Genomic DNA, 121,896 nt, shown 5'->3' with positions numbered 1-121,896 from the left:
AATGCTGACTACATGAGTTTCAAAACTCTTTACTTGCGGAGGGGAATGGAATTTCTTCTTTAATTCAAAGTTTCAAGTACCACTAATGAGATACTGAGTAGGTACGTAATGGAATAAAGCTGGAACTTGCCTTGGGAGGCTAGAATTATGAAGATTTTGTGAATCGGAGCCTAGCAAGCTTGAGTAGGAAAAGAAAAAATGGGAATTATCTTGGCAAGAGTAGAGTTACCAAATACTGGGGTATACTTTATATCACAATCCAAGCTAGCATCTCAATGTTTTCTAAGGAGAGGGTACCAACACCCCCTTTTTAAAGATACTGCATTCTATTAGCAAAAGAGCCAAATAAATCTACCAAGTCAGTCTCTATGCAGCAACCTTCATAGTGTGTGAATTACAGAGCAGCCATAAGAAACTACTTTGGACCAGCCAAAAATAGGAAGTTAAGAGACAGATATTCTTTATAAGCATCTGGTTGTGACATAGAAAACTTAATATGTAACTTTCACAAACTGGTTCCCCTGCACCAAGTACAGTTGCAGTAGCTGTCTGTACAGCCCAGCCCGTCGTCTTTCCTCCCAACAACCCATCATTCAGAGCTACCAACTTCACTCTCCTTTTAGTCTGAAGCTATTTAAAGTTCATGAGGCTGCACAGAAAGTCTGTTGTAACACTTAGATAGCAGCCGAAGCATGGATTTGAAATCTGTGGCTCAAACTACTTGGGAGTCATTATACGCCAAGTGCTCTATTTTTTAAAAGGTCGATTAAGGGAAAAATGAAAATGTGGAAAATATGATCTGGTTTCATGGCACACTGAAAGTGCAGCTTGGCACCCTTGTGGTCAAAAGACATTACCACTGACACAAATCTACACGTGACATTTTTCCACAATCTGCTACAGGACATATATAATTTAAATAGGCTTTTTGTTTGAAAGTTAAGTTCCAAAGGAAAAGCTTTGTATTACAAACACTATAGAAAATATTTTCTTCTGTAAAATTGTCTTCAGTATTTAAAGAAGTCCAGAGAAGTATTATTAAAATAACAGAATGAACAAATGTTTTATTGGCATGTTCATTGTTGTAAACAGCATCTGGCATGGAAAAGTTTACCAAAATCTTTTATTGATTGATATAAATTAGATGGTACTTCCAAAAAAAGGACAACCCTCCACAGAATTGTTTATAATTGATCTTATAATATAGCAAAGCAAAATCTTCCTGTCTAAGCTTTGCAATGAAATCATGTTTGCTGCATCAATTGGTACCACTCCCGAACTACTGCAGAGTTTTATACTGGGAGATGTTAAAAGATGTCCAACTTTTTTAAAAACTACATATAAAAACTATAATCAACTTCAAAGAAAAATAAAGTATGACTTGTAATGGTACTAGAAGATCCAAAACTGTAAGAGTGCAAAGACAAAAATGTACAAAATAAGTAGCTGCCCAACACTCTCCCAGCCAAAAAAACTCATTAACAAGGGAAAATTACAAATTTAAGTACCTAGCATTGCCAACCACAAAATGAATACAAATTTAAATAGGCAGCTATACTTTCAAATGTATACAGTGAATATTGATATGTGAAGAGAAATACCATAGAAAGCAGCTGAAATGTAGGCCTGCTAATTCAGAAGGGCAGAGTTGTATTTACACACTGAATGAAACAGTGAAGTCACCTGGTATCCATAACCTAAATAAAAATCTGTTACAACACTTCTCCAAAATGAAACACCATCTGCTGGTAATGGTAACTTCTACCAAAAATACATTTTTTTCTTCAGGGATGTCCTGCTTTGTGGAAGTTGAGATTCAGACAAAAATGTAAGTTTTAAGGGTTTGCCAATCCACCACATTTTCAGTTCATTTCCACTCTCGTGCTTTTCAAAAAGCCACTGTCACATTTACTTCAGAAATCTTCAATGAGGTAATGTGTGTATCAGTGAAACAAAACAGAAAAGGATTCATTCATGGCCTTTGCACAGCTTTTATTATCAAGCTATGAATATCCTGTTTGAGGCTAGTTTACTAGCTACTGCTATGTGCACGTTGTCGATTTGCTCATTACCCCTCCTTGCCCCATTTTTGTTTTTATTTGCACATCCCTTTTATCTTTACAGTACATTTGACTATAGTGCACAACATGATTCCAAGTCAAACAGTGACCTGACTGGGCATTGAGCTTGATTGGGCTGCAGTTTTACCAATCAGTGCTGGTGTCTTTACACCTAATGTCCTGCCATAATGGCACTACACAGTAGTAGTGTACCTCTCACACATAACAAAAAATTCTCCAGGGAAAATGGCAAAATATCAGTCTTGAGTCAAATCTTTATTTGGTGCTCCATCCAGATATATTTTTAGTGCTTTTTCTTTACGAGGGGAGTAGGTCACACGGTGTCCAGTTTTCTGCAGTCTGCTGCTTTCTTTTTTCATTAATTCATTTCTCTGTTCTTCCGTCAATTCCACCACTTCTTCAGTTTTGTCCCTTTTAAGAGAAATATAACAATTTTAAATTCCATAATAATACACTTTAAATAAACAGGATTTGCTTTTTTTATGCAAGTCAGAGTTTTAAAGACATTTCTTTTCCATAATACTAGGCACATCATGGTAGCAGAACTATGTATGCTGAATAAAAACAGCTGCTCTCCACGTGGTCACCGTGGAATAAGACTAGGGAGTTACCAGCTCCTATCCCCAATTTAGCACTAAGGGGGTACTGTCAGATCAAGGGCAAAAGAAGAGTGTGGGGGGAAAATTGCAGGGGGCTACTTTGAAAATGGAGCATGGAGCCAATACTTGTTTTCATCCGCTTTGGGCTCCAAAAGGAGCCTGCAAGCAAACTAATGACTGACCAGTAATGACAAGAAAAGCAACTAGAGAGTCAACATTGAAATTATTCTCAAATGGCAAGTGCCAGTTCCAAAATTTACAAAAAAAACCCTTGAATGCTGGATCTATGACATCTGCTCTGATGAGCTGTATGCAAGACTCTGAAGAGACAATGGCTGAACCAGATGCACTGTAGAATTTCTGAGAAGGGGGAAAGGTTGTATACTCTGCCACTGATTTCTATAGTTACAGTGGTAGCTTATGTCTATGAGCTATCACAGTAACTGCACATACAGTCCTTGGCTAGTGACAATGGTTCAACATAAAGCGTTCTATCGTATTATCCATGACTATCTGGAAGACTGGTGGTAGGCATGAGAGATCCATAGACATTGTGGCTAATGTGCTAGTAAGCCCATAGATAGCAACATTTGCAGACCAAGGTTAAGAGGAGACCAAGGTTTATTTTAAATCTAGACTAGCAAGATCACCAAATTTTGGCAGAGTAATGGTGAAGAGAGCCTGTCCATAACCCACTGCCCATTCCTGACTCCCCTAAAACATTACATTGGGGGAGGGGGGACAGATAATGTTAGCCTCAACTTTGTTCTTGGTTTAATACTGAACATTTACTATATTCATCAATAGTTTTTTCAACATAAAGATATACCTATAAAAAATCACTGCTCCATCATCACAGATGTAGAGAGGCCATACATTCAGTGTTGAAACCTTAGGATTCCAATCCAAATCTTGATGTATCTCTAGAACTGAGATCTCACACGGAAATGTTCCTCTGCCCTGCAAAGAATGTAGTACCTTAGCAAAAAGAGCACATATACACCTAGAAAACACATTATGGCCCAATCCTACTGTACATATGCAAACATAGGCATAGTGAGACCATCAGTGATAGTTGCTCATCATCCAGCCCCCTGCTCCTCACACTCTACTCCCCCAACAGATGATGTACCCTACTATCCACTACTGTATAAAACATGAGTTCAGAAACTCAAATGTGGGACAGCATGGGGTTTTCATGCACACACAAATTAAACACTCCAGCTTGAAGTGAAAAACAAAACCCTCACCTTTGCAAACTCAATGTTGTCTAAAGGGAGTCCACTTATTTCACTAAGCTGTAAGAAAAGAAATCATTGCCAAATTTATTCATGAAGAGATAAATGCACGATAAATGCATTTATGCTAAGAAATCAGCTGCTATTTTCCTATTTTATGCACGTACAAAGTTCTATGCAAAACATTTAAAATATTTCTAAACCTTCATCCAATGGATTAGGACAGTATACAATCCACAAAAATTATTCCAAGTACAAATACAATATAATGTTCAGTGTACAATTAACAGACAGAGAAAGCAGACTAAGGCAACATAACCATTTAAAAATACCAGGGCCAAAAGAAAGTCTTAACCTGATGCTGAAAATATTGTAGTGTACCTATCTGGACAGGCATTCAGCTACTGCAGAAAAGACACTTTCCTCAGTATGTACATAACATACCTCTGCTAAGGAATGCATCTGAGAAGGGCCCCAAACATCCCAAGGGCACAGGCAGAATGGTTTAGCGAGAGGCACTCTGTCAGGGAACTGGGACCCAAGCTGATTATGGCTTCAAAATATCAGAACCTTGAGTTAGGTTCATACGTGAACAGCCAGCCAGTGTAGTTCATTCAAAACGAGTACAGTAGGCCCTGCTTTACAGCGCTTCGCTTTACAGCACTTCGCTAATACAGCCGTCTCAATTAGACGCAATTAGACTAAAGCCCCACTCATACAGCGCTTGTTCCGCTTTTATGGCAGTTTTCGGGCATCACGCTCCATTCTATTCAATGGGTTCCGCTTTACAGCGGGGGTCCGGAACGTAACTCACCATAGGAGTGGGGCCCTACTGTAATAACTCCACCTGGCTGAACCAGTTAGAATTCTGGCACCCAAGTTCTGCACTTATAGAGAAGTTTCCTTGTCATCTTCAAGGATAGCCCCATGTAGAACTCCTTACAGTAACCCAACTGGAAGGTTACCAGATTATCAATCACTGGAGCCAGGATATTTCTAAACAGAAACAGCCACAGCTGACAAGGGGCTTGAAGCTGGTTTAAGGTATTCATGCTACCAAGGATATCTGGGTTTCACATGACAAGAGTTAGCATCTGGATTAGCACAAAATCCTGAGAATCCCAGCTTTTCACACACCGAATGTAATTTGTAAATACTGAGCAAAACCTCTACAGGGAAACAGCAAGTCTGAACCTTAAAGGAGTATGTGACCTCTTTGACAAGTCAACAGAATTGCCCATCAGCAGCATCTGTCCTGTCTGGATTGAGCTTTGGTTCGTTCTCCCTCATTACTGAACTCATTCAGTACATGCAAGTACTCTTGGATGAAACAGATTATCTTGACCCATCCCAGTCTGGGTTCAGGCCTGTTTATGGGACTGAATTGGCCTTGGTCGCCCTGAAGGATGACCATTATCGGGAGAAGGACAGGGAGAGTGCAACCCTGTTATTCTTACTTGATCTCTCAGCGGCTTTTGATACCATTGACCATGGTATCCTTCTGGGCCGACTTGGTGAGATGGGTATTGGAGGCATTGTTTTACAGTGATTCCGATCCTATATCCAGGGTCGCTCTCAGAGAATAATATTGGGTGACTGTCTTTTGCCCCCTGGCAGTTGTGCTGTGGGGTGCCACAGGGTACCATCTTGTCCCCCATGCTGTTTAACATCTATATGAAGCCCTTGGGAGCAGTCATCAGGAGATTTGGGGCAAGGTGTCAGCAGTATGCTGGCAATACCCAACTCTATTTCTCCGTAACTTCTGAATCGAGAGAGGCTGTGCAAGCCCTGGACCGGTGCCTGGATTTGGTGGTGTGCTGGATGGGGGCCAATAAACTGAGCCTGAATCTTAGCAAGATGGAGGCACTGTGGGTTGGTGGTTCCCGAGTTCGAATAATTCATCAGTTGCCTGCTTTGGATGGGGTCGTACTCCCTCTGAAAGAGCAGGTTCGTAGTCTGGGGGTGCTCCTGGATCCATCTTTGTCATAGAATCATAGAATAGTAGAGTTGGAAGGGGCCTACAAGGCCATCGAGTCCAACACCCTGCTCAGTGCAGGAATCCATATCAAAGCATTCCAGACAGAGGCCCAGGTGACCTTGGTGGCTAGGAGTACCTTTTACCAGCTTCGGCCATTTCTGGACCGGAATAGCTTGACCACTGTTGCCCACGCACTGGTAACCACCAGGCTGGATTACTGTAATGAGCTCTATGTGGGGCTGCCCTTGAGGCTGGTCCAGAAGCTGTAGCTGATGCAAAATGCAGCAGTGAGACTGCTCACTAGAGCAGGTATCGCCAACATGTCACCCCGCTGCTGAAAGAACTGCACTGGCTGCCCATTTGCTACTGGGCCAAGTTCAAGGTTCTAGCTTTGGTGTACAAAGCTCTATACAGCTCGGGACCAGGGTATCTGAAAGACCATCTTATCCCTTATATACCCAGTTGATCACTGCACTCTGCAGGTGAGGGCCTCCTGCAGATACCATCTTATCAGAAGGTTCATTCTGCTGCAGGTGAGGGCCTCCTGCAGATACCATCTTATCAGAAGGTTCATTCTGCTGCAGGTGAGGGCCTCCTGCAGATACCATCTTATGAGGAGGTTCATTCTGCACAATATAGGAAATGGACCTTTAGTGTGGCAGCACCTACCCTGTGGAATTCCCTCCCCTTAAATATTAGGCAGGCACCGTCTGTTATCTTTTCGGCGCCTTTTGAAGACTTTCCTCTTTCAACAAGCCGTTTAAGTTGAGACCTATTCCAGTCTGCGTCTGTGTTAGAACTGCTTTTAATATGTTTTTTTAACAATGTTTTTTAACCCTTTAAAAAAATGTTTTTAAAGTTTTTTTAAAAAAATGTTTTTAAAGTTTTGTTTTAATGTATTTTAAGGTCTCTTTTTATGATGTTTTGATGTGTTTTTAGCGCTTTTGTTGGCCACCCTGGGCTGCTGTTGGGAGGAAGGGCAGGATATAAATCAAATATAAAATTCAACAGAGGTCACCGATGCAGGTGAAAGTATAGCTCCACAGCTAAATTTCCCTCCAATTTGTGTCAACCAATTAACTACCATCAGGGGTGTGAATCACAGGATGTGTGTGTGTACAAAACATGGCCCTCCAGGCTTCTCTAGCCAGCTCTTAGAACTCTTCTCAGGCTACACCCCTCTTCCCAGCCCACATCCCTCACTGGCCCTGTTCTTCCAAGTTTGTCTGGCTAGAATTTATTCTTAGACTGTGATAATTCAACATCCTTGTTTGGATGGATGAAGGAGAGATATGCGTGCATACAGAAACCTGACTTCTGTGTGGCTAAAATGTAGCCTGCTGTAACAAAGGTAAGGGTCACATCATTTCCCCCGCCCACTTTTGCCTCCAATCCCATCCGCCACTGGCATGCAGCCCTCAGAAGTTGCTCATAAAGAAATATGACCTGTGGGTTGGAAATGGTGTTCCATCCCATACTGTGCCACTGTCAATCGGCTTGGAAAACAAAACCAGAACTGCCTTGACCACAGTACGTGGGTAGTTCGGATGACCCCGCCCCGCCCCCTCCATAGGGTTGCTTTGTCATTCACCTTTCCTTTTAATTCATCAAGACTGCTGCTCTCCAGAACTACTTCCTGAAAAGGGTCCAGCTTCATCTCTGAGGGCCTCCACCGTCTTGACAGAACAGCAAGCTGTGACATAGATTTCATTTTTTCTGCTCCTAAAGAAGTGATTTGGGATACTGTAAAGGCTCTCAGCAAATAGTTTCAAAGACCCAGAATTAAATATTTATGTACTCTGAAACAAAATTATTTGCAGAACAGATATTCACAAAGTCATTAAAGATAGTCATAAACAGAATTTGCTGTTTTTTAATCTAAGTTTCTTATTTGAACTTCTAACCTGGACATGAATTTCAAAACTAATCATGCTACCTAAAACATCTTGCTTCCAAGACAAGTAATTTAATAAACATCTCCTCATTAATTTGTGCCTTTACATTAATACATTAACACACATTGGTTGTACTTTGTCTCACTAAAATGGTTTTCTTTTATTCATTTTTTGCTATATTTAAGATAATATAGCTAGCTGATTTTGGTGGATGAAGTGGCAGTTAGAGGAAATCTGGTTCAGTTGTTGGTTTAGTTGTTGATTTTAAAGAAAGCATATAAAGAGTAGCCATATGGGTACTGGACTTCAGAAAAGCCAATTTTAATAAACTCAGAACAATGATAAGTAAGGTTCTATGGCAAGCTACCTTAATGAGAAAAGGAGCCCAAGATGGGTGGGAGTTTTTAAAAAAGGAAATTCTACAGGTACAATTGCAAACAATTCCACCGAGAGGGAAGACAGCAGAATAAGCCGTATGTGGCTTCACAAGAAGCTTAGAGATTACCTGAAAACAAAAAAGGAAGTGGAAGGAAGGCTAGATAACAAACAAAGAGTACAGACAGGTAGCATGGAATTGCAGGGACGGCATCAGGAAGGCTAAATCTGAGAATGAGTTGACATTAGCTAAGGATGCTAAAAGCAACAAAAAAGCTTTCTTCAGGTACATGACAGAGAAAAGAAATTGTGGTACAGCTACTCAGGGAGGATGGCACAATAACAACAGTTACTGGAAGCCAGATTTCAACTTGGAGGCATTCAAGAGGCAGCTGGACAGCCACCTGTCAGGTATGCTTTAATTTGGATTCCTGCCCTGAGCAAAGGGTTGGACTTGATAGCCTTATAGGCCCCTTCCAACTCTACTATTCCATGATATCATGGTACAATTTAAACACACTAACAATTAAGCTAAATCATTCAAATGTGCAGTGGTATTACCATTAAGTATTTCTAGGAAAACCTCCCAGTTACTTGAAATATTAATGTCTTCTTCATAAACATGATAATCCAGAAATACAGTTCCTGGATTCTTCCAGGTCTTCTTTCTCAGGCGGAATCTACAGGAACAAGATTTGCAGAAATGTTAGCATACGTACATAAATAAAGCCGTGATCAAGATTAAAGCCACAGTATTTAATATGAAGACGTCTTGTATACATTAGGGGAAAAGGATGTTTTCAACTACAAGGACTTAGCTAGTCTTAGCTAAAAGCAGCAAATATACCTTTTCAATCTCTATGTGGAACCTTTTTTCCTTTCCTTTCTTTTTTTTAGGATACGGTTTGACTTTGTAGAAATTCAGCAATGTTTTGGTTCCATGATAAACAATATAAAAGACTGGTGCAAAAACTGATGCTGTGTGCTACATAGTGCTAAATGTCAATGACAGCACTGAACAAACTAGGTTTTCCACATCAAAATACATTTGCTCAATGTTTAGTTTTAGCAGTCATGCTAATAAAAAATTAGCTTCTCTGCTTATTTTTTGCTTTAAATGGCCAAAATCCAATTGCTTTCCATTTTGTATAAGCATCTTTAGTTGTCAGACTACAGACCTAAACTTTACTTAATGCAGATTACCTGTCAACAGTCAGATCTAGCCCGCATTGTTCCCTGAGCTGAGGAAGTAGCTCTTCTTTTGACTGTCGCACAGTCATTCCTTTAGCAAAAACAGAATCTAGAAGAAACCTGCAGGGCTGTGGAAACAATTGTAAAATTACCTCTCTCATAAAAGGTGCAACAATAAAACACAGGGCTGCTGACAAAAAAGCAGTCCTATGTCTCATTTCCTTTCTCCACAAAATGTAAATTACCCCATGTTCTGACATTGTTTCCACACACCACCACCACCGTGCCAGAGTTTAGGACTTGCATACATCGGATATGCAACATTTGACAGTAAAGCAATGCAATTTAAAACTCCATGCAAATTACTGGTTTATTATTTGTCCATTTGTCCATGCCTCTTTAACAATTAAGGGAATTGTATGTTGTTATCTTGTGTAGTACAAACTCAACATCAGCAGTGTAACCAATGATTAGCAATGGGAAAATATTATACAAGTTTATTTTATTTCCTCATGTTTATATTCCACCCTTCCTCCCTATGGGATTACAAAGTAGCTAATAAATCATGAGTGCTGGTTCACATATCACAGTAAGCCAAGGCTCATGGTTTGTTGCTCCCAACTCAAGAGTGGAGCAAAACAAGCAGTTCAGTAACATGCAGCAGTAAGCCATGGTTTATGGCTCACCATGACACACAAACAAAGTAAGAGACTAATTGGAATTACTAAAATATAGGGAAAAGGAATTACTTTTAACATGTGAAGTATCATGCAAGAATGCATTCCACTGAGGTTGTGTTGCTAGAACTTGCTCCTTATCTGGTTGTCACATAAGACAACATATTCATTCCATAATTTATATGTTAACTGCATAACTTTTCCCACGGCTAATTTCTGTTTTTTCTCACAGTGGTTCCAATAAAAAGATGCACACATTCAAATAAGTAAAATGTAGTTCAGAAGTGAGGATTTTTTGCCCTTCAGATGTTGCTGAACTACAACTCCCATCAACTCTAGCAAGCATGGCTAATGTCTACAGACAATGGGAGTTGTAGGGATGAGGGGAGCAACATTTGGAAGGCCAGAGATTCCCCATACCTGATGTAGATTGTCCACCTATCAGATAAATTAGCCAAAACAATGTAGGAGCTTCCAAGCTTTACTTACCTCTGGATCATTTACCAAGAGCTGATAAACCTTGACTCTGTACTCCCCCTTCTTCAATGCTCTCCCAAGCCTAATTGTTATCTTTTAGAATTAGAAAATTAGGAAAAAAAGGATAAGTAGATATTAGCTGTCTCTTATCAACATGGAAGACTATCAATAGAGCAAGAATCCTAGCTACCAGAGGGCTCACAGATTTTTGACATTATGGGGAATAGCTGCACTACAAAATTCAGAAAGTCAGATTTTAGGTGTGCAGAGGAAGCTGGCAGGGCTATGGGGTAAAGCTTTGAAGTGTTTTGAGTGGTGTCTCCTAAAATATTTCAGAAAACACGGGAAAAACAAATTATGTACCTTTCTTGTCTCTACAAATTTTAGTACTACTGAAGTTTTCAAATCAAGACGAAAACTTTGCAAGACGCATTAAAAGTAACAAAGAAAACCAGCAGGCCCTGGTCAGGGATGTTTTATTTATTAATTGAAATATTTATAATCCACACTTTCATAAAATATATCAAGGTGGTATACAACGTACAAGTAATATAACCAGTAAAATTTAAAAAATAATTAAAATGTCAATCAAACATTAGTAGACGCTAGATGGTTAAAAGGAAAAATGCATGTTGTGAAGGCCTGTCTGAACAGTACAAATTTCAGAAGATGTCCAAAAGAAGGCAGTGAGTTTCTGCTGAACCTCTCTACTGGTAGAGAGTTCCACAGGTCAGGGCCTGCTGCACTAAAGGCTTAGTCTCTAGTGAAGGTCAACCAAACCTCAGGCGCGAGGGAACTACCCAAAGTGCCGTAACAGGGGATCTCCGTGATCACATTCTCGGCCTTACTGTATGCATTTCAGTAAACAGCGTATTTTGCCAACCTTGTTGTCATCCGAGAAGGATGAAAGGGTCTCATTCAGCCGAACACTCTCAAACTCTTGATTACTGGCATAAACTCGAAAGACCTTAAACTGAGAGGATGGAACACCAACAAATGGCTCCAAATGTTGTTTGAAGGCAGAGAGCGTAATTCTTTTATCAACATGAATCAATAACCCTAAGTCAAGAAACAAAAAACACAAATGCAGTTCTCTGTGTTGAATGTATATTTGCTAATATTTACTATGTTCCCCACCCCCATTGTAATTTAGCAGTCACTCTGGGTGGTGTCCACTAGCAGTACGAACTGCCTGCCTGCAAGATTTGGTCTGGACCCCAGTTCAACAAATTTTAAAACAATGGTATAAATCAGTGGTCCCAACCTTTGTGAGCATGGGACCCCCTTTGTAAGCTCAAAATTTTTTGTGACCATGCTAATTGCAATTTCAGTCTGTTAATTGAAAAAATGGTAATGTAGCAAAATCACATCTCAGACATTCCTTTTCATAAAAAGCTCCCTGCAGACAGGTGGTGTTGACTTCTTTTCTAAATGCAAAGGTCCAATCAAATTGGTATCTCCCTCCCCCCGCCCCCCCAGGCTGAAGATGTACAGTCCTGTCTTCCAACCCACAGTGGGTTACAGCGTTAGTCTAAGATCCAGGTTCAAATCCCCATCCAGCCATGAAGCCCACTGGGTGACCTTGGACCAGACAGTCTCTCGGCATGACCTATCTCACAGGGTTGGTGTAAAGATAAAATAGAAAGGGGGGGGGAAACCATGTGCATCATTTTAAGCAACTTGGAGGAAAGGTGGGATATAAATGCAATCATAATTAAATACATACATTTCAGCTGCAGTATGTGGACCCCAGCCTCAGCCGACCTGCTGAGCTTTTTTTTAAAAAACAGTAATCAAGAAGCAGCAATGTGGTAGTGATGGGGATGCTAGATTGTGCACTGCAGTCACCAGGGTGGATAGATTGAGGAGGAGGATTAGTGCTTTTAAGCCTTGCGATGATCATGTTTAGCATGCACTTGGGGAATGAGAGTGGAGCAAAAAACAGATCAGTACACGCACATACACGAACACACCTGCCCCTCCTGCAAGCATCTACAGGTGTGCATGCATTTGGGCATGTGGGAGATGGGAAGCCCTTAACTGCCACACCATCTTGGAGAGAGAAATTGGGGAGGGCGGAATGTAGGTGCAAGAAGGGGTGCTGGAGCCTCAGAGATGGGGGGCGAGCAAGTCCTGAGTGCCCTCACTGCTCCTTGACTCTGTCTGGGCAAAGGCAAGATCTGGGTGGCCTCGCAAATAACAACAATTTTTAAAAAGAGGTGGCAGCGGAGCAGGAGCCAAAAAAGGCAGACAGGCTGGCTGGCAGGAAGGAGCCTTTCCTTGCAGCCTTGCTTCTTTTGCTTCACAAAAAGCCCTCTCTTCTCGTTCGGAGTAAGGGTGTCGTCAGCAGCAGCAGTGGGAGGAGACAGGACTCAGTGATAGTAATCCCCTCTTCTTCCTGGTAGCTCCACCCTCAGCCTCTGTTGGTGTCTGCGACGTGTTTTATAGGCAGATGCCTGCCCTCAGCATGTCTGAAAGACGCTTTGCTACTTCAGCAAAAGGCCTCCCCTCTAGTTTGAAGCAAGGGGGAAGTGTTGTCTACAGCAGCAGTAGGGAGCAGACAGTATCTAGGGAGTGAAGACTTTTTAAAAAACAAATCATTTCTTTACTATTCACAGCCTCCTCTGGGTTAGTTCGCAGTCCCCCGGGGGTCATGGCCCCCAGGTTGGAAACCACTAGTATAGATATTTGAATAGGAAAATGGGAAGCTGCCTCATATCAAATTACACCAATGATCTATCTAGTCCAGTACTGTCTACACTGACTGGTAGCAGCTCTCTAGGATTTCAAACAGGGTTCTCTCATAGCCCTATGTGGAAATGTTGGGGATTGAACCTAGGATCTTTCACATGCAAAGGATGTGCTCTATCATTGAACCATGGCCCTCTCCCTAAAGGCCACAGAAGCAAGTCTGCTTCATTCAACCCACCCCATTCACTATTGGGAAACAAAAAAAAAGGCTAACACTTTTTTCTTTTGACAGAAGTAGATAAAGTTTGAAGGCATAATAGCCCCTCCAGAGCAAACAGGTGCAAGGATTTTTGTGCTGGACACCTCTAAAATGTCATTCTCTCCCCCCTTCCCACACAAAAAAGGATCAGTTTCCAACTTTTTAATTTTTTGCCCAGATTTGGATGAATTTTACAGACAAGAACTTCCCCTTCTGAGGGCAGAAATTCTGCCTAATTTCTGAAGAACAGCTGCCAATGTTTCTTCTGTAATGATAGCCATTATAGTTTCGGGATAGGTGAAAAAAGAAGACACTCAATTTTCCCTAGTGTTTTTGTTGGCCAGTAGTGCAATCTATGTGACTCACAGACAGAGGTTTTTCGGAGGAGAATGAAACCTGCAATAAACGCGTTAAACAGAGCAAGAGGGGTTGCCAGGTTCCTCAAGGCCAGCAGATGGTTGGCAAGGGCAACCGCTCTGATAAGAGCAGCTCTCGCAGAAGCTCTAGTGTGGGGGAAAGTTGTATGGAGAGAGGACTGCGTTTGAAACTTATTGTCAGTAAAAGACTCTTACAAAGAACTTTGCCTGGCCTGGATTATTTCTGGTTCTGCACAGCTCCAGAGTCGCTTCTCTGGACTGTACCAACACGCACGCGCCAACAGTTTTGTGGTCTGAAAGTTGCTGACATGAGAGAGGTGCCCCTGGGTAAGAAGCCTGCCACATTACAGAAAAATAGGTTCAGGGGATTTTGTGCTTGGTAGTTTCAAAGTTTATTTTGGGGTGAGAAAACTAAAAGATTCACTTCCTAGGTTAAATCATCTCCTCTGATTACAAGGTAGATCTCCCAGTCATGAAGGACCTCTCCTTATCCTAGTGGTTTTTTCCCCCTTTAAGCTTAAACATATAGGTTTTGCTGTTGAAAAGCTGCTGCTTCCCCCAAAGCACTGAAACTGGAGAGCACTGATAAAATAATTCCAAATGATTACAAGCTACAGCTATCAGTCACAGACATTTTCCTCTGCATCCTCTTCCCACTCTGGTGTTTACTCACTCTTATCCCAAAATTTTACCTAGTGTTATGGTAAGCTTAAAGACAGTACTTTCGTTGCAGCAGACACTGTGCAGCATTTTTTTCATGTCTGGATCACTGAGATGCCAACAAAGCGGTCCAGGGATTTCTGCTTCCAACTTGTGTGACCTCATAGAGATCCTGCTTCACACTGTGATTTATTCAAATCAGATGCACACAACTGTCATAGAGACAGATATGCATGCAGCCACTGTAGTGTTGTCCTTCATTTACATAATACCCATAGCACTGTGCTCTGGAGGCTGTGTTATGTAGCTTTATCTTTGCTACTGGGCAAGGAAAACTCAGTAGCACGGGGGGGGAACACCTCAGATGAGCAACCAATCCTTAAGCAATAATTTACAAGAGTGCACTATAAAACCCACTGTTCCCATTTTAAAAAATAGAATAATGACATCCAAATACTGCTTTTTCCATATGTGAAGTGGTTTACATTTTAAAAAGTGACTCTTGTTGCAGCCAATGTAGCACTATGTGAATGTACCATCAGCTTAAGATTTCTGCTTGCACAATGGAATGTTATTCCTCGCTCCTCCCTTGAGGAGCAGATTTGGGGAGAGCTAGGGACATGAGCAAGGGAGAGGGGGAAGTCCTGTTGCAAAAGCAGAAATCCTTGCATTGATGGGACATGTTAGTTGAATACAGCCAAGTGTGTTTTAAATTTATTAGTTTAAATTAGGACCCAATTGTATGAGCAACATAGCCTATGTCCTTTCCTGCCTTATGCTGCCAGAATACACATCTGGGAAGGGGCTAAAATCTCAGGCTGCTGATGGTCTAAATCTGTACGGTGTCTCTTAAGACATTCAAATTATGATGTTTTCAAGTTAATTGTAGTTTGATTCTTTATTAATTTGCATTAACATTGCATTTGATGAGAAGTAATGGCATGTAATGATGAGTATCTTCTTATTCATCTAGTTAAATATGGAAACGGTGGCCATCAAGTTACATAGGAGGCTGTATTATGTCAAATTACTTTTTTATCAAGCCAGTGTTATATATTCTAACTGGCAGTTAAGTAGCTCATGTGGATACAGAAATGTAACACAAAGAAAAAAGGTTCAGTAAAGAGTTGGAAACTGGAAGATTAAAAAAAATGATTTCCAGACAGACAATCTCCTATTTTTAAGTTGCTGATTTAGATGAGCTTCAAAATAGGTTTCCAATCATAGTGCATTGGGTCATCCATTTATGCTGAAACACTCAACTGCTTGTATGTTTAGAAAACCAACACATTTTACCAGCTGTCTCCTGAAACAGATTTCTTTTGTGCAATACATAATTGGGCAAGCGTTTTTTTAATGCTAATTTAGAATTCAGTTTATACTCTACAATCTCCATGTTATTCAGAAAGAGGCATTTTTAGTGTCACAGTGGAAACTAGATGCATCACATATTTGCAGTGATTCTGTCAACTACGGAAAGGCACCTACCATTTTCACCAAAATGCAAATATTCTGCCCAACTATGGAGACTAGCCCTGCAGCTTTCCAACATGGTGTCTGGAAGTGGACAATTCTCCACACCTCATTCTCCTATACTTATTTTACACACAAAGGGCGCTATCCAACAATGTCAACCCATTGCACAACAGACTTATGTTTGCCCAGTGGGACTTCCATATCCTGAAGCAATCTGTGTACCTCTAAAATCTGTTCTGGAGGGTTGGGGGAACTTCTGAAGTTGATTACAGGGATGCAGGAGGCTATTCGACAGAGGAGCAGAAGTCCTGTCCCATCTGTTGACACAACACTGGCTATAACCCTGAATAACTAGGATCATCTCCATTTTGTAAATAAAATGTGTGTGGGTAAATAGTTAAGTTGTGTTGAAAGGTGGCATGCAAATATAAACTAAGAAAAATATAGATTTCTAGATTCATACCATTTGCCTTTCATACATACATTTTTGCCCCTCGCCAGAACCTTCTTCTGCAATGTAAGGCTCTGCCTTGAAGTACATATACTGTGTTTCACCCCTGCTCTTGCCACTTTCATCGTATTCGCTGTCAGTTCCAGAATCCTCTTCAGCTGTATCCCATGTTTCTTTTTTTCCTTCATTGGCTTTGGATCTCCGACTGCTTGTTATACTGTGTGAGTCAAGTCCATTAGCCAAGGGTATAGGAGCATTGTCTACATTGCACAACGTGTCACTGCTGTGGCTAGAACTAAGAATATCACTGTCCACTGAACTTGTACTCCTGTCATTATTCACATCAGAATCTGACCGCTCCTCTGACTGGAAATTATCTGGATCAGAAACCTGAATATGGTTTTCAAGTTCCTGGTTTTCTGCCGATACTGATGAATCTACCTCATTTGAAGGAGAGTCAATGTTTTCAAAGTCACTTGCCTCTGTACTCTTGCTGCTGTCTCCATTATCCCCCTCTTGCTGTTGTTGCTGTAGAGATAAGGTTTTAAGTTTTTCAGTGTTCTCCTCTAGAATAGCTTCTACTGATTTCATATTACTTAGTGGTCCTTTAGCTCTTCCACATATTTCATCTAAATTGCCAGAATCTCCACTAGCTTTCTGTAAAACTGTCCTTCTAAACTGTGATCCAGGAGATTGTTCTGGTAATGAAATGTACAGCCTGATTGTATTTGCATGGCGATCAAGGAGTTTCCATAACTGTGAATCTGTAAATGCCAGCTGCCGATCCTGAGACTCAGAACTTTCAACAAATACCTAAAATATAAAAGCAGAGAAACAATAAACACAATGATTTCCCCCCCGTTTCTTAAGGAAATTATATAGAGCACTCAGATATGGAAATATACATAGGACGTGGTAACAAAACCACTTGTTTGGAAATGTTATTAAATGTGTTATGGGTTTGAAGGAGTTAATGGAATGCGTGGGAGTATGAGAGATGTAAGACTGCCAGGTGGGAGGGGTGTGCGAGTGAGAGTTGTAAGGGAGGTTTGAATGAAAGACAGTTGAGGGGTTTTTTGTTGCTGGGATTTGGAGTGGAAGGAGGGAGGTTGAGTTGTGGGAGTGAGCTGGGTGGAAAGGGGTGGATAACGTATTAGTTAGAAGGGGTAGGGCAGGTAGGGAAGATAGGGACTATTTGGGTATTTGGTTCATTTAAACGCCTGCGTGTCTGCCTGGTCATGTGTGCTACCATATCAGAGTCCTTCAGTTCCTGTATCTACATCCTACTGTGCTAACAGGGCACACTAGTCGTCACCTTTTGGGTGGGCCAAAAGTTGGAAGGGCTGAAGCTTCTGGTGCAGAAAGCATATCTGAGGCAAGCATCCCTCTGGGGTGTCAGGAGGGATAATCCCTAGTGAAGGGTGGGTTCGCGACAGACGTGTCAATTAAGTTATTCCTAACGTTACTGAAATCTAGACAATGGTTATTCTATGGCAGCTACTTCATGTTATTATTTTAAATTATTTTCAAAGACAACTTGAGATACAGGAGTTTTTTAGACACATGTTGATACAGTGGATTTAAAAACTCTATTTTCACTATTGTCCAAGACAAAACTAATTGAAAATAAAATATCTTACTTTATTGCTCCTAAAAAAGCCTTCCGCTTTAAGTGTTTTGTTGGCCACGTTGAGGAGACGCAAGTCATTGTAGCAACGTTCCAGCACAACCCGCATTGTTTCAGCAGGCAAATGTATAGTCTTAAGTGGGAGAAGGAAATTAGATACCATTAGAAATTTTTGCAAACTACAGAGAGGTTATCTGCATATAATTTCCTTTCAGAGTATACTTTTTATTATACAGATACAGTTATACCTATATAAAAACACATGCACTATGCAAGTATGAACTTTACAATGACTTAAGATTATGAAATTGATTTACCTTTGAAATGAGATGCTTAAATTCTGTAACTGTCTGGTTTAAATAAGCACGAACACTAATTGGAGAAGCCACAGTTTCTTGCTTTAGGTCAACAACATGAACTTTCACCATGACTTCTGTCAGAATAAGCAAATAAACATCATACATGAAGATGCAAGGAAGTGGGGTTATGTCAACAGCTGCAGCCATTTAGCAGCCAAATTAATACTTATTCAGTAAATCACTTAGTATAATTTTATGAAATTATTTCAGCAGATTTAGAGATCTCTCAGCTTACTAAAACAAACATGGTTAATGAAGGAATTACTACTTCTCATTCACAAAACAGAAATATTAAATATTACTTACCACCAGGTTTATAACACTGGAAAGCTTGGTCAGGTCGCCTTGTTTCCAGAAGAAGATCAAACATGTATGTTGATTTAACACCTCCAAGCAAGATTCCCATTGGTGTGTCCTCTTCTCCTTCATATGATCGCTCCAAATAGTCATGGAACTCATCATACTTAACAAGACGACAGCAATCCAGAGGAACTGCCTCTTCTAAATCCATTATCTAAACCAATGCAAAGATGAAGAATAATTGCAACGCCCAGTAAATCCTGAGCAAGTATTCAGTTAAAACTGGAAGGAAAGTGTGCTATCATAACATATTTTGCTGTTTGGCAAAGTGGTTCTAGCCACCTAGTTTCCTTGTTAAAGAAAATGAAAAATAAATATAATGGTAAGATGTGCATGCATACTAGTCTAGCCATGCCAAGATTTCCCTCAGCACCTACTAAAAAGATGATCAGCAAAATTAAGCAGTATTACTAATGCTTCAATTAAGGATTGGCTAGTTAGTTAATGTATAAGTATACAGATACATTATACTGTACCTTAAAAGCTATCTCTACAGCTTCCTTCAGAGTCTTGTCCTTGTGAACTTCGAGTTTATTCTCCATCATTATTTGTTTCACAGGATGCATACAGAACAATTTTATCTGTATAGCCATTAGCAACAAGATTAAGGCAAAATACATTTAGTGAAATATAATCTATACATAATCATTTTGAGCAGAACAAAATTGAAATGTTCCTGTCTGAACTACTGTAATGTGCTATATGTGAGACTGCCCTTGAAGATAGTCTGGAAGCTGCAGCTTGTGGAGAATGTACCTATTAAAACTAAGTAGGGCAGCCCGATGGGACAATGTGTCATCAGTCCTGAAAGTATCGCACTGGCTGCCAGTGAGCTACCAGACCCAATTCCAGGTGTTAGTACTAGCATATAAAGCCCTAAATGGCTTGGGACCCAAGTATCTAAGAGCATTTTCCTCAGTATCAACTTTCTCAGACCCTACGATCAGCAGGCAAGACCTTTTTGGTGGTGCTACTGCTAAGCACTGCCTGGTTGGTGCTGACAAGTGACAGGGCCTTTTATGTGGTGGCTTCCCATTTGTGGAATGCCCTCCCCAGTGAGATATGTCTGTCTCTATCACTACTGACTTTCAAGAGGAATTTGAAAACATTTCTGTTTACCCAGGCATTTGATGGCTGAAGGAGACTGATCCTGGCAACCCAAAGATCACTGACCAAAGAATATTTTAAACTGTATTTTAGAAGATTTTTAATGGTAATTGTGTTTTGCTGCCCTAGGATCCTTTGGGAGGAAGGGCAGGATATAAATAACAACAACATATGAGTACTCAAAAGTGTAAAAGTATTCAAAAAACTGGAGTGTACCTGTGGGGGGGGGGTCTAGACTGCCCTTTCCTCTGACATGATCAACATGAATGCTAACAGAATTCACACATAATAGTAACAGATGTCTAAAGAGAATCCATTCAAGCTGGCACTCCAATGCACACACACAAAAGCTCTTATGGTTTTCCTATACACTTCAATACAGAGCTCTAGACATACAGATCGTTTTCCATCAATAGAAGCCTTTTCTTCGTGGGGTGGGAAAACCACAGTAAAACTCATACTTAACTACTTGCTGAATTGCAAGTAGTCATAAGCTAGGCATGAACACACACAGACACACATATATATAGGTATATGGTTGGGTAATAAGGAAGGACAGAGACTAAGTGAAAAACAGGTTCAGGATGTCTGCTATTTGCGCAGAAAGAAAGATGTTGCATCATGGAATGAAATTTCTTTATAAAAAGGCAACTAATGATCAGAAATGAGATTGCAGACAAACAAATAATGGTATCCTGAATTTAAACAAACAAATAATGGTATCCTGAATTTAAACAAACAAATAATGGTATTCTAAATTTAATTAGAGAATTCAAGTTAGGTGGGTAATAGGAAGCCCTTGACAAGAAAATCAGAGAAAGCCACATTAGTGTTACATCTAAACGCAACCAAAGTATGGTTTAAAATTACATGAATGAGCCTCAGACTTGTACACTGAAATTCTTTTCTTTTTTTAATTAAAAAAGACTGCTTAATTACAAATTTGCATTCTACTTCAATTGGAATAAAAGTGAAAAAGCAGAGAAAAAGCAACAAGAAACTGTATCTTAACCTTTTGACAACAGATTAAATAATTCACCCATCTTCGCCAAACCTGACTTCAAAATACTGTAAAACTACAATATATTTTAATTAACCCCAAGTCCTTGCTATGTTCAATACACAGCTGCCAAATGATTGCAAATTTATCGTCTCTCTCACCCTCACCATGTAAATATGACATAATGAGTTAAATTTGTTCACTGAGGCAAACTCCTGCATTTTCTCCCTCCATTCATTAACAATTTGTATTGTTGCTGGTCTCCATCTTTTGCAAAGAAAATTCTCGCTGCCAACATTGTATGATGCCTATTCTTTATATTCCTGTGGAAATAAACCATCTGTATAGCATAAGAAAAAAATGCTGGGTCTAATAGTATCTCATACCCTAACACAGCCTTGGCCAACCTAGTGCCCTCCAGATGTTGTTGGACTATAACTTCTATCAGCATTAGACAGCACGGGAGCTGATGGTACTACTCCAGTATCTGAAGGGTACCAGGGCTGGTGAAGGCTGCCCTAATGTGGTATAGAGTATTGACTTGATTCCAAGATTGTTTTTGTTTTTGTCAACGTACAATCCCACCACATGTGCAAGAAATCCAGTAATAAATTCTATTGGGATGAAATCAGCCAGAACAAACCTTGCAAGTATTGCGCTCTATTTCACGTTGTCTCTTTTCTTGTTCTTCTAACTTCTTTTCTTTTTCTACCAATCTTTTAATGTGCTCTGGATATTCATTCACTTCTAGGAACTCTAAACAATGCAAACAGGCAAAAATTAAAAGGAGCTGCTATTTGGGAACATTCAGTACTTTGTAATCTTTTTGCTAATTTGTAACCTTACATATTGCTCCCATGTAGTTCAAACAGCCCATGCACCTTCCGATTGTCTCTAGGCCCAGAGCAGAAATGTCCCTTTAAATTCACTATGCAGGATTACTCGGTAATTTTATCTGTTGCAATGTTTTAACATTTTAGAATACCACAATAAAAATAGCCATTTTAATCTGTATTACCAGGTTTTCATGGTAAAGGATTTATGTAACTGAGGATAGTGCATATGCAAAGATTTTAGAGGATTTTGGAGGTACTTACTATTCAGCTTGATGCATAACATTTAGGAAAATTAGTAAAATAAAAAGGGGAAGTTAAATTTTATTTCAAGGAGAGTTATCTTGGCTAATTTATGCAGTTTATTTTGTATAACTTTTTGTTTGATTATGTTCTGAATTATGAAATAATTATGAAAACAAGCACTTACTTGCATTCCTCATTGCATCCTTCAGCCTATATATAAGCATATACGCGTTTGTAGAGCTATTGGGAAGATTTCAGAGTTAGTATCCATCTTTGATGTAACAGAGCGCATCTGCATACAATATCTAAACTACATGTGTAGTAAGTAAGGGCATAGCCCAGCTCACCTTTCCACTGGGCTGAGGTGAGCTGAATGCTGCAGAGCATCAGTGGCACCAAGAGGCTCCTGACTGCGCCGGCCTCCACTTTCCACTGCAGCAGAGATGCGACTCCGCTAGGAGCCTGCCGGCACCACTGGGGGTCCACCGGAGATGGCCAGCCCAGCAGATGGAGGGCTGGTGGAAGGCCCCAAAATGGGGTGTTCCGGAGGCATGGGGAGCAAAGTGGCACAGCTCCAGGAGAGACTTACATGAGATCCTCCTTACGTTCCGACTTGTCCCCTGGGTCCCGACAATCCCTCTTCAAATTCCACCAGCCAAAAGACCAATGAAGTAAAATAATTTTTAAAATTTCCATTGAGACCTATGGGAGCACTTACTCTCCAAGAGACCTGTTTTGTTGGAGCCAGTGCTTCTCGGCCAGCTTGTGCATGCAACTCCCAACGGAGCGGGTGTTCAGCTGGGCCAGCAGCTCCTGAGTGGGAGGAGGATCCCACAGAGTTTTCCGGCAGCCACTACTCCACTGCCCCACCGCCCGCTTCCCGGCACTTGGATTGCTCTGCCCATCTATGTAACACAAGCACTTTTTATAACTGGCATCAGTATTTAAGTGGAACTCAAGACATAGTAGGTAAGCCTGACAGGTAAAATACCCACCACTTTGATTACGCTACAGACTATCTGGGGTGAAACCAAAGTATTTGGGAGACAAACAAATTTTCAAGCTAACTGAACATTGAGAAGCCTTTTATCCATAACTCTGAATATACTTAATTCAGAAAAGGGGTAAAGTCAGCTGGACTATACAAGTATTACAATGTAATTAGATATTTCCTAACCTTGCAAAAGCACTGGAATAATACCCTCTGCTTCCAGATGTTCCACCATAAGTTTTCTTAATATCTTCATGAGTTATCTAGACGGAAAAGATGACGCATTTGCCATTAAACATTTCATCTGATTTATTGCTACTGGATCTCTCATTATACAAGTAAATGCCAAAAAGCAAAACAAAAAATAAAAAAGGCAAGCTGTGCCGGGAAACTATGTTTTTCTGTTTGTGGGCTTCACTTCATGGAGTGCTCCTCTTCAGTGTTCCAGCAACCTATGCATTCTTCTAGGGTAGTCCATTCCCCCTCACTTTTCCCTCTCCAACAGACAATTGTTATATATACACATACATATATATACATACATATATAGTCTTTACCTCCTAACAGGAGGATTTCTATTCAGAATTCAAGCCAGCTTTCTACATGCAATTAATTACCCCGAGACCTTCTCCCACGCCAAATCAAGCAATTTAAGTAGATTGACCTTTGTTGCAACCTTAAAGGTACAGGAGTTTTTTTTTTTTTTTAAAAAAACAACCTAAGAATCCACACCAGCCTCAGTCTCCTATCTAAACTGCAATATTAATGGCGGACCACACTGCAGGGCTGATACAAGCTACTCTCTCCGCATAGCCATCCAACCTACAATGGACAGCTTAGAGTTTTTTTGTTGCTTAAGCAGTATAGAAAATTTCTTAATTAAATAAACCGTGAAATGCAGGGTTATTGTAAACTAGGTCTCCCAATATGCAGTTGTGGGGATAAAAACAATGGATATCATTGCAGGGTTTTTGCAAGCTACTCTCTCAGCTTCAGTCCAACCCTCAACCTGTAATACATATCTAAATGTCTTTGGACAAATACTGCAGCATTGTGCTATATCTCTCAGACCCTATCCTGCATTATTCAAAATAAACTGCACTGCAGGGCTATCATAAGGCAGTTTCTCCCAGCTACAGCCCTTTCTAAGCAGCAATACAGAGAATGAACTACATTTGCTTTGGAATTTTTTCTAAAGATTTTTGAAGTGCAATTCTCTCTCTCTCTCTCTCTCTCTCTCTCTCTCTCTCTCTCTCAGCCTGTCAATATCTCCCACTTGTACAGGGATGCTGCCATTTTAGTTACATAAGCACAGGTTCTCTGCTCCAAAGACTGGAAATTGAACATAAGATCATAACTTACCTTGCTAACATGCTGATCATTGAAGCTGTACCACTGATCATCAGTAAAAGATTTTATGCATGCATAGTAATGGCCTCCAGCTGCACTTCCCGAATGGACCATGACAGAAAACAGTTCATACAATAATGAATTCTGTGAAGATGGTAGAAAAAATACTGCTAAAACAAAAAGCTATGGTTAAAATCTCTGGGTGGTATTCAATACTACTCACAGCAGACCCATATAAGTTAATGGATATGACTAACAGGTTTATTAATTTCAACTCTGAGGAGGACTTAGTTGAATAAAACCCACTATTGTTTGCATATATATGAAAATATAAAATTAAATTTTAAGAAGATTTGCAAAGCATTTTTCATCATGTTTAAGGCTGGCAGTGTCTCTCTTGATTATAGCAACCACACTTCATAAAGTTTAACGCTTACACTTAGAATTTCATCTTTACCCCACTACAGTTGCCCAGTGAACAAAGTACAGGCGTTCCTGGACATTACTTCTTTAACAGAAACTTGGTACCAGAGGTTGGAGTCAAGACAGAAAAATAGGGATAGGTTCTTACACCATAAAAACAAGAGCAACATGTTTCAGCAACTTAACAATATGCATGTCTGAAATGAAACAACCAGGTCAAGAATGCCTTGCATACAGACCTCTTGAAGGCTTCTTCCAAAAAGTCAGGATCTTTTACTGATTGAACCTCTAAGGCATGAGACATCTCACTTAAACAGACATTAAGTGGTGTTCCCTCTTTCTGTCTGCCATCCTCCCTTACACTCAAGCAGGCAGCCACCACACCTATCACCCCATGCTCATGCTCGCTCTCTCTGTCTCTGTGCCATCCTCCCCTACACATGAGCAGGCAGTCGCCACCCTACACTCGAGCTAACCATGGATGCAATGCACCCACCCCGTTTCCTTTCCCTCCCTCTTTCTCTCTTTCTGCTACCAAGCAAGAAGGACTGATAAGATTGTGGCTGCCACAAGTGCCTCTCACGCATGGCTGGAATCACACTCCTTGCTAGGTCACGCAGGCACATCTGCAGTAAACAGTGGTTCCGGGCATCGGAAGCACAGTTTACTAAAGAGGTGCCTGCGCCACCCAGCAAGCAGCGCAATTCCAGTCGCATGTGAGAGATGCCTGCAGCAGCTGCCGCAATCCAACAGACAAGGAGCCACATTCTGACCGTGTCAGAGTGTGCGTTCCTCCCCATGCCCAAAACTGCTTTCATTGAAAGGAGCTTCATTCCTGGAGGATTCATTAACTGAAGTATTACTGTATTAAAGTAACTCCCTTCACTGGGAGATTAACCAGTACCTTCAAGTACCTATCGCAATACTTCAGGAACCCCAACCTTTCAATTTTCTAAAAAAGTTTTTCAGGTTATGATCCTATCCCTGGCAGTTGTCATACTACCATCTAACAATATTTACACCATTTCTCTTTCCTCCTCCAATCAATTACTATTTAAACAGCATCAGATTGCAGTACTGACACTAAAGATAGCTGACAAATCATTTTGTTTTTCACGCATATTCCGGCCAACTATATACCAAGTTTTCTGGTCAGCAACTAGTTTTTCTACTGATGTAGGGTAACTACCCCCTCCTCAAGGCAAACTGAGAACTCTTCGCCAATATTTCTGTTCCTTCCCCTTGCACTATATGAAAGTAATGGCTATATTAGGGGTTGGGAAGTAACTTTCCTACAAGGCAGATTGGATAGTGACTTTGTTATAGGTATCGGTAAAATTAGTGCTGTTTTTGATCCAAGCACTACAAACTTTGGCTTATCAATAAGTTGTAGTCCTGTTTCTCCTTTAACATTTTCAACCTCCCTCAGGCTAGTTTTGCACTGTAAGCTTTTACAGAGATTTGGTGTCTTCTTAATTATGGAGTAAGTGTTGTTCATTAACGGCATAACAGAATTTTCTCAAAAAGGCTCACATTTTAAAAACATAATCAGTTATTGGATGGAGCAAACCACACATAGACATACGTACCTTTTCACTGGCAGCTTTTGAAATCCTTTCAGCAGCACTATTGCTTTCGAGACATATTCCTTCATCAGCTCCATCATCATTCAAAAAATCACTGCTCATCTGATCACTATGACAACTGCCTTCATTTTCTGCTCCACTGTCAGTGCAACTCTCAGTTTGAGGAGACTTCTTAAAAACAAGTATGCACAATTCGTTTTTTAAAAAATATTAAGGACCTACACATCTGATGAAATTTAAATGGAATGTTCATGTTGTACTCTTGTATACCACATAAACATGAGACACTATATATACCAACGGGAAACCTTTGCACATGGGTATTGTGTCTGTCCATTGACTGTATTATGCCCTTTAACTATTCAACTGTAACATAAAATTTTAATATCAAGGTGTTGTGTTACCTGAACAACTTTATCATGGCATAAACTATCATGGAATTAAGCCATAATAAATTTGTTAGTTGCTAAGGTGCCACTGGATATAGCCAATATGTACAGGAGGCAGCGTAAGGTAAATTAAGATCTACTCTGTGTAATTTGTAGTAGATTAGCAAGGGTTTCCAATTTACAAGAGCAGCAAACAGCAACTAAAAGGCTGCCCCCCCCCCAAAAAAAACTCCACTGAAACAAATAAATTTGGAGGAAGAACATAATTAGATATTTTCATGAAACAATTTTGAGCTCAGTTCTGATACTCAGTCCTGGAATTTTAACCAGTTTGTGCTCCTCTGTTCCTTTATTGTAACTGTACGTATATGCCCGGGCCACTATTTTCCACCTGGACCCAGGTGGACCTCAGGATTTCAATAAATACAAGGTAGGTTTAAGAAGCCAAACATGTTGCAAATACAGAGAATGTCCTGCATTATTGTTTGTACTAGATGCTTTTACAAAATCACTACCCAGAAGACTCACAATGTAGAAAGTTTACTCTGAGCCATCATGCACTCCAGACAAACCAGTTCACACAAAATCTTAGGGTTACATCCAATGGTACACCTTGAAGAGTTTTTGAGGCAGTGGAGGCATCCACTAGTGTTCTGCAGCTCCCTGCGCTCCTGAAAACCATCTCCAGAGGACTGGAGGATTTTCCAGAACAGGGAAGAAAGGTACAAAAAAGGGGGGCTGCAGAGGAAAAGTGGCAAAAGTCACCTTCACTCTTCTGTTAGTGAATCCTTCCGCTGGAGCAAAGTGCAAGGTGTGCCAATTGGGTTCCACCCTCAAGACCAAGGTTTTCTTTTAGAAAATTTATATTTTCAGCTGGGATTGTAAAATAATTTAATATTGGATGTCACAGCAGCAAGTCAGTTTTTACACTTAACAAGAAGTTTGAAAGAAAAAAAGAGAGAAACGTTTAGGCCTTGACACCAGGAATAGATTTCAAACTAATTACTCAGACCAACAAAGTTACATTTAAAAATTATCTTTATCTTTGAAAACACAGTCAGCATGATGATTGTTACCTCATCTTCAATATCGATGAATGAGCCCATGTCTAGCTCTTCAGGAAATGTCATACGGTCATTAAGTTTTATCCTGTGCATAGTGGTATAATCAAAGTCAAATCTCTTCAGCTGCAAAGTCAGCAGATAAGGAAAATGCAAGAATCGCAAGCCCTGAAAAACATAAGGCAGCCCAATAAGCAATGATAAATTTCAGGGATATATATCCAGGTACTTCATAGTACTGTCAAAAGAAATATAATACCTTCCTTGCGTCACATTTCTTCTTACACCTTTCACAGAAATATTGATTGGGGCCATCAAGGATCTCAGGTTGAATGAAAGCATGTAGAGCTTCCTCCTAATTAAGTTTAAAAAAGATAAGCAGCTGCTGAGACAGATTATATGTGCAATCTGGAACTGCACAGGAAGCAAGTGCATATAACAGGTGATTTAATATTTTGAAATCAAAGAATCTTGAATTCTATGAACAAAAGAAATTATTAAACACACAGCTAGCGGGTGAGGGAAGAAAAATTCAAGTGTAAATGTTTGCATTCTGCCTTAGGTAAGCAGTCAAATCATGATCAATAACACATCACATTTTATTATGTAGTTGATGGTTCCATCAGAATAAGGTTTTGTGAACAATCAGAAGCAAAATAAGTCTGTTATCTTGCACATCACATTAAGTCACAGTGGCACAGTCAGTCATGAAAGTTGATCAGTGTCATGCCTTCACTCTCTTGGTTTAAAGATGGCTTTGTTCGTTCAGGAACAACTACAGCATTAAACATAGGGCATATTTTTAAAGGTATAATTCTGCCCTATTATCCCTGAAAGGTATTGCCATATTAATCTGAAATCTTAGATTCCAGTTCTGAACATAGTTAGGCATGTACAAGTCCCATTAAACATAAGATGCATATTTCAGTGTATAAACTGCCACAGCCTGATTCTACATCCTTCCATGACTGTATGACACTACTGCTTTATGCGTATCGTTTTTCCAACACAGACAAAACCTCCATGTAAGAAAAAGTATTTGCTCTGTCAGGTATGAAAAGCAGCATAAGAAATTGTGCTGACAAGCCCAAAACCACAGAGGAGGCTGCCCACTGGAACAGACTTTATTGATTACATCAAAAGGGAACAAAATAAAATACATTTTAATTTTACATTTAAAAAATACATTTAAAATGCCACATAAAAGAATTTTTAATTGTAACTAAAAAATAAAAAAGGGGAGATACATGCGAGAATAAATTTATACACTTAAAATTTAGAAATTTCCATCAGAGTTGTCTGAAATGGATTCTAAATATCTTCTCATGAGGCTAGAGTCCCTTATGGCAAAAGAGGCTGCTTTCCAAGTCAAAACACTGATTGGCTCCTTGCAAAAGAAACCTGGTATGTTGAAAAATCTCCTCAAATGAATAACTGATTCTATTTGTTCAAAATGGATTCAGATGAAAGTTTCTGATTTCAAAAAAAATCAACTTTATTACAGACTGCCTGTTTTGGGATCACTTCCTCCCAGTGAAATTAGATAATTCAATAGTTCTTTATGAAAAGATGCCATAGAAGTAGCTACCCTCAGAGGAGTCTGTTAATTTTAAAGAAATGTAACAAGTCACTACTCAGCTTGCCCCATTCCAGCTAGCTGGTACACTAGATATGTGACTCATTCAGTAACATGGGGGTAGACTCTTCTGAAGGCAGGGAATTCTTACTGTTATACATTTTGGTTGTAAGAGTGAAGCATGCCTGAAGCTTTCATTTAGAAAAGTTATGAGAAGGTTGGAAAACACTACTTTAGGTGGACTTCCATGATGAAGAATGCATTCTTCTGGACTTTAAGAGTAAGAAAGTTTCAACTTCACTATAAACTCGTTTTTTGGAGGTTTAGCATTCCTGTTTCTGTATTGGATCAAACAACATCCCAACATGTTTAAAAAACATTTTGAGAAGAGAAAATGAGGACACTTATTTGCAGCAAAGCGATAAAACTTGGATTCATCCAATGAGTCTCATGCCAAGTTTGATGTATGTTTGGTAGCCAAGGGACAGGAGGACTCTGACCCAATGAGTTGTCCTTGACCTCAGTCGCCTTGACCTCAATCACCATGGTATCCTTCTGCATAGGCTTGATGGATTGGGAGCTTCAAGTATGGTGTCATGGCGATTCCATTCCCACCTGCAAAGTCATTTCCAGGAAGTTGTGTTGGAGGATTATGTCTTTGTCCCGTGGCGTTTCTGCTATGGGGTCCTGCAGTGTGGTTTTTTTTATCATCCATACTTGTCAACTTCTACTTGAAGGTGTCAAGAGAGTTTATGTGAGGATTTCAAATGAAGTGTCATCAGCATGCCAATGACACACATCCCTATTTCTCTTTTAACATATGTTAGTGGAAATGCTTAACAGATGTCTGAAATCAGCAATGGGCTGGATGAAGACTAATAACCCAAAGCTCAATCTTGACAAGACAAGGTTCTGTGGGTAGATAGCTCCCCTATCTAGGGAGTTAAGGTTCAGCCTGCTTTGAATTGTGATGCACCTTCCGGCTGTCCTAGAAGTTTTGTCACTAGATGCTCAAGTAACCTCAATGGCATAGAGCACCTTGCACCAGCTTAGGTGGGTATGTAATTGTGACCTCTTCTGGATATAGACAGTTTTGTCTAAGTTATCCCTACTCTGGTAAACTTTCATTTTACTCTAATACATTAAACTTATATTGCTGTTGAATACAGTCCAGAAACTCTCATTAATACCTTCTGAAATACTGGCCAGAGTGGTAATTGAGAATATACTTCACCACTGTGTTTTAGTTCATTTCTAAGCTCCATTCAAGGTCTTGGTGCTTACCTACAAAGACCTACCCAGCTTGGGTCTTGGTTCCTGAAGAAATGCCCACTCCCACATATTGTTGTATTGACTATGGATGGTAGCGTTTTAGTTGTTGTGAGTCACTCTGAGTAATAAAAATGCATTAACAAGAGCAGGGTATAAATTTGACCATACACCAATCCACTCCTCTGAGTACCCCCACCCCACAGCAAATGGCAACTAGGGACAGGGCATTTCCAGTTGCAGTGGCCTGTCTCTGGAGTTCTGTCTCCAGGTAAACTCATCTGATGCAGTGGCATCTTTCTGACACTATACAAAGACCTTTATTCTTTTCCTATTCTTTTAACATGCCTTTAAAATAATTTTACACTTTTAATGGTTTGACTGTATGTTCATATTGATATGTTTATCATTTTATTGTAAACTGCTCTGAAAATGAATGCTGGAGATTGGTATGAAATCTCTTCATAAACAAACAACATACGGTACTAGTGCTTTTGGTTTGAGACGTGCATTATTACTTCACAAAAGAAACATGCAGTAGTGGCATGTTTTAAGCATATCACCTGGAATTGTCCTTAGAGTAAGAAGTTAAGAGATATTTTTATTTTCTCTCAGTGCACCAAGTCCCCATTTCTCTTTTTTTGTAATACTTTGAAATTTTTTTAAAAAAACTAGTAATTAATTGTTGTATGAAACAACTTGACTGCTAATGGGAGGGCCTGACACTTTCTATTTCATGTCAAATGAGAGTTTTGCTCAAAAGTTACAAAAAATATTAAGACATTTAACCCAGTTAGCTTGAAAGCTGACAGAAGACTGGGTTTATAAATTCCAGATGCACGTTCACATGTGAAGGTTAAAACAGAGATATCATTTGGCATATTGTTAACGAGTAATTTGAAGACAGATAAGGTCATTTAAAAAAAAGTCCTGAAAGTAACTTTCTTTCATGATCAACAGTTGCTCCCTGATGTCTAAATAAATAATAGGGGACTTGGTCGGGGAGAAGACTCACCAATTGTAAAATGGCTGGTACCCAGCTTATAAGATTACTATCTAAAGCATGTTGTTTGATGGATCCCACTTTGGGAGGAGATCAAGGATATGGGAAGGTCTTCAAAAAGCCTCTAATTCATCCCTTCTCCCTCCATTTCTGAGAGAAGCACTAAGAACAAACAGAATAAAGGTTTTACAGCCCCAGCTTTTTCACATGAACAAAAATTCCATTGTTGTTGACAGAGAAGAAACTCTTTGCAAAATGACTGGTCTTCAAACCATGATGGCTCGCCAGAGGAAAGAGGGGAGACTACTCTATTTTACTTGGCCCCTCGGCACCTTAAAAAAAATCAAGAAAATGATTGCATCTAAATACTGCAGATTTTTTTAGCAATTAAAAACAAAAGTTTGACTCTATATAAAATATATTACAATCTGAAGCAAGCATGCATTACCTACACAAAATGTAGAATTTTAAACTACATCTGTGACCTGCAAATAATGCCTTTCAGGGAGCAATTGCCAACAAGAATTCTTAAGAAATCTGTACCAAAACATTTGAGGTATAATTTTTCAGCAAATTATATGGGAAGTAACTGTTTAAAGACCTAGATATATGCAGTACAACAGAAAATGTTATGTCTTTTCATTAAAAAAATAGATGGCATGTGAATGATTGACAAAGTGGTTATGTAAAATTTATGTAGACTGTGATGTGCAAGTCAACAAGGAACCATACTATTCTATATTTATATATAGGTAAAAATAAGTGATGCTCCTATGGATCTTCAAAAATTGCATGAAAAATCATGAATGGTAATGTATTATTTAATGACTTTATTGCTTACCAAGGAGGAAGTGAAGCTCAAAGCAATTTTAATGGCATTTGTAGCCCAATTTTTAAAAATATACATTTTATATTTGATTGCAATGTATTTTCTTAAAACTATTTTTTCATTCTAGTTTATTTCTACAGTTTTCTATACTTTCTATAATGTTGCTTTGGCCTTATATGGATAAACTTTTCCACTGGAATACAATTTCTACTAAAATGTCTCTATATAACGGCATAAAAGTTTTGGTTTTCAATGTGGTTCTGCCTCATGATAGGTCAATAAGAAATTACATAAAATGTAAACCACTTCAAATTTATACTAGCACTTAGATCCAATTTAGTAGCCACTACAAGAGGCTCTCAAAGCAGATCAGACTTTGAGGGGCACAGGGGAGGAGGAGAAGGGGATGTCCCATTATACGAGCAGAACTTCATGTGATAATGGATAATCACCCAAAATATTTCATTTTTCACATTATTCTTAAGTACAAGAGAATGGATCCAGATTCACAGGGCAATCTGGTATCTGTCTACTCAGAAGTTAGTACCGTTAAGTTCAAGGGGATTTATTCCCAGGTTACTGGGATAGGATAGTATCTTAAGAGTTACATCAGAATTTGCTCCCACCAGTGATAGCATCCTGAGTGAGGTTCCACCCAAGATACATCTGACTGCAGGAAAAAAAGGAAGGAGCATTTTTACAGATTTTTCCTTCACCCTGCAATCACCTTCCACACTATTTGAGGGTCCCCAACCTTCCAGAGCAGTTTAGGGGTGTATATAGGTTACAGGGGGAAATCAACACAAATCACCTCCTCAACCTATTCTTCCACTGGGATACCTTTCCTGGATGAGGAGCCTTCCAATGACAAAAGGAGCTCTTCTGTTCAGGGGTGGGGGCAAAGTTTCAATCCAACCCTACATTAACTGAGCTTCCGGATCATATGTCTCATTGCTTTCACTCTCACTTATTTCAATAACTACCTTGATTACAGTTCTATGCCCACTTAATTGGGGAGTAAACCCTGATAAGTGGCTTTGTTTCCGAGTAGGTATGTCTAGGTTTGCACTATTAGTCTGGATCCATTTACTTTCCACTTTTCATGAAGTTTCATGGCCGCCAATATCTATACATGTAAGATTACCAATACTTGCTTCAGACTAACACTGTCAACTCTTGGGTTTTCTAGGACTTTTTTTTTTGCAAACACACAGGCAAATAGCCTTTGAATAACAGTATTTGATTACAAAAGCCAAATCTAACCTTTTTATAGATATGCTTTCATACATTTGTAATTAAATTCCACCAGTTACTATTAGTTAATCTGTGGTGTGAATCATGGAAACACATAAGCCTTATATTTACTGCCCTTAAAAAAAAAAGATCATCCCCAAACAGTAAGACAATTTACATGTAAGGAATTATATTTTCCATGGTTTCCAATTATATAGAATAGGGTAATTGACAGCAAATGTACCCACTGAGTTTGACAATGGTTTCCTATTATAAATTTTAAATTGCTAGCAAAATTAGTTCTTGTTCAGAGTTTACTTTTCAAATGTTATCTAAATAGTAGGGTATATAGGTATATCAGGAGTAGGGTGGGATGGGGCACAACAGGCTAATATCTGGACCTAAAATATGGCATCTGAGTCTAGTTCTGGTTTGGTGGATGTGACCTACTAAAATAGTGCAGCCTACCAATCACAAATAGTGGCCCACCAAGAACTTAATTGTTTTTGCTGCCTACCTGGAATTTAAAAAAAACCCAGGAGGATTGTCAAATATCCGGCAAGTCACAAAATATGGCTTGTGGGCTTCACTCACCTTGGTGGTCTACAATTTGCACAAACCTGTCATACGGGCATTTGTAGTGAAGCAGTTTATAATTACATTCCATTTGTATCTTTCTTCTGTGGTACTCAATGTAATGCATGCAAGGTTCCCATCTGACCAGACATAAACCTGCTCAGCTTCAGCAAGAGTGGTGTAGGACATACCTTCAGACCATGCCTATTTTAATTTTAAACCCTTACTTTGGCTTTGGAAATCTGCCTTTGAATAAGTCCTTTCAAAGTTTACTCTGGGCCAGGTCAGAATAGACCCTGGGATGTTCAGTCTAAATCATCACCCTGAAGCTATGCAAATTGGTTGTGTTGTCATTTGTCAGCCTGAACACTTTTCTTATGTGTGAAGCCACGATCTACGTCTCATATTAATGTGACAGCAATATATTGCAGGTACGTCTTAATGCAAGAGCAAGAGTTCCATAGCACACTTATATCTTAAGTGATAAACAATCTGCAATTTAAAGAGAGAGAGTTGTAAGCTACTTTAAAAACAGAAATTTAATATTTGGATCACAGCCAAGCAGATCCAGAGATGAAGGCCTACCAATGTTACCCATACTTTCAGCTATGCAGGCTTTCTGCACAACTATTAATCCAATTAAAGAAATCTTCCTCTTGGCTATGAACAAAAACAGCATAAACTTCCTCTTCAGTATTTTCTTCAGATTTATATTTGGAATCCGTTAATCATTAGCTTAATCAGCAACAAATTCCTTATTGCTTCATAAGGTTTTAATAATTTATTTTTTCAATCACACTTCTACATGGCCTTGCAAGGAATACACTAACCTGGACAGATAGGCGGCCAATAAATAAAATTTATTATTATTATTATTACAAGCAAAGGCAGCAGGTTTCCTCCCTCCCAAATACTAAATGATAGTAAAGCTATACTATGATGTAAATAAAATTTTAAAAATAAAGAGATCAGAAAAGTGAAATAAACAATTTCTTCAATTACAAACAAACATAGCAATAAGAAGCTGAAGCCCCAACACCTGCAGATAAAGACATTTAATTTCTATTTTGATCTGAAGAGTCAGAAGTAAGCCTTCTATTTTTCTCAAAATTTCCATTTAACAAATTATTACAAATTTCAAATGTCAACCTTTTGTAATATACAATGGCAAGCAGAAAAGACAGGCCTTTTCTTTTCACCAGTTAGGCAATGGCATATTTTCAGTTATGAAAGGGAAATCACTTACCTCTAACTAGAGTTCTTTGAAGGTAGTATCCTCTTTAGATTCCCTATTTTGGGTAGTGCCGCCTGTGGCAAGTCCCTCAGGAACTGACTAGCAAGATCGAAAGAGTTTTACATTCCCTTCCACAAGCCCTATTAGCACATGTGTTGATCCCATTATATGATTGATATGACCTCTTAACCCACTCCTTACTTATTCTTATCTGTGGATCAATGGAGGATACTACCTTCAGAGAATTCCATTTAGAAACAGGCGATTTTTCCCTTCTCCAAAAGCAAGTATCCTCCATAGTTCCCATCTGTTGAAGACTAGACTGCTAAAATATTTTCTGCCACCAGAAGAGCCAACTTTGCAATACAATGCATGAAAAAGCATAACACAGCCCAGACGACTGAAGCATCAAGAGGGTTTCCAACATAATAGCTTTAGAAGCAACTTAGCATATGATCAACTTGATTTTCATGTGCAGATAGTCATAACAGAAACAGACAATGTTGTTTCAACTAGTCAGAATAGGTAAGGGTTGATATCTATACAAATTTCCAGCAGTTAAGATTTATGCAGAATACACATCCTGAGATAGTTAAGCGATTTCCTTTTCTCCCACCTCACGTGAAGAGTTTAAGACAACAGATCTTACTACACCGTTTTTAAAAAATGCAACAGAGAAAGGGGAATGAACTGCTTCCTATTATCCAAATAGGTATCTCTATTAATTATAAAGATGGCTCAATGATGTGCTTAATGGTAATCAAAACATGCAGGCATTCAAAATAGTACTATTTACTACATACACTACGTCACCTTTATCTGCCCTCAAGTTGTAAAACACACTGCAAACTGCTGGGATAATTTATATAATACTTTTTCCTAAACAGCATGCTAAATTTAACAGTACATGAAAGTGGCTAAAGCTATACAGTTTTCAGTTAACATGGACCACGAGTGTGCAGAAGGCATTTCTGGTCCACTGGCCAATTGCTGCCTTGCTACCTAGTGCTTGTTTGTTGCTAGGATTCTTGCAAAGAATGTTGGACTAGGTGGCCCTTTGTCTGATCATGCAGGACAGTTCTTATTTTCATAAGCAAAGCTCACATGCACAATCACAAGTCTTATCTGTGAAGAAATTATAAAGTACGCCTTCTTACTCTATATATCACTCTGTATATTTACGAACATTCAGGGGACTACAGAGGGCCTAGTTTTATTTTTTATAGGGATTCTAGTTTTATTTTTAGAAATACACTACACAAGACTGAAGTCAGCCCATACATTTTAAAAATATATCTGTTCTGTGGAAAATGCTGCTGCCATATCCCTATTTATGAACAGGAGCATAGCAAGCAAACTCCTTTTGCTGTTTGCAAAAAGCAATAAAAAGTGTGCTGTAACATTATAAAGAAATTTTAAAAACAAAATGAGAATACATGGCAAGGGTTGACAGTTCTAAATCGTCAAATACATTTCAGAAAACAGTATTTTAAATGTTTCTATGATGTTGCAAACCCAGGTTGGTTAAACCATGGCCTGCAGGCTGTCCATCCGTCCCTCTCCCTCCCTCTCATTCACTCACTCACCCACTCACCCACACACCCACTCACCCACACACCCACACTATTTGGTAAGGAGTTCTCTACAGAAGCTCTGCCAATCTGGAAGAAGACCTCCCCTGCCCCTTTTATCCCTGACTTTGGAAGCCTACACCTGTGTTGAAGGGGAGGAAAGAGACTTACAGCCTTTGCAGCACTGCTTACAAAGAGACTGTGCTGCTGCTGAGGCCTTGTCTCAGCAGTCCCTCGAAAACAAGCCTCCACTCAGAATAATGAAATTTTGTAGGAGATATAGTAGATGGTTTTTCTTAGGGGCTTGGGGGGGGGGAGGTAATGATTACTTCTTTGTTTTTAAAGATTGGTTTATTATGTTATTAATATTGAAAAGTTGTTTTTGCTTGCTGTTATATTTGTTATGTTACCATTTATTATTTTTTATTATTAGAAAATTGTTTTCAAAATTGTTTTTCAGATGTACTTCTGTTCACCTTGTTGTAAGCTGCCTTGAGCACAATTTTTTTGTGGAAAGGCAGCATACAAATAAAATGATGAATGAATTAAATTCTGGCAGCTCTCAAAACTGCATCCATTTGGATTCTTGTAAAAAATTAAAATTTTGTCAGCAGGTGGCACTGTTGGGCCCCATCACTGTACTGATCTAATAAGCAGGGAGAGGGAGCAATGTCACCTTTTTACTTTTGGAGAAGGGCCACTTTTTCTTCTGATTTAGCACCATTTTTAGAAGGCCAGCACTACGGCTAAAAAGTCTCAGAGAGGCTTCGGAAAGAAAGAAGCGCTCCTTTTTGTTTAGATTCCGAGAACAATGTGTTGCACCAGAGAACTGAGACTTTTGCAAAGGTAAAAAGAGGTGGTACTTTTGGATCCCCAGGGCAGTATTGTAGCAGGAAGACTTTCCTACACCAGTGCTGCCCTAGGTATCAAAATAGCTGAGTGAGCATGTATTACTTGTGTGCCTTTCTCATTACTGAGCATGTGCGCGCACATAAATGTGTGAATGTACTTGCACATGACCCACAGAGTACAGGATGGCAAACCCTCAATGAGGCACTTGACCTGAAAAAGCTTAGCCAATTCTATTGTAAACAGGGAAAAGCTAAGCTACTAAGACAGATTTTTATTATCCCTAGATATCATTATGTCCAGTATATTTTTATACATAGAACCAAATCAAATGTGTATGCAAAAATGAACAATCTAAATAAATATTATCAAATGCAATAGATGGGCAGATGAATCACCTACACAATATACGAAAGGATTTTGCAAATAAATATCTAGAGAAATCATACCTATTTGGTTTATTTTCTCATGCCTTTCTATTATTGCTATTTTTGTTCTCTGCTTTGGATTCTGCCCTTGCCTAACACCAAAAAAAGCATACTTGGAATTCAAAATTAGAATTCCACATTCATTTCCCTTGTATGATAACTACCATTAGTTCCAGGATAACTGTCCCAAAGATAAGGCTCACAGTATCTCTTATTAGTCATAGTTTCAAAATAGAAGGAGAAATTCCATTACCACCACAAGCAGTTCCTCTATTTTTATTGCAACTATTAACAAGATTAACACTTTTTCAGATGCTCATAAAACAAAAACACCTATCAAAATACCCCAATAGAACTAACAGTGAATTCCAAGAGTTATAAGAACATAATAGTATTATTCTGACTACAAAGTTACTTAGCTGAACTTCCTTCCCTCTTAAACATGCACCAGTAGGACTCATTGAAGGGTCAAAAAAACCTTCTAGAACTTGCTAGCTGGATTACTGCACAAAGACGGACAACCCAAGATAGAGCATCTAAGAGGATACTTACTTTCCAGAAACTGATACCAGTGTTGCATTATGTATGTAATGCGTGTGTAGATGCATTAGCAGTCAGGTTAACAGTACACACCACACTTGCAAAAGCCTGGTTGGAACCATAAGGTCGAATGACCAATGGAATATCCAGGTATGTGTCAATCCTCCAACTCTCATAGCCGCATTCCAGACATCTTACATAATCCTTCAGCTTGCCTTGATAAAGCTGATTTATGAGATCAGCCTGCAATTGAGAAAGAATTTAAATGTTTTAGCCTAGCCCAAAGGAACATAAACAGGATCTTTTGCTTTATACAATATTCCTTCCTGTGGCATTTAACTTACTCCATTTTGAAATGCAGAAGCAACATTTTACAGGGATAATACAGATGTTCATGATATGTGAAATCTCCCAATAACTTTCCTTCAGATAATGAAGCATTTTTACTAAAAACCAGAACTTATTCTAGTTCCCTTTCTATCTAATTCTGTTACAACATACTGATATCCATCACTACAGCCTTATTTTTTCAATGGCCTTCTAAACTAAAAATAAATCTAACTACAAAGCTCAGGACAGATAAACAGTTTCTTTATCCAATCTTAACAACATCTCTGATCTGGATCAGAATTATTCCCACTTCAGCTAAATCTGAGCATGTGACTTTCTCCATACTGCCTCAAGCTAAACCAGTATTTGAAACAAGGTCATACAATACTGTCTACTGAACCATTCTATATCTAATTTCTGTTTCAAGCAATACTGCATGTTATTCCTCTTTAATTCCATTACTACAAGAACAGACTAAAGGTGTTACCTGTTCTGTTTGTTTCCATTTTTGTTCCAAAGCATCAAACATGACTCTACAGAGTTCCTGAACATCATGCTGCTGCCATGCTGTTGGTAAATAAAAGTAACTTCATTTAGTTAATTAAGACATCTACCTAGAGAATTTTGTTAACCTTGTTTACCAAAAAAGTATTCCAACAATGGCAACATTTAATTTAGGAAGACTTCTACATAATATCAAACAGACCTAGAGAGGTGGACCCCCTTCCCACTAAGTTTGGGACAAAATAAATATGATCAAAGCAATATTCCTTGACTGTTTTGTGCACTGAAGTGTGTTACACTCTAACTGACCATCTTATGAGGGATACTGTGCAGATGGGAGTCAAACTGTTAAGAAAACTGCAGTTACCAACTAAAGTAAGAAGTTTACCTTTTCTCAACTTACCACTTTATCACTGAACTCTAGGCAGCTTCACTGTCTCCTACTTGGGTTGAACTAGAAACTTTTTATTTGACCCCATTTCAGGGATCCATCTATCTAAGTATCCCTATTTCTAAACTGCCTACCATTCATGCCACCTGACTTGCCTGGAACACACTCCACACAGATCCATATGTACATGCCAGGCTAACCTTGATCTGAAAAACAAATGGAAACACCTTTAGGTGGAAGGTCCAGATATGTTCCCAGGTAATGATTTTGGACCAACTTTTGGAAATGGAGGGTGAATTTAAATATTTAAACAATTACATAATTTCAATTACAACTAATTGGAAATTAAATTCTCCAAATTAAACACTTTCTCACATCCATTTTTGGATCAAGTACCTGTCTAGAATCCCAGAGCTCCTGGAAGATCTGATTGGGTTATTCAGTCTGCCAAGGCTAGTGGCCTGCTTATATAGTTACTTCTCAGAATTAAGTTGGATATATCATACCTCCATGAGGAGTGGAATAGAGTATTGGAATGCTTCATTCAATCTGAACAGTGGTCCATAGTACTCTTGCCTATCAAAATGTCCTTCCTTGATCAATCTCATCCAACAAAACCTAGACTTATTGGAAACCACAGAGGCTCCACTGCTAATAAACGCCATCCCCAAAGAGATGGCAACGTGGGACAAAAGTCAGATCCCACCATTTTGAGCAGTCTTTTAATTTAGATCTTGAAACTTCACTACATTTCTAACTGCTGACTCGTACCCCCACTTTTGGAAGTCATCACATTCCATTCAACAATGGATTAATGATTTGTATTCCATGTACTTATTTGTGATGGCAATGTATTGATTTGAGAACAAATAAGAGAAATACAGGAATATTTGGTCAGCTTTTTCTTGATATTTATGCATCAGTATATTTGTATTAACAATATGTATCGTCAAAACCCAAGAAGAGCCTGCTGGATCAGGCTAAAGGTCCACTTAGTCCAGCATTCTGTTCTCACAGTAGACAACCATATGTCTCCCTTTCCTATTTTGACTTCCCTTTTTATTTTTTGGTACGTTATTTTAATTGTATTTGCAACTCTAAAAATATAACTTGTTTAAGAAACCTAGTTACAAAAACACACCATGATTATGTTTCACTAAACTTATTGTCCCTACGATTTCACTGGCTTTGGGGTTAAAGGGTAGTAATGGAACACGTTACACTCAGTGAAGATCCACTGAAATCCATTAATTTGTTAGTCATAATCATGGCTAACTTAAGTCCATTTATCTCAATGGGTCTACTCCAAGTATGGCTTAGTTGGATACCACCCAAGACCTTCCATGTGCAATGCTTAGTAAATATCTAACAGTTCTTCCCACATATGTTCAAATTTTAAAAAGAAACATTTAAAACTAGAGTTTAAGGGTTGCCTCCACTGCTTTGTGAGTGGCATTCTGCTCATGCAGCAAGACTTCCCCTTCCTTTCCTCTCCCCCAACTCTCTGGAGCAGATTTTGAGGATGCATGAGGGTCTGCCCATCAAAAGAAGGCACGCTCCAATGTGCAAGCAGAAATCTTTTGTACAAGCAGAACAGCGGCATTCGATTCAAACCGAATACTGCAGAACACACACTTTGGACTTTAAAGAATACTAAAAAGAGCTGTGTGTTCTGTTTCCGACACATCTTCTATTTTAGTCTCAATTATTTATTTTCATATTTCAAAAATAAAATGTTTCTAGGGAATCATAAGCAGCAGCAGGTACTGAACATACATAAAATTTGCTTCCAAATTCACTGTAACATTGTGCACTCCTATATCCTGAATTAGGAAGACAGTTCAAAGTTACAAATGGGAATTCATATTTTAAAAACCAGTATCTTCAACCTTAATTAGCACAGAACAAAATAAAACAAAATAAATAGTCACTGATACCCCGCCTACTAAATAATACACAGATTGTGGGTGAAATGCAACAGTGTCCATCTACCATCAGAATGGACACCATTGGCAGAATAGATTTCCATTCCCCTCTGCAGGCTCCCAACAGCCTCTGAAGCACATCGGGGGAGAGGGGAGCATGTGGGCTGCAGAGGGGAGGAAGTGCAAGTCTGTTCATGTGATATTGGGCTTCACCCACTAAATACTAGGTTTATAATTAGTTCCAAGAATCATTCTAAGCTATTTAGACTTTCTTCTACACTAGTGTGGTCAGTAAGATTCTGGACTAGATGATCCAACAGTGCTCTTTTCACGTTCTTAAACAAAAGCTTGTAAAAACAGCACAAAAGCTTGCATTGCCTATATACCTTTTAGAGCAGCGGTTCTTAACCTTTTCCATTGCCAGCACTCATTTCCAAAATATGCTTTCGCACCCCCTGAAAAAATACTGTTCATTTTTTATTTTTATTTTATTTTAATGTGTGTTTTAGCCTAACTTAGCTAAGATGAAAGACAGTTTTCCAAAATCTTTGGTTGTATAGTTAATTTTCTGCTTCTATTTAAGTGAATTTTTAAAATCTCTTGAACAACGCCTCACACCCCTAGGAAAAGTGTCTCACACCCCTTGGGGTGCATGCACCCCAGGTTAAGAACCACTGTTTTGGAGCATTTTTCATTTCCTGAGAAAACTCAGCTGCTTTTTTAAAAAAAAGCTCAGAAAATTAATGGGCTGCTTGGGATTTTTTTTCTGTAGAACACATACACATTCAACGTAACAATGTCAGTTTATATACAGCCTGACCATTACAGTTTAAACATTTTGTTATAATTACCCTCACTACTATCCCATCCAAAGCTGCGTGTAACATCTGTTGTTTCAATTGCTCTCTTTTTGCTGGTCTGTAACAAAACAAATAGCCTTTGAAGCTGGTAAGGGATGCTTGTCACTGGATCTTCTTCAGATTCCTCAAATTCCCATCTATTAACAAAATAAGGAGTCTTAGTACCATCATTCATAAAGAACAATTTATGTTACAACACATTTAATGGAGATGCTTTCTTAATGTACATTTCTAGATAGCTGGTCTTCCAAGAAACACCTCTGATGAGGATAGTTTAAGATACAAATATGGAAAACCAGCAACCTAATTCATGCGTTTCTCATAGCCTAATACAGAACACAAGGACAACGTTTTAAGAAAACACACTCCATGATGGGTCAACATTTAATATTATCATCAGGCCAGTTTCTGGACGTATGTATTGTGAAGCACCGTGCATTGTTTTTATAATTTAATTATTTTCCAAAGCAATATATTTGAAAGTGAAGTTTGTAAAACAGCAACCTGTAGTCAGTCCTACATTGATCAAGCCAGGTTGAACTCTCACATGTTCTTAGAAAGACAGCACAGGATTAAACACTGCCTAGAACAAGAGTGGGGAACAGGATCTAGCCAGTGGGTTGGATCCTAACCTCCCCGATCACCCACAGGCCACTTTGACAGATGAACAGGGGTTTCCACTCAGCCCTGTAGCCAGCCTTCCTTGTTAGGTGGGGCAGCAATATTTCTAGGTGGGGCATTTTGGGGGGGGAATGCATAGCTCCAGCCAATTCCCTCCCCCCCACTGATAGAGAGGACATGAGGGGCCGGGAAAGGGAAAGGCAGTGACCTTCCCCCTCACTCCACCTCCATCCAAAGAGTGTATTAACTTACCAGTAGCATAATGGCAAATTCAAAAGTGCAGGGTCCCTTCATGATAGTCATAGCCACCCCTCCTCACAGTCACCCTCCCCATTCTAAGATTACACAACCTTCTAAGATTACAGAATAATCTGGCCAGGCTTGACTATTGCTTTCTGCTTCTCTGTCACTATAACCATTTGACGGTCCTTTCTCACTCTCAGAGATATTGCTTGAATCGCTGAATTCAGTTTCTGTATGTTTATCTCCCTAGCAGCCAATCAGCATGAAAGGGGAACGTGTTAGGTGACTTACCTCCTTTCACTCTGATTGGCTCCAATCAGCAAAAAAGACAAGGAAACATGTTAGAAGACTCTTCTCAGTAGCCAACACAGTCTCCTTACATGCTGATTGGTTCATAAGATGCTGGAGACATAGGGATCCTGCTGGGACCTGGCTCCAAAAACAATGGGTCTAAGACCCTCGACAACTACACCCTGTAACTTACACGAATGAAGTTTAATCTGTTGAATTGTCTCACCTTTTTTTGAGAGATCCCCAAGAATTCTAGACTCAAAAGCTTGCTTTGCCTATAGCTACAGTCCTCTTGCACCTCTAGTCTGCCCATGTCCTGATTCTTTATGAACTGAACTTCTTCGATAATGAAAAAGCAGAGGTAGACAACATGATTTCTGGATGTTGCTGGACTACAACTTCCATCATCCCTGACCATTAGCCATGGTGGCTGGGGCCACTAGAGTATGTCTTCAAACACTCTGGAGCATGTAAGTGTTCATGACAGATTATGAGGGGTTTCTCAGAAGAAAAGATGATGTGCAAAGGGTTTCTCTTAAGGCAGCTATTTAGGCAGCAAAACTGCAAACTAATACCAACCTTAATTTAGTGAGTATCTGGGAATTTTCAAATGCATTGAAGAATGCATAGGTTTCTCACTATGAGTGACACTAGAGATGTATGATCAACAAATGAATGTTTACATCAAAATGCTTAGCAGATTTATGTTAAAAATTCTACCAAAGGTTATGCTTCTGTTTCATGTTATCCTCATCACTGGCTATGCTCTGGCCCTTCTATTCAGCAAAACGCAAGCATAGCCATATATTTTCTTGGTAGTGTAAAAGACTGGGTGAATTACATGTGTACCAGTTTTGAGAATGAAGCCCACCTGTAATTTAGGTCAAATGGAACATTTCATATGGTCAGAAAGCAATCAAGGATCCTTGCAGCTCACCCCACTTTTTTTTTTTTAAATCTCATGAGGTCTCTTGGAACACGGAATCTGATTTTATAAAAGGATTATTATCAGGGAACGATGGTCTTTCTAAGGTTCTGTTGTTCTTTCTGAATATCTGTTGTGAAAATATGTTCCAATGCTGACAGCCAATTGCCAAAAAAAAGTTCTTGTCCCTACTGTGTTGCAGAGAGTGCTGGTCATGCTACTTCAAACAGAAGAAGCTATTGTAGGAATATGAATGTAGACTAACGCAGTTACATTCACTAAGTGCCCCAAAGAAAAAAAAGGCAGAAAGAGACCACTGCTGCTTTAACTAGAAAGAGGATTTCAAATTGACAGCAGTAAAGTTTATGATCATTTTCAGAAAGAATATGTATTTTGAAAAAAAGAAAATCTTGCCACATTTTGTCCTTAATACCCATTTATTTTGTTTCCTGCATGTTCAGTAATTGCTAACAAAGCTTTAATGGTGCACAAAAACAATCACAAAAAACTCACATATATCAGCAAACTGCATCAATGTTAGAACATCCCTGAAACACATATACCATTAAAATGTTTTTGATATCAGGTACTTACTTATATAATGCATTTCGAAATTCAGGAGTCATAAAAAGGGTTTGCAGAAGGCTGTTCAAATAACAGGTCATTGCTTGATTTACTAAACCTACATAACCTAAAAAAAAAGTAACATGCTTAGTGGCCATGCTAGTGCCCAAAAGTAATGTAACATAACCTTTCTGACTCAACAGGTTAGCAATTATTCTTATAATTTCAGTGAAATTTGAAACACACGTTGCTGTCCCTATTACAAATCCAACATTTAAAATCCTTGCACTTTTTGTCTACAATTTCCACCCTGGTCAAATCCAAAGGCCCACTATGCTTCCAGAACTCAAGAATAATTTCCTTAAGATTTATGAGCTGGGAAAATAGATAACGGAACTGGGTTTATATACCGAGTGCTGTGAATGGAAGACCTCCTTCCATTCATGGAAGGCACCAAGATCCAGTGGAAGCTCAATCCTGGAGGAAGGGGGCAGGGAGGCAAATTTCATCAATTCCCCCTTGCCCCTTCTGCACTGTGCTGTTTCAAGCAACTCCAAAGGTCTCCCAACCCTCCAGAGCAGCGCTTCTGTAGGACAAATCAGCAGAATTAATCTCACAGGTCCCTTCTTCCAACACAAGTGGAACTCCACGAAGTGTATCTCTGGATCCACACCAGTGTGTATGACCATCTTGACTTTCTCATAGCACAGAAACTTAGTGCAAATATAAGTTTTGGCTACCAGTTGTAATCTTCAGCAAAACCACTTGCTAACATGTCTTGGGAGCAAGAATGCCTGGGAACCACATGACTGTGCAGTGCAAGGCTCGCTGCAAGCCATGCAAAGTAAGGAGGATGCATTTCAGAAGCTAAATTGGGCTGCCTGGAAAATCCAACATGGATTTCTTCTGTGGAGTGAATGACTACTAGCTGTTTAGCCTGGTGCTGAAAATAATTGCTGCTAGCCCAAATGAACCCCTGTGCAAGTGGGGTGCTGCACAGAATCAAGGATGTCAACGGGTAAGAGAGTTTGAAAGTAACGCGGAGAGACGCATGTTAATTTTGAAGAAGTGCTGGATGGGACTTGGGGGAAAAAACACAACTGAATTTTTGGGAAAGGGATCTGCATCGTCTACTTACCTATGATCAGGGCAGTGTTTAATTTTAAAGTAAAAGGAGCATGCAGAAGCTGAAGACTTATGGAACCATCTGGACTATATCAATACATAATATAGCCTAGGTGTCAAACAGTATTAGAAAACAAAAAATTGGAAACAAATTGTAGAAAAGCATACCACCCTGTTCAGTGGTTATTCAGCCACCACTTCCTACTCATTCCTATCACACTTGGAAGCAGCTTTAGCACTGCCATTTCCCTAGACGTCACTGCCAAATCCCACACAAATTACAGGGTGCCTGGCTACATTCTGTCCTGCCAATATATCACTTACTGTATACAGTGAAAAGGATAAATAAACCGCCTTACCTGTTTCTGATTTGCTCAGAATTGATGTATAGGAGTAGTTCTGACTAACATAATCATTGGAACAACCGACAGAACCTTCTCGAGAAAGAGGGCCTATAAAGCTATCTGGATTACGGTCATCTGCTCCACTGGACTCTTCCTAAAAATATATGTTAATTAGTGCATTTTCAAATTATGCCACCAGTACAAATTCACCCATACAAACTATCTTAAGGAAATCCAGAGAATGAGTATATAGTCTGATTCACAAGTGCCACAGGAAGCATAAGAGAAAATGAGTCAAGGGGGGAGCCTAAACAGCGTTCCTACACTGTTCCTGCCTAATGAATGCAGTCCAAAGCTAAGATTAGTAGTTAAGTAATAATGCCTAAGATAATTTTCTTCTAGTTGCTGGGGGTAGGCATTCCTTCTATGTGCTCCAAGCATCAGTCTTTGGTGCTGCCATCTGAGACTATTCAGAATTCAAAGTTACTTTCAGAACTCAGATTGTACTGGCTGGATCAGAACTCGTATTTTTCTACACAATCACCTTACGTCCTCCCCACTACCAATCACCTCTAGATTGGTGTTTGTTTTTTTAAAGAAAAGGGGTAGTGCCCTTGCCCTCACAACTCCCTAAGGAGCTCCCCAAGGGATGACCACCTTTGGTGTTGTCCCTTCAGTAGCGACTCCACTGATGACAGACCTGCCACCCAAAGGCTTTTATGCCCCTGACCCAGCCATAAGTTGATGCAACAGGCTGCAAGATTGATTGCAGCCTCTCTCTGGAGTCTGGGTCAGGCAGGGGGTCCCAGCCCTTGCAGCACTTACCAGGGACCTCAGCTGTCTCAAGAGACAGCAACACAGAGGAGTGAGCAAGCAAGCACCCAGATGCTCAAGTACTCACTCCCAGGACAGGTCTTCTTCAGTCACCCAGTTGTGCAGCTGTTACCCTGACAAGCAATGCACTTGTTCTTCCTGACAAGTGATGCACAAAGAAAACACAAACTCATTACAATAGTTATTCTTTTACACTGTTAATTTCTCTTACCAATACTATTTGAGGTTGTTCTCCATCTTTATCTGTAAGGTGCAGAAAATTCTTTTTCCCAGGCTCAAAACCAGCATCAACAACAGATTTATCACTAGATTGATCCAACGATGTCTACAACAGAACAAAATAACTGTTGATCAAATAGATTTGGCTACTATTTATTCTGAGAATTCAAACTATAGGAGAACAAGTGGGCAAATTTTCTATCACAAGCCTTATGTGAAATCCCAATGTGAGCGAGTGTATCAGTGCTAATCAGCATGTTCTGACTGCATTTAGCTCCGATGGAAACAAATTTCTCAAGATTCTACCAAGAACCCATGGACCATAAAGGTACTTCACGTTACGGTATGTGCCTCCCTGACACCCTACCAGCGCTTTTTTTTTGTAAAAAAAAATGAGGTGCTGGTACACATATCTTGATAAAAGTACCATGGGTGCCAGCACAAAATGGCTGGCATGGGCAGCAAAAAAGAAAAGAAAAAGAGATGCCAGTACTCCATATGAGACCCCACACATAATGGCTATTTATTAAGCTTTCTACATATAAGTGGTCCCTACAACAGCACTAGAATCTAAATATTCAATACAAAGTACACAGGCACTATAAGTGATGTACAATTTGCTAGTTATAAGACGCAGCAACAGAATAAATAAAAGGCCAGGAAGCTCTCCATTCCTAATTACTGTGTTAATTTTTTTAATATGACTTTCATTTTTATGTAAAACTGCTTCGATCTTAGTAACAGTATACAAATATCTTATATAAATAGGAAGTCTAAAAATGAAAAAATGTTAATTTATTATTAGCATATAACCCAGGCTTCTAAAAGCATCTTTTAGAAGTATCTAAAATCTAAATAGGTATTTTAAAAATGTTTTTAAGTTAGAACCAGTGAGGATTACCACTTTATCTTTTACTTAATGAATCAAATGGTATTTTATAACTTTTTCTTCCACAGATTACATCATATAAATTTTCAAGTAGCATCAAACAAACAAAAATCCTTAGTATTATAATCAATTTTAGTGAGTTTTCAGACTGTTATGAACTGTTATTAAAAGGTAAACTGAAATACTGTATCTAATACTGCTACAAAATACACCTACATTTTGTTAAGTAAAATAACTTTTTTTTTACCGTATCAGCAACATTGACTCCATTTCCCCATATTAAATCAAATGTTCCATTAACATAGCCGACTTTGGTGGCCACATCCTCAAACAGTCTTTTTACTGGAGTGGAAGCTGGCAAGTTCAAAGTGATGCGCTCATTCACTGTCTTAGAATTAGTAGTATCTTGGATTATACAAAGCACTCTAGGTTCATCAGCAGCACTTTCGATCTATAATGAAAGATAACAGATTAAAAATACTTTCTATTTTGGAGGTATGTTAATTTATGTTAAGAAAAAAGAAATTTCATAGTTATCGACAGAATGATATTTAAACAATTTTAAGTAACTTACAAAAATAGAAGAGTTGGGTACCCTCACACAGCCTAATTCCAGTCCTGATCTCCTTCACCCAGGGTGGATAAAAATCAGTAAGTTTTTATCAGATTGCTTATTATTAATTATTATTATTATTATATATCCCACCCTTCCTCCCAGCAGGAGCCCAGGGCGACAATTTTTTTAAAGAAAAAATAATTAATAAAAGAGTCAATTTCCATCCCATTCAATTAAATCTTATTACAAACATGTTATACCTACATGTACAGTCTCATAAAAATGAATTAATGGCTTTATCACATTCACACACAGTGAGTTACCTACCAATCAAACATGGGCATTCATTTCAGTTTTTCATCCATGAAAATGGTTGTACCCAGCCTAACTACACATTGTTGCTTCTTGGAAGTTCTGGACTTTCAGTTTCTGTTTCTCTAACTAAAGCTACATGTTCAAAGACACAGAGACTGGATGGGAATTGGACTGTTGTTCTGATCTTATGTGGTGGTGGCTGAGCCACACAAGGCAAAGGAATAAGGGCAGAAACAATATAGAAAAGGCCAGCTAGAGGCAGAGTAGAAAGGAACAGTGGAAAAGACTGGAAAGAAGACATCATAGTACAGACACAGCTTCAAGTACCTATAGTCCCCCACTTTTCCCACAGAATTACTGTCATGGCTTCTGAACGTAAGAGAGACCTTATCTAGAAATATTTTGAAGAAATTCCTTCCCTGGACAAAAAAGCAGGAATTTAAAAAGCAGGAAAACTCATATTTCTGTTTCACTCTATGAATAAAAATAGCAGTGGGAGTGCTGCCATTTTAAGGGCGTTTTAAGGGCAATGCATGTTTAGTGTTGTGATGACTCGGACATTAAAAACAAGATTTTAATGATAGCCATCAGCCAGCAACACAGGAGACTGATGCAACTGCAAAGTTAAAACGTTTATGTAACTTTTATGGAACATTTAAGATTTAGCTTAATAAAATGTAAGTTCTATTGAGTTTGTGATTTAGTTCTTACCATTCCTAATGTGTTGCTGCATCTGCAACTTGCCACAATATTATGTACTATTTCTTAAATGAATAAAATCCAGGTTATCTAAACAATTACATAAAATGCACCCTCCTTGTAAAATGTAATACTGAGTTATAAATTTTAACATGTTTTAGTGCTCATATTTCCACCGTTTAAAAAATATGTGAAGAGCTATAAGTGATGAATCTGATAACTAAAGGGTTTCTCTTGGTGATTTTTTTAAAATTTTATTCAAGATAAAGTAAAAGTACAAAATGTTCCAATTCGATTACATAGAAGCATTACAAAATAAAGCAACAACAGCAAAAACAAAATATGAAATGAACAAAAGTAATAATAGGTAATTATTAAGGCTAACTTCTTACCCCTTCATATTTTAGCGTAATAATACAACAGTTTCCTATATTGAGGTAAATAAATTAAATGGAGCTATTTCATCTTATCATTTCAGAATTGTATAAATAAAGCTCATTTCTCCACAAATTTATTTTGATGGTTATAATTCATCGCATTTCTATTATAAGTCATTTTATTATTAATACTGTCTCCCCAAGTTTTTTTCAACCAATCCATCAATGTTGGGGGTTTGTTATTCTTCTATTTTTGCGCGATATTTATTTTTGCCACTGTGAGCAAAGTAGCTACTAATTGAAAATCTACATTAATAATTTCTTCACGAAATAAGCACAAAAGAATTGTTTTAGGATTTCTGGATAATTTTTGACCTGTAATATTCTGTATTATATCTAAAATTTTGTTCCAAAAAGGTTTTATTTTAACACAGCTCCAAAAAAGATGTATAAAATCCGTGTTACTTCTTCTACATCTCCAACAGTACATATTTTGATTAAATATTTTGCTTAATCTATGTGGTGTTAAGTACCATTGATACACTGCTTGAAAAAAAATTCTTCCAAATTCCTGTTTGATAATGTCGTTGGGATACTCTTAAACAACCAAATCCACTCTTCTTCCGATATTGATAAATTAAATTTCTCTAAATCTCTGCTACATTTCTTTTTATATGTTGAATGTAATTGTTGCATACTTAATGAGGAGAGGATTTGATATATTTTAGCAATAACATTCTTTTTCTCTGATTGTAGTAAAAAAGTCTCAAAAGCCATAGGAGGATGTGGGTTTCCATGTTTTGTTTTTATTTGTTCCACTATATGCCTTAATTGAATCTCTTGTGATTTAAATCACAATTTAAATCAATTATTGAAGTCGCCTTTATTTAAATCAAACCACCCTGCCTTCACCTCCTTGCTATAGCCATATTTTCCAAGCTACAGAACTGAGCCTAGCAGAACAGTCGAGACATCTTTGTACCCCCACATAACCCTACTTACATATAAACATTTTGCCGCGTTATTAGGATAAATAGGGTTGTTCTTACTGACTTCTGTATTTCAGATAACAGAAATATTTGTCCTATCTATAGCAAACGTAAGAGATATTTTAGCAGAAAGCTAAGTAATATATTTTAGACAGGTAACTGGTCTTTGATCATATAACCATGACGTTCACATAACCCAGCTTATCTGTAAAATAAAGTGCCAGTTTTATTATCTTGGATTAGGGATTCCACTCTAAATGATGAATATATAATTTTCTTTAATACTAAGCCATCTTAACAGCATAAAAGGCATTCGTTTGGGGGGGGGAACGATTCTATCACACTAGTTCAATTTGGATGGTCCTCCAAACCATGATGAACTGGGACTGTATACCTCCTCTTCCTTATCTCACATTTCCCTCTGCATTTCCTGTATTACCACTAACCATAGTTCACCTGTATATCAACATGGTTTGCACAGAACCATTAGTGCTTGCCCTTCAAAGCAGAATCAGAAGTTATGATAAACTCTGATAATGCTCAACAGGAAGCAAGGAAGGAAGCTACATGAAAGAAGGAGATGATACAAGCAAGTGCATATGTACAGTCCTCCCAAATCATTGTTTGGAGCAGGCGTAGCCAACATGGTGCTGTCCAGATATTGTTGAACTACAGTTGTATCATCCCCAACTACTAGCCATAGCGGGTGGGGCTGATGCCTCTGCCCTCTTTTCCTCAGACAATTTAGGTTAACAGTTAAATCTTTATTAATGGCCTAACTGCAGATTTACTTGAAGGCAAACATTCAACCTAAATTTAATTATAAGAGATGAGCACCTGTGGTCCCAAAGTTAATTCAGTAGTTTGTCCTGAAGTATTCCACATGCTTTTTTCTCTCATTAAGTTTACATGACCAACTGAATGGTGTATAGCAAATGTTTCATATAGTGTTCTACACAAAAACTATTATGATAGATTAAGGCAATGATCAAACCCAAAATTCTAATTAATTCCAAGTCACATTATACAATCATCAAAGGCATACTATTTCTGGCGAAAGAAAAAGAATGTGTTCTGGCTATAATGGCCAAGTACTGCCAATACATTGATATAACAAAGCTTTGTTAAAGCTGTTTAAATTAGTCACTACTGAATTGTTTGACAGCAATAAATCCCACATATGAACTATAAATTTTCTAAGTAATTACATGTGTTTATCTTAATCCAGTGTTGGGGAATCTGTGCCCTCCAGATGTTGCTGGACTCCAATTCCCATCAGCCCCAGCCAACATGGCCAAATGCCAAGAATGACAGAAGCTATAGCCAAGCAACATCTGGAAGGCCACAGGTTTCACATTCCCACCGCATTTCTAGCTACATTTAGCATAACCTCAAACTCTAATATGTTGAGAATGAACATGAAGTTGTGTCATCTCTCTCTCTCAATTTCCCCATCAAAATCCATTTCTACCAAATTTTTAGTTTATCCTAGGCCTGTACATCTTGTGACTCACCAAACCAAATGCAGCCCAACCTGCCATCCAATTACAACCCATTAGCAGGATGACACACTGTCTGGGCTTGCCGTCTACTTGGGAATGCAAAACTATGGAGTTGCCAAGCACTTAGCAGGCCATCACAAAGGGCTATGAGTGGCTTGATAGGGTTGCACAAATTATGACATGATATTCCTAACTCCTAACTACACCAAAACCTTAATCCTAATCCCAACTATATCCAACTTTTTAGTATGTGCAATTGTATTTTAGATTGCAAACTCTTTTGGGGCAACCATCTGTCTCTTATTTATTTGCAAGACTCTGTAGTGTACTATATACAGATAGTGCTGTATAAACAAACTGTAAACAGGAGTTTTCTATATTTACGCTACACAGACCTGATCCCTTAAGTCTCCACCATACCACCACCACAGTAATCTTTATGTAAACTTTTAAAAAATCCTAAATATTTTCCATATTTTCCCTCTGATCCTTGCAGCTACAATTTTTACATCTTCTCTAAATCTGCTATATAACATTAAATATGCTATACTGTGAACATAATATTCTAATTGCATTCACTGTTGATCAATATAATCACATTGTAATTTATTTATCTATCTATTGATTGATTGATTTTTATTAATTGCTTTTTCCCCAAAATGAAACTCAAAACAACTTACAAAAAAAATCTCAAAAACATATACAGAATAAAGATAACAGTACAAAAGCATACCAAGCAAAACTCAATACAATAAATAGAACAACAATACGATAAACATCACAACACACAATACAACTCAAATATAGGTTTTCTGCTACCCCCTCCTGTCTCCAAAACTCAGAACCTACTAGTTCAGCCACTGTTGCCAAGAACCCCCCCCCCCAGGCTTAGGCTACAGGAAGCCCTACTTCAGGTATGTTTGGTGGCAGAAGCCACCTTGGAAACAAGCAAACAGGACGCTACCATGTTGGAGATGGAAACAGAGTGCCTCCGCGTGCCAAGCAGGGGGTCTCCACAGATGCAGGAAGGCCATGGGGCAACCCAGTGGATGGCCCCCACCTGTGTGGGTCCAGAGGTGCGGCTTCAGGTGGGAGCTCTTCATGTGGATCTTCTCGCAGCCAGCATAAGAGCAGGTATAGATGGCAGTCCATTTGGGAGACCAGAAGTGGCATCCCCTCTTGGGCTTCACTTCCAAAAGCTCCAGCAAGGAGGAGGGAGGGTCAGCAGGCCCCTGGGGCCAGAGGCCTGGGAGCGGAGGTTCTCCTCGAAGAAGCCGGAGGCGCTTGAATGCGGATGGGACTAGTACTGGAGCGGATGGGTGAAGGCCGGGTGGTAAGGCGGCTGCAGGGGCAGTACCTCAGAGGCCGCCAGGCAGTTGTTGAGGCTGAGCGGCAGCATGTCCGCACCGGGGGTCTGCAGGGAGCCAGCAGCCAGCATGCAGGGCATGGGGCTGCCCTCCTGTTTGATTCCAGGACAGGGCTGCGGTGCCAGGCCTGTCAGGGGCTCATAGTCCATCTCCGTAGCCCATCTCCAGCTTGATGCTCTCCGCCGTGGTGGCGGCCTGGTGAAATCTTGCCAGATCGGCGGGCGTAGCCCCTGATAGGGAGTTAACTTTCCCTTCTCTGCCAAGCATGACATCGCAGACTTTCGTGTTTCTGAGTATCAGCAGAGAGTTTTTCTTTTTTTAAAAAAAGCTAATTCCAGAGTGAGAGCCCTGCTGATATGCTACAGGACACTATCTTGCCTTATCTTTTCTTGATGTTGTATCCTTAACCACTTTTCTAATTACTCTGAATGACTGCTTTACATTGCAATGCATCATACTCAGAGGATGATGCATTCCCACTTAAAGCAAGATTCCACCAAGACCTCCAAGGTTCTCTCTGTTTGTTAACTACAACTATCAAAAGTGACCATGGACTGGGGCAAATGCAACATTTTCCGTATTTTAACCATGTTAAAGAGGTTAGGAACACCCCATGAACTTACATTCCTCTTTCCTGCCCTCCCTCCTGACTTTTACTATGGTGTGGGCAATTTTTAAGTATATAAATTCTTAATAATTAGTATACCTACTAATAATGTTGAAGTAAGGATTGTGACTTTATTTTTTTTAAAGTTAGTTAAAGTTACTAAAATTGTATGTTTAAATATATTGACATTTATTTAATATTCCCAAAGTGTTAAACTATTTGTTTCTACTTCATTACATGAATATGTGACAAAAACACATTTACTGGTTGTTCACTAGGTGAGATTGGGTGTCCATTTGGACACACAACTATTAGTAAAAAAAGTGGCCAGCTATGGTGTAGCACTCCATTTGCACCAAGTTCAGTGCTCATCATGGTTAGCCTGAAAACCCTGGCTAAAAGCTTTTTTTTTTTAACCAAAGTTGTCTTGGTATAAATACTACACCATGAAAAATTTATGAGGGGATAGAGGAGAGATCCCAGTGAGACAGAGGAGAGATCCCAATGACAGCCTTTAAACTCTTAAGAAAGGCTAAAAGATTCAATAAACTTATGTCTGCACCAAGATAGAATTAGTACACTTAGAAACGTCTTCTGCAAATGCCTTATCAAACCTTGGAGTGTCCACATGCATTTGGAAAACAGTGATCTAGTAAACATTATACATTTAGCCTTCCAAAGAGCTTCTGACAAAGTCCTTCAACAAAGGTTCCTGAGCAGGGGCCAGTAATTGTCTTTGGCAGCTTGCCACTAGCGGATGCATTTTTAGATCTGGAGATAGGTCAACCCCTTCTCTGGAGCTCAGTGAAGGATGTAAGCTTTTCTTGACCGTGCACTAAGCCCTGGAAAATCTCAGAGAGTAAGACATTTCTTTCTGCTTTCTAAGTATCTCCAAAAGTAAACACAATAGGATACACACACAGAACCCCTCCTTACTTAGTGTCATGGAAAATAACAGGGAGCCCACATTTTGGCCCTTTCAAGATCTCTAAGTTGAACAAAATGTGTAACAATTGAGAGACAACAGTTCATTTTGTACAGAAAAAAACCAGTTAGAAATATGTTTCCTAGCTGCTATAAGACTGCTGCAAGAATTAACATTTCTTTCATTCTTCTTCCCTCGCTCCCTCCGCCCTTCACATACACACACACTGTAGTGACCAGCTGGGAAGGCTGCCAATGATCTGAGTGCTTCCCCCTACCTTTTTGTAAACAAAAAGACAACTACTAAAAGAAAGGCATCCGTTTGTAGAAATGTCTTCTCCTTAGAAGTGTTCAGCCTCAAATGTGTCAAGCTTCTAACAAATGACAGAATTAAACCTATATTGCCTCGAGGAAACTCCCTCGAGTCTAGCCTTGAAACTGGCTATAAAAAGGGCTGAAACGAAGCTGTAAGTTACAAGTCCTTTATGGACGGTCCACCTCTAAGCTCTCTGCTCAACTGATGGATGCAGGCTGCAAAAAAGAAAAGCGTTAATTCGATGGATGTCTAAGCAAAGATAAAGGGAAAGCCATATAGCTTCTGGGGCTGTTTGAAGTAAGAGGCGTTTGTATGCAATACTATCTGCTTTAAAGCATAGCTTTATATTTAGTGTCTTCTTGAAGCTTATTTAATTATTATGCCAGCTTTGTAGCTGTCTATGTTTTATGCAGTGGCCAAGGCCACATATGTTCTATAAGTTAGAATATGTGCATTAAAAGGGCAATGATCTTGCAGATTCATCAGCCCAATCCACCTCCAATGCAACAGCTAAATAAATGCTACTATGAACAAAGCAGCAACAGCGAAAAGCAAAAAAAGAAAATTAATGAAGCAAAGGCTACAGAAGCAAGCCTGCTAATGACAGCCAAAGACATGATTTTGAAATCTGTCGTTGAGATTAAAGCAAAAATGCTGCCTAACGCTGCAGCTAAACAATCTGTGCCATGTTATAGCTCCCCACACAAGGGTACCAGGACTCTTTGCCTGAAATAAAAGGAGTGTATAATATAAAGTTTAAACACAACCTTTTTTGAACTCTTTAAGTTGAACATCAAGTAAAGTTTTCAAACTGCTTTTCATGAAATAAAAAGGAAATATTATGTAAGTTTAAAACCATTTAGCTAAGGCTGAAGCGAGAATATGTTTAAGACCCTTTAGCATTGTTGAAAGAGAATACTGTATTAAATATAAAATCCTTCAGCTAAGGCTGAATAGAGGGTAATTATATAAAGTTTAAAACCCTTTGGCTAGGGCCAAAAAGAGGATAGTTTGTACGACTAAGAAGGGGGCTGTTTGTACAAATAAGAAAAGCATAAAGCTGTTATATAAGGCTGTTATTAGATAACTCTTGATCGCCAGCCATAAGATACTGTATAAGTGTATAATTGCCTTACCAATATAAGAATTATTATACATTTGTTAAGCCAGCCATGAGCTACTTTTATAATTATGTTTTAGATAAAGCTTTATGCTTGTTTAAATTGTATATTCTGGCTATGGCCAGCAAAATATGTCTAGTTAATTGTTAAGTTACTGGCCAAGACCACACCCACTTAATTCCTGTGTAGACACAATTTCTGTAATGACTGAGGCCGTTACCTGTATGTCTAGTAGGTCTGACCTTAGTATAGAAATATATTTCTATTTTCTGCTGTGGAATCCTATTTTTATTTTTCCTGATACATCCTCAGTCCAAAGAAGTGTCTTGGGTAGGATTTCTTTTCTAGCCAGTTGTCTGCTGTCAATAACAGGACTCCCTTAGGTAAGAACTAAGTTTGTCATATAAGGCTCTGGAGAGACATGAACCTGGAGAGAACATGTAGAACCTTCATCTCTGTGCATCCATTAAAAAAGGGTCTAGCCAGTAACACTAGAATGGTGGTGACTATGTTCCACAGTTGCACTGAGCCTTGAAGGCTCTCACGTGGTGAAGGATGAAGCACAGTTCTGGGGGAGCATTGCCCCTCTGGGTACAGGTCTGGGTGGATGGCAACTACTTCTTTCTCACCCCTGGAACTGGACTGCCTTCAAGTCGGTTCCAACTTATGGCGACCGTATGAATAGGGTTTTCATGGTAAGCAGTATTCAGAGGGGGTTTACCATTGCCTTCCTCTGAGGCTGAGAGGCAGTGACTGGCCGAAAGTCACCCAGTGAGCTTCATGGCTGTGTGGGGATTCGAACTAAAAAAAACAGATCCCACTTTAGGACAAGAGCAAGGTTAAAGTGAAGTACAATATGGATGAAGGTCAGACATCTATGAATCCCTATTCCTGGATAAACATAGCAGTTATGGGATGAGAGAGAGAAAAGAACAGGATAGGAGTTAACAGAGTTCTCACATTGGAGGAAGCAAGCACAGGGAACTCCAAAACAAACAAGTATTGAGACGATTTCATTTATTATTCAATGATCTGGAGTAAATGGGTGAACAGTGAAGTATCCACATTTGCAAATGACACCAAATGATTCAGTGTAAGGACTCAAGCAGACTGCAAAGAGTTTCTTGAATGGACTGCAAATAGCAAATGAAGTTCAGTGCAAATGTAACTGCTTGTTATTGTGTGCTGATACTGTGTACTGATACAGATGGTACTGTGTGCTGTCAAAGCTTCCTAAGACTGTGACTAAGGTTGCTTTTTGTTCTATGGTATATTTCTAGATCACTTTAAATCAAGGTCTAGACTTGGTTTTGACATGGAAACTGTCTTAGTCACTCTGTGCGATGATCTTTGTCAGAAGAGACATGGGGGGGGGTGATCCTGTTGACTTTCCTTGATCTCTCAGAGTATTCTTCTGGAGCGGCTGCCCAAGCTGGGAGTGAGTGCTACTGCTCTACAGTGTTTCAGGTCTAACTGAGTGGCCATCTCCAGAGGGTGGTGCAGGGGGGAGGATGATGTTCAGCACTGTAGACCCTCCAACGTAGGGTGTCCCAGGGGTCAATTTAATATCCCATGCTGTTTAACATCTACATGAAACTGCTGGGTGGGGTCATCCAGGGATGTGAAGTGTGTCATCATCAATTTGCAGGCAACACACAACTCTGTTTCTGGACTGGACAAGAGCCAATAAACTGAAGCTCAATCCAGATGATATTAAGACACGATTAGTGGGTGTTTCCCTAGAACATATGGGCGGGGGGGCAACCTGTTTTGGATGGGGCTGCACTCCCCTGAAAAGAGCAGGTGCACATTTTGGGGGTACTTCTGAATCCATTACTGTCACTGGAGACACAAGCTCAACTGCAACCCAATACAGACAGGGAATAGCCTACCTTCTATTGCCTATGCTCTGATAACCTGTAGGCTAGAATATTGTATTGTGTTATATGTAGGGCGGCCTTTGAAGACAGTTAGGAAACTGTAGCTTGCGCAGAATTCAAAAGCCCACTTGCTGACTAGGAGCAGGAGGTGTAAACATATAACAACTGTTCTGGCACAACTGCAATGACTACAGATTATTTTCTGGGCTCAGTTCAAAGTGCTGGTTTTGACCTATAAAGACTTATGCAGTTCAGGACCCCAATACCTTAGGGATTGCCTCTCCTCTCATGAACCTACCTGGAGCATGCGTTTGTCATCTGACACTCTTCTTCATGTGCCCCCTCTGAGGAAGCTGTCAAGGGTGGCAACAGGAGAATGGGCCTTTTCAGTGGTGGTTCGCTGGCTGCAGAATGCTTTCTTTAGGAGGTGTGCCTGGCACCATCATTATCAATGTTTAGACACCAGGTGAAGATGTTCCCAGTTATCCAGGCATTTGGTTCTTAATTGGGATCATATAGTAGGATAGTCTACTGCAGTCTAGTCTAGTCCCAACCTTTGGGTCCCTTGATGCTGCTGGATTACAATTCCCATCAGCCCCAGCCTGCAACTTTTAGTGGTGTGTGGTAGGATTTGCCCTTTTACAATATTGCAAGATGAGCACTTTAGAAAATAATGTTACATTCTTTTGATGTTATTTTAAATCTTAGTATATGTATTTGTTAGTATTTATATGTTTTTGTAGGTCATTTTGAGACATTTTATGTTGTAAGTTATATGACTGCTGTTTGATATAGATGACTTTGTTATGTATAGGCATTAGCAGTGAGAAAGTTCTGGAGTACTTTTTAAATTCAAAAAATTCCTCTTCTCCCAGGCATTTTAGCGTGTTTTGAATTGTTTTTATATTGTTTTAAATTTTTAAATTGTGTTTTAAATTGTTTTTAAAATACGTGTTTTAAATTAAATTGTATATTTGTTTTAATGTTTTTGGTTGCTGTAAACTGCCCAGAGAGCTTTGGCTATGGGGCGGTATACAAGTGCAATAAATAAATAAATAAATAAAATAAAAATAAAATAAATAAAATAAAAGTAACAAACAATAATAAATCTCTGATGCAGCCATGCTTGCAACACTGTGGAGAAAGTGGATCGATACATTTTTCTTCTCCCTCACAATACTAAAACTTAATAAAATATTTTTACCTAATAAAATTGATCAGCAGATTATTAAAAACAGAAATATATATATTAACAGTATTTATAGACTATCCTATAAAATTATCCAGATGGCTTACAGCATAAAAATAATACAAAGTTCATTGAAAATAAGTAACAATTTAAAAAACCAGCCTACAACACAAGGATCAAAGAATAAGCCAAAATCTCATTAAAAGCTAGTTAGTTGAGCCTTAGACCATTGATTTTAGACTGCAATCCCAAATACATTTACTCCTCAATGAGACACAATTCTCAGTAAACCTGTACAGGATTGTCCTGTTAACAGAACTGTTGCAAACAGTATTCTCATTACAAAGTTAGTTGACTGTTGACAAGTTAGTTAACTACTGTAACCAATTTATAGCTAACAATTCATGCAAATATAATTTTCCTGAAATCCAAGGATAACTCAAGTTGCAATCTTAACCCCACTTGAACTCAGGACTGATCAGACATGGTTAGGACTGTGCTGTCAGTTACAAGCTTTGCTTAAATAAAATTATTCATACCACTTTTTGTTGACTTTCTAGTCAAATGACATGAAAAGTACAAACTTACACAAGTTGTATTTAAAATGAAATTATACTTGAACATACAGCAACAACATATGCTACTTTTTAAAGTGGCTGTGAACAGGTATAGTAGCCAGATTCTTGCTAGACTCAGAAAGGGCCCTCAATCCTGGTTTTGTATCATGGTATCCTCAGTGGCCAATTAAAAAGATAGGCCATCATCTAAAAAAGAGCATTCCTGACTCCTTGGAACATTTTACTATGATCAAATAATAGCACATAAAATGGTAATATTTGACCAGCAGCCCAAACCTTCAATCATTAAGAATTACTACACTTACAGAACATCACACTATCCCATATTATGCATGTTGAAATCTTAATGTTGCGCTCTTAAAATATATATACATATATCCCATTCACCATTTTTTAGTGCAGGAGAAGCTACACATCCAGTAAATCAACACAGATGCGATTTCTCTCTGGAAAAAGATGCTTCTCAGAGGCAGCAACTTTAAGGCACATTTTACTGATAGAAACAAATTGTGCATCCAACGTGCATCTAGCAGAAATGTGTTCACTATATCCCAAACAATCCACATGAACACTGAAAAGACTGTGTAAGTAGTAGAGAAAACTACTGCCTTTTGGAAAAGCAGATACAAAGCTCATAAGGCACACCCACTGACTACTTTACACTGAATAATTTACAGTTAAGTGAAATATAAGTTTGTTCAATAACATCAGGCATATTTTATTTCATTCTTAAAATCATGCTTTTTAATTCTTGTGAATGCTATACAAAAAGCAAACTTACTATTTTGTACAACACAAACATATACCATGGCTTCCTTGTTAGAACTACATTAAGGATTAAAACTTAAAATACATCCAGAAAGCTTTTACTCACTCATGCACATGTTAACAAGTACTAATCATGCTGTTACTACCCAGTTAAGCCATCATTCTTAAATGTTTACTGCAGCTAACTACCTGTGAAAATTTCTTCTTCATTTCATCAAAGATACTTTGTCTGCATCTCCAAAGCATATCCTAAGATATATAAACACAAAATAGTAAGATAATACCTTGAAGTGGAGAACAGTCTTCCAATGTTACTGAGAAAAATCTATACAGCCTTTAAAACTACTTGCATAAGCCAAAATTTAAAAGCTATTTCCCTCTAAAACATTGTTTTAAAACCTGGAAGAATGAGCCTGAAAGGAAATGGAAATCCTAGTTCACAGTCTAGCTGGTTGAGATCTCAAACTTTTAGATCAGGGATGGTGAACCTGTGGGCCTAGAGGTTGCTTGGACACTCCCATGAGCCCTAGCCAGCTTGGCCAATAGGCAGAGATGATGGGAATTAAAGCCCACAACTTCTGGAGGACCACAGATTCCCCATTCCTGTTTTAGATGAACCTAATACAAAGGGCTACTAAATCTATTACAAACCAAAATACATGCACCTTAAGAAGTCTTTGCCCTTGCAATGATCACAGGAAAGTTCGAGCTCTACAAAATTTCATCCCAAAGGGGGAAATATTGCAGAAGTACTGCAAACAGTTATTGACCTAGAATTATTTACATATTGTACCTCACTGAATAATTTTTAAAGCTAAAAAGATCACTTAAGCAGCATTTAGGTGAATTCCAAGAAATTATCTGATGAGTCGGAATACTGCAGACGCTTCATTTTCTCACTGTTCAATTAAAAACAGCAGGCCAATTTGTAACCAAAAAATCTCTCAGATACAAAGATATTCCAAACATAAAAGACCATTTCTAAATCTCCTCTAGACCTGCTCATCCGGAACATATTTCACAAACACACAGTCTATACCTCCATATTTTAAAATATGGATTCACTGGTGCCTATACTACCTTCCAGCTGTTCAATTAATAAACCTGTACTGCGCATCTCATATCAAAACAACCAGGCTTTCAGATTACAGGGCTAAAATAAGATTTTTTTAGCCAAAAGCATTATATAGGTTTGTGCAGACACTTTCTGGTACTCTAAACACTGGAACATATACAAAACTGAATTATTTGCATGATATGGAATTGAAGTTACTTGATTCACAATATTACATATCCAGAATTCTTTCCACCACTATGTTGTCAGTAATTAGCTGTGAAATTGTAAATCCAGAAGTAGAGCTCACCTAACTAATATATATTAAAAATGAAGCTAATATCAATAGTTTCCTTGGAGTTAACAGGCATATAAACTATCAAACACATTTTGACCTTACATATACACTGATTGGAGAAAAGTGTTATAGAAATTCAACAGCCAAAAATAAATGTGCTGAGTGAATGGATCACTAGCGAGTGAATCAACCTAACCAAAGCCATTACCAGATCTACTTGTAAGCAGGAGATAATGGGCATCAAAATGCCAGAAAATCTGAAAAATTCTGGCCATCAATTACTGCAGCATTTCTGCTAATTTTAGCACTTTTCATTTGAAAGAGATGCTGTAGTTCAAAATGATCCATTAAATGTTGCAGGTAGAGAACATCCCATTCTATGATCAAAAAATGAGCACAAGTTTTATGGGAGCTGCAATTGAACAAATTATTGGAAGGATGTTGCCCTGGCTCCATTGGCAGCGGGAAAAATGTAACTGTAGAACACAGTATTATATACAGTACATTCCAACATGCATAATGATTCTGTAACATGTCACCAAAATCCATGATGTGATGCAACCCACATGTCAAATGTTGATTTTGCATGGATTTTTTTTAAACCATGGGGAAAAAAGGAAGAACTTTTGCATTATCCATCTCCCATGTATGCCTAGGGCACTGACAGCCAATGTGGTGCCCTCCGGATGTTGCGTCCAATTCCGATCAGCTCTAGTCAGCATGGCCAAAGGAAGATGTGTGATGCAGTCCAGAAACATCTAGAGGGCACAATGTTTGCTACTGCTGGCTTAGAGTTTGCTGCCTGCACTGGTTCAGAGATGAAGCTGGGACCAGTAGCAGGTAGTGGGGCTGTGTTGCTCTCCAAGGCTGCATGTGCTGCCAGTTACCAAGAGAGAAGGGATAAGGCAGTGGGAGCTCACCATGGTGTGGGCACAGCATCAGAAGCATCAGACTGACTCCATCACTATACCTGCACCGAGCTCCCTGCTGCCTTGCCCCTCCGCCTTAGCAGCGCATCATTGAGAAGTCAGGAGAGCAACACAACCCCACCCATGCAGCCCTGCCAGTCACTACTGGCTGGGACTACTAGTTCAACAGAGCACTTCTACATCACACCCCAAGTTTTGCAGTGCCTAATTATAACTTCTATTGATATATCAGTCAGAATCTGTGAGGGTTGCAACAATTGTTAATATGAACTAATGCAAAACTAACTACTTAAACATAATTCTGCCCATTTACAGTATCTGGTAATAGAGTTCACAGCAGCCTGCCTTGAAAATAAAAGTTACCCTAAGATGCATTTCTACAGTTATGATGAAATGTAAAGCAGCGCCTGCTGTTCACCTCAATTTTGATTAGTCACTTTTCCTCCAGGTTAGTACCTAGTTTTCTGCCTGTTCAAACCTCAGCTGTTATTATTTATGTCTAGTACAATTTGTATATATTTTATTCAGGGGAGGGGCTATACATCAGCAATAGAGTGCATGCTTTGCATCCAGATGTTCCAAATTCATCTCCTGGAGTGTCCAGTTTAAAAGGATTTCACACAGCAGGACTCAAAAGACTTCTACTTAAAACCATGGAAAGAAACTGCCAAGCAGTGCAGAGTGTACCAGGCTGGTACAAGTTGTATGCAGTTTATGAAACATTTTGAAGTAGTGAGAACTAAGTGCTCAATCCCAATACCTTGTCTCAGAGAATTCTGGAGCTACTCCTCCCTGGTATCATACCAGGTAAGGAAGTAAACAGGAAATGCTGCCTGAATAACCTAAATAACCAACGTGGACATTGTTAATCACCGGATCTTATCAAGTATCATGTCAAATTCTGCCCGGAATCAACCCTCATTAGATCTTTTCAGTTCTAGTTCAACTTGCTGAATGGCAACCCTAGTGAAACAGAGAATGAAGCATGACTGCAGCAAAATCCACAAACTCAAAACTGTAACTGACATGAATACATCAATTTATTGATGTACAAGCTTAATAATATTAAGCAATAATGACCTGATAGAAAATATGACAAAGCAACTTAGAAAATATGACAAAGCAACTTAAAAAATATCTTGAAGCAATGTGATATATAAATGTATTTATATAAACTAATTAATTAGTAGTGATGATATGAACTAACAATAAAATAATAAAAATATGAACGAATAAGATAAGTCATATATTTTCTTCCTCCAGCCTCGCCATTAGAGCATTTTGGCTTTAGGTTTCCTAGATTATTACATTAAAGAAAGTCATAGTTACCTATGAGTGGGTAGGCCTGAAGCCTTCAGCTTGGGCAAAGCAGGTGAAAGCAGGCCAGAGCAGATAGCAAGAAAATTAGAGGTAATCCAAAGGCAATTCCCCTCCCCCCAAGAAAATCTAACTAACCCAAAATTTGAATACACCTTGTATATCAATCAGGAAACTGGATCAGCAGGTTTATGGGATTATCCAATAAATTTACATAAATTTCAGTGAGTGTCGGTGGACCCCTATAAAAGGTAGAGCATATGTGGACTATGAGTTACCATAATCTGTCTGGGAAGCGGGGAATGAGTAAATGGACCCTTTCTTCTTAGTGCTTTTCTTCTTAGTGCTTTTCCACTGGTATTTCTGTCCCAGTTTTTTGGCTTGCAAAAATATGTTATGCTTTTAAGCTGTGTCTTTTATATTCATTTTTGTAAGCAGTGAATTAACAGACATCATGAAATTTCTGTTTCCATATTAGATTTATGTGTGCTTTTATTTCAAGAATCTTGAAACTGTAAACTGCTTTGAGAGCTCTCGTGGCTACAGGTACTCTAAATAAATATTACATTTATTTATGTATTTATTTATTTCATTTGTATATCGCCCCATAGTTGAAGCTCTCTGGGAGCTTTACAACAATTAAAACATTAAAAACAAATATACAAATTAAAAAACAATTTAAAAACACAAGCTAAAATGCCTGGGAGAAGAGGAAAGTCTTCATTGACTCCGGTATGCTATCAACCATGCTTCACTTTCCTATTCCTGAACCTTGTCAAACCCCTCATCTTTAACTTTAATCCACCTAAATCATTTCAAGGTCCTGATAACTCTGCGGTATTCCAATATTGTTCCACCTTGGCTTTCCAGCTCAGTATTATTTTCTTGATGAAATAATCTCTTAAATTAAATTTTCCAATCAAGATACTAACAAGAACACATTGTGTGCAATATTTTGACTTATCTTAATTCCTGTTCTTTTTGGCTTTGCATTCTATAACCATCCAAACCATATGAACTGTCTCTCTAATTTTATGTGCTGTGTTTATCAGTGTTCCAGTGAATATCTCAAGAACAGGTTAGGTTTAAAAGAATCAACCATTTATTTAAATTCATCATGTGGTGCAGTAGGTGTTCAAATTTTAACATATGTACTCTGAACTATTGTTTAGGGATTAATTGCAAATGAATGATTAAAAAACACATTTTAAAGTTTTTAGAAGCTATTACAGGTTGCCTCCGGCAAGGTCCAACAATGAGATATTGACCTCTGCATAAGTAAGCGAGCTCTTTTGACAAGAAGTATTCATATTAGAAGTTTATTAAAACATCTAATGTGTTTTAGTATTATGCACTAAATCAGTGCAATTATGCAACAGGAACAGAGCCCTGACAAGCCATTACCTGGATAACGCATATCATTAAACTGAAGCAAACATTAAAAAGACACAAATGAAAGGTGTTCCTCAAATACTACAATGAAGCAAAGAGTTGGTGAACTCTGATGAGAGCTCCCCACATTTCTGTACATTTCAGCTTACATAAAAATCAATATCTGATGGGACCTCCTTAAGTTTAGGATTCTATTTGTTTTTACCATACTCTCAAATTGTGAACATTCATAAAAGAGTATGGCATAGCAGTTTGGAGAGGGTAATTCATAAAAGGGAAGACAATTCAGGGTTACAGAAACATACACACAACACTCCTGTTCTCTGGAAACAAAATATATGGTGTTGACAAGAAAAAAGTATGTATTAATTCTGAATATATATGGCTCCTCATCCAGAAATACTGTTCAGAAGGAAAAAATGTATTAATGTGCCTAAAGAGTAGAAATTAGATATAAAACACAAAGCTTTCTAGAGGTCTAAAAAAAAGCAGTCGAGTGATAATTAATGGAGGGGAAAAAATGCTACAATAAATTGTGTACAGTGCACTACTCAGAATTCTGAAGGATTTTCAAAAGTGTCTTCCTTGCCTTTGTCAAACAAAAATGGGTAGTTTTTCCTCTAAAACAACTTACTAGAAAGTAAATACCACTGATTTCAGAGGTACTTTCTTCTTAACAAACATACTAAGAATTACAATTGAAGTATGACTTGTTAAAATAATGCACCTCACTTCAATTCATCACTTGGTGTTTACTAGTCTGTGCTTATGTCGAAGAAACACAATTATAAAATGTGTTTTATAATTATTTTTATATTCTAATCAGAAACAAGAACAAGTACTGTGTACTATCCGTAGATGTAGTTAAGTGATTTCTTCAAGAGAAGAGTTTAGAAGACACAACAAGAATAATCCTTCATCCAGTTTGCCTAGAATTCCATATATCCAAAAAAGGGAGAGGACTTAAATCCTGCACAGTTCAAGCATTTAAAAATAAGCTTCTAATGCATTTTAATAATATCTAGAGAGGAACAATTATCAGAGCCAGACTCTGCCATTAATCATTCCAATCAGTGCTAGTTATCTACAATTACTGACAAAGACCTGCTGCTATTACCGGCTTTGCTTCTTGGCTGTCACATGATGTTGCACCATTATTGTTCACTTTACTATTTATTTATTATTTGATTTATATCCCACCCTTCCAGTAGGAGCCCAGAAGTATCTGTGAATGCTATACATCATCATACATATGATTCTGGGAAATCATAATACATACCACCATCCATGTGACTTTGGAAATCATTATATATGATTTGTGAAGGACTTATGCTTTACAGGAAGAACTATTTAAAAAACCAAGGGCATTGTCACACACATACACAGACCAATGTCTTCTACTTCCCCTCTTTATATAATTTTGTAAAGCTTACCTCACTGGTGGTTAGCACTGAACTGGGAGGCGGGGAACCACAATGTTATGACATCAAGGTACAAGATAGGTTATACTAAACATCAAGAGGGGAGGAGGAGAACAAACAAACCACTGTTTTCAGAAGCAGCTGCATCTTTGGGGCAATTGTGAGTGCTCTCTTCTCTATAGAGTTGTATATTTACACTAATACATCCAAACAGTGCATTACTTGTCCCATATGCACATTTAGATTATTGTAAACATTTTACTGAATGAGTTTAGGGTCAGGATTCCAGTATAGTAATTTAATATTATATGCTATTTTACTATCCTGCAATTTTGTAAAGGCTGCAGTCGCGAGCCCTATATAATTCTCTGGAACTTAATTCCTAATAAAAGTGCTTAAAGTCGGAGTCGCGCGTTTCATTGAACCCTTTCAGTGGGACTTGCAGCCCGATCCTATGCATATTTGCTCAGTAATAAGCTCCGCTGAGTTCAGTAGATGGATGCTTACTCCGAAGTAGGTTTGCAGCCAGAGTTTTAACAACTTCTTAATCTGCCTTCCTCCCTATCCAAGTGGATAGTTTACTGAAATGCAGAGTCTTCAGGAAAACAATAAAATTAAGATCGAGAAGTGATGGTTATTCACCATCAGTTTGATATAAATAAAGAATAACAGCAGCAAATATTACTTCTGATTTCAAAACAGCAAATTAGTTTGGACAGCTTTGGTTTGATTATCCAAAATGAATGAGAGCCGTATCAAGGTTCATGGGGAAATGACCAAGACTGTCAAAATAACCTATAAAAGCAAAATGGGAGGGAATACTCTGGTGATGCAAGGCACATTTCAGTCCCCTTTACACTTAACTATTTATCTATTACACTTTGCTTTGTGGGAAGGCAAAACATGAAATTGCCCAGTGATTAATAGTATTCATATATTGAAAAATTGAGTGTTCTGTATACTAATTACTGAACTTGTATTCATATATTGAAAAATTGAGTGTTCTGTATACTAATTACTGAACTTTCTACCTTTTCCCCCATTTCAACTTGGAAGATCATTGCAAATATAATTTGAGAATAAGTCAAAGTTTCTGGTCGGTAGCTTTGCAAAAAATGTTTTGGTTCTACAGAGAAAAAAAATGTTTATAAGATCTTCCATTAGTTCAGTAAAAACTAATTAAACAATTTAACAGTACCTCAGCTGCAAACACTGCTAGTATGAATCTACAAAAGAGATACATTTCCCAGATTAAATGACAGCTCCTGCAAGTCTGAGTTACCAGGCGTTCTGTGCCAAGAAAAGTCAATAATTGATTCCAAGTAAGAAGAGAAAGAAAGAAAGAAAGAAAGAAAGAAAGAAAGAAAGAAAGAAAGAAAGAAAGAAAGAAAGAATATGAGATTATCTTTGCTTCAAAAAGATCCTCTAGGAGTTCCAGAAATCTCAGGGTCATTTCTCATTTTATTAAGCTGCAAGGTAACAGGCCATTCCAACATCTAAAGCTGACACAGGAGTTTTACATACTTACATGAACATCACTGTAGTGCAAAGTATCCAGTAGTACTTCAGTATATCTACCTAAGACTTTCTTTACAAGCATATATATTAAGATACATTTCCTTGTAAGAGCATTCCTACAAGCTAATTCATTGCACATACCAGTCTGAATAAAAAGAGAGGAAAATGCTTTCCTCCCCTTTCCAATCAAATATTACAAAACACGTCTCTATCACTTCACCGATCCAGTATTTTATTTTTTAAAAAGGCTACCATCCTCTTCTCCAGACTTCAAAAACCTTCACGCAATCTGAACTACAAATACTCCTTGCATTTGAAAACTTGTGTAAAATGGTTCTATTTTCTATTCTTTGTTAAAATGCAAAGCCAGTAGTTTTCAAACAGTGTTCAAGAGAACCCTTATCAGGGGATCCTCAGTGACAAGATCAGTCATGGTGGGTGAGTTTGCCTGAAAACCAGGTTGTCTATCAGTATTTATCTCCCCTCTTAGGCACAGGGAAGGAAAAAATGAAAAAAATATTTAATGTGTTCTAGTATGAACTCTCAGTTCATGCAGTGCAACTGTGAGATCCATAAGGCCTGGCCAGTACCCTCTCCCCATGAACCAAGTGTATCCCATCTAAGAGACCCAGAATCGTCTGCAATACATAGGGATCCATAGCAGACAAATCATGTAGAAGATTCCTTCAAAATATAATGGCCTATGTAGACAGTTATGTTCTCTAACATCACTGAAGTGCAAAGAATCCAGTAGTACTTCAGTATATAAACACAAAAGACCCCACGTTAATCTCTCCAAAGCTGCACTTTGCTAGCCCGAATAACAAGTAGGAAATGCCCCGAGGGCCTCCGTGGCCTTTTCCTCCTCCGTCTCATGCTTCTCACTGTGACAGATCCCCTCCCAACATCTGAACAACACTCATCATACTGCCTCTTAGCGTTCCTTCCTGAGCCTTCTGCAGGGGCCTGAGCAGCCAGGCCCTCTCTAAAGACCCACTCTCTCCCACGGAAAACACGCAGGCACAGTCCACACACACGAATACCAGGCTTCAAAGTGAGACCTCCCCAACTCCCAGGGGGACGTGCTACCCCCACCTCTCTGTCCAAGGAAGACCTCTTCCCTAACCCACAAGGCCTTCATGAAGCTCACGCTTCGGCCTCCTCTACCGTCGTCGTCTCGCTTCCCTTGTCCCTTGCTACCCGAAGGTATTCGAGGAGCGGCCTGCCCGCTCGCTCACTGCGTGCGCAGAGAAACCCTCACCTCTTTGGGGACCAGCTGGTTCTCCTCGCTAGGCACCATGGCCAGTGACGCAGCCAGCCTGAGGCTCGCGGCAGGGTCTGGCAGAGAGTCGTCGTCAGCAAGAAAAGCCGCCAGAGGAGGAAGAAAAAGAGGGGGGTCGCGAGAGCCTCAACATCATTATTATTTTCTCCTCCTTTTCTTTCCCCTCTTCCTTTTTCTGTGCGTGTGTATGTCTCGCTCGCTCCCACACCCAGACGGACTCGCCTCTCCTTCTACTCAGCGAGGGCAGGAACGCCTCAGCTCCCTCCCTCCACAAGAGCCAATCAATGGCAAAATGACCAACGACAGGTTTCTCGCGAGATGTAGTCAGCCAAGCTGGAGTCGTTTCTCGAAGCGCCTCCAGAGTTCTTGCCTTCTCCCCTCTGCCGCAAACTAGCTGCGGTTACTCTTGAAGAGTCACTGGCAGCAGCTCTCTGGTTCAGCGCCAGCTCCCTGGGTTCGTTCTCAAATGCATTGCTGCTGCTTCTCTAGACTTGGCCACTCCGCAGCCGCCCTCACAGAAGCGCAATATGCAGCGCTATCTCTAGAGGAGGTTGAGGAACGAGGACAATCTGTCCTTGTTTCTAATAAAACAAATAGCATGACACCCGCCTTCTCAAATTACCGAGCGTACACCTTTTTTTTTTAAATTTACTTTCAGCTGATTCCTCCTCTTTTAAACTGACACGCACCGATTTTTGTAAAGGCTGCAGTCGCGAGCCCTATATAATTCTCTGGAACTTAATTCCTAATAAAAGTGCTTAAAGTCGGAGTCGCGCGTTTCATTGAACCCTTTCAGTGGGACTTGCAGCCCGATCCTATGCATATTTGCTCAGTAATAAGCTCCGCTGAGTTCAGTAGATGGATGCTTACTCCGAAGTAGGTTTGCAGCCAGAGTTTTAACAACTTCTTAATCTGCCTTCCTCCCTATCCAAGCGGATAGTTTACTGAAATGCAGAGTCTTCAGGAAAACAATAAAATTAAGATCGAGAAGTGATGGTTATTCACCATCAGTTTGATATAAATAAAGAATAACAGCAGCAAATATTACTTCTGATTTCAAAACAGCAAATTAGTTTGGACAGCTTTGGTTTGATTATCCAAAATGAATGAGAGCCGTATCAAGGTTCATGGGGAAATGACCAAGACTGTCAAAATAACCTATAAAAGCAAAATGGGAGGGAATACTCTGGTGATGCAAGGCACATTTCAGTCCCCTTTACACTTAACTATTTATCTATTACACTTTGCTTTGTGGGAAGGCAAAACATGAAATTGCCCAGTGATTAATAGTATTCATATATTGAAAAATTGAGTGTTCTGTATACTAATTACTGAACTTTCTACCTTTCCCCCCATTTCAACTTGGAAGATCATTGAAAATATAATTTGAGAATAAGTCAAAGTTTCTTGTTGGTAGCTTTGCAAAAAATGTTTTAGTTCTGCACAGAAAAAAGTATTATAAGATCTTCCATTAGTTCAGTAAAAACTAATTAAACAATTTAACAGTACCTCAGCTGCAAACACTGCTAGTACGAATCTACAAAAGAGGTACATTTCCCAGAGTAAATGACAGCTCCTGCAAGTCTGAGTTACCAGGCGTTCTGTGCCAAGAAAAGTCAATAATTGATTCCAAGTAAGAAAAGAAAGAAAGAAAGAAAGAATATGAGATTATCTTTGCTTCAAAAAGATCCTCTAGGAGTTCCAGAAATCTCAGGGTCATTTCTCATTTTATTAAGCTGCAAGGTAACAGGCCATTCCAACATCTAAAGCTGACACAGGAGTTTTACATACTTACATGAACATCACTGTAGTGCAAAGTATCCAGTAGTACTTCAGTATATCTACCTAAGACTTTCTTTACAAGCATATATATTAAGATACATTTCCTTGTAAGAGCATTCCTACAAGCTAATTCATTGCACATACCAGTCTGAATAAAAAGAGAGGAAAATGCTTTCCTCCCCTTTCCAATCAAATATTACAAAACACATCTCTATCACTTCACCGATCCAGTATTTTATTTTTTAAAAAGGCTACCATCCTCTTTTCCAGACTTCAAAAACCTTCACGCAATTTGAACTACAAATACTCCTTGCATTTGAAAACTTGTGTAAAATGGTTCTATTTTCTTTTCTTTGTTAAAATGCAAAGCCAGTAGTGTTCAAACAGTGTTCAAGAGAACCCTTATCAGGGGATCCTCAGTGACAAGATCAGTCACGGTGGGTGAGTTTGCCTGAAAACCAGGTTGTCTATCAGTATTTATCTCCCCTCTTTAGGCACAGGGAAGGAAAAAATGAGAAAAATTATTTAATGTGTTCTAGTATGAACTCTCAGTTCATGCAGTGCAACTGTGAGATCCATAAGGCCTAGCCAGTACCCTCTCCCCATGAACCAGTATATCCCATCTAAGAGACCCAGAATCGTCTGCAATACATAGGGATCCATAGCAGACAAATCATGTAGAAGATTCCTTCAAAATATAATGGCCTATGTAGACAGTTATGTTCTCTAACTCACAAAACCCAGCTTCCATTTACTAAGACAGGAAACTCCTGGCCTCCCCAGCATCACTTGAACTTTTGTCTACACCTGTCGCACAAATCTTTATCAACACCGCAAGCCGTCATTCACATTCTCAGAGCCCACACTATCACAACAGTTCTATAACTTTTCACTAAACACAAAAGACCCCACGTTAATATCTCCAAAGCTGCACTTTGCTAGCCCGAATAACAAGTAGGAAATGCCCCGAGGGCCTCCGTGGCCTTTTCCTCCTCCTCTCATGCTTCACACTGTGACAGATCCCCTCCCAACATCTGAACAGCACTCATCATACTGCCTCTTAGCGTTCCTTCCTGAGCCTTCTGCAGGGGCCTGGGAGCAGCCAGGCCCTCTCTAAAGACCCACTCTCTCCCACGGAAAACACGCAGGCACAGTCCACACACACGAATACCAGGCTTCAAAGCGAGACCTCCCCAACTCCCAGGGGGACGTGCTACCCCCACCTCTCTGTCCAAGGAAGACCTCTTCCCTAACCCACAAGGCCTTCATGAAGCTCACGCTTCGGCCTCCTCTACCGTCTCGTTGTCTCGCTTCCCTTGTCCCTTGCTACCCGAAGGTATTCGAGGAGCGGCCTGCCCGCTCGCTCACTGCGTGCGCAGAGAAACCCTCACCTCTTTGGGGACCAGCTGGTTCTCCTCGCTAGGCACCATGGCCAGTGACGCAGCCAGCCTGAGGCTCGCGGCAGGGTCTGGCAGAGAGTCGTCGTCAGCAAGAAAAGCCGCCAGAGGAGGAAGAAAAAGAGGGGGGTCGCGAGAGCCTCAACATCATTATTATTTTCTCCTCCTTTTCTTTCCCCTCTTCCTTTTTCTGTACGTGTGTATGTCTCGCTCGCTCCCACAGCCAGACGGACTCGCCTCTCCTTCTACTCAGCGAGGGCAGGAACGCCTCAGCTCCCTCCCTCCACAAGAGCCAATCAATGGCAAAATGGCCGACGACAGGTTTCTCGCGAGATGTAGTCAGCCAAGCTGGAGTCGTTTCTCGAAGCGCCTCCAGAGTTCTTGCCTTCTCCCCTCTGCCGCAAAGTAGCTGCGGTTACTCTTGAAGAGTCACTGGCAGCAGCTCTCTGGTTCAGCGCGAGCTCCCTGGGTTCGTTCTCAAATGCATTGCTGCTGCTTCTCTAGACTTGGCCACTCCGCAGCCGCCCTCACAGAAGCGCAATATGCAGCGCTATCTCTAGAGGAGGTTGAGGAACGAGGACAATCTGTCCTTGTTTCTAATAAAACAAATAGCATGACACCCACCTTCTCAAATTACCGAGCGTACACCTTTTTTTTTTAAATTTACTTTCAGCTGATTCCTTCTCTTTTAAACTGACACGCACCGATTTTTGTAAAGGCTGCAGTCGCGAGCCCTATATAATTCTCTAGAACTTAATTCCTAATAAAAGTGCTTAAAGTCGGAGTCGCGCGTTTCATTGAACCCTTTCAGTGGGACTTGCAGCCCGATCCTATGCATATTTGCTCAGTAATAAGCTCCGCTGAGTTCAGTAGATGGATGCTTACTCCGAAGTAGGTTTGCAGCCAGAGTTTTAACAACTTCTTAATCTGCCTTCCTCCCTATCCAAGTGGATAGTTTACTGAAATGCAGAGTCTTCAGGAAAACAATAAAATTAAGATCGAGAAGTGATGGTTATTCACCATCAGTTTGATATAAATAAAGAATAACAGCAGCAAATATTACTTCTGATTTCAAAACAGCAAATTAGTTTGGACAGCTTTGGTTTGATTATCCAAAATGAATGAGAGCCGTATCAAGGTTCATGGGGAAATGACCAAGACTGTCAAAATAACCTATAAAAGCAAAATGGGAGGGAATACTCTGGTGATGCAAGGCACATTTCAGTCCCCTTTACACTTAACTATTTATCTATTACACTTTGCTTTGTGGGAAGGCAAAACATGAAATTGCCCAGTGATTAATAGTATTCATATATTGAAAAATTGAGTGTTCTGTATACTAATTACTGAACTTCCTACCTTTTCCCCCATTTCAACTTAGAAGCTCATTGCAAATATAATTTGAGAATAAGTCAAAGTTTCTTGTCAGTAGCTTTGCAAAAAATGTTTTGGTTCTACACAGAAAAAAATGTTTATAAGATCTTCCATTAGTTCAGTAAAAACTAATTAAACAATTTAACAGTACCTCAGCTGCAAACACTGCTACTACGAATCTACAAAAGAGGTACACTTCCCTGAGTAAATGACAGCTCCTGCAAGTCTGAGTTACCAGGTGTTCTGTGCCAAGAAAAGTCAATAATTGATTCCAAGTAATGCACCCAGCAAGCTGTAACATTCTTTCCTTGCAGCTGAATGACGCACAGCAAAGTGTGAAATTCCTTCCTACCTTTCATAAACATCAAAGAGTGCCCCTCTATTCTGAGTCTTACAACAGAAAGTACAACTAATTAGTGAAGGGAAGGGTGAACATAATCCCACAGACAAGGGTGTACACAACTGCACAAGAAGATGAAGCTATTTTTGATCCACATACTGATTTTGTTCCCTAAAGGCTGTGTTGTCAAAACCACATTCCCCTGTTGTTCAAATTAAGAGTCTGATGGCCTAGAAACTGAAGAGCAAGCACTGAATAGCAAAGATGTGAGTTACATGAAAAAGCCCCAAAATATTAAGCATTTGATAAAGTCATGAGAGAACTGTATGAACAAGAATAAACTGAAAAAACTCTTCAGAGTATTCATTAAAAAGGGGGGCAACACAGTGAAAAATGTTAAGGCAATGTTTATATTTTATTTTTCTGCAAGCAGTATTGAGAATTCCTCCACCTGTTCTGCCGTTGAGGACATTCTTGGATTGTTCTTTGTCTGGTTCCTCTCCCTTGACCTTACCGCCATGGGTGACCCTGCTGGGAGTACATGACTCCCGACAGCATTGCTCATAGAGTTCATTGGAACACACAAGCCCACTCACCACTACAAGGTGACGATATGTTACAACAGCTTTGAAGGCGGATGAAGGCTGCAGCAGATAAAAGACTTCCAATCGTCATGGTATCCATGCCATTGGATCAAAGCCTTTTTCTGTCAAGATTGTGTGTTGATCGTCGTGCAGCGATCTCCCCACATAAAACAAATTCACTCACAGGTGTCTTCCAACCAAAACAAAACAAAAGTCCCATGGTGATCGGCGAATGACGATGGGGGCAGGACTGTGAAATCCGGAAGCCCCTAGTCATGGACTGGCACATGGGCAGTGGATAGAGACTCAGTCGTCCTGGCTCAAGGACCGAGGCAGTTGAGTAGTTTGGCAGCTATATCCACGACTGAGCAGTCCTATTCAGGATCCACTCTGCTCACCCCGTATGGGGAGGGGGCTAGAAAAGGTGCCCTAAACAGTCTGCTTCATCTCTGTCCCTGACTGGATCACCCCATCCAGTAGGGCACTTAGCGGTCACAAAAGACAACTGAATTTTGGAACATGGAATATACAGACATTGCTGGACAATACAGAGAACATCCTGAATGAGGACTGCCATCATCGCAAGGGAATTGAGACTTTTTAATATTGACATAGCAGCACTCCAAGAAACTCGAGCAAGAGAGGGACAATTGAAGGAAGAAAAAGGAGGTTACACCTTCTTCTGGAAAGGGCTGCCTGAACAAGAAAGACGAATAAATGGAGTAGGCTTTGCTATTAAAAATGATCTTGTGAAGCTCTTGTCAGAAGTTCCTATTGGCATTAATGAATGACTCTCAACTCTCTGGTTAAAACTCGCCCCAAACCAGCAGGCAAGTATTCTAAGTGCTTATGCACCAACATTAGATGCTGATGAAGACATAAAGGAAAAAAAATTTACCCAGATGGACACCATATTATCAGATACCTAAGGAGGATAAAATTATCCTCCTAGGCAATTTCAATGCAAGAGTTGGGTGTGATTTTGATTTATGGCCAGAAGCCATTGGGAAAGAAGGAGTTGGCAATAGCAACCTGAATGGAATTCTACTTCTGACTAAATATGCAGAGCATAATCTTGTTATTACAAACACAGTCTTTCGCCAGAAAGATAAATTTAAAACATCATGGAAGCACCCTCAGTCGAAGCACTGGCATCTCCTGGATTATGTAATTGTCCATGCCAGAGATCATCGTGATGTACTCCTCACTAGGGCCATGACAAGTGCCAATGACTGCTGGACAGATCACCGATTAATTAGATCCATGTGATGTTCCTATATTAATGTATATATGGTAAGTGTTGTTGTTTTAGAAGATACATGGTAAATGGAGTGAAAGAGGAGGGGGAGTGACTGGGCAGTAGAATGCGAGATGATTGGCTGAGTGTTTAAAATGGCTGAATGTATAAAAGGAAGAGTGAGAGTGGAATCTGGGGGGGAGAAGAGAAAGAGTGGATTGCTTGGTGGGGTTTGAGAGAGTTGTTTGCCAGGAGAGCGTGAAGAAGGAGGGAGGTGGAGTTCGGATTAGTATTGAGTAAAACCATATGCTTATGTGCCTTAAGAAGAAATCTTGTTAATCTTGTTAGCTTTGTTATCTGTAATAAATACGTAATTTGGTTTACCAAAGGCCTGATCCTTGGCTGGGGTTTCACAGACCAGAAGGGAGGGTAAGGTAATGACCAAGGCTGAAGGGGAACTGTAACAAAGGGTGGCAGCAGTGAAGAGAATAACAATATCAGTATTCAGAGTCTCTGGGAATACTAGTATTGGGACGTTACTGGTGGTTGCCTAGCAGGGGGATCTGTTGAGATCTGTGCTAGAGCGGATAGGTAAACCATAAGAGAGTGCGGTCCGGACTGGTGGAGTCCCTGGTGGTGCCTAGAGACAGGCAGTAACCACGAGCAGGTAGGAACCTGACAGGGAGAGCCAGGGAAGGACGCCTCACATATGGTGGCAGTAGCGGTGGGATACGAACAAAGGAGACTACATCACATGTGGTGTCAGTAGCGGTGGGATACGAACAACAGAGAATCCAGATACAGTGGTGTGGCAAACAGAAATAACAAAACAAGATTACTTGTGAGAGTGACTGGCAAAGAGTGTGTGGCAAAGAGTGAGTGAACTCAAACACCATGGCTGAATACATAAAAATGAAAAGAGAGGAGCTGGTGGAGAAGTGCATAACATTCAATTTACCTCATGAGGGTAAAGGGGTAGATGAATTGAGGGTAGCGCTTATAGGATTTGCAACTGCCCAGCAAAAACAACCTGTCAGAGAAGAGACCCCAGAAGGATATTTAAGCAATCCCGCTTATATAGAGTACTTGAGAGAGAAGTTAAGATGGGAGGCTGATGAGAAAGAAAAGCAGCGGGTCTTTGAGGCTGAGGAAAAAGATAAACAGCGGGAGTTGGAAGCTGAGAGATTGAGGATGGAAGGTGCAGAGAAGGAAAAACAGAGGGAGTTGGAAATTGAGAGAATGAGATTGGGGTTTGAGGAGAGGGAGAAGCAACGAGCATTGGATGCCGAATTACAAGTAGAAAAGTTAAAATTTGATAGAGAGAAATTTCACTCTGAGGAGACAAGAGAGAGATGGAGCAAAAATAAAAATTACTCCAAAGGACTTTGCTGTCTATGAGCCTGGTCAAGATCCTCAAATTTACCTCAGCACCTTTGAAAAAGCAGCTCAGTTGTGGGGGCTACCTGAAGATAAATACATGCAGTATTTATCAAACCTGATTAAAGGGGAATTGGCTGAGGTATACCAATATTTCCCCTCAGACAGGCCCGTCACCTATGCTGAATTCAAAGAAGCAGTGTTTAAAAGATTCAGACTGGGGCCTGATTATTTTAGAAAGCTTTTCAGAAACTGCCAGATACAGACAGGGAGGTCTTTTGTGGAACTGGGAGCAAAGTTGATGGATATATTTGGAAAGTGGATGAGTAGTGCCAAAGCTCAGTCAGTGGAAGAGGTGAAAAGCCTCATGATACTGGATCAATTATACCATCAGTTACCACCAGAAATAAGGCTCCTGGTCAAAGACCGCTCCCCTACATCTGTCCAGGAGGCCGCAGAGATGGCGGATCACTTCGCCTCTAATTGAACTGGCTGGGTGGGGAAAACATCAAGAGAGTTTAAACCCAGACCATATAGTGCTGGCAGAAGGGATGTGGTACCACAGCGAGTGAGTCCTCCAGTAAAATCTGAAGGGCACAGGACACCCCAGAGTGGATCTGTGTACCCTAAAAGTGAGGAGAAATTATGCTACAAATGTGGTAGACCGGGGCACCTACGTTTTCAATGTGAGGTTGCCAACCCCATTAGTAATCCTGCTCAGACAAGGGCAGTGAAAACAGAGCCCAAGGCTTTAGAAACAGCAAAAAAGGTTCAGTTCTGCCAGATAAACTGGACAGAAGTAACAGACCTTGTTTCAAGTCTGAGAGAGGAAGTGAGTGTACAAGGGGCAAATTATTGGGCATTGCTTGATACTGGTGCCGCTCAGACATTACTGAGGCCAGATTTAATAAAATCTGAGGTAATATTACCTCAGGAAACTGTGACTATCCAAGGAGTGAGAGGTCAACCAGAAAGTTTGCCTGTGGCCCTGGTGGATATGACTTGGAGAGGCCGAGAGGGCCGATATAAAGTAGGCATTAATGCCCAGCAACAAGAACCAGTAATACTGGGAAGGGATGTAATGGGCGCCCAAGGAAAGATCTATGTAGTGACCAGACAGCAAATTGGCAGAGAAAAAGAAGCCATATTAAGGGGGGCTGAAACAAACAGGGTGGAATCTGTTAACCAGCCTCAGGTCACCATAGCAACCACTAGCAGGCCTGCTGAAGAAGACAAACTGTATCAAGTGGTCTCTGGGGAAGAAGCAGAGCAATTCAGGGAAGAGCTGCATAAAGATATCAGTTTGAAGCAGGTAAAGGAACAAGCCCTGACCCAGCAGATTCCTTTCGCTGACAAGCTGAGGAGTCAAGTTGTGTGTGAGAATGGGATTTTATGTGGACTGTGGATGCCTGCTGAGAGAGGGGGTGAATGTGAACCAGTGAAACAAATGATGGAAGTGGTGAAAGAGAATTTGAGTCAAGCTCAGCAGAAGCAAAGTTAATGGTATGACAGAACAGCCAGAGAACGTGTGTATAATGTGGGAGATATGGTTATGGCGTTCATACCCAGGAAACATGACAAATTACAGGCTAACTGGGAAGGACCATATACCATCAGAGAAAAGCTTGACACAGTGACATATGTAATCACCACAGACCAATTAAACAAAAGCAAAGTGGTTCATGTAAATATGTTAAAGCCTTACCATACCAGGGATGCAAAGGTGTTGCAAGTTACCTTATTCCCTGAGGGAAGTGGGCCTGAACTTCCAGATTTGGTACAGGAAAGCAAAGACAAAGGAGGGGTAGATCAAGTGGAATGGTCAGAGGAGGTAGAGGAGGAAGTAAAAGAAGAGATTCTGAGAGTTTTGAAAACCTATAGGAATCTCTTTAGCAACAAACCTGGCCGAACCAGTATAGTTATACATTCCATTGATACTGGAGATCATGCCCCAATCAGATCTGTTCCGTACCGTGCGAATGGGAAAGTTTTGAATGAGATCAAAAAGGAGGTGGAAGAGATGCTGGAATTAGGAGTGATCAGGGAATCCATCAGTCCCTGGGCCTCAAGTATTGTCCTGGTTCCGAAAAAAGATGGAACGACAAGGTTTTGCATTGATTATCGGCTAATCAATAAAATTACTGTCCCAGATGCGTATCCTATGCCTAGGGTAGACGCTATGTTAGAGTTATTGGGGGCAGCAACCATTATCTCTACACTAGATCTCTGTAAAGGATTTTGGCAAATGGAACTAGACGAGCAATCCAGAGCCAAAACTGCCTTCAGTACACCAGATGGGTTATATGAGTTTGTGACCTTACCCATGGGACTACGGAACTCACCAAGTTCATTTCAGAGGCTAATCAATACTGTGTTGCGAGGCATGTCAGATTTTGCAGTGGCCTATATCGATGATGTGGCCATTTTTAGCAAGTCGGTGCCTGAGCATGTCCAACACCTGACAACAGTATTGGAGGCCTTAAGAAAAGCAGGCCTCACAATAAAAGCTAAGAAATGCCAGTTTGGACTAAAGGAAGTAATCTATTTAGGACATAAGGTGGGGAGTGGGAAAATCACCCCCTTATGGAGCAAGGTGGAGGCAATATAAGCGTGGCTGATCCCCTTAACCAAAAAACAAGTAAGGGCATTTCTGGGTGTGGCTGGATTTTATAGGACGTTTGTGAGAAATTTTGGGGAAATAGCAACCCCCTTGCATGAATTAACAAAGAAGAAGTGTTCTGAGCGTGTGGTATGGACGGATGAATGTCAGAAGGCTTTTGATCTACTGAAGCAAGCCTTGTGCCAAGGACCCATATTAATAGCACCAGACTATGAGAAACCATTCATCGTGGCTACAGATGCGTCGGACCTCGCGCTGGGAGTCGTCTTGCTGCAGGAGAGAGAAGGCACCAGACATCCAGTGGCGTACCTGAGTCGCAAGCTGACGCCGAGGGAGAAAAACTATTCGTCGGTCCAGAAGGAGTGCCTAGCGGTCATGTGGGGACTGAACAAGTTGCGCCCATACGTGTGGGGACGAAGATTCACAGTGACTACGGATCATCGGGCCTTGTTATGGTTGCAGACTATGAAAAACCATAACACTATGCTGCAGAGGTGGTCCTGGGCCCTACAGGACTATCAAGTGGACTTCCAGTTCATCAAAGGCAAGGACAATGTACTGGCCGATGGACTTTCCAGGCAAGTGGCTGGGACTGCAGTGACGTGACCAGACAGAGGAACAAAGAAAGACATTTTCCCCATAAAGACTTTTATTTGTTAACACGACGTATAAATCCTGGAACAGGAATAATACTCTGCTGTTGTTTAAGGGGGGGGGAATGTGATGTTCCTATATTAATGTATATATGGTGTGTTGTTGTTTTAGAAGATACATGGTAAGTGGAGTGAAAGAGGAGGGGGAGTGACTGGGCAGTAGAATGCGAGATGATTGGCTGAGTGTTTAAAATGGCTGAATGTATAAAAGGAACAGTGAGAGTGGAATCTGGGGGGGAGAAGAGAAAGAGTGGATTGCTTGGTGGGGTTTGAGAGAGTTGTTTGCCAGGAGAGCGTGAAGAAGGAGGGAGGTGGAGTTCGGATTAGTATTGAGTAAAACCATATGCTTATGTGCCTTAAGAAGAAATCTTGTTAATCTTGTTAGCTTTGTTATCTGTAATAAATACTTAATTTGGTTTACCAAAGGCCTGATCCATGGCTGGGGTTTCACAGACCAGAAGGGAGGGTAAGGTAATGACCAAGGCTGAAGGGGAACTGTAACAAAGGGTGGCAGCGGTGAAGAGAATAACAATACCAGTATTCAGAGTCTCTGGGAATACTAGTATTGGGACGTTACAGGTGGTTGCCTAGCAGGGGGATCTGTTGAGATCTGTGCTAGAGCGGATAGGTAAACCATAAGAGAGTGCGGTCCGGACTGGTGGAGTCCCTGGTGGTGCCTAGAGACAGGCAGTAACCACGAGCAGGTAGGAACCTGACAGGGAGAGCCAGGTAAGGACGCCTCACAATCCACTATGGCCATTAATATTGTTCCTCAACGTAGGCTCCAAGGAAGAAAACCAAGGTGTAAAATGAACATCCACGCCCTTCAAGATCCTATTAAGCGAGCTTGCTTTCAAACAACTCTCAAGAAACATCTACCTACGGAACTCCCTGAAAACGTCGAGGAACACTGGATTAAACTGAAGACTTCCATTATTGCAGCATGTCAACAAACTATTGGATACCAAACTAAGAAACATCAGGACTGGTTTGATGAGAATGATAGTGAGATTAAACATATCATTGACAAGAAAAGGAAAGCCTTCCAGATATGGCAAAAAGACATTAACTGTGCTACTAAGAAAAACATCTATGCAAGTGCAAAGGCTGAGGTCCAACGAAGAACTAGAGAACTTAAGAACGCCTGGTGGATAAAGAAAGCTCAACAAATCCAGCATTTTGCAGATGCTCATGATGCACAGGCCTTTTTTAATGCCACAAAGGCCATCTACGGGTCACAAATTATGGTACAAATCCCTTACGTTCAATAGATGGTACCAAACTTCTAAAGGATAAAGAATCTATTGCACTGTGTTGGAAAGAGCACTACCACAACCTCCTTAATCGTAACTCTTATGTGGCTGGTGAGATCTTCTCGCAAATCCCACAACTACAAATTAGAGATGAGCTTGCAGTATCCCCTAATTTGGATGAAGTCAGTAAAGCCATCAATCAAATGAAGAATAACAAAGCTAGTGGACCTGATGGGATTCCTGCTGAAGTCTTTAAAGAAGGTGGGCCTGAACTTACACAACAACTTCATAAGCTCATCGAAAAAATCTGGATGAGGGAGAAGATCCCGGAAGACTTTAGGGATGCCATAATTATCACTTTTTTCAAGAACGGTGATAGAACAGGCTGTGGGAACTACTGAGGCATCTTTCTTCTAGCTACCGCAGGTAAACTCCTTGCAAGGATCCTCGCAAATCGCCTCCTACCTATCTCAGATGACATCCTCCCTGAATCCCAAAATGGTTTCCGCCCTTCCAGGGGGACAGTGGACATGATCTTCACTGCACAACAACTTCAAGAAAAATGCAGGGAGCAAAACCAACTTCTGTATATGGCATTTATTGATCTAATTAAGGCCTTTGATACTGTAAATTGAACTGCTGTCTGGACCATCCTTCTGAAAACTGGATGCCCTGATAAATTTGTGAATATTTTGCAACTCCTCTTTGACAGCATGACGGCAACAATTTTGTTTTTTTTTTTACAATAATTTTTTATTCAAATTTTCATAAAACATACAAAACAAAATCATAAAACATTCAAAGACAAAAAACAAAACAAAACAAAAATAATTAAACAAAAAAAAATAAAATATTGACTTCCCATTTGTCACAGATCAAATCAGTTATAGGTCTACAATATATAACAATCCTGTCTCTTAAATCATATTATAAAATCACTTTCCTCCAGTAGTTATCTTAATTAATCATCAAATCTCATAAACATTACTTTATTCTTTCCACAAAAAGTCAAAGAGAGGTTTCAATTCTTTAAGAAATATATCTATCAATTTTTCTCCAAATAAACATGTCGATTAATCCATCTCGTTAATAATTATAATAATCTTATTGTCATAACCATAGTCCAAATAAACATTTCGATTAATCCATCTCATCAAAATCTGTTAGGTTCAATAATTTCAATAGCCATTATTCCATTATCCCTATTAGTTCCATCTTCCATCTTCAATAGTCCTGTTAAGTCCAGTAATTTCAGTGTCCAATCTTCCATTATCAGTATTCTATAATAATCTTGCTGTCGTAGCCATAGTCATATAATAAGAGTCTGATGGGAATTTCCTCTATCCCAAATATTTTCTTGCCATCCATTCTGAATAAGTTGCTGAAATACTGTTGTAAAGTCATATCTCTGTTCTTCTTTTTTACAAAATGCACTGGCTCATCTCTTGAGAGTTTTTCCATTGTCACATGGCTGCAGTTAATTCCATAGATTTTCTCTATATCAAACTCCATCACGTCATTCCAGTCCAAAAGATTATCCAAGCCATTGATAACTTTATCTCTAATATCTTCATTAATTTCTTCAGAGATAACGTTAAATTCCAAACAGTAGATTTTATTTCTAAAATCCATAAACTCCAGATCTTTTTCCAATTCCACATTTGTTCCAATCTCCAGGGCTTGTATCTTCCCTTTATTTTTTCTTTTCTCATCTCTGATCTCATTCTCCTCTCTCACAGGATCCCCTATTTCTTTAAGCTCCTGCGTCATTTTGCTCAGTTCAATTTTCAGCTCCTTACTACCCTGTCGCAGGGTTTGTTTCGTTATCTCAATCTCATCCATTATTTTCTGAAACATAGTTACTTCCAGATTCTCATCCACTTTCTTGATTGCCATTTTTAAAACCACGAAAACAAAGCAGAACAAAAATAAAGAAGAACCACTTCTTATTTCAGCAACAATTGGGTTAATATTCCAGGCTTGATGACATCACAGTACAAACAGAGCAGCCTGCCTTATCTCTCTATGTTCAAGAATGCAAAACAAATTTAGTTCCCAGCATCAAAACAGTTAGTGGCATCGTGAAGAAGCAGACTCGTCAAAATAAAATAGACCAAAAAGAGAATAGTCCCAGACAATATAATATTCCTCGGAATAGAAATCAGGAATAGAAATCCCTCTTCTGTTTATATCTTTAGAATGCACTTCCAGGACAGCTTTTTGCGACAGAAACAGAGATAAGCTGTTAATTTCGTGAATAACAGAGAAGAGTTATAGCTCACCCAGAAGTTGTCCAAAGCCGATCAATCTGACAAATCTCCTTTTGCTGCAACAATTTAAACCAAGTAAAAAAAATAATAGAAAGAAGGGTGCTTGCCTGTTAGTCCGTTCTCTCTTTAAAGAAAAGATAAACGTATCGCTTAAACAGATAGAGCTTGTTCGGAAATCCGTCCGGCATTGTTGGCTGGACCTTATCTCATAAATTAATGAAATCCAGTCCTCCCAACAAAAACAGGCTTTTGAGGTTGATCTCTACGTTTCTCCCTGCCCGGGAGAAATTTCATCAGTCAAAAAAAAATGTTCTGACTGATTTATATCTGAATAAGCTTCTTTTGAGGCGGGAGCCCGTCCCAAAAGCAGGCACAAGCGAAGTCACCCTTCCCGGAAGTCCATGACGGCAACAATTTTGGATAACAATGGCTCTCAAAGTGATCCATTCAAAGTGGGATCAGGCGTCAAACAGGGATGCGTCATTGCTCCGACCTTATTTGCTATTTTCATTGCCATAATTCTACACCTTGTTGAGGGGAAACTTCCCACTGGTGTGGAAATCAAATATCGAACAGATGGAAAGCTTTTTAATCTGAGTAGGCTGAAAGCAAAAAGTAAGGTAATTACAACCTCTGTCGTAGAACTTCAATATGCCGATGATAATGTAGTCTCCGCACATTCAGAGGAAGATCTTCAAACTATCCTAAATGTCTTTGCAGAAGCATATGAAAAGCTTGGCCTCTCACTTAACATCAAAAAATTAACACCATCAATCCAGTTTAATGGTGCAACGCTGGAAAATGTTGATCACTTTTCTTATTTTGGCAGCCATCTATCTGTAAAAGCTGACATCGACACTGAAATTCAGCATCGTCTGAACTCTGCAAGTGCCGCGTTCTCCCGAATGAAGCATAGAGTGTTTGAGGATCGGGATATTTGCAGGGAGACCAAAATGCTTATTTACAAAGCCATTGTACTATCGACCTTACTGTACGCCTGTGAAACATGGACCATCTATAAATGCCACTCCCAACTTCTTGAAAGATTCCACCAATGCTGCCTCCGGAAAATTCTGCAAATTACTTGGGAAGATAGGCGGACTAATGCATTGGAAGAAGCAAAGACTACCAGTGTTGAAACAATGATCCTCCAACATCAACTTCGCTGGGCCGGCCATGTTGTTCTAATGCCCAATCACAGTCTTCCAAAGCAGCTACTTTACTCCCAACTTAAGGATGGAAAACGGAATATTGGTGGACAGCAAAAGAGGTTTAAAGATGTTCTTAAAGCTTGTTGGCATGGAAACTATGAGTGCCTCAGAAGCAATTTCTCTGGATCTGAATTCTCCCTCTTCTGGGGTTTATGTTTGTTATAAAAAAATGTATCTCTCCCTAACCTTTTAGGCTTGTGCTAAGTATGTGTTAATTCTTAGCAAAGCAATGATGTCTATAATCTGTTGAAACTGCCTTACTGTATCTAGGACAAAGGCAGAGAATGTTCCTTGCAGAGACGCATTTCACTGGTCACCACTGGTCACAAAGTGTCTGTTTGAAGGGGGTGATAACTTTAAGAACAGGAAGACAGGAAGAGTGAAAACGCACCTTTTGTTCCTTTATTACGTCTGTTTACAGTTTTGTTTGATGACTCTGTCTTTCATCTGTTTACTGTTCACCGTGCCCTAGTGGTCTATAAATTGTTGATGCTTCCTAAATAAAGTTGTCCATCTGACCAAGGCTGTCACTCGGTTGGACTGAGGGCGGCTTTGTGCTGGTGGAACCTTTGGCCAAAGATCTCATTGTGTGTAAATGTGTTTTCCTTCCTAAGTTAGCTTCAGGGTCCAATCCAGCTCGTGCCTTACCGGGGGAAGGAGTTGAGATTGAATCTCACCCAACAAACTAATCTTAAAAAAATGTAACATGAGCATCGAGAACTGGGAAGCTTTGGCCCATGAGCGTCCCAATTGGAGGTCAGCCATTATCAAAGGTGCTATGGATTTTGAAGAAGCATGAGTACAGAGTGAAAGGGACAAACGAGATAAACAGAAGGCATGTCAAGCAAATCCTCATTGTGACCATCTTCCATCTGAAAACCTATGTCCTCACTGTGGGAAGCTGTGCGGATCCAGAATTGGCCTCCACAGTCATTTACAGACCCACTGTTAAAGACCTTACCCTGGAAGACAATCTTACTCGGCCATGAATGAAATGAATGAATGATTGAGAATTGTTTTGCAAAATAGGGATGTAAAATAAAAGCATCACAAATTGTTTTGCTCAGATTACTTGAGGGGTTTTGTGTTGTTGCTTTAAGATCTTGGGTTTTGTAGTTTGATATTGTTATATTTTTATAATGTGATATTTATTTTGTGACATGCTGCTAATGGGAGCTGCACTGAGGTGGAGGCTCAATTCCACATGACTGGACAATAGACTACTAACAGTGGATCTCCTGCCAGACATAGCTAGCTGGTGTAGGACCTCAAAATGTAGCATTTCAAAGGCAGGTTGGGGGCAGGACTGGCCCTAGGCTAGCAAAGAATCCACTGCATCCTGTGCTGGCCCACTACGAGATGGAGCCCCCAAAGTGCATCCCTCCTTTGTGGCAGCCTGGAGTAGCAAAAGAACCAAGACAATTGTCCCCTCCAGCAGGAGTCAATAGGACATTGGATGTGGCAGTGATTCTTCCACTCTGAGTGTCTCCAAGGCAGGGGTAGGGTTGCTCTATAATTTATGTAAACCACCTTGTTTAACACATTTTTATTTATTAGGTATGTATTTATTAAATGTATATTTTGCCCTTCCTCCCAGAAGGCGTCCAGTGGCAAACAAGAACACTAAAAGCACTTTAAAACATCTTAAAAACAAAGGACTTTAAAACATCTACATATTAAAAGAAACCATGTGTAAAAAAACAACTTTAAAAACATCTTAAAAGCAATTCCAACACAGATGCAGACTGGGATAAAGTCTCTACTTAAAAGGCTTGTTGAAAGGTCTTCAGTAGGTGCTGAAAAGATAACAGAAATGCTGCCTGTCTAATATTTAAGGGGAGTGAAGGAGGATAACTTTTATATAAATAAATAAAATAAAGTTTGTCTTTATTTCAGGGTATCTCAAAAACAGCACCACCACCTGAGGTTTGTAGTTGAACTGCCTGCTATTAGGGTAGGTACCAACAGGTGGCATTGGGGGAGGAGGTTTCAGACCCTTGGCCTCTCAATTGTGGTGTGCCACAGGGTTCTATCCTCTCTCCCATGCTATTTAACATCTATATGAAGCCGCTGGGGGCAATCATCAGGAGATTTGGGCTGCAGTGTCACCAATATGCGGATGACACTCAGCTCTATCTCTCATTTAAATCTTCACCAGAGTTGGCTGTGGAGACCGTGTCCAAGTGCCTGGAGTCCGTGAGTGGATGGATGGGAAGGAATAGGCTGAAACTGAACCCCGACAAGACCGAGGTACTGCTCGTGGGGGACAAGAGAAGGTTGGGAACCGTTGACCTGAAGTTCAATGGGGTGAGTTTACCCCTAAAGGACCAGGTCCGCAGCCTCGGGGTTGTACTTGATTCCAAGCTGTCCATGGAGGCTCAGATTTCGGCTGTGAGCCGGGCAGCTTGGTACCAACTACACCTTATACGTAGGCTGCAACCCTACCTTCCTGTTCATCAGCTCCCACTGGTAGTACATGCCCTGGTCACCTCTCGATTAGATTACTGTAATGCGCTCTACGTGGGGTTACCCTTGAAAACGGTCCGGAAACTACAACTTATTCAAAATGCGGCGGCTCGATTACTCACAAACAGTCGTCGCCGGGACCACATCACGCCAGTGTTGTTCGATCTACACTGGCTTCCAGTTGTTTTCCGGGCCCAATTCAAGGTGTTGGTTTTAACCTTTAAATCCCTACATGGTCTCGGCCCAGTTTATCTAAAGAAGCGCCTACAACGCCACCAATCATGCCGCCTGACAAGATCAGCCACACAAGGCCTTCTCTCAGTCCCGCCAACCAAAGCAGCTAGGTTGGCGGGCACTAGAGAGAAGGCCTTTTCAGTGGCGGCCCCCACCCTCTGGAACTCCCTCCCACAAGATCTTCGGCACATCTCTTCCCTGAATATGTTCCGCAAGGCCTTAAAGACCTGACTTTTTCAGCAGGCTTTCGGGACTTCTGGGAGGCTTAATATTCTTCTGTTTTAAATGCCTCCTATTATGTATTGTTTGCTCTTATAATTTATATATTTCACTGTATTTTTGTATTGTATTCTGCCATATTTATTGTATGTACATCGCCTAGAGTGGCCAATGGCCAGATAGGCGACACATAAATTAAATTTATTATTATTATTATTATTATTATTATTATTATTATTATTATTATTATTATATATACCTATATTTTTATTTTTTTTAAAGTACAAGCATATAAAAATCATCATGACAAATAAATCATCTTATTTAAAAATCAAAAACTATTTCGCATATAATATATATAATTTATAACTTAAATTTACAGCAGCAACAATACAGGTCAGACATTAGATATATATTTAAGGAATTACATTTGGGATGACTATTAAAAAATCCCTTGTCCATGTGTCCCGACTCCAGAATAAAGACTATTTATTATTTTCAAGATTTGAAATGTGATAAAGAAGACTGTTTTCCAAGCATATGATGAAGAGCTAACCAAGTTTTTTAAAAAAAAATCCTCGGGGGGATTTGTTACTTGAGCAATATGATATCAGTCAACTTATAGGTACTAAGGGGCCAATGCATAATTTTTCTGGGGTCAGTATGAACTTGTAATAAGAACTCCTCCTACACACCTACCACAATCTTATCTCAGACCTATAAATTCATGAGTAATTAAAAAAAGTTTATATTTTAATTCTGAAATTATATTTCTGAAATTACAACTGCATTGGCAGTTTTTCTACCTAAACAAGTCATTCTGTATTGGTGTAAGATGTGGGGATAGTTCATACTATTCCAACATTCGGTAGTAATGCTGGTCCTGCTCAGCATAGACTCATTGAAGTTAATAGACATTATTAGCTTAGGTTCATTAATTTTAACAGGTCTTCTCTGAGCAGGACTTAAGTTAAATACAACCCTGTAGTTCGGTTTTGTTTTGTTTTTTTAAATCAACATTTCACTAGAAAAGTTTTCAGAAAGATCTGTAGGATACTGGCATTTGGAACAGGGATAAAAGGAGGTACCACTGTCAACCTTTTCCTGGCACCAATAACAACAGCAACCAGCAGAGACTGTAGCTTTTGAGGTGGGGTGGCAGCCTGTTTTCTTGTATTTGTATTTGAATGTTTATTATGTTTGTCATTAATTGATATTTTTAATTGATTGTTTGTTTTGTTAAAAAATTAAATATTATAATGTTCTAGTAATGAAACTGAGTTATTTGTTGGATTGTTATGTTTTAAAATGATTTAGTATTAGATTGTTACTGATGTAGTGATTTGGCTTTTTGTTCTGTTGTCAGCATATTTATATAGAAAAGCAGCATACACATTTTAATAATAATAATGATGATGATAATAATAATACTTACAAAGTAGACATTTACTCACATATATTTTGGGCCTGCAAACACAACCATCGGCACTGGCTCCCAGTGTCCCCAATTATTATGGCATTTTGTTCCTCCCTCCTCCCACTTCTGCACAATGTACTCTGGGACGGGTAGTTCTTGAGAGAGTAAGAAAAACACAAATCTCTGTCAAATCTACAAGTTCTACTTTAACTGCACAAGCACACTCACTCTGGACCAGCAGCTCACTGTTCAGAATGTTGTTTGTTCTGCTCTAGCACTCCTGCTGATTGGCTCCAACAAATCTCAGAAGCTTATAGATACAGGGAAATAAGTTTCCATAAATATCCTCAGGCATGAACTAGAATTTAGCCTCAACTCTTTTTTTTTTGTCCTAGTAATAGAATTGCAGCCTGAGTCAGGGGGCCCTGGATCTCCCGGCTTCAATAAAATATATCCTTTCCCCACCCATCCTATGCTTGGGCCTTTGTCATAGCAAACATGATGCAGCCTGGGCTAAGAACCCCTGGATGTAGAGGCCCAAGGAAAGTGTACTCTTTCCCTTCAGCCCCATGCTTGGGTGTTTGCAGGTACAACCTTCTTGCAAGGAGAAAATATTTTGTAAGGCTTCTTACCATCAAATCAAAACCAGAAAGAGAAATATGTTGGTAGACTTCCTCAGGCTATTCAGTTTGAAACCTTTGTCATCTCTTTATACCCTTTTAAATTACCTAACAGCCCAGTTATGTGTTGACTTACTGTCTTGGGAAATGTACTGGCCTATATGTAAGCATGTTTCCACTCAGAGGATTGCCCTGATGTGATGCTGTTTCAACATACCAGATACCACTAAGATACACAGGACTGTGCTGATAATACCAGTTTTGATCTCAACTGGTTGAAAGGGCAGAACAATGGATTAGCAGACTCAGCAAAGTTAGAGCACTTCAAAACAGATTCCCCAGGGGGTTGTGCAAATCCTTGTACAACTTTACACCTCTTTCTCAGTCCCCTTCCCCCCCTCCCATTTCTGTTTTAGCAGTCATACAACTCACAATGCACCTGGAAATAGTCTTAGCTAAAAGATCTATTGCTAAGGTCAACAATATGTTAATTCACATATGGAGACTTTAACTTGGCCTACATATCTGCAGAAACACAGCATGAGGTCCAGACTTCTTAGCCATAGCAGAACTATAACAAAGAAATGTGGAAATGTCTGGTCCAGGAACAAGCAGCTGTCTGAATAAATTATCAGGAGTTTGAAGGGTGTGCTATGGGGAAAGAAAGACTAAAACAATATATATTGACCTTACTATATGATTCAGACAGTACTGCAAAATGCTAACATGCGTTATTGTAGGGAAGGGAACTTGCTGAATGAATAAACGCCAATTTTGTCCTCTATATGTACCCACCTTTCCCAAGTCATATGTTTGCTCTCAGTTCCTAACTTTATTCACCATCAATGGCAAAATCCAGATGATTCCGGTGTGTATAGGATCACAACCTCAATCCTTACATGATGACAAACATATATAGTGAATAGTGGACCTGGTGCCAGAAAATAAATGTGATCCATTGTTTTTTCCTTCTTCTCTGCTACCTTCTTTATTCAACATAAGGAGAATGCTTATTACTCTACCAAACAACTGCATACTTGCCTGTTTATGGGAAGTAATCGAAGTAGGAAATAACAGTTATGAAACAATATTTTATTATATTTATTATTTTATTATATTTATTATATTATGCAGTTATGAAACATTATTTTATTATACCAAGATATGTTTCTGCAGCAGTTTTATTTAATTCAGAATGTTCCTGTAATATGTAATTGGCTACTATATCCACAATGTTCAAGAAATTCTCCAATATTTCAACAGGTAAGAACCAAATATCTGCCTACTTTCATCTGCTTGGGAATTGTGCTGCAACAAAGACCATGGCTATCATTTCAGCTTTTTATTCGAATAATAATCAAGCTCATAAAAAAGCTTGTTATTACTGGGGGGGACAACCAGAAAAGAAATGAAGTGCAAGATTCCCTAATTGTTTTGTGTATTTTACTATATTTTGCCTGCTAACAAGGACAATGCAATGAGCAAGAGAGGCCAAGTCACAACAATGGAGAAAGAAAAAGCAGGATAATAACTACATTAGTTTACCCAACTGTGACAACATTGGTATATATGGCTGTTATTTTTTTGATTAGCCACAGCATCTGTTGTGGATGTTTGCTACCTGTGGCCCCCAGCCTAATTTCAAGAGCCATCTCTAAATCACAGCTCTAACATTTGGCAAGAGCAACCTTCCCACCTGCCACTGTTGCCAACAAGAAATTTTCCCCCCACCAGACCCACACCCCAAATCTACCAAAATCTGACTTTAACCCATTAGCCACCACGTTTGATAACATTTTTGCGTTATTGTGAAACACTTTTATGAGGAATCGCTTAACAAGGTAGATAATAGAATTTAAAAGATTTAAAAATATTCTGTGTGCCTGTGTACTGTATTTAAATGTGGAACAGTAGATATAAATGTGTGTGTACATGTCTTTTAGATCTGAGAGAAGTATGGAGGTTTTGCATTCCCGGGGTTTTTTTAGGTTTAAAAAAATGCTGTATGTGTTTGGTTACTTGGTTACCTACTCTGAGACAGGATGCTGGACTAGATGGGCCTTGGGCTCTTCCTGTGATGATTATAAGATCAGAGCTTGGAAAAGTAACTTTTTAAAACTACAACTACAGGGCCACTGGATTGAACTGATGGGAGTTGTAGTTTTAAAAAGTAACTTTTCCAAGCTCTGTATAAGATGTACTGTTTGTACAAAGATACCTGTTGTAGAATCATCTTATTAAATGAGGTTCCTGATTGGTGAGACAGGTGCACTCTGTGTATGCTTATGCCATTTATTTCTGAGGCTTATTGTTCCTTCCCAATCATCATGTATCTTCTGCTCAAGTCTGTGGGAGCCGGTTGTGGTTTGTGAGGAGTTGGTGGTGCTTAGGCTGCATCACACTTTGATTAGATAGAATATTGCCTGCACATTTGCCTTCTCAGTAAGGCAGTTGTCAATAGACTCCTTGTCTTTATACCTTTAAAAAACAAGCACAGAGGATCTGGTGACAACTTAAAAATCTTCCTCTCTGTCACTGGCTCGTGTGGTGTTGGGTATGTTACTCTAGTATGCTTTCAATCAAGGGGGTAGCCAACTAGCCAAGGCTTACAGCAAAAATTAAACATAGTCAAATAGTACATCAGAGACTGTACAGAGGAACAGAAATGCAAACAATGAAGAATACAGGAAAATGTCATAAAATATTTGTTTAAAGGCTGGATTTTGGCTTGACAGGTTCATGAAATACATAATGGGGGGGGAGAAGTATTTGTAAAAACCACCAGATTCTGACCATAAAGTGTTTGACATCCACTAGATTTCCCACTAGACAGGAAAATTCACCACCAGATACATGCCTAAAACACTATATTTAATGGGAAAATCACTAGACAACAGTGCCAACAGTCTGTACACTGGGGATAAAAATGGGGGGGCAGAAAGAGTGAAAGGATGGCCCACCCCACTTCAACTCTGGCCTTGCCCATCACTGGCTCAGTGTACGGACTGCCAACATGTCTCCCCCACAACAGATTATCTCTAAGGGCATGCAGGTCTTCAGAGCAGACTCCTGCTCTGTCCTATAATACAGTACAATCAGCAAGCTGATTATGGAAAATATCCTTCAGGATTTCTGCATGTTGGTTCTGATATAATCAGAACCTTCTGACTATGTGGCCTGAGTTTGGAATTGTAACTTTTTTTAAAAAATGTAGCAACTGCTACAATCTACATTTTGTCCACAGCCTTTTAATGCCTTGTAAAGCTTTGCTGCATCTGATTTTGTAATCATTTCCGAAAATAGGTTGAAAAAGAAAGCATCTTTTGCCACATTCTGCAGCCTCTGTGTTCTCTGGAAAAGAAATTGCTGTTCCATTCAATGAAATCAGTGGTGGTTGCTTTTTGCCCGGCCTCCAAGAGGTCTTCTGTATCTTTAAAAATTGTGGAGGGGGAAGGGAGGATTCCACCTTGTGGTTTTTCCCATTACAGGGTTGCAAGAACACCTGCACTTGGCTGATTTTCTCTTCTCCTAAGGATACAGGATTAGTCTCTGGCCATGGACCTGGCAACCCTAATTGCAATGTATCCACACATGCAGCTTCACAATCATATTTGAAAACATGCACGTCTATGCATGTATTTGATCAACAACTATAATGAGAACTTCAGCTCAGAGTCTCAGCATACCATGGGGCAAGCTACACTTAACTTATAGAGTTCAGCAGTCAGGCAACATACCAAAGCTAAGAATCAAAAATAGAGGGATTTATTGCAAGTTGTTACAGAAATAAAACATCGGTAATACAGGCAGCGTACAAATTGAACTGGGTAACCTTGGGTATAACTTGCAAGGCACTTTGATGGTAAAGTTGCTTGCCTCCATAGCAGTCTTGATGACCCATCCACATCTACTGTAGTCCCCAATGAGGTGTCCAGTGCAATGTCTGCTGCAACTTCTTGGAAACGGTTTCAGTTGATGTGGCCTGATGACGGAGACAAAGTGTTTGGATTGATGCAGCCAGCAATGTGTCCTCTTGACCCTTGCCCTTCTTGACTTATTAAAGCTTGCCGAGGGGGTTTGACCGAGTGGATCCAGGGTGTGGTCAGTGCGTCATTGCAGGAGGGAGTGGTTCCAGCTGCCTTGAAAAGGGAGGTGATCCAACCACTCCTAAAAAAGCCCACCCTGGACCCATTGGTTTATGACAACTACCAACCGGTCGCAAATACCCCCCTTTTAGGGAAGGTGACTGAGAGGGTTGTGGTGCAGCAATTGCAGGTACTCTTGGATGAAACAGATTATCCTGACTCATCCCAGTCTGGGTGGTTCAGGCCTGGTTATGGGATTCAATTGGCCTTGGTCACCCTGATGGATGACCTTTATCGGGAGAAGGACAGGGGGAGTGCGACCTTGTTATTCTTACTTGATCTCTCTGCGGCTTTTGATATCATTGACCATGGTATCCTTCTGGGCCGACTTGGTGAGATGGGTATTGGAGGTACTGTTTTCCAGTGGTTCCAAACCTATCTCCAAGGTCGTTCTCAGATAATAGCATTGGGTGACTGTCTTTCGGCCCCCTGGCAGTTGTGCTGTGGGATGCCGCAGGGTACCATCTTGTCCCCCATGCTGTTTAACATCTATATGAAGCCCTTTGGAGTGGTCATCAGGAGATCTGGGGTGAGGTGTCAGCAGTATGCTGATGATACTCAGCTCTATTTCTTCGTAACATCTGAATCGGGAGAAGCCGTGCAAGCCCTGGACAGTTGGCTAGGAAACGGACCTTTAGTGTGGCGGCACCTACCCTGTGGAATTTCCTCCCCTTAAATATTAGACAGGCACCATCTCTGTTATCTTTTCGGCATCTATTGAAGACCTTCCTCTTTCAACAAGCCTTTTAAGTTGAGACCTGTCCCAGTCTGCATCTGTGTTGGAATTGCTTTTTAATATGTTCTTAAACTTTTTAAAAAAATGTTTTTAATCTTAGATGTTTTCATATCTTTTTTAAGTAACATTTTGAAGATGTTTTGTTTTAATGTGTTTTAAAGTTTGTTTTTATGATGTTTTAATGTTTTTTGTGCTTTTGTTTGCTGCCCTGGGCTCCTGCTGGGAGGAAGGGCAGGATATAAATAAAATAACAACAACAACAACTTTGGAAGAGACAGAGGGAAGGTTCCTAAAACGAAATATGGCAAAGGGAAGATGATAGGTGCCGGGTGGACATGCCCAGTAGCATGAGTCAAATTTGAGTGGAAGGTTAAAATAAAACAGCACTGACAGGAAGCAGCCTGGGTAGCTTTCCTTGATCTAGTGCAGTGATTCCCAACCTAGGAGCCATGATCCCCCGAGGAGCCACAAAGTAATCTGGGGGGCTGCGAACAGTAAAGAAATGTATTGTTATTGTTGTTGTTATTGTTATTATTTTAAAGTCTTCATTCCCTGGATGCTCTCTACTCCCTACTGCTGCTGTAGAGAACACCACCCCCTTGCTCCAAATTAGAGGGGAGGCCTTTTGCTGAAGCGGTAGTGTCTTTCAGGCACGCCAAGGGCAAGCGTCTGCCTATAAAACACATGGCAGACGCTGAAGAAGGCTGAGGGTGGAAGAAGAGGGGATTACTATCACTGAGTCCTGTCTCCTCCCACTGCTGCTGCTGACAACACCCTTACTCTGAACGAGAAGAGAGGGCTTTTTGTGAAGCAAAAGAAGCAAGGCTTCCTTCCTGCCAGCCAGCCTGCCTGCCTTTTTTGGCTCCTGCTTTGCTGCCACCTCCTTTTAAAAATTATTATTTGTGAGGCCTCCCAGATGAAGATAAGGCGCAGTGAGAACACGCAGGACCTGCTCACCTCCCATTTCTGAGACTAAATGTGTGTGCCGGCATCTCCCCTTTGTTCCATCTACACTCTGCCCCCCCCCAATCTGTCTCTCCAAGACGCTGTTATGTACCTGAGTGCATGTATGCTTGCAGATACTTGCAGGAGGGGCAGGTGTGTTTGTGTGTGCGTGCTGATTTGTCTTCTGCTCCGCTCTCATTCCCAAGTGCACGCTAACCAAGACATCAGTTCTGATAATCATCCCAAGGCCTAAAAGCACTAACTCCTCCTCAATCTATCCACCCTTTTGTCTTCACAATGTAGCATCCCCACCATAACCACATTGCTGCTTGATTTTTTTTTTAACTCAGCAGGTTGGCTGAGGCTGGGGTCCACATACTGCAGCTGAAATGTATTTATTTATTTAATTACAATTGCATTTACACCCCATCTTTCCTTCAAGTTGCTCAAGGTGGTGCACATGCTTTCCCCCCCGCCCTTTCCATTTTATCCTTACACAGACCCTGTGAGATAGGTCAGGCTGAGAGACTGTGTCCGGTCCAAAGTCACCCAGTGGGCTTCATGGCTGGGTGGGGATTTGCAAAGCCGCTCCTAGGCACTGGGAAGCAGGGCAGTTGCCCTGGGCCCTGTGCTTTGGGGGGCCCCCGCGCTTGGCGATCTGCTCACCAGCCGGCTCCTCCCTCCCTGCCTGCTCGCCTTCGCCATGCCAGGCAGGGCGCAGCACTCGCTCACTCTCTCTCCGCCCGGGACAGGGGCTCGCTCACCTGCCTGCCCGCCCGCCCGCCATGCCAAAGCTGCCACTGCTGCCACCACTGCTCCTGCTGTGGTCAGTGAGCGGTAGCCGCCCAGGGGACAGTGAGCTGGGCCGGCAGTTCCAGGACTGGTGCCTGCGCACCTATGGCGACTCGGCCAAGACCAAGACGGTGACCCGGAGCAAATGTGGGGGGGGCAACTATGCTTTTGCCCCGGGTCCCGCACATGCTAAAGGAGGGCCTGGGGATTTGAACCTGGATCTTAGTCCAACACTGTAACCCACTAGTGTTGGAAGACAGGATAGCACATTTTCAGACTATGGTATACCAATTTGACTGGATCTTTGCATTAAGAAAAGAAAGCAACACCTCCCTGCCTGCAAGGAGCTTTTAACAGAAAGCGTTATTTGGAGATGTGATTTTGCCATGCACCATTTTCTTTCAATTAACAGAGACTAAAATTATAATTAGCATGGGGGGGGTCATGAAATTTTTTGAGGTTACAAAGGGGGTCCTGTACTCATAAAGGTTGGGAAGCACTGATCTAGGGTACTGGTGATTCAAACTTTTCTGCCCTAGATTTTAGTGTAAAATATGTGCAGAATGCGAAATAATGTAATGTAGTGTGCAAAACCAAGCACAGCTGCAAATACACAGTGTTCTAACCCTTAAATTATGCTAATGAACGATAATGTGTCTATTAGTGTAGTGATGCTTCCAGGCATGAAGTTTCCTTCACCAGGACTCTGAGATGATCAAATTAGGAAGTGCCTAGGATTACTTAGTTTGGTTACAGGTCAGACACAGAGAGAGAAAGACTTGCGTGTTTCTGGAATTCTCATGTTGGAATACATACCTGAAGGGAGTATCTCCTTTATTATTTTAAATCAAGGCCAGCAAATACAAATTGGAACTTATTTTACTCTCTGTGCTTAAGCCCTTGCTTTGCACTCATTTCTGGGCAGAGCGGAGATTTATGGACCCAAGAGCATACATAAAATGGTACACTTAAAACGACAGCAAGGCTGAGCACCTTGGTAACGCTTTATAGGAATAGGTGGAGTTATGTTTATAGGGTAATCTCTATTGTTTCATATGTTGGGGGAAAGGAAGAATTGTAGACTCCATTATTGCAGCTGTTAGAAGGCACAGTATGCATGGAACTGTTTGGTTTGTGCAATGACATGATCTGGAACTGTGATATTTTTATATACAGCTGTATAGGATGGTATGAAATCATGGAGGACAGTCTATTGTGGATTCATATCATAGCTTTGGGTTTAGGCATGGGATATTTATCCTTAATAGTTTTATATCTTGTTAAAGAGAACTGGATGGGTTGGTGAAGGATAATCACATTTTTGCGGCAGGCTAGGGGCCCCTTAATAAAATCCATAATCCCTATCTATCCTGTAACCTCCACACACTTTAGCCAAACCATGTCCTCCCAAAACTTCTAAAATCACTACCTAAGGGGGCTGTCACAAAAGATAAATCATCTTCTCAATCATCCCAGAGTACAGGACACGGAATAATGGGCTCAAGTTGCAGGAAACCAGATTTCCACTGGACATCAGGAAAAACTTCCTAACTGTTAGACCCATACAACAATGGAACCAATTACCTAGAGAGGTAGTGGGCTTTCTGACGCTGGAGGCATTCAAGAGGCAGCTGGACAGCCATCTGTCGGGAATGCTTTGATTTAGATTCCTGCATTGAGCAGGGGGTTCGACTTGATGGCCTTATAGGCCCCTTCCAACTCTACTATTCTATGATTCTATAAAGGGTGAAGAGTCCTTATATAGTTTGAGCAGTGGTTGTCATTCCACAGTAGATCCAAAAATGTCTATATTCAGGGCTGATTCAATTTCTTTCCAGTACAGTAAGAGAATAATGTTATGATGTAATATCTGCAACTTTCTGCAGATGAAAGTGTGAAATATAATCCCTGTACTCACCCCTATTTCCCAGGTTTGGCACTGGACTTTAATTTCCATTGCAGGTTTGCATCAGTTTACCAATCTTTTGGCTTCTTAAATAAATAAATAAATGACATACTGGTAAATTGTTGCAAACTTTTCTGTTAAAATGTTATCTTCTAATACTTGTTGCTATGATGGCTGCTGGAGACTACTTTCTTTTAAGTGGTTCCAGAAATGGTTAGAGATCTCACTTCATGATTACAGGCCTAGGCATTTTCCAGTTATTGAATTTCTTGGGGGAATTATGATTACCTTGTTACATTCAGAATTCATCAGCTTTTGTATGCTTTGTTTTCTACAATTCATTTCTAATATTGCTCTCAGAACAACCAGCATTCTGATATTTGCCCGTGATGGTGCTCTCTATTGCAGAATTAATATTACCTATCAGTTCCCTGAGAGGGTAAAGCTAAATTGCAAATACTACCAGGAAATTTAAAAAACAGAAAAAAGACAAATTACCTGGGCAGAACGTCTTTTATAAACTGTGTGCCCGTTCAGCTTAATCCCCCTGTCCCTCAAACCTCTATATCTTGTTCTTAAATGTACAACACTTTTATTGATGATGCCACTCTAAACAAATACATTGGGGACATAGTGACCTTTTCCTGCACTTGCAGAAATCTTGTTTATCAGCTGCTTTATGCAATCCACAGATACATTCTGCATTTTATTGAGTGGAAAGGGAAACAGAAATGCTGGTTGATAGTACATACAATTTTTCACATGAAACCTGATAAACAATGCTGGTTGATTCATTTTCACAGGGAATTTCATAAAAATTTAATTGCATGATCAAACACTTTCTGACATAGCTAAATATACATTACTGTTAGAATGCGGTCCTTTACTCTGACTCAGTATACTCTGCATACAGCTTGCAATGATAACACCTTTATTAAGCCAACCAAAATGTAACAAAATGATATGCAAGGATTCAGGTTGTCTAGTAGAGTTGCCAGGTCAGAAGCATCCTAAACCCTGAGATTTCAGGGACAGGCCCTAGTGATGTCATAGGGGCATGCCCTGGTGATGTTACAGGGACAGGCCCTAGTAATGCCATTAAGCATGATACATTAAGTATCAACCACAGTTGCTTGGAGCATACCACTCAAACAAACAAAAAATGTTCTGATTGGAAATTAAGATAGAAATCTTAGCTAAATGAGGGTGTTTCCCGGTCCAGCTGAAGTGACGGGATCATTCCTTCTCATCTGCTTAGAGAGCGTGGATAAGAAACATTTAATCAAGCTTACCTACTTCTAGCAAGAAGGGTTTAAGTGCCCTCAGGCCAGGCTAGTCACCAGAATGTTACATGGGGGCACTCAGGACCAAAGATGGATGACCCTAAAGGCTGCAATTCTAAACACACTTACTAAGGGACTAAGCCCCATAGAACTCAACAGGACTTACTTCTTCACTTTAATATGCATTTTAGAATAAAGATTGTTCTTTTTCTCTTTCTTTTTAATAGCCACTATGAGGGGAACAGGGGTGGACAAATCAGACAGACTGAAATATTGGAAGAGGCAGAGGTTAAGAGCATGAGGAAAATGCTTGAAAGAGAGAGAGAACTGCTATTAACACTTTCAAAAAGCACAGGAGAGCCTATTAGTATGATCCTGTCCCACTTTAATGTAGCCAACAACTCCCAAGTAAGTGTCCACAAGATACTTACCTAGAAGTATGTCTCATTAAAGTCAGTGGGATTAGTTTCTGAGAAAACATGCACAGGACTGAGCTTCAGCTTGTAAATTTTGTAAACAGTCTGCTAGTTGACCAGTATATTTGAGGTCTTGTTTGCTGTTTTGGGAGCACAGAACAGATAATTCTTCATATACTAAGGCTGCAATCCAATACACTCAGAAATAAACTGCCATTGGGTTCAATAGGACTTACTCCCAGGTAAGTGTGTATTGAATTGTATCCTAAATTGACAACAGTGAATCAATTAAAAATAATTTTGAATGTTTGTTATTTATTTATGATTATATCCCACCCTTCCTCCCATTAGGAATGTTTAGTGAATGAATGTACAATGCCCTTAATTCCTCATGTTTTTACTACTGGGGAACATTGGGGTAAGATATGTGTGTAGCCATGACCCATACAGTTACCAAGTACCATGTGAAGACTCCTTTTGTTTCCTTGTCCTGACTCAAAACTGTTTCCCTCCCCACCCCAATACATTTTTCAGGAAGTGCATTAATCTCTGCCTATACAGTAGGGCCCCACTCATATGGCGGGTTACGTTCCGGACCCCCACTGTAAAGCAAAAACTGCTGTAAAGCAGAACCCATTGAATAGAATGGTGCACAATGCCCAAAAACCGCCGTAAAAGCGGAACAAGCACCGTATGAGTGGGGCTTTAGTTTAATTGCATCTAATTGAGCCTGCTGTATTAGTGAATCGCTGTAAAGCGAATCGCTGTAAAGCAGGGTCCTACTGTAATGCTACATGGCAAATGTAAAGTGTTAAATATATCTCTAGCATTATTTTAAGATAAAGTAACAAGTTACAACTGCCTTTGAAAACTACATAACAGTAGGGATGAAAAAAAATGATAAAGGAAGGCTGTAGGTCAGTCGTAGAGCACATGCTTTGTGCACAAAAGGACTCGGTTTCAGTCACCACCATCTCCAGGCAGGGCAGGGCAAGACTCTTAGCTAAATCCCTGGAGAGTACTGAGCTTCCAGGGGTTTGATAAGGCAGCTGCCTACTAATTAACTGAAAATATACAGTGCCATAGGCACCATAGTATCTTTGTACTGACCAAGGACCCCCTTTTTTTGCTTAGAAAAGGTTTTTGGCTTTTTTTTGGTTGCTTGGGAGGGGGTTCCCTGTTCTGGGGGCTTTTTGTTGCCTTTTTTGAATCTGTGCGTCGTGTTTGGGACAAGGGTGCTATTTTGCCGGTTTGGGGCTTTTTCTTAGCATCACCAGTTTTTATTATTTGAAGGGACTATTTTGTAGAATCCACATCAGTTTCTACAATTTCCAAATGTGTCTCCCATCCCAGGTCCAAAACAAAGTTGGGGACTCCTGTAATATGCATGGGGCTTTTTTAATGCCACAAAGGCAATCTATGGAGCAACAAATTATGGTACAAATTCCTTACGCTCAATAGATGGTACCAAACTTCTAAAGGACAAAGAAATTGCACTGCGTTGCACTGCGTTGCACTGCGTTGGAAAGAGCATTACCACGACCTCCTTAATTGTAACTCTATTGTGGCTGATGAGGTCTTCTCGCAAATCCCACAACAACAACTTAGAGATGAGCTTGCAGTATCCCCTAATTTGGATGAAGTCAGTAAAACCATTAATCAAATCAAGAATAACAAAGCTAGTGGACCTGGTAGGATTCCTGCTGAAGTCTTTAAAGAAGGTGGGCCTGAACTTACACAACAACTTCATAAGCTCATCAAAAAAATCTGGATGAGGGAGAAGATCCCGGAAGACTTTAGGGATGCCATAATTATCACTCTTTTCAAGAACGGTGATAGAACAGATTGTGGGAACTATCGAGGCATCTTTTTTCTAGCTACCGCAGGTAAACTCCTTGCAAGGATCCTCGCAAATCGCCTCCTACCTATCTCAGAAGACATCGTCGCAGAATCCCAAAATGGTTTCCACCCTTCCAGGGGGACAGTGGACATGATCTTCACTGCACGACAGCTTCAAGAAAAATGCAGGGAGCAAAACCGACCTCTGTATATGGCGTTTATTGATCTGACTAAGGCCTTTGATACTATACATTGAACTGCTCTCTGGACCATCCTTCTGAAAATTGGATGCCCTGATAAATTTGTGAATATTTTGTGACTCCTCCATGACAACATGACGGCAACAATTTTGGATAACAATGGCTCTCAAAGTGATCCATTCAAAGTGGGATCAGGCGTCAAACAGGGACGTGTCATTGCTCCGACCTTATTTGCTATTTTCATCACCATGATTCTACACCTTGTTGAGGAGAAACAATGATGATAATGTTGTTTCCGCACATTCAGAGGAAGATCTTCAAACTATCCTAAATGTCTTTGCAGAAGCATATGAAAAGCTTGGCCTCTCGCTTAACATGAAAAAACCAAAGTGCTTCATCAGCAAGTGCAAACCAATCCCTCTGTAGCACCATCAATCCAGCTGAATGGTGCGACGCTGGAGAATGTCAATCACTTTTCTTATCTTAGCAGCCATCTCTCTGTTAAGGCTGACATCGACGCTGAAATTCAGCATCGTCTGAGCTCTGTGAGTGCCGCATTCTCCCGAATGAAGCGTAGAGTGTTCGAGGATCGGGATATTCACAGGGAAACCAAAATGCTTATTTACAAAGCCATTGTACTACCGACCTTACTGTACGCCTGTGAAACATGGACCATCTATAAACGCCACTCCCAACTTCTTGAAAGATTTCACCAACGCTGCCTCCGGAAAATTCTGCAAATTACTTGGGAAGATAGGCGGACTAACGTTAGCGTATTGGAAGAAGCAAAGACCACCAGTGTTGAAACAATGATCCTCCAACATCAACTTCGCTGGACTGGCCATGTTGTTCGAATGCCTGATCACCGTCATCCAAAGCAGCTACTTTACTCCCAACTTAAGGATGGAAAATGTGTCTTATTGCATGCATCCCATGTAGTCATGTGGGACTGGTGAATTTGGGAGGTCTGGCTCATTGGGAAGTCGCCGTTCCGGGCTGTTTTACGTAAAAACGTATTATAGCCCGGAACAGGTATTGTTTCATTCCGTTCCGGAGGGCATTTTGGTTGTTAAAGGGTTAATAAAATCCTATCGGAATGGTTTTTGTTCCTAAATGTTGTTCTCAAGTGTCTCTAACACATCCCAGTGTTTTTGGTATCAATTTCTTTTATAAAGGGCCCATTCCGGCCTGTTGCGAGGATAGAAATGGGGGCAAACTATGTAAGCCCCCTCGGAAACCTTTGGAAGAAAAATGATGTATAAATTTAGCAAGTACAAATGAAGAACCAGCCCCCAACTCAAGTGAAAAGAATGTGATTTAACACCCCACCCCACCCCGGTCGATTAGAAGGAGCCAGTCTAGATCCGTCCTGCAAACTGCGCCAACAGCTTTATTTGGTTGGAGGCTCTTTCACCTTTTGCCCTGGCGCTGCTCTTCTGTTCCTTCGTCCCTTGGCGGGAGGTAGGAGCTGAGCGCGCAGGCGGCGCTTCTCCAGCCTCCTTGCCGCCGCCCTGGAAGTCGCCTGCTGTGAAGTTGAGAGTTGCAGCAAGGGGTGGTGGAGGAGGAGCGGGTTCCGAGCATCCCATTTAGGAGCAGCAAATCTGGTGTAATAAAGTTCGCTTTGTAGCTCTTTCTAAATGAGCGAACGAGGATAGGGAGCAAATAGGTTAAGGAAGATCAGTAATCTATGTGAATGTGCATGGTTTGTCTATGTTAAAGGTAGGAAACGGAGAGCGGGATGACTGGCTAAAGAATGTTCATTGTAAATGCCGCATTTTAAGGTTGCAGTGCAAAGCTAACTGACGAATTTCTTCTGAGCATATGTGTTCAGAGTTTAGTATCAGAGTTTAAGATGAGTAGGTATGTTTGCGATGTGCATGGTGAGCCCAGAGGGCCTTACTCTCAAGTAAGTGTGCTTTGGCCTGCAGCTTTGTTCCCCCAACAAATAAGTATGCGGACACAAGGTGGCTTTCTCTCTTTCTCTTTCTCCCTCCCTTCTTAACCTCTGGTCTCAACTCGGAGGACTTTTATCTGGAAGAGCATTTCATCTCATAGCATTGCCCCTTTTTACAGCAATCTGATCTCTTCTTTCTTCACTCTCCCCACCCACCCCCCGTTCCGCGATAGTATGGAATATAGGTGCATCATGCCATTCCTATAAGGCAGGAATGGGAAACCTGTGGCCCTCCAGATGTTCTTGGTCTCCCAGCTCCTTTCCACCAACATGCCCAATAGCAGGGATGATGGGGATGTGGTATAAAACGTGCTAGTTCCTATTTGACATCTTTAGCAGGCGAAGGAAAGGGCAGGAAGAAAAATAAAGAAGCATAGTGGCAGACCTTATTTACCCACTGTGCCTTCTTTTGTATCAAGATATGGTATATACCCATTATGCTGAGATCTAATATTCTGTAATAAAACATCGATATGGTCCAACTAACAGCAGGCATGTTTATTTATTTATTTTGCTGCTGAAAGTTATTTTTCTGCAAATGCTAGTACACAAGTGTGGGTGAATGTTAAAGAATCCCCCCTTACCCCCAAAGGCAAATATGCCAACTTTGCAAAGATTCTTAGGCGCATCTTCTGCTTTGCAGAAGCTAAAGAACAGGAATTCATTAAGAATTCATTGTATATTTAACTTAAAGTAGAATGGTATGCATGTCTGTTCAGAAATAAGTCTCTGAGTTTAACGGGGTTTATTTCTAGGTAAGTAGGTACAGGATGGCAGTCTAAGCTTTGTTTTAGGGTTGACATTTGGGGAAAAGTGGGCTCTTGCACCTTTAACAGCTGTATGGTAGGCAGCAATTCAACAGGTCAAGCATTTTCTAGTATGGAAATACAATTATGGGAAAAGCTTCACCATGGCTACTCTCTAATTTTGTGTTACGCCATGGTCCACATGGCAGCCATTTTGTGACTGGTGCCCCCAGCATGCTCTCAGCATTTGAAATGTGCCCTCTAGTCCAAAAAGGTTGGCAACCCCTGGCCTAAATTCTCCTCTAATGCCCCCATTCCAACTCATTTGCTCATGCCCTCTCCCACAGTTGCGTTTAGGTCTAAACAAAGGACATATAATCTTATACCACATCTAATTTGGCCCTAAGAATTTTTTATTTGGGAGGCAGCCCTAACATATTTTATTTTATTTATTTTATTTATTTTATTTCATTTTTAAACCGCCCATAGCGAATAGCTCTCTGGGCGGTGTACAAAAGATTAAAAGTACAGAAATACAAAATATCACAATAAATAAACTGAAACAAAGAGATTTAAAATTGTAACATTAAACGCTTTAAAATGCCTGGGAGCATAGCCAGGTCTTAACCTGGCGCCGAAAAGATAGAAGCGTCGGCGCCAGGCGTATTTCTTCGGGGAGGCTATTCCACAATTCGGGGGCCACTACAGAAAAGGCCCTAGATCGAGTAACTGTCCTCCGGGCTTCCCGATGGGTTGGTACCCGGAGGAGGGCCTTAGACGCTGAGCGAAGTGACCGGGTCGGTTCATAGCGGGAGAGGCGTTCCACAAGATACTGCGGTCCCACGCCGTGTAAGGCTTTATAGGTCAAAACCAGCACCTTGAATCTGGCTCGGAAGCAAATAGGTAGCCAGTGCAAACGGGCCAGAACAGGTGTTATATGCGCTGACCGGTTGGTCCTCGTCAGCAGTCTGGCTGCTGCGTTTTGCACTAGCTGAAGCTTCCGAACTGTCTTCAAGGGCAGCCCTACGTAGAGCGCATTACAGTAATCCAACCTAGAAGTTACCAGAGCATGAACAACTGAGGCGAGGTCATCCCTGTCCAGATAGGGGCGTAGCTGGGCTACCAACCGAAGGTGGTAGAATGCATTCCTTGCCACCGTGGCCACTTGCGCCTCCAGAGACAAGGAAGGATCAAAAAGAACCCCAAGACTACGAACCTGTTCCTTCAAGGGGAGTGTAACCCCATCTAGAACAGGGTAAGCATCCACCATCTGGGCAGGGAAGGCATTCACCAACAGTGTCTCAGTCTTGTCTGGATTGAGTCTCAGTTTATTAGCTCTCATCCAGTCCATTATCGTGGTCAGGCAGTGATTCAGCACATCCACAGACTCACCTGTAGAAGATGAAAAGGAGAAATAGAGCTGCGTGTCATCAGCGTACTGGTGGCAACGCACTCCAAAACTCCTGATGACGGCACCCAGAGGCTGCATGTAGATGTTAAAAAGCATGGGGGACAAAACCGACCCCTGAGGGACTCCACAATGGAGAGTCCAAGGAGTTGAGCAATGTTCCCCAAGTACTACCTTCTGGTGACGATCCGCCAAGTAGGAGCGGAACCACTGCCAAGCAGTGCCTCCAACTCCCAACTCCGCGAGTCTCCCCAGAAGGATACCATGGTCGATGGTATCAAACGCCGCTGAGAAATCAAGGAGAATCAAGATTTCTTCAGTTCCTCAGCAGTGGCATCCTCCTTAACAATTAAAAAAGAGTTCACAGATTGTCATGAGCAACCGCTGGACCTCAGCTTGCCTTACAGGGTCAGATCGAGTGCCATGAATACAGAAATGATTTCCCATTCCTTGGGTGATGGGCTTCATGAACCAAGCAGATGCAAGTTAGAACCTGCTGTCATAGCACTTGATGACGAAAGGGAAAACATCCTGCATTCGCAGTCTCGAAGGTTTGATGTCATAAAATACGTTCAGATGCACCTCAATTCATCCTACTACTTTAAACTGAAAGGGGATCCAGATGCTGCAGTATCTGGAACTCCACTGATGAAGCTGAGAGATGCAGCATATGGAACTTCACCAGGGAAGTTAGTGGGGAAAAGGAAAAAGAAGTAACAGTAGATGAAAGATGGCAAAAAACTTACCAGGAATTTTTAGGCATCAGAAGCTAACGGAAATGTTTATAGGTGAATGTGTTGTGGAAATTTACTATGCAATGCCAGTTGTTGACAGGCCAGTTGTCTGAGCTACTTCCTGATTTAGCATTTTGTAGGATTATACATATGGACCACAGTGCTGATGTAGTCTGCCATCTTTTGTAGGCACTGGGACCTGACTCCAGCACAAGTGCTACTGTAGCAACAGCTCTGCCATAGAACAGAGTAATTTGGTGCAGGCAAGAGAAGACAGTAAGACAAGCAGCTCTTCTGCTTCCCTACAGTGTTCCATGCAATGCAGGAGGGACTGGTGCAAGGTGAAGCTGGACGAACACTTCTTGAGATGGACCAAGTGTTGGAGTCTGAGATGGAATGCCGCTGAGCCAAGAGACACACCAGAAGCTGTAAAATATGGTGGAGGCACAGGACAGTAACAACCTCCTGGGCATGGACTTGGATCTCCATGGAACTCCATGTCCTGCATTTTCCAGAGAAGAAAGCTGGCACCAGATAAGGGGGAAAAGAGCAATAATTTTCCTCTGCCAGAGTCAGAGGTCTCCATCACTGTCCCTGTTGTCTTTTCCACTGAAGACTGCTAGTGAGCATGGTTTTGAGGTGACCTTCCTGCAATATCTGAAGCTGATCACATTGTATCTGCTTCTAATGAATAGCTGCAGCAGATCTGAGGACTGGAAAAGACTCTTTCAAGAGAGAGATCCAGTCAACTCACAAATATGTTTCCGAGTCTGCAGCCTCGCATAGCAGGCTTGGATCCTGTCACCCAAGTAATTCCTCTGCTGTTTTTAAAGGTGCAGATTGTCCATCCACAAAGAGCAGCAGGAAAAAAAAATCCAGGCTGGGGAGAAGGATTTCTCCTCTGGAAAAAAACAAAGTGGTACAAATATGCCTGAGACGGTCACACTGATAGTTTAAGACACCAGATGAGTTTCACAATTTACACTTGAAATGATATTGACTGCTATGCATTTAATTGATGTTATTTTTACTGATCTTAGTGTTCATAAGTATGTGCTCACATTAACTTTCATCCATACTCATGTCTGAACTTTTCTGTTGTAACCTAAGTTCAATTTAACACTTATTTTTGGCTATTGTTAATTTTGGTTACAACAGAAAAGCACGTTACTATATTAAAATTATTAAAGAAGGCATCTAATAAAAATATTGAATTTATTATATTAGTATATTGAATATAAAATGTTGAAAAAATATAGTATAAAGTAGTTTCATTAGAATTCTGCAGATCTATTCATATTCTATGCATTCTGTTTAAATATATTAAATTTTGTATTCCAGTTTTGGTTATCCTGCTTAGTTTGTATGAATGCATGAGTACTCATGTATGCATTCACAGGATAAAACTCACCTTAAAGTAGGTTCCTGAGTGTTTTAGTTCTGCCTTCAGCTTCAAAGAATGCTAATACAAGTCTGTGCAACTGAGGATTTTTTTGCACTTGGTTGCATTTTATTCTGAGGCCAAACTACTTGCAACTTCAAATGCTGGCCTGCCTCAGCATAAACAGAAAGGAAGAGAAATGGGGAAACTCCAGATGTTGACTCCAACTCCCATCAGTCCCAGCCAGCATGGCCAGTGGTCAGGGATGATAGTGATTAAAGTCGAACATCTGGAGGGCCACTGGTTCCCTATTCCTAGTTTAAACAGTAAAAATGACACATGGGCACCACTTGCTCCTCTTTTAGTCCTGCTGTCATTCAATACACTTTCCAAGTTGGAGTCTGATACTGGAAGTAAACTCAGCTGAGTGGAAACTGCTAGGGATGGAGGGCACTGTAGGGGAAAAGTCACAAATGGTGGCGAGGTCCAGCACAGCCTGTCCAAGTTGTCCTTTGACTTTTTATATTGCACTCTCACTTTACATGTAAATAAAGCAGACATTTGTTTGACGTTTTCACTTATACCACATGTAGCCCTATGTTCTTTGACTTAAATATTTTGAAGTGGATAAATGGGGTAGGCATTTAAGAGAACACCATCAAGCTTTTGCCTCTCCACCCTTTCTATCCTGTTTGTTAACATAATTGAATTGGATTTCTTCAATAGTAGAGTAATGCTAGTAAATAAACTTATTACATCTCATTGTTTCATTTTTTTCTTTCATGGGTATGTGACAGATTACAGACATGTCTTGGTATTGCATTTTGTAAAATGCTAAGTAGGTTGAAGTATGTAGCTATTTCAACCTCTTGGTTGCCTTATTAAAGAGTTGTTAAATAAATTTGCAAATTTACTTTGACTCAGCAACATGACTTTTAAAGACAGCAAGCATACTGAGAACAGTTTACTCAAAGGAATCTAATAACCCACTTCTTCTAGGTAAGACCGGATCAAGAATGCAGCTTCCCACATGCAACAGAACATTTATTACACACATAAGGGCCTACTTTTCTGTGTTGTGACACTTGTGGAGGAAAAATTGTTACATCCTATTAGGGATGTGCTAGAAGTCTGCCAAATTAAGATTTGAGACCGAATTTTCCATTCATTTGCTTATTCTCAATAGATGAGGATCAGATTTTAATGTAGCGAATTTCCGCAGCTATGTTTGAAAATGGACTTTTAAAATAAAATCTATCACTTTTTAGAATGATAATTTACTTATATTTCCTTTACATATTGATATTTCCTTCAAAATTAATAATGATATTTTTTCCAAGTGGGAAAAAACCCTAGATTGGTAAAAGCTAAGGCTAGCAGCCAAAGAACGAACTCGAACAGATGCCAGCCTGTTAGGTTGATGGAATGCTTTTGAACTGGCACCAGCCAATTGTGTAACATTGGATTCTATTCCATTGTCTACAGTCCACAACCCAGATTAGTTCTGTTTTTTACTAGGCAACATGTTAACGGGGCACCATTCATGTGTAGTTAAATAATAAATATTACCGTTAGTGTGATTACTCCAAGGGAGCAGTGCATTTCACCCACTTGCACACTTTTAAATTGTACTGATTTTGTGGAAGAGATTTAAAAGAATACACGTTTAACTACCCCATTACAGCCAATGAGACTTAAAAGTGCTTAACTTTGGCTGGATGCATCACTAACAAATATACTGTGGCATGGTTTTCTGGAGGCAAAAGCCTCCATCAGATGCATACAGCTTTGCAACAGTTGAAGTACGCTTTGTGGGTGCTTATGCCACAAAGTTGATGGTTGTTAAGGAGTTGTTAACTTTTCATGGCTGAAGACAAGGGTGGGAAACCGCTAGCCCTAAATATGTTGTTAGACTACAACACCATTCCCGTCTGACCACTGGCCATGTTGGCTGGAACTAACTGGTGTGGGAGTCCAGCAACATCTGGAGGGCCACATGTTCCTCACCCTGGCTTTAGACCAAGGGCCCAAGCAAGCATGACAAGGGAGAGCTGTGATCATATCTCCTAAACAGCCTCAAGTGGCTCTGATTTTGGATTGAGCAGTGGTGCTGGGGATGAGAGGTTAACCCTTTATCTTGTGCTATTTTCTCCTAAACTTTTCCAACTTCCTCTCCAGTCTGCCTAACAGCAGCTTTGAGGAGCAATTTATGCTGAAGAAAATGTCATCAAGGAAAGAGTGAAATGCCTCCTCCCAGCACTGCTGATCTAAAATGGGAGCTCCATGCTCTGAATTTTTTAAAAACATACAGCTGTTTGGTAATCCAGTCATGAATTGTACGTCATACCTGTTTTGGCATTCAAGTTAGCTTTTAATGGCTACTGTCTGTAGCATGTGACCAGTGGAAAGTTACCTAACTCAGAAAGACTAACAATTCTTTGGTGGGATATATACCCTGCTTTTTAATTCTATTATTTTGCTTTCGGGTATTCTTTCTATTTCACATATAAAGCTTCTGTTGCTGAATGTACTGTTTTTCTATTTTATAAAGAGTGACATGTTTATTTCACTTTGATTGTTTTACTTTTTTGTTACATTTATTTGAAATCTCAATAAAACTATTCACAAAAAAAGAAATACTAGTAATTCAAATAATTTGTTAAATTGTAACAGACTGACAGGATTGTTAGGTCTCTAACAGTGCAGTCTTCTGCATATTTACTCAGTATTAACTTCTTTCAGTAGGTTCTGCTTCCTACCAAGTGTGCATATGATGCTCACAAGCAATGTATCAGCTAGCCTAGTATATTGTCAGCAACTTGTATGGATTATGCATTCTGAAGGAATATTCCTATCTGTAGGCATCTGTAGAAGTTCTCAAAAATCCATCATATGCAGGCAAACTATTGCACTTGAAATTGCACTAAAATATTTTGCACAGATGTGCAAACAGCTAAATGAAAAATGCTGGCCTGCTTATCCCCAGAATCTCACTTCTGTTACTCATATCTTTCCTCAGTAAGTATATAAGTATTTTCTTAATGCCAACTGCCTTCTTTCGGTCCTGCTGTCCATTATTTATTTTTTATTTTAGTTACTAAATTTGTATCCCACCCTTCCTCCCAGAAGGAGTCCAGGGCGGCCAACAAAAACACTAAAAACACTCTAAAACATCTCAAAAACAAAAGATGTTAAAACATATTAAAATGAATTATCTGAAACCCGTCTACTTACTTCAAAAGTAATCTTTTATTCTGAATAAAGACTGAAATTTAAAACAAGACAATAAACTGGGATTGTGTTTTGATTAGGTGATTGACTGTACCAAGATTTCAAGGTGAAAGACAACTCTTCCTAACACACTAACAGAGGCTGCACTCCATACAAATTTTTACAACCCATGAACAGTGAACACAACACTAGTAAAGCACAATAAAAGGATATAAGAGAGTTAAGAAGTAAGGGGGGGTCAAGCTTCAGGGACATGGCTAAATAGCCAAGAAAATACTGCAATTTAACTTCAGCCATCCACTCTTTCCTCCAGGGCATCCTTAGCTAAAACCATAAGGGAACTGAGTAGGTCAGTGAGGCAGCCCTTGCAAACCTTCACAGCAAAAATGCTGCCCTCCACTATGGGTACTACCTTTGTTCTTCAACAACGAAGGAACAGAAGCTCAAGGGATTCTTTACTTTTGGTGCTGCCTGTAAATGATCCTGCCTTGTGGATCACATGTCACTGGCAGAAGTATTCTGGAATAGACCTAAGAATATCATGGAAGGTTATGTGGTAATAGCCAAAAATAGATTATCTGGCTGTTGTTCAGGTAGAAAGACTAGAATTAGCAGACCATATTTTCTTTTTGTTTACGTGTCTAAGAAGTAACTCTTTGAGCAAATGCAAATTTAGGAAGAAGGAAACCCAGCTTTTCAAAGGCTTGTTGCCTAGGTTTCAGCTTCCATGATCTTGCTCCAGACAAATAAGGCTCAATACCCAATTTCCACTACAAAAAAAGTTTCTAGAAGACTAATAATCTAAACTATTTTTGTGATTTTTACTTCTCAGAAGAAATAAAAAATACAGACCACATTTGTGTCCTGGGTTCCTTCCAGTAAGAAGGGTGGGATATAAATTTGATAAAGAAATAATTTTTTGACACATTTGACTGTTCACAAAGAAGCTAAACATCACAGGACACCATTCACCACTAAAATGGTTTTGCTAGTCCATCTTAGCCTAACAAAAGATTCAAAATGTCTTTTCATTCCAGTGCATCTGCACTGTTTTGATCTTAATCAGTTTTAGTTATTACAGATAGAGTAAATCCCTCCAACTTCCATCCAGCAGAAAATGTATATTTATATGATTACCTATTATTAACATGTTATCATAATTCATAAAAACCATTTTAGACACATCAAAGGACTTACTCACACCCAATGGAACTTCTCCATTTTTAACAACAGTCCTCATTATGACACACTAAACTGTTTTTGAAACTCTCCCAGGTTTCAAAGCTGCTTACAATGCAATTCAGGGAAAAGTAGAGATCTGTGTGTGAATTTTGAGGGGTGAATTTTGAGAAGAGAAAGAAGTCTAAAATTTGATTTAAAAATACAAAGCCCAGCTGGGCACATGGAATTAGTAATACGGTCATGTGATTTTCTGTGTTGTGGTTATTCTGCTAATGTGTGTGGGGACATCCCATCAATATGGTCAAACATCTATATCTTCTTTCCAGTCAGTAAAGGAGTTTATATGCACTTCTTTCACCCACATTACAATAGATGGGAGGGTTGGTTTGATGCTAGTTTTCACATAGGCTGCTTTCACATATGGGGCTGATTGTGTTAGTTTAACGGATTAAAAAGTTAGCGCTTCTGTCCCAATTTCTAAAAACCCTTTCACACTGCAGTACCTGTCACATTAAGGAACAGCGGCTTTTTCAGCCGATATACCGGCATTTTGCGCAACTGTCTTTCACATGGCTTATTTTCGTCCCTCACCCGTGCATACTGTTCCTCATTGTGTAGGTGGTCTAAGATCTCTTCCCGTCGCCGTGAAAGCCCTCTCCCTTTAGGATCTGACTTTTTAAATTGTTTTAGTTGTATCAAGACAGGGATATGTGTGGGAAATGCTGCTGCTATCTGCACCGATGCCGGAATACCAGTACAATGTTCATCAGGCAAAAAAATAACAACAGCCCATGTGACTAAAGTGTGGGAACGCATTGCATGCTGGGATGCCTGTCATATGAGCGGCTGCAGCTAGCAATAAACTCCTGCAATCTTCCGGGTTCCCAGCCTTGCTAACGAATTATTTCTGGTATCATTTATCACAGAAATTAGCGCTAAACTTCCACTACATTCCACTAGAATTCTGGAGCTAGCTTGTGCATTGTGTGAAAGATCAAATATAATGCACAAATTACCAGGTAAGAAATCGTCAGAATAACGGAATAAAGTCAGATACATGTCTGTCTCCCTCAATGACTTTCAGGAGGAATTTTAAAACTTTCCTGTTTACCCATGCATTTGATGGCTGAAAGATACTGTTGCTGGCAACCCTGAAATCACTGGCTGAGAGAATGTTTTTATTTATTTTAGTTACTATGAAATTTATATCCCATGAGCTGGTATAGCACAGTGGGGAAGAGAGCCTGGCTGGGAGTTCAGAGTCTGTGAGTTCAAATCCCTGCTCGTGTCTCCTGGGTATCAAGGGCCAGCTAAACATCACCCCCACAGGGAGTGGCTCAGGGGTTACGTACCCTGCCACCTGTGCAGCTGTAGGTGAGCTGCATAGTCCCATGAAGCCCAGTTGCCCCGCAGCTGGCAGTTACGGACAAGGAAGGGGCAGGCTGAGCAGGCTGTGGCAAGCTGAGCAGGCCCTAGCCAGCTGGGGAGAACTACCCTCAGAGGGAGACAATGGTAAACACCCCCTGTGAATACCACTTACCATGAAAACCCTATTCATAGGGTAGCCATAAGTTGGGATCGACTTGACGGCAGACCATTGCCATTTTTTCCTCCAAGGAGCTCAAGATGGCAAACAAACTTGGTCCTTCTCCTCCCAGTTTTATCCTCACAACAACTCTGTGAGGTAGGTTAGGCTGAGAGACAGTGACTGGCCCAAGGTCATCCCGTGAGCTTCAAAGCTGAGCAGGGATTTGAACCTCGATCTCCTAAGTCCCAGTCTGACAATCTAACCACTACACCACATTGGCTCTTTGTAACTGTTTTTGGAATGCTTTAACAGTTTTTAAAATTATTATCGATGTGTTTGCCGCTTTGGGTTCCTACAAGAAGGGTGGGATATAAATCAAATAAATCAATAATGTAACCAAGGCATCCGACAAATGTAACACTGCACACCTGTATAATCTCTTTTAGTAACACAGAAACTGTAACCCAACTCTTTTGAATCATGATACAGTGGTGCTTTCACTGTCTCCCAAATTCATACCACCCACCCTGCCCATGTTTAACTAGTTATAGTCCTACATGCCTTAATGAAAACCATTTTTGTTCCAGTTATTTTTATCACATTGCTTTTCTTGCTGTCCCTGCATTTGCTTCTTCTCATGTTATGTGTTACATCAGATTTAGGTGACTAGTCCTTATGTTCATGATAACCTCCTGTTTCCCCACCAGACCATCCTAATTGCTTTTCTTCTTCTTCCTGTACCATACAAGCTCCTCTGCTATCATCCCAATTTGTCTTCTTTCAAGTTATGGCTGTACTCCGTTGTGAGCCCTTGTGCAAAATACAAATGAGAAGACATTTTAATAAAAACAAACTACTTTGTTAGAGGAAATAGAAATGAAAATAATCATATATGTATCATATACCAAATACATTTTTCACACACCCCCTCATTTTAGTTTGATTATACACCAGCATCCAATTATATACCTTCTTACCAGTGATGAAACAATATTATGGGAAAAAGAAATTTAATTAAATGTGAATTATTTTGTCAGAGAAAAAATAGAATGAAATTATCACGTTATATATTTATTATTATTTATTTATTTAATTTAAATCCTGTCCTTCCTCCCAAAGAGAACCCAGGATGGCAAACAGATGATAAAGCACTAAAAACATCTTAAAAACAAAACATCTTAACATCTTTAAAAACCTTAAAAACAATTCCAACACAGATGCATATTGGGATCAGATCTCTACTTAAAACGCTTCTTGAAAAAGAAAGGTCTTCAGTAGATGTGGAAAAGATAACAGAGAAGGTGCCAGAGAAGGGAGGGAATTCTATCATATATGAAAATGTATTTGATGGTTAATTATCATGATATATTTTAAGAAGACTTCTGGTTTGGTGCTGCCCCCTAGAGTCTGTGGGCTCTTGTTCAGTGCACACCCTGCACATACAGCCACCACTGCTTCGTTTCTTCACCTGCACTGTCCTGGCCAACCCCACTAGATACAGACTCAGACTCAGACTCAGTGGTGTGCTTTTCTCCATTACGTTTAATGTGGAATATCAGCTTAGAGCGTTTCATAAATCAGCTTACAAGTTACACAGGATTCTGCATCTCTACACAACAGTACAAAGCATGACTACTCAAGCTAAGACAAAATGGAAATGGAAATGGACTGCCTTCAGGTTGATCCCTACATATCCCTGCCAAATTTCCGCCGAGCCTTAAAAACCTGGCTATTCAGGCAGGCATACAAGATTCCTGGGCTGGACTAGTTTTATTGTGATACAGTTGTGGATAGTTTTGATTAATTATAGTCTGAGGTTTATGACCTATGCTGTATTTTATATGTTGTATTTTATCTTGTGTACGTCGCCTAGAGTGGCCGTTAATTCGGCCAGATAGGCGACTCAAAAATAAAATTTTATTATTATTATTATTACATATGGCAACCCTATGAATAGGGATTTCATGGTAAGTGGTACTCAGAGGGGGTTTACCATTGCCTTCCTCTGAGGCTGAGAGGCAGTGACTGGCCCAAGGTCACCCAGTGAGCTTCATGGCTGTGTGGGGATCTGAACCCTGGTCTCCCAGGTCATAGTCCAACACCTTAACCACTACATCACACTGGCTCTCAAAGCTAAGACACTGTTGCCGCAACTAGACACACCCTTCCAGACCCCTTAAGAAGGTTTAAGGGCTCTCTCTATTTATGTGAGGAAGGTGTCTCTGAGCAGGACTGGGCTAACAAACTGGCGCTCTTACAAACCAGCTGATGAGTGGGTGTTAATTATGCCCATCTGTGGATCAACTGGCACATCCTTGGTGACAGGGCAGGTCTTCTTTGCACACTGGCTCTGGTCCAGCCTCTGATTTCCCCTTCCCTAGCAGAGGCAGGAGTGATGAAGGGAGGTGAAGGGGAGGAACGGGCTGGCTCACTGTCCGATAGCATCAGTTCTTCAAGAGGAACTGGGACTGAGGGGGCACTGCTGTCACTGTCTAAAGAGCTTAAGCCTATTCCTGTTTCAGCCTCTTCTTGATGTAATCGGCTGGGTCCCTCTCCTAGGTCCATTTCTCCTCTTCCCCTTCCAGATCACTCCAGGAATGGTTCACAGGCGCATGACACACAGAGATATACCCTTCTGCTATGATGTTCCCTTGTTAGGGTCTTATCATAAACCTGTTGTTCTTATGTGCCTTCAAGTCGATTATGACTTATGGTGACCCTATGAATCAGCGACCTCCAATAGCATGTCATGAACCACCCTGTTCAGATCTTGTAACTTCAGGTCTGTGGCTTCCTTTATGGAATCAATCCATCTCTTGTTTGCCTTCCTCCTTTTCTACTCCTTTCTGTTTTTCCCAGCATTATTGTATTTTCTAGTGAATCATGTCTTCTCATTATGTGTCCAAAGTATGATAACCTCAGTTTCATCATTTTAGCTTCTAGTGATAGTTCTGGTTTAATTTGTTCTAGCACCCAATTATTGGACTTTTTTGCAGTCCATGGTATGCGCAAAGCTCTCCTCCAACACCACATTTCAAAGGAGTTGATTTTTCCCTTATCCACTTTTTTCACTGTCCAACTTTCACATCCATACATAGAGATCAGGAATACCATGGTGTGAATGATCCTGACTTTAGTGTTCTGTGATACATTTTTGCATTTGAGCAACTTTTCTAGTTCTCTCACAGCTGCCCTCCCCAGTCCTAGCCTTCTTCTGATTTCTTGACTATTGTCTCCATTTTGGTTAATGACTGTTCCAAGGTATTGATAATCCTTGACAAGTTCGATGTCCTCGTTGTCAACTTTAAAGTTACATAAATCTTCTGTTGTCCTTATTTTAGTCTTTTTGACGTTCAGCTGTAGTCCTGCGTTTGTGCTTTCATCTTTAACTTCATCAGTTTTAATTTCAAATTACTGGTTTCATTACTGGTTTCTGCTAGTAGTATGGTATCTTCTGCATAAGTTAAATTATTTATATTTCTCCCTCCAATTTTCACACCTCCTTCATCTTGATCCAATCCTGCTTACCGTACCATATGTTCTGCATATAGATTAAACAAATAGGGTGATAAAATGCACCCCTGTCTCACACCCTTTCCGATGGGGAACCAATCGGTTTCTCCTTATCCTGTCCTTACAGTAGTCTCTTGTGCAGAGTATAGGTTGTGCATCAGGACAATCAGATGCTGTGGCACCCCCTTTTCTTTTAAAGCATGCCATAGTTTTTCATGATCTACACAGTCAAAGGCTTTGCTGTAATCTATAAAGCACAAGGTGATTTCCTTCTGAAATTCCTTGGTCCATTCCATTATCCAACACATGTTTGCAATATGATCTCTGGTGCATCTTCCCTTTCTAAACCCTTGGACACCTGACATTTCTCACGCCTTATATAGTAAGAGCCTTTGTTGTAGAATCTTGAGCATTACTTTATTGCATGAGATATTAAGGCAATAGTTCAATAATTGCACCATATTCTGCAATCCCCTTTCTTTGGAACTGGGATGTGTATTCAGTGCTTCCAGTCTGTGGGCCATTGTTTAGTTTTCCATATTTCTTGACAAATGTTTGACAAAATTTGGGCAGATTCAGTCTCAGTAGCTTGTAGCAATGCTATTGGTATGCCATCTGTTCCTGATGATTTGTTTCTTCCAAGTATTTTAAGAGCAACTTTCACCTCACATTTTAAAATTTCTGGTTCTTCATCATACAGTTCCCCCATGAATGAATCTGTCATCCTTGCATTTCTTTTAGATAGTTCTTCACTATATTGCTTCCATCTTCCTTTTATTTCATCTCGGTCAGTAAGTGTGTTCGCCTGTTGATCATTCAACATCCCTACTCTTGGTTTAAATTTCCCTTTAAATTCTCTAATCTTTTGGAATAGGGCTCTTGTTCTTCCCTTTTTGTTGTCCTTTTCTATTTCTATACAATAACTATTGTAATAGTTCTCCTTGTCCCTACCTCCTAGTCATTGTATTATTGCATGTAGGATTCTAACCGTGTTTCTATCTCCTTTTGCTTTTGCTTTCCTTCTCTCTTTAACCATTTTGAGAGTTTCTTTAGTCATCCATTGTGGTCTTTCTCTCTTGTCTTTTTGCATTCTTCCCTGATAATGTCTCTGACTTCACTCCACAGTTCTTCTGGTTCTCTATCAACTAAGTTTAAAGCCTCCTTATTTGATCTTTATATTCTTCTGTGATGTTATTTAAATTGTATTTTGGCATTATGATTGCTTTATTGTTCTTCTTTAGCTTTACTGTGATTTTCAATATTACCATTTCATGATCTGTACCACAGTCTGCTCCTGGTCTTGTTTTTGCAGAAAGTATGGAACTTCTCCATCTTCTGCTACCAATTATGTAATAAATTTGATTCCTATATTGACCATTTGGTGATGTCCATGTGTACAGACGTCTTTTCGATTGCTCAAAAAATGTGTTTGTAAGAAATAAATTATTGGCTTCACAGAACCTACCTTTTCCATATTCCTGGACTGTAGCTGCTTCACCATACAATATGGACTACAACACTATATGGACTTCTTCCGATTTAGACTGACCTTACTTTTATGAAGTGTTAACATT

The 121,896-nt window shown here is 40.0% G+C and overlaps 1 protein-coding gene and 1 long non-coding RNA gene across 4 annotated transcripts; both read right to left on the bottom strand.

Moving 5' to 3' along the window:
- Window positions 1-1,035: 1,035 nt before the first annotated feature.
- On the bottom strand, window positions 1,036-71,672 carry USP47 (ubiquitin specific peptidase 47). 3 transcript variants are annotated; one of them, XM_061610418.1, is made up of 29 exons: window positions 71,309-71,672; window positions 62,308-62,367; window positions 49,178-49,381; window positions 48,034-48,147; window positions 47,004-47,142; window positions 45,550-45,646; window positions 42,867-43,012; window positions 39,683-39,762; window positions 38,959-39,108; window positions 28,017-28,112; window positions 27,773-27,925; window positions 26,311-26,475; window positions 24,311-24,442; window positions 23,135-23,211; window positions 22,142-22,197; window positions 21,522-21,634; window positions 19,248-19,352; window positions 18,718-18,925; window positions 18,370-18,485; window positions 18,066-18,185; window positions 16,458-17,238; window positions 11,395-11,570; window positions 10,524-10,604; window positions 9,370-9,485; window positions 8,728-8,846; window positions 7,488-7,618; window positions 3,931-3,978; window positions 3,510-3,640; window positions 1,036-2,492 (listed from the first exon to the last, which is right to left on the bottom strand). In XM_061610418.1, exons 1-29 carry the CDS (start codon window positions 71,345-71,347, stop codon window positions 2,318-2,320), a joined length of 4,128 nt encoding a protein of 1,375 aa, XP_061466402.1. In that variant the 5' UTR covers window positions 71,348-71,672; the 3' UTR covers window positions 1,036-2,317. The 3 variants fall into 3 exon arrangements, with proteins under 3 accessions (XP_061466402.1, XP_061466401.1, XP_061466403.1); XM_061610417.1 differs by having other exon boundaries at window positions 26,311-26,478; window positions 71,309-71,670; XM_061610419.1 differs by lacking the exon at window positions 62,308-62,367 and having other exon boundaries at window positions 26,311-26,478; window positions 71,309-71,670.
- Window positions 28,959-38,958, bottom strand: LOC133377104 (uncharacterized). Its single transcript, XR_009760612.1, has 3 exons — window positions 38,878-38,958; window positions 31,618-31,767; window positions 28,959-30,723 (listed from the first exon to the last, which is right to left on the bottom strand). It is a non-coding gene; the product is annotated as an uncharacterized LOC133377104 (long non-coding RNA).
- Window positions 71,673-121,896: the final 50,224 nt, after the last annotated feature.

The sequence above is a fragment of the Rhineura floridana genome, chromosome 2 (genome assembly GCF_030035675.1).
Source record: "Rhineura floridana isolate rRhiFlo1 chromosome 2, rRhiFlo1.hap2, whole genome shotgun sequence".
NCBI lineage: Eukaryota > Metazoa > Chordata > Lepidosauria > Squamata > Rhineuridae > Rhineura > Rhineura floridana.
Note: the sequence above shows the minus strand (reverse complement) of the source record. Positions and strands in the feature narration are given on the sequence as shown.

Excerpts from the sequence above, each read along its gene's own strand:
- USP47 (XM_061610417.1), bottom strand. The coding sequence starts at position 71,347 with ATGGTGCCTAGCGAGGAGAACCAGCTGGTCCCCAAAGAG. Across the intron at positions 47,143-48,033 it reads AACAACCTCAAATAGTATTG|GAAGAGTCCAGTGGAGCAGA; the intron begins GTAAGAGAAATT and ends ATATATTTTTAG. Across the intron at positions 3,979-7,487 it reads TTGATGAATTAAAAGGAAAG|CTTAGTGAAATAAGTGGACT; the intron begins GTGAATGACAAA and ends CTTTTCTTACAG.